We start from the raw sequence: 143,287 nt of genomic DNA, 5'->3' as shown, positions 1-143,287 counted from the left end.
CAACTTCTGCTTAAAAGTGAAGGGTATGTCCAGGTGATTCAAAAGGTTAATTAAATTAAATCAAGATACCATTTTAAGTAAGTTTAATTAAAATGGTATCTTGAGGCTAATACATTTAATTTGTAACCAATTTCAATTAGCACAGGTAGGAAAAATACTCCCAATAAGGTAAGAGTTACAATAACATTAGAAATTGCCATATTGGAGTCTTTAAATCTGGTACTTTGCCAAACTGTCATGCTTTATAGATTAAAGGAATTCCTGTGTTACAATTGCATTTGTCACCTCCTGTGTAATGATGTTTTAGGTTGGTAGTGTGACAGGTGTTCTGGCAGGCGTTGGCAACTTGTCACCTCTCCTGTTTACAGAGACCTAGAGAATACACCTAATCAGAAAATCCAGAGCGATCCATGGATGAGTCTTTGACAGTTACAGCTCAGTCTCTTTCCTGGCCTCTGTTCCATTCTGCATTATGGTTCTACCCAATGTGTAGCTGAGCTGAGTCTCAGTGATGCAACACCCAAGGGAAAACCAAGTTTTTACACCTTCCACTAGGTGCAAATAAAGCAAGAGATGAGCTTGCTGCTGATACTTTGAAAGCGCTGGGGGTTGAAATTGCCATCCACAGTTTCATTAAAGTTAGACAGGAGGCAGGGATTCTCTGCAGCCAACCTACAGAGGGTGACAAATTAAAGGAAAAACCTGAAAAATGTGAAGAAAAACAGGATGACAATGCACCCATCCATAGGGCACAATTTTCGATGAATATGGAAATGATCAACCCAATTGAACAGCTATTTGAGATTTTGGACTGACGTGTTAGACAGCACTCTCTACCACCATTATCAAAACACCAAATGAGGGAATATCTTTTGGAAGAATGGTGTTCATCCGTCCAGTAGAGTTCCAAAGTAGGCTCAATGGCAAGGTGCATCGAAGCTATTCTGATGTGTTGGTCCAACACCTTACTAAGACACTTCAGGTTGGTTTTTCCTTTAATTTGTCAATCATCTATAGCTAGCCAGAAAAACCTCTTTCTGGTCTCGAGACCTAACAGATTCATTACAGATACTGTAGGTATGAGACCCAGAGCCTTTCTTTTCAGTGACATATACACAAATACTGACAAATCGACATCCATTCCTAATAATCTCATGGTGACATGCTGAATTTATTTATTCGTGCTTAACTAATAGCTATTCTTTGCTGCATTTTTTCGATCTGCAAAATGAAACAACATTAGGAATAGAATAAAGTATCAACATAGCAAAAAAATAAATTTGTCAATTGCAAAATGTTTGAAATAAACAGTTGTGTACTGATATGAAAGCAGCTACTGAAGCATGCACCTCAAAAAGAAAAACAATTATCAGATGGACTGATTCTCATTCTCAGCTCCAGTGATCTGTCAACGGGTATATCAATTAAGTTTGCAGTTCTAAAAAAGAATCTACTCAAAGCCTCCAGATTAAGGTACCCATCATCTTCTGCCACCTCAAACTTATCTTTATGTTGGATTCAGCTGGGTCCAGCTCTGTCATCTGCTGTGCTTGGTTTTGAAACATATAAGTTTTTGGATTTGTATCAAATTGAATTTTAATGCAGCAAGTGGTGCAACAGAAAGATTCCTATCGTTTAGAGAAAGATTTCTACTATCATGTCTGTATGGTAAATATGAAGTCAGCAGCTGGTTAGCTTAGCTTAGCATAAACGGGGAAACAGATAGCCTTGGCTCTGTCCAAAGGTAAGAAAACTCGCCTTCCAGCACCTGCTAGGTTCACTACTAAATTTCTTGGCCGGGAGAAGTGACGTACTTCAGTCTTGTTGTTTTAGTGACTTTACCTACTACCAGCAGAAACCTAGGAGTAACTGTGTCTACAACCCCCCGTAAAATGACAACTTGAAATTTTTACACTTCAGTTTTGGCGTGTATTATACAAACAAGATATAATTTGTTAGAGAGCTTTATAGTTAGGGAGATTTTAGACTTAAGGACATAGCCACACTAGCTGCTTCTCCCTGTGTGTAATCTTCACCCTAAGCTAAGCTAACCATCTCCTGGCTTTAGCATTCTATTTAACAGCAAGATATGAGAGTGGTATCAATCTTCTAATCAAACTTTTGGCAAGAAAGAGTAAGAGAGAGAAGTTATTAGAACATCATTTGTTATAAAAACAGCAAAAGTGCTTTAACACTAGCTGAATGAGCATCAAAGTGCCAGAGCACTGTTTTGCATTTGTCTTGGAAAAAAATATCGAGGAACAACTGAACAACTGTCAAATACTGAGCAGCATCCACCATGCTACTCAGACCAAAAATGGGATCTTTTTTTTCTGTTTGATGACTGGCTGACCTGAATTTAGCTTTGGATTCTTACATCCTACAGTGTTGTGTGTAGAGAGGCCATTTTCTATTTGCTGTAATATTTGAAATATCTGTCCCAGAAACTCAATAAAAATCTTTTCAGAAAAGCTCACCTCAGCTTTAAGGTAGTGGAGGGGCAGCATCTTCTTGATCATCTTCACAACAAACGTTTCAAGGCAACTTAGGAGGAGTATGTATGTTTATCTCCAAAAACCTACTTTCTGTTTGCCCGACTTCCTGCTGAAACATCCTACAGTCCCATGCAATCTATCAGCTACACAGGGAGCAGGAGGAGAAGACACAGGCACACACACACACACACAGATTCCCATGTGGCACTGCCATCACCACCTCCAGATCTTGTGTCAGCATGTGGTCATCATGCTGTATCCCAGGGCAGACTGAGCAGGCCTTTGCAAAAGGACTGGGCACATCAACCCAGTAGCATCACACTCAGGATAATTATAGAACTGAATGTGCTGCTGAGCCTGCCTGTGTTCGTTGCAGAAATAAAAAGAAAACCCCCAAACATTGTTAAACCGTTTCCAAACATCGCAAATATGGACATTTGATTTGCTTTAACATCTGCAGAGTTTTGTTCACCACACCCCTGAACTGAGTAATTATTTTAATTGCTATGTCTTCCAGCTTCCTTGCTTGGGTTAGAATCTCAGCTGTTTTGTGCTTTTTATAGCTACTTGTATTTCCCATTAATGTAAACCTACCCTATGGCATTCTATAAAACCATAAAAAGCTGTTGTAATCATTTAAGGGAAATTTCTATATAGTAAATAGGATAGCAGCTTTCCATGGTTCAATGCTGAAAGTGTAAATAAGGGCTTTTATTGCATATTCTTCAAAAATGGGCTCTTATACCCTTGAGTACTGGATCTAAAATGTGAACTCACTTGTTTAAAAGCCCCAGCAAATATAAAATCATTAAAAAAATTCATTGTGATGCTTCTCCCAAGCTTTTTAGTGTGAATTTGTTTTGACTGTGAATTTGTATCAGGCCAATCGCTAAAACAAAATCTACTTTCCCTGCAAATGCTAAAATAAAATTGTAAATTGATTAAGTTAATTTTTGCTTTTTATAGTTGGAAACTTTCCCCAGATAAGTACACGTCAAAAATAATTTAAAAGTAGTTTAGGTTTGAGTAGGTTTGATTTTTTTTTTTTTTTTTCTCCGTACAGTATGAACAAATATGGAAAAAACATCACTTTGTCAAACATCCACAGAGTCCTTAATCAAAGTGTCAGATGTCACCAGCTGTATTTAATCAGGTGGAATTTAGGGAGGGATAAAGCTTTTGTGCTATTTTTCCAGCAGCAGATGAAACAGTGCAATGTTCTCAGGCTGTGCAGTAGGTGACATAGGGTTTGATGTGCTGCCTCGATCCACACCTGCTGCGGTGACAGGGAACACACAGGGTTGTCATACTGACACACCATCTCTCTGATCCTGGTGGAGGCTACATGCTGCTAACATAACTATATGGCCTGTGACCTCTGGTTTTTCTGTGTCAGTCTATGTAATATTCCTTGTGCTCTGCTTTCTCTCTCTCCTTCTCAGGCACCAGTAATGGGTCTGTACTGGTCTATAACCTGACCAGTGGTCTTCTCCACAAAGAACTCAGTGTCCACTCTTGTGAAGTCAGGTAAGATTTTTGTTTCTATGTAGTTAAATGTGCAAACCAATGCAGAACATTTCTAGGGTCAGCAGTTCACTTCCCACCACTGAAGTGTATGCACTGATGTTGCTCTTAAGGTGAAATATCTGTAAAATAACATGTTAGATGAACCCCAGAGGCAGATTGATTTTCTTTTGATTGTTTTCAGGCTCATTAGAGTTTGTGGAGGCAGTTGGCACTCACATAATTAGAGTGCTATGTCAGCTTTCGGGAAATAAATCTCTGGCTTGCTTTATGGGGGTTTTATCTGAATATTGCCTCAGAGTGCTTCAGCTGAGTATGGTACTCTCGACTTGAATAATAATACAAGAACATATTGTATACATGATCTAGATTTAGAACACCAAGATACTACTAGCATTGCTTTTATATGCAAATGAAATCAAGGCCACAAATAAAAATGCTTCTTGTTGCTAAATGTTGACCCATGATGTATAGTGGTGACGGTAACAGAAAAATCAGAGCACCGTATACTATGTGATCAAGCCGGAGCATATTTTCAAAACGCTTCACATTCTTAAGGAGCTTACTACAATGCCTCGACAAGGTAAATTTATTCCAAAAAGTAACTGAATGATGAGTTTGTGTGGTGTGTTATTTGTCCAGTTAAAAGTAACAAGCATACTATCACTGCCACTTCACAATTAATTTGAAAGAAACCACTTGTTACTGACCTCCACAAAAGGACAACAGAACTTCTAGATCTTGTTTACAAAACCCAGCTTATACCGTATCAACTTTTCTCACAGTAGACATTTTGACTTGTCAAACACAGTTTTTACTAATAGCATTAATGTCAGGCTAGTATTATGCATGCTGGCTCACTGGAGCACCTAAGCAGAACACAGCCATCATTAATGATATTAGTTACACCTGTGCTCTTCTGCTATGACAGTTCTAAATGTCTGCTGGAAGGAAGGTCCGTTGCTTTCTCCGTGAAATGCATGCTGCATATACATACCATTTTCTATTGTCACTTGGAATAAAATTACACGATTTATTTATGGTGGAAATTAAGCCAAATATGCAGGCTCTTCTGTGATGTTCCTTTAACCTCTGAACACATTCCCTCAAGTCTAACTAGCTAATTAATGAACCTGTCAGTCACACATCAAACGGGGCATTCAGGAAAGAGCAGTACTCTATATTAGGAAGCTTCCTCCTTCTGTTCATAACCAAGCATTTGATCCAGGAAAGTAAAAACTAAAAAAAAAAGAGTAGCAGAAAAATATTAAACATTTGTTGATGACATTTCTAGGAATCAATGACAAAACCACCAACACATTTAAGAGCTATTTAAATAGGAAACTCAAGATCATAAATTTAAAAGATAAATTGTAGATATTCTGCTTAATACCCGTTGTAATGCATCATGAATGCATCGGTGCCATGACCTGTGTAAACAACCCCAGCTCATTTGGAGATAAATTTTTAAGGTTTTGTTTCTGCTTTGCTGTCCTCGATGACAGCTAGCAAGTGATTGTGACTGTGGGAAGAATATCTTTATTCTCCTGGATCACAAAAGGAGGTGTTACAACAGGGATAGTTTCGAAATCCAGGCGGGAAGAAACAGTACAATTTCTGTAGTGCCGTATATCTATATGTGTGCTCAGAAAAAGTTATTAAAAAGCTGCTAGTTGATTTATTGGGTTTTTGTCATCTTAAAAACCCAAATAAACTCGATTAATTCAGCATTCAGAACTTTGCAATTGGTTGCACATTACTCATAACACTTAATGGCCTCAACAATCAATCACATATCAAGTTGCATATGTATTTTTTATTTTTTTTTAATGCCATTCAATATTTTAACATTGTTTAAAAGCTAGTTTAGCATACAAAATTAATATCAATGAAGTGTTTAGGCTATTTATTTTAATTAGGACCACAGGGGTCCACTAAAGATATATTGTTGCGATGTGCTTGACTTAAATCTAGCTTTGTTTCGGTGCAGTTTTGTTATACATTAAACTCCTTTGTCCTGCTGTGTTTCTGCTCATTGCCCTGGTTAATTATGGTGCGTGAGGTGGGTCACACTGAAAAGGGATAAAGTCAGAACTGAACGCTGCACCCCACAATGCAACAGCCAAACATCGACAACAAGCAGGGTGCGCTTCATTAGCTACTATTCTCTAATGAGCAGCAAAACTATTTCACCAGGATTAATTAAGCACACAATTGAATCAATTAATGTTTTCAAGAGATTGATTGGGAGCAAACACCACTCGATCAGGCAGAGCCAGGCTTTCTTTAATGAGAGAAGTTGATATCCACAAATGCAAAACTTCAACTTTAAAAAGCTATGCAACACAAGCATAAGTTACTTTAAATTTCTGTGGCTACCTCTGCCTGTGCATATATGTGTGTGTGTGTGTATCTGTGGATTAAAGTGGGTGATTAGGCAGTGGATTTCTCAGTCTGATTTCTGGTGTCATTGTGAATTTGCTCTACGGTCATGACACTCATAGCTGTTCCCTCATCTGCATGTCATCTCTCACTCACTCACTGCTGCTGTACCATGTGCTCACACATGGCAAGTAATAATTAACACATGCAAGCACTTATACACTGATTAGCTGCCTGGTGTTGCACACTGCGTTCGTGTATTTCAACCCCTCATGTTTTTAAATATCCAATCTCCAAAAGTAGGGCACAAAAAGGACAAAAGTTTGAAATAAATGAATAATACAGTTGTACATAAACCCACTCAACCAGACATTCATATCAAAGTAGTGCGTCAGATCAGGGCTTTCTCTTGAAAACACGTCCATTCAATTTTCTTTCTTCCTGTTCAGACACATGAAGATCACTGCCGTTGTTTCCAGTGCTGTGACATACAATGTTAAGTTCAAAGCTGTGTGTTTTGTGTGGTGGGAAAAGCAGAGGTGATTATGGAAATGAGCCCGGCAGCCCCTGCCCGAGGACAGTCATACCAAAGAAGGCCTGGCTACTTAGCATCTCATTTACATTTAGTGGGGAAATCAACTAATTAATCATGTGGCTGTTTACCATCTCATTAAAGTGGAGTTGTTCTCCCTGAGCTGTGCCCACTTCTCAAAAATATTCATATCTCGCACTTGCTGGCTTGATTTGCTATGCAATTTTTACACAGAACTTTTTAGGTGTACCATTTACCTTGCTAGAATGTAGTGGAGGAATATTTGACAGCTACAATTCAAGTATTAGATAGCGATATTATTAATTTAACTGAAACCTCTGTGTGTGCTTATTCCGCAGGGGGATTGAATGGGTGAGTCTTACCAGTTTCCTATCTTTTGCCACTTCTGCCCCCAACAACATGTGCCTGGTGCGAAATGAGCTGCAGCATGTCGACCTGCCTACTGGTAAGAGACAGACACACATGCACACACACACACACACACACACACACACGCACATCCACACACCCACACCCACACATCCACACACCCACATCCACACACGCATGTTCGCGTGCTCACACACATTTTATCACCTATACCTGAGGGTACCAACCAGCACCTTTATATTGGCCTTTGTTCTTGATTTTTCTGTTTTGCTCAGGGTTCCTCCACCTCCAAGAACAAAGAAAATAGACACAATCTCTCTCATTCTCCGAATTTCTCTTTTTATCTGTCTTTATTTGTCTATGTGGCTCTTTAAGAGATTCTTCTTGTTCTCCCCCGGGGGATACTTACACACACTTCCAAATTAAGGTCCAAAATAAACAGGGTACCACCAAATGATGCCTAGCTCTGAAAATTATATCCTATCATGAGTTCCTTCAGACCAACTTGAGCCCATTGATGGGTCTATAGAATTACTGCACCAGCAGTTTCTACCTTCTCTGGGGGTTTGAAAGATACAGTGTGACATTTTCTGTGCCAAACAGAGAGCCAAGTTGGAAAGTAACTTGAATGTGATCAAGAAGAGATGGTTGAAGTTTTCAGTGGAAAAAACATTTTTTTTTTTTTAGTTTATGTAAATGAGAATTCACATATTTGTCATTGTGGATATGAAAAAAATTGATGAGCACTTTTATCATTTTTACACATCATTCTTGTTTTTGTCATCTGTATCCACTTCCCAAATTTCAACCTTAATGTGTTTGACTTGAGAAATTTGCATGGGCACAGTAAAAAATGTGGTCACTGTAATGATTCGGTCACAGAGCCTTTATCCCCAGTTCATTCAGGACAACGGCGATGGTAAGTCACTTCTTTAATGACTCTCATAAGCAACAGAATCGTCCAAGTTAACAGTCCATGGCAATAGCTTTAGTTACAGACCCACACACTTTCCAACACACATATACTTAATTGTTTTTCCTTGCAAGTTCAAAAGAGTTCAAGTGACTGAGATCCTCAAAGGTGTCCTTGACTACACACGTTGCTGCTGGTGGTGCAGATAAGCTGTGTTGATTTAAATGTCATGGCTTGTCTGTGTGCTGCTTGGGTCACAACATTTTTGAGAAATACACTTTTTTGCTGTCTTACCAAGAGTTAGATGAAGAGATAAATATTAATTTAATCCGTGTGTGTTCAGTACAGAGATGCAATAGGTCTGGGTCGTTTTTAGCCTAGTACCGAGATGACAAGAAGAGCAGATTGAAACAGCTCGCAAAACTCCAACAAACCTGAAAAAATATGCCTTTAAGCAGCCCTCAAGATGTCTTATTTACAGAACTTGTATTCCACGAAGAAATTAAACATTGTGATTTAACAAGCATGTAATGCTGAGGGGTTTTACAGAAGGAATCAGTTGCCAAGTATGTTTTTTCAACCTACTTATTTGAGTTAAAGATGTTAGTTATTTCCAAATTTATATTAAAATTTAAATTACTACTCCATTTTGACATCCTGGACCAGATTCAGTAAGACTGCATGCAAATTTGCACACTTTTGTTTCTGTTGCTTAAGCTTGTACTCGTTTGTCTTATTTATTCAGGGAAAGCAAGCATATTTTTGCATACTGAAGTTCTGAAATAAAACACCACAAAAGTAAGTTTTGCACTAAAGATTTTGTACTTCAGCTGTAAGACTATTCCACTATGGCTGACACTTCACCTCTGCAACTTGAGCATTTTCTAATAAGATTTGAGACACAGACTTAGAAAATCATCTTCCTCGCTTGCCTTACTCAATTGTTGTGATGCCTGGTTTTTGCAGCAGTGATAGCAGCTGTTCTATCTATGAAAGGATTTTTTGTGTGCTGCAATAACTGTGGGAAGCTAGTGTTCAGACATGGTAGTAAACTCAGTTTGTATAGCCTCACGTATAGTATAAATATGTATTATGTGTACAGAAGATAATTACCCGTTATTTATAAATGCATAATCATAGCTGGTGTCATCAGCTCAACAATCTGAGCTATCTTTCCATTAATCATCCGAAGTAAGTGAAGAGCATGAAGTTCTGACTTTGCCATGTTGGTGAAAAAGCAAACCTTCTTCGCTTCACTTGAAGCAACTGTGTCTTTATTGCTATATTTGCTGCACCATGAACTGTATTCAAGACCTTAAGACGTGTGTGTGTGTGTGTGTGTGTGTGTGTGTGTGTGTGTGTGTGTGTGTGTGTGTGTGTGTGTGTGTGTGTGTGTGTGTGTGGTGTGTGTGTGTGTGTGCGTGTTTTTGCGTGTTTTTGCATGTATTTTTGTGAATGCACATTTGACATGTGATTAGAGCCTGTAGGCTGATCATCTAAAAAGTTTCCTACCATCATTGACACTTTGTAATCAGGACATATGAGCCCTCCCACTGTGTATGGCTGTGGAAACACGAGGAGATGGAGAAGAGGGCTGCATCAGCCTGTAGTGAGCCACAGGTCTCCAAAGTTTTCCCTACGCCATATGCTTAGCTATTTTATGCCCCTCGGGTACACCCCCTGCTGTCTCAACACAACTGCTGGAGGTCGACCCCCCCCTCCCCCAGAAAACACCACAGGCTGCTCCGTTACTTGTACATTTTAAACAGGCCACCTTCTTAAGTGTCCTCCTCACTTCCATAAGCATACACGATACGACACACCTGAAGGGCATTCTTGTTTTGTTTAAAGGGGCACCTTGACGCTCTGCATAATGTGTGCTTTGGTGGGTGGAAAGTTGCGAATGAAAGGCAGGGATTAGAGTAGGTGGTGAGAATAAGTTGATGGCAGTATGCTATCCCCGCTCCGGCAAAAGAGGTGAAACCAGGACGCCCAAGAACTAAACTGAAATGAGATGAAACGATCTTTTCACAGTGGTAAGGAAAGATACCGTCTTCTGCCTTCCATCATCATCTCCTCTCCCTCTTTTTCTTCTCTCTCTACATCTGTTGTGTTCTCCAGGCAGATGCTTTGCATTCAGAGGTGAGCGAGGAAACGATGAGCCACCCATTGAGATGATTAAAGTGTCTCACCTCAAGTGAGTTGCCTGATCTCCCCACCACCAAAAAAAACAAATACCAACAACATCACACAATCTCTGATGCTTTTATCTGAGACACACACACTTTAACACAAACCCACACAGAGCCTCTCACCTTACCTGCCTTGGGCCTTCTCACCTGTGTCTCTCTCTGAAAATTAAATTTTTCATTTTTTTAAGGTTGGAGAACTCTTGCTTTAATTTTTGTCTTTTTTTTAAATATTGTTATAGGCAGGGTGGAAATCTAATGGAAATCTTTTAAAAGACCTGAAAAGCACAGCTCCACCATTAATTGGTTGTTTGTTTATTATGGTCCCCAAAAACCCTCTTTTATTCTTGCTGTGCAGTGTGTCCGATCCTAATTTTTTATTCAAGTGTTGTGCATTTATGCATCTTTTAAGGGGACTCTGATATATGAGAGTATGCATCTACAGTCATCACACATTTTTTGAGAAATGAAAATTTACCAAAGGTTATCAGATAGCTGCTGTCTTTTGTATACTCAGTTGCTGTATATGTGTTTGACATATCCTGTCCTAGCCTTTTGTTTACACTGAGAATATGATTAAAGGGATAATGTATTACACTGGAAAGTGACACCTCTGATTAGTCTGCTTACATTAGGTGACAACCGGCACTTGCACTTTTGCTCTATTGCTAATAGCTGAAAGTTCTCCCCCCTCCATATAGAAAAGAGAACGCTGTTCTGGAGGCAATGAATTACAGGGTCAGTACACAAATCATGGCCATGAAAATATTACATATGATATCGCATACAAGCTGCGTCAGAAATGCAGATAAATGATGTGCTGCTTAGCTAAGTAGTCTTGTTAAGTGAAACAGTAAAATGTATGATGTGCAACTGAGTTGCTAAACTCTAAGCGCCACATCACAAGGTAAAACGAGGTTTAAAAAAAAAAAAAATATATATATATATATATATATATATATATATATATATATATATATATATATATATGTGTATATATATATATATATGTGTGTATATATATATATATATGTATATGTATATATATATATATATATATAAATATAAAAAATAATATAATGGTAAAAAGTAAAATACTGGACAGTGCATCATCTATTTTTTCATCTATATTATCTATTTTAATTTTAACCAGGCAAGTTGCCACAGATCACAATCTTATAATAACAGATGCTGGAGGGGTTTAGTTAAAGGAAGCTAGAGGGTAACGTGCTTTTATACACTGCAGTTCATCGAGTTGCTTTCTAGTGCTGCAGTGTTTTTGCACTGTCAAATAATGGGTTGTTCCTCTACTGCAGCTGAAGGTTAGGCATTTACTCTTCAGCAACTGTATGGTAGTTTTGTAAGGGGGGGGCTGTGACTTGGCCAGATTTTGGGCCAAATCTTTTTTTCCCAGGTAATGGCTCCACAGTGTGACCAAAAATCTGTCAACTGCGACTTAACATTTTCATTGGTTGCACCGCTGGGCCTGACATTTAGCATGTCTGTCTCTGTGTGTGTATGTGTGCCTCCTCGAGTGGCTTCACAACCTTAAAACCTACTGGTAATTCAAAATGAAAAGAAGTATTGATTGTTTTTTTTATCAAGAAAAATGCTGTAGTGCCCGTTACACTTGTCCTAGACCTGACATCATCAGCAGAGGTAACCGCTCCACCACCTGTCTCTCCTGTCCCAAGGTGCCTAATCCTGACCCAAACCTTCATCAGAGATTGCCTCATTTGATTCTGAGGCAGAGCCAAGACATATAAAAAGGCCAAAATATATGCCTTTCGCAAGGACTGGCTTGTCCAATTTCCATGGCTCAGATACTATGCATTGCATGTTGATTCAATAATGAAATTATATACTATCTAACCCCAACCCTAATTACGAGGCCTCAAAAGAATTGGCACAATGTATGCTGCTTAAAAGGGATGTATTTGTGAAGCATAATAAAATTAAGGATAATAAAATTAATAAAATGATGCAGTTTGATAAAAGTCACGGTAAAAACATTTTTGGTGCACCGAAATTATGTTTTGGTGCACCTAAATGAAAAAGTAACAATTGTAACCAATGTAAAAAGTTAGTCTGGAGCCCTGCAGGTTAATAGGGGGATTCAGACAAACTAACATCAGGTCGCAAGTCTGAGTATGTGATTCAAATGTGCAAGAAAATGCCTGTTCGTGCTGCTCTTTTATTTCTCAGTGTAGACATCGGTGCACCTAAGGCATTTTACAATATGGAAGAGATAGTTAAACACAAAGCAAAGGTAGTTGCAAAACCTCATCCTTGTTGCATCAAGGTTCTTGTGAAAAGGGGAAATCATTCCTCAAAAACCTTATTGTACTATATGAACACAATTAACTTGAAAAAAAAAAACTGACACATGAGCAGATAAACATGAAATCCTTCTGTCACTGTTGGTGCTGAATGTAATCTGACACGTTGCTGACTAGGTCGCAGACTCAGAATCTAATGTTTAGACGTTCAAGCCACATGGCAACCAGTTTTTGAGACAACCACAAGAAACCTGATAGTGTGGTAGTGGGCAGTTTATGTTTTGAGATTGATTGTGTGTGTTTGTGATGTCCATCCTCAGACAGTACCTGGTGGTGGTGTTCAGAGACAAACCCCTGGAGCTATGGGACATCAGGACGGGGACACTCCTCCGGGAGATGGCTAAGAACTTCCCTACTGTTACTGCACTGGTACTGATAAATCTGCATACTAATAAAAATCTTGTCCTTTACCAGTCCTTAATTCTGAGGTACTGTACACTGTAGAAATTGAGATATAACAGAAACAACATTTTCCAGAGGATGTTCAGGTATGCTCACGTAAATTCACAGCTGAACAACTCCAGTTAACATATTTACTTTAATAAAACATGATGTCAGTGTGGTTTACTCCTCCCTTTGGTAATAATATCCTATAGTTTTTGTCCCCTACCCCTTCTTGTGTTTGTTTGGACCATTTGAAAGATTAGTCTGGCAAATTTCCCTAAGCTCAGCAGAGAACAGTGGCTTCATTAGGCCAGAGAAATGCTCATAAAAAGAGAATTATGCTGGGAAAACTTTACAGTGGGGCTGTAAAATCCTCCACAGTGCAAATAAAAATGCCAGTAACCTTAATAATACATACCAGCCTACCCCAGCCACATACGGCTGTCTCATTTCCATATTGATTACAACCTTGAGTTCACCAGACGACCGCCACAGTGCTCCAGTAGTTAGACAGAAAGGCTGGGGAAAACAGCTCTCCTGCATGCCATACACCTCAGTTATACTCCTTTCATGGACGCGCACACTGACAGCTGCGGACACCGTGGACGCGTAGTTCTTATTATTCTTCTGTGTAGTGTGCTTGGTGCAGACCATGCGCAGTTGCTTCCTTTGTAGCGTAGTGGCGTCACGGCAAATTGGTGGGTACACGGATGTCTGCACAGGACCTTGCGTACACCCTCTGATGATGAAATTAACATCAGTCGGACCCTAGCAGACCCTTGCGTACTCCCTAATGTGGAAGGTATAACACTGGCCTTAGTTTCATTTATGCAAGCATCTACTGTATGTGCAAATCACTTTGTTATCCTCCCACCTCTCTCCCTGCTTTTTGCATTGTAACGGTTTGCTGTCATGTCAGCAAATGTGTATGTTTCTTTGTCTTTGTCTGGGTTCATCACTGCAACTACCGTGTGTGCGTGCGTGCGTGTGCGTCTGTAAACAGGAGTGGTCCCCGTCCCACAACCTGAAGAGTCTAAAGAAGAAGCAAATGGCAGCGAGGGAGGCCATGGCTCGGCAGACGGTGTCAGATGCCGAGCAGAGTAGTGTTGAATCCTCAGTCATCAGGTCAGCACCATAAAGCTAATGAGTTTTGTTCTTGGATTTGTGGTCAGTGTAAAAATCATATCATATCTGATGTGCTAGTCTGTCATTTTTCAAAAGACCGATATCAGTCCTGTGAACTTTAGGAAAACAATATACTATTTTAAGCCTATTTCACTACATAGACCTGCTACTATGTCAACAACTGAAATCAAATAAAAAAAAGACACTGTTAGTAAATAGCAATTCCCTTCTAAATAATAATAATATTAATATTGGTAATAATAATGATAATAATAGTAATAATAATAACCTTATTATTGCACCACCAGAACTTTTTTTTGTTTTTCGTTGTTGTTTTTTTTGTTTTGTTTTGTTTTTCCTGCTCTGACTTAGCCCTAACTCGAGTACTTCTTCAACACCACCTGTCTTGTTCCAAACATGTTTATTTTCATTTAATCTAGATGTTTTATGTTTTTTTATTATACACAAGTGGATATTGAAGCGATAGTACTTTCATACTGTGAACTGTCAGTGTGTAGGTGAGTTTGGTCAAGTTTACATTTATACTATTGGGTTACCATTTGGAGTGGCAGAAGCCGCATGTCTTCTACCATTTATCCCTTACTGTCAGCTATTTTAGCTATCTCTTTCAACCTCTCTGGTCACATGTTAACTAGTTTTCACAAACTCTCAATCACAACACAGAGTTCAAGTGTTACAACTGACTTGGTATGTGGATATATTGTTTGAATGAAATCATAATTTCTATTGTTTCAATTTTAACTGGGCTTCTCCATAGTCTTTCCATGTACCACTTCACAACTGCAGAAATCCCCCGTGGGGCACAACTATCCCTGGTTGGGAATCACTGGCATAGATGGGAGTGGTAATGCCACTGTCAGCAGCATAATACCAAGATGTCCAGCCAAAATATTTCACACTGGAAAGTGTGCGAAAAAACCTGACATGTTGTGCTTATCTGAGAGAATTTTATGTTTGTGTGATTTCTCCGCCTCAGTCTCCTGCAGGATGCAGAGAGCAAGTCAGAGACCAGCCAGGCCATCTCAGCCAGGGAGCATTTTGTATTCACTGACACAGATGGGCAAGTCTACCACATCACCGTAGAGGGCAACACAGTCAAAGACGGTGCACGAATTCCCCCTGATGTGAGTCCAGAGACTGTGTCTCTTTTTACTTTATATTCTCCTGAACCACCTCAAGGTCATCCATACTGATCCTTGCACAAAACTATTCCTGCCTGCTTCATATCTCTCTGTCTCAATTCAGTTTAATATTTGGTAATCCTTTCCGCACACAAGATCAAAATCTGTCTTTTGTTTTTCCTGTTTACTTTCTGTGGACATCACTGTGTCTCCTGTGACTTTTACCTCAGATTTTTTCCTCTCCTCTCTCTATAAATGTATTTATCACTCTCTTATCTGTCAAATCTATTTATCAATACTTTCTCAGTATTATTATTTTAACTTACGCTGTCATTTATTCTGCATTTCTCCTTTACACACCACACCACATCTATCACTTTCTTTGACTGATAAGTCCCTTTTTTCCTCTTTTGTTCTGTTTTTGTTCTTGCATCTTTCTGGTATTGTCCGTCTTATGTTTAAAGGTTACATCTTTTTTTCACAGGCTTGTGTGGGAGATGATATAGATGTTGGCTCCATAACAAAAAGTGGCCAACTTAATGTGCCACACTCTTTAATAAACTGCATGGAATCAAGGTGAAGGGTTTTCAGCTAAATTCTACAGCTTTATTGTTTTTGTCAGATTACCTTTTTTTTTTTTTTTTTTTTTCAAGAGAACAATCAGCCAACTGAAGGTGTGTGATTTTGAGTGTGTCATCAGTGTGTCATCAGTTTGTTCCCAACAGTGTTTTGCAAGTGTTTTCTGTACTAGTTCAAAAGCGACTCAGGCTCAGGGAAAGAGAGACTGTTTCTGTATTTACCTGTAGAGCATCTAACAGTAACCCAGCAATTTATTTGCTTTGACATCAAAATGGCCAGGCTGGAAAAGAGAAGTAAGAAATTACTGAGGACAGGTTTTCTTTTCACCCAGATGACTACACGTTGCAGTGGTAATACCATAGCAGCAGGATGTTTTCATTATTTTACAAGTCAATGTGTCGCCACTAACAAAGAACCATTTGATTGCAAATTAAAGAAAGGTGTTTAGTTGCCCAAGCATCCCATTTTTCCCAGAGTACCATCAAATTAAAGCTATTGTTTGGTAAGTCTTTTGGAAGATTTCGGCTTCAGGAACTTCCTCGGACTCATTATGTCATCGTCACTTGTAATTGTGTTGAGATGAGTCATGCTATAGAGTAGGTAGCACCTTCTGTTGTTTGTGGTAGATTGCCCACATCTTAAGTAGATAAAAACAGCACAATTTCATACCTTTTCACTAACATTTATCTTACTTCTATTTATTTTTTTGTTTGAGATGGCAAAATGCACGTTGTTCCGTACAGTATTCTAAAGGAAAGCCACTATACTATATCCATTTCTCAAGTCCATTTCTAAGCAGTGGATAGGATTGTAAGGCAGTCTGTGTTTTGTCCTCACTGTCTGCATGTATTCACACCACATAGACTCACGCTAGAGGTTTACCTGGGGAGTTTAAAGCCTTATCTTTGTGACGGCTGCAGATTCATTTCTCAAAGATTTGCATACCGCAAAGGTTTTACAGTCGTTTCAGGATGATAGAGGATCTTCATATCTCTGTCAGGAAACTGACAGAATATCTCCTAAAAAGTTTGGTTCTATCATCCAATACGCGCACACTGAAGATGAGCTGACACATAATGTCTTCACATCTGCCTTACTTGAACTCAGATGTCGTGCTTGTTTACCAGTCGGCTGCCACAGATATTTTAATGTATTTTTCTGTTTTCATTCACACTCAAACATTAAACGCTAGGGAGCATGGTGTTTTATAGTAGAGGGATAAAGGTGTTTTTTATGATGTTGGGATTGCACTTTTTTAACTACCCAGTGATTGGCTGCATTAAACACATGGCTTGTGAACATCATGACATAGTTTTTCTTGATTTTTATATCCTCTAATTATTATGGGATGATAGGATGATCATGGACTCCAGAAAGATTCACACAAGTTATCTCAGTACTTCAAGGATTCAACTACAGCAACTCACTAGTGAGGCTCGTATACAGTAAGACATCATCTAAAAACTGTCAAATGAAAATTTAGGTTAATTTCAGTTGCAGTTTTTAGATACTTGACTTGATTAGGAATCTTTGAGCAGAGGACAGATGTACAGCTCGCCTTCCTTCTTTGTCCATTAACAACTTTTCTCAGTAAATATCTCTCCTCTTCCTGTGTTGCAGGGTAGTATGGGCAGTATTGCTTGCATTGCCTGGAAAGGTGACACCCTGGTGCTCGGAGACGTGGATGGCAATCTCAACTTCTGGGACCTCAAAGCTCGTTTGTCCAGGTGACAACTAAACTCTAAGATTTTATGAAATTTATGACGGATTACTGTATAATGATTAAGTACGTGCAACCAGAATTTCAATTGTTTGATTATCAATCTATGCATGTGAATTTTTAACTTCAGCAAGTGAATGGAAACAAATAACTGGAGGGTAGAGAAAAAATAGGTAGGAAAAATACAGAAAGCTAGCAATCTCAAAAAATATAATTTCATATACATCAGATATGGCTTTGATATAAAATAAGTGTGCAGTGTCTTAAGTTGTGTAATTTTTAAGGAATGGGTTTATTCCAAAATGACCAATGCTGTCGATGTTTTCAGGGGAATACCGACACATCGTGGTTGGGTGAAGAAAATTCGCTTTGCACCAGGGAAAGGCAACCAAAAGCTGCTGGTCATGTACACGGATGGAGCAGAGGTCTGGGACACCAAAGAGGTGAGGCTTCTCACACCAGGCTCTTGCTGATTGCCGGCGACGTATCATTGTGACAGAAATTTTGAAGTTGATTCATTGGTTGCTTTGGTGTAACACTTTATAAATTCCCAGCATACACATCACCTTACCGCACTGCAGAACTCAAGTAAAGGAAAGGAGCTGCAATCATCAGCGGGTTCATAGCAGTGGTTTACAATTTCACAGATTTACTGTGGCAAAATTAATGTGTTTCTGTAGCACTGTGATCACTGAAGCACTACAATATTGTGGTGGGTATATTTAACTAATGTCCACTCTCAAGCTAATGCTTTAGTAATAGTATTAATTATCTTCTTGTGTCAAAGAATCATTATGTTGTGCCGTATAAGTACACATACACAAGTCTTCAAAGCTTTCTGCTGACATACAGTATATAAGCTAAACCATAGCAGGATAGATGATCCTGTTTTCTGTGAGCGGCATGTATCTTCGCTCACTCTTTAACTTTTCTTACCAAAGCCATCCACAAAGTCCTCTCTCTGCACAGTTCTCATTACACCTCATCTAAGAATCCTTGTGCTCCAGGTCATCAATTCATCTAATCTTATTTAGTTTTTTAAAAGTTTTTCTGTTATCTGTATCCACGCCACAATATTTGTTAGCTTACCCAGCAGCCATGAGTGTTAAAAATTGAAGAGCAGATGAATGTGGGCACAGAAAGATTCTCTGGTGTATTAAGCAGCATGGGGTGGAGGGATGGAGGGGGATGGTCCCAATGGAGCACTATTGTCTGGATGGAGGGATGTGCTTTCTTGAGGGGAGCCGAGATAAGACGCGGTTTTCAGTCCCCAGTCGTAAAAGCCAGACAACAGATGGATCAAGCTGCAGAGGGAAATGAGCAGCAGCTATAGAGTGGGAGAGAGAGGGAAGAGCAGGAGAGAATGTGGGGAGGGAGGAAGTGCAGGAGAGATTTTTCCGAAATGCTTCAGTGCTCTGCTGACAGCTGGGTTGCGCTGACTCTCATACAGCTGCATAGAAAGCCGGAGAGAGAGATTTTGGAGAACACCTTGTGAAAAGGCAGTTTGTCCTCTGAGTCTTCCATTGTTTATCCTGCTATACTCAATGTAAATTAGTTTGCATTAGCACCCCCATTGGCCTTCTCAGTTTTTAATCCAACAGGCTTTTATTGAATCTTGAGTCTTTCTCCCTTTGATTTTTGCTGAATAATGGCTCATTTCCCGCCATCTCCCTAGACTCATCACAGATGCTATAAAAGGTTACAGTTTGATGACAGTTTGAGTTGAACTACCTTGGGCCTTCTCTTTTGCAGGTCCAAATGGTCAGCAGCATGCGGATTGGTCGCAACGTCAACTACCGCATCCTAGACATTGACTGGTGCACATCAGACAAGGTTGTGCTGGCTTCTGACGATGGTTGTATCCGAGTGCTGGAGATGGCCATGAAATCTGCCAGCTACCGCATGGATGAACAGGACCTGACTGGTGAGCAAGGGATTGAGGGACAATTGCGCCATGAAAATTGAATGCAGAGGTTTTAGGAGTGAGAAATGGGAGCTAGGCCTATTAGTTTCCTAAAGCAAAAGAAATTAGATGCTCTTTAAATTGCATTATTCACATAATGTAACACTACTTGTTATTAACAGCTAAATTCTAACATTCTGTCTGTGGGTGGAACTTGTCCAGATCCAGTGTGGTGTCCTTACCTGCTGGTGCCCCGAGCTGCTCTGACCCTCAAGGCGTTCATTGTACTGCAGCCCTGGTCAGGAACGTTCACCATGGACATCACTCAAGTGTAAGTTTCACCTCTGAGTAAATGGTCTCCTCTATAATATCATCCTATTTGTGATTTCCTGAGTAGGGCTAACAAGCACATTTACACTTACACTGTATTCACTCCTGTGGTCAATTTTAAGTTTCAACTTCACCTGACTTGCATTTGGACTGTGGGAAGAACCCAAAAGCACCTGGGAGAAACTCACGAACACATGGAAAACATGCAACTCCACACCAAAGGATTAAAAAAAAAGTTTGTAAGAATTCTGATAAGGAAGCTTTTTGAAGAACAAAACATCATGGTGTGAAAAGACTTTTTAGTGCTGGAGATGCCCTGTGCCAGTCTGCAAGATCCGTATCACAGCTGACAAGTGCATTTTTAAATTAATTGTTTGGGCAACGTAGAGCCTGATCCAGTTCCAGTCCTTTGTTTATTGGAACTGCAGGCAACTCCAGGGGCACCCAACTCCTAGCAGTTGGGTAGACCAGCAGTAAAATCAAAACGGAACATTGGCACCTATCCCTAAAGCTAGAATAAGTCAGCAGAACAACACATTGATAGAGGCCAGTAGTTTCAATTATTGATATCCACACAGTGTGCATCAGTGAGCTATCAGAACCGCCTTAGGTTAAACTGCATTTGAACTTGCGCACTGTACATTGTTCAACCTGGGGATGAAAACAGGCTGTCAATCTTCTGTTAACCTTCCCTGCAACAACAGTTACAGACTGACCTCCTCTCAACCAATCAGTATGTCATACAGAACTCAATAAATCAGGGTTTTTGGCTGCTAAACATATCAAAAAATGATTGTCTTTTATTAATTTTAATGTAGTCCTCTTGTCAGACTGATTGTGCATTTGTATTAAATGTATTAATCTCAGTTTCAGCTGAATTGGGATCATGGTCAAAAACTTGATAGTGCCATCCCTATTTAGGGCAGTCAGGCTGATTGTAGTTCATTTTTTAGTTACAAATTACAATTAGATGTGATCAGGAAGGTTCTAAAGGTGTAAGGTAGTTGTGTTTAATGTATGAAATAGAAACTTATTTGTAAATAAATCAGATTTCCAAGACCAAATTGTTCTTAATAATCATGATCAATGAAATATTGAATGAATTTTTAATCATCAAGGTATAAGACTTGCCTTGATTTATTCTCTTACACCACCATAACGTATGCCAACCACCCAAGTATTCATGTTTATTACCTTCATTTTTTTAAAAAACAAACCAAAAACATAAAAAAAGCCAATAGAGGCCGTCCTTAGAGAGGGAGAGTATTTCTGTTTTTTCAGACAGCTACATCTGTAGCTTGATGTAAGTATACCCCATTTAACTGGGCTCTCAGTGTTGTACTTCGTTCTTTCATTAACCACACACGGCTGCCTTATCATAAGTCAGGCAGCTGCAGTATATTAGCAGTGCTCACAGGGTGCTACCTGACCTCAGCTTAAATGTTAGAATAGAGTTATCTACTATTGCCTCACACCATAAATCGACTTTTCTTAACAAGCAGGTTCTCAGCTTCCCCTTCAATATTGGGTCAGGTTTTATTTTGGGAAGACGAGAGGAGCCATTTGACTGAGTTTGATCCCTCTGTTTCAGAGACTACAATGAGAAAGACGAGATAAAAGGCCTGATCCAGGAGCAGCTCAACTCCCTGTCTAAGTGAGCTATTACACTATTGCTTTTTTTTGTAATTACACACTGTAGCTCAAATCAGAATATTTAACATTGTCATTATGCAAACACCAACAATCAGATTTTGGTGCATGTATACATGGCATTAAAAAGTTTGGGAATCCCTGGACAAAATTTCTGTTACTGTGAATATTTACACAGTAAAAGATGGCCTGATTTCCAGAAAGGCATGAATTTAAAGATGACACATTTCTTTAATATTTCATGTAAGATTCCTTTTTTATCTCCATCTTTTAATGTTTCAAAATAACTAAAAAGAAAAAGGGCCCAGAACAAAAATTTTGGCACCCTGCAAGGTCAGTACTTCTTAACACCCTCTTTGGCAAGTGTCACAGCTTGTAGCCAGGTAAGAATCTTTCAGTTCTTGGTTTGAGGGATTTTTGCCAATTCCTCCTTGCAAAAGGCTTCTAGTTCTGTGAGATTCTTGGGCTGTCTTGCATGCACTGCTCTTTTGAGGTCTATCCACAGATTTTCAATGGTGTTTTGGTCAGGGGACTGTGAGGGGCATGGCAAAACCTTCATCTTGTGCCTCTTGAGGTAGTCCATTGTGAATTTTGAGGTGTGCTTAGGATCATTGTCCTGTTGTAGAAGCCACCCTCTTCTCATTTTTACTCTTTTTACAGACGGTGTGATTTTTGCTCCCAGAATTTGCTGGTATTTATTTGAATCCATTCTTCCCTCTGCCAGTGAAATGTACCCTGTGCCACTGGCTGCAACACAAGCCCAAAGCATGATCGATCCACTCCCCTGCTGAATAGTTTGAGAAGTGTTGTTTTCATCAAATTCTGCGCCCTTTTTCTCCAAACATACCTTTGCTCTCTTTGGCCAGAAAGTTTCATTTTAACTTCATCAGTACACAGGACTTGTTTCCAAAATGCATCAGGCTTGTTAAGATGATCCTTTGCAAACTTCTGAAACTCTATTTTCTTTTGATGACTCTTCCATGATGGTCATATTTGCACAGGTGTCGCTGCATAGTACAACTGTGCACCACCACTCCAGAGTCTGCTAAATCTTCCTGAAGGTCTTTTGCAGTCAAACAGGGGTTTTGATTTTTTGCCTTTCTAGCAATCCTACAAGCAGTTCTCTCAGAAAGTTTTGTTGGTCTTCCAGACCTCAACTTGAGCTCCAACTTTCCTGTTTACTTCTTTTTCTTAATTACATTATGGACTAATGAAACAGCTTCTCTTAAAACGCTTTTCTATCTTCTTATAGCCTTCTCCTGCTTTGTGGGTATCAGTTATTTTAATTTTGTGTGCTAGGTAGCTGCTTAGACGAGCCCATGGCTGCTGATTGTTGGAACAAAGTTTGAGAAGTCAGAGTATTTATAAAGCTCTGAAATTTGCATCATGTGGCCTTTCCTAACGATGACGGTGCCCAGGCCATAGCCCTAACAAGCTTATTAAGGTCTGAGACCTTGGTAAAAGTTATATTAGAGCTCAAATCTCTTGGGGTGCCCAAACTTTTGTAAAGTGCTCCTTTCCTTTTTTTCACTCTAAAATTGTAAAAAAAATAAATAAAATTAAAAAAAAAAATAATAATAATAATATGCGAATTTTGCATAAATGTTTAAAATTATGTTTCATCTTTAACTTTATGCCTTTTAGAGATCAGCTCATCTTTTACTCACTTAACTATTCACAGTGACAGAAATTTTGTCCAGAGGTGCCCAAACCTTTTCATGCTACAGTATGTATGTGTGTTTCCAACTATCTTTGTGCCGAGTTTTAGTTTATATTTATTCACCTTTGGTTTGCAGTCGGAGTCCCACGGTCCTTTGTGCAGCAGGCCCAAAGAGCATGTAGTCTTTGGGTTGACAGATAAGAGGATTCTCCCATAACAGCTACACTGTACTTGCTGTGTTTGAGAAGTGTAATTGGCTGTCACTGTGTTCTGACTGTCAGTCTCTGATTGGCTCCCTAGTGATATGAAGAGCGTGCTACAGGACCCGGAATTCAGTCTGCTGCAGCGATGCCTCCTGGTGTCACGGTGAGTTACAACTCACCATGGAGTTACCGCTGTTTGCTGTCTGCACACACTATTCTGTGTTCATGAGGATTTACGGGTACCCCAGCAGGATTGTTTTTGACATAGGGGTGCATTCAGACAGTGCCCCAATGTCAAAGACTTTTAGACTTGACATGAAAGTGATAGTTACTGAGTTTTAACAAAAGTATAGTTTCTGTAAGCAAGAAAATACTAAATAACAGCTGTTATCCTAGAAGCAGGATGACACTCCTTCAGGATACGAATACATTTTCCCTCCACTTTCACTATCATCAAAGGGTAATAAACTATAGAACTATGTAACGGTAAACACAGAAACTGTTACGTATAAGAGAACACATGTTGAACTCGTCTTGGACTCAGTATCTTGGTTTCTGATAACGTCTTCCTGTCTGTTTGTTTGAATGTTAAATTTAGGCAGTAGAATGGCCTTATTTGTTACAATGATCTAAAGGAAAACCTGGTTTGCTGTCAAGCTCGTTGTTAGCCTCATTGTTGTTCACTGATTGATCAGGACATAATTCAACAGAGCAAGACATAATTAGATGTTTTTGGGGGTGATTTCTGTGCTTGATTGCATACATAGTTTTATAGCTGTTTTGGAATATCGATAAAGAAATACAACATTTTAATCTAATTTAGAATATTTAATGCAATAGGGAAAGATAACCATAATGATGCAGGACTATGAGCCAAATGTGCTGTTGAATAATTTAGTTTCTGATGACTGTCAAGTTATCGGCCAGATTAACAGGGTTTATTTTTGCTGTAACTGTACAGCCGTGATTCTGTCTCCCCACAAAAAAGCATGACAGGAGAGCTTGTGTCAGCAACTCTGATCTCATTTCTGCTCCAGTTTTCATTTCCCTCGAGCATCTGACAAATCTAGAACAGTCAGTCTGAGCAGAAATGCAATACCCCCCCCCCCATTTGCATCCTGTTATTAAAGCCATGATGTACCTGGAAAGTCCCAGGGACCCTTAAAGTACTATGGATACTGTGACTGTGCTCTCACAGAGAGTTCATGATAATGTCTCTGCATACAGCCAAGTTTTCGTGCAGTTGTTAATGTTGCACGGTAACCCAGCAACAGCTGTGTGCCTGTGCAGATATGTTAAAAGAAGGCTGAGGAAGGTAACAGACAGAAGAAAAAGCAGAGGGAAGTGGAGAAGGAGGGGGAGGGGAGTTTGCTGAAAAAGCGAGGCGTGGGCTGGAAGATACAGGAACTATGTTCATTAGCGTGCAGACTACTACGAAAACTGAGTGGCATGTTAAATCACACTACACCATTTGACTAACTACTACAGAAAGATCATTATCCACTCTGAGCCCAGCTGATCTGTTGTTGTGGTAAACCACAGGCTGTTCGGTGACGAGTCGGACCTTCACTTCTGGACAGTGGCGTCCCACTACCTCCAGTCATTTGCCCAGGCCCGTCAGCTAAGTGCAGAGGGTCATGCCCAAAGTGAAGGAACCCAGCCATCACCTCAGAACCACCTGGACATCTGCAATGACGTCCTGTGTGAGAGCTCTTACTTCCAGGTCAGTAAAACAAGAGAAGAAGAGGGAGTTTTAGCCTGTTGTATTGTATTTTCTCTCTTTGGTAAACAGAGACAACAGGGACAAACACACAATCAAAGCAGTCAATATTTAAGAAAATCCCCTCCTCCACAGACACTTAGTATCTGTGTCAAAACCACACAGACACATACACCACTAACCTGTCCCTTGTCATCCATAGTGTCAATAACATGGCCCTGGTCGCACAGTACATTCCATTATTAAAGACATTGTGTCTCTCCTCTGTTGTCTCACTAAGCCCCTGTCGTTAAGGGAAGCAACTCGCACTTTTAAGCCTTTGAGGTCAAACCCGTCTTTCATTTCAGTCCTCACTACATTTAATCCCACCAACATTTCACAACAATGATAGCCCAAACCGAGATATGCTCGATTAAGTAAAAAGCCCTCTCTTCTACGTGCCATGTCATTGCTCAGATCAAAGCATCTTGCTAATGACATACCTGAACCAGAGTGCCCTTTTTTTGAACTTTCCTCTGTAGACTGTTCAAAAAAAGTTTCTTCAGAAGATGCCCATTGATTGGTTCTTATCTGCTGCATCCGCCCACATCAGTCTGGTGGTCGACATGGCAGCCACGCTGAACAAAAGACATCAACCTTAATGTTGCCATAGTGAATGCAAGGTTTTTTGTTAAAGGTCTATTTTTTCATTCTGTACTTGTGATGAACACAGTGTTTTTGTATCCAGGCTGCAGAAAATACTTCTGTGGACTTTACTTTAGAGGAATTGTTTGTAAAAGATAAAAGTGTGGATAGTAATTATAAAGTTGGCCCACTGTGCAAGTGAAGACAGGCATTCCCTGGTTTTTACTAGATCTGGGGGTTTTTTTTACCAAAAGGCTTTATCAATATACCCGAGGGAGCAGCGGAGAGGAAAGAACATGTACATTCTTTGATGAAACATGATTACCAAGTTAAGAAAAAATGTCAAGTAGCTTTTAACTAGCCTCATAGGTTGAAGTAGCCAAATATAAATGGACAGTCTAATTCTAGTCAGTAGAAAAGTCTAAAAAAAAAGCCCGCCATTTTTTTTTTGAGACTTTTCTAGGATTTTCTATGGATTAACCATCTTTCTGTTTTTGTGGAAGTTCTACTCGCTGTTAATGAGGGGCCATCCAGTGATCACAAAGTTAGGACTTTCAAAGAGTTACCCAGACAATCTGCTGTTACACTGGGCTCCTGTTGTCATAAAACGGCTTCAGTGGCAGCAGCCTGACTGTAATTACTAATATCCAAGACTCCAGTACAGAGCACATGGCTCTGAAGTTACTAAACTAATTTGGAATCTCTGCAAGGATTTATGCCCACGGCTTGTTGCACAGAAGAATCCATCACCATAAAAAGTACAAAAAGTAAAGCTTCTGTGGTAGATATAGATACACAAGTGTTCACACACACAGACACACATACAGTACATGTAACTAATTTATTACTATGCTGTTATCTCCCGCCCTCTAGTCCTCGTAAAAAACTGATTAGCTCTCATACTTTAAAGCATCTATTGCTGTTTTTATGTTTCATGCATATCATTTGCTCAAAGAAAAAAAGTCTGATCTCCCATCAGGGAATATGTAGTGAAATAATTAGGAAAAAAGCAACCAATAATGAAAGTCAGTGCAGGAGGCTCTGGCACCAGAAACACTGTGAAAACTCCTGAATATTTTAAAGACTTTATAATTACACTCTCCATCTCTGGACTCTGTATTCCTATAATTGTCCTCCATCCCTTTTTTGCTCATCATTACTCATTGACTGTCCTCAGTGTATAATCTATGTGTACCAACTCATTCCACCGCTTTCTCTCTCCCACACACACAAGGTTTGACAATGGATCTTTGCAAGCAGTGTGAAAAAACAAAGTAAGCTAACTTTTGGCTCCACCTTTACTGCTCAATAGAAGTTCCAGTTGGACCGTGTTCACCTGCAGGAGGTGAAGCGCTCCAGTTATGAGCACACTAAGAAATGCGCTGACCAGCTCCTCCTGCTGGGTCAGGTAAGTACTACACTACCCGTACTGCCCACACATTTATGTCTATAAGAATGCTACAGACACATGTTGCAATGCTGCAATGACACTAGATAAGAGTTCCTGTTCAAATGTTACAGTTCTCAGACAACGACAAAACGATTTAGGAATTCATCACGTCTTTTGTGGTTGACATCACAGTGGTTGGCATATTGTAATGTAATTTTCCCTCACACATGAATGGATGATTTCTCAGTTTTTGTTTTTAGTTGCAACATCCATTTGATAATAGAAAAATGAATAAATTTGAAAAAAATAAATGTGACACAAATTTTGCAATCTCTCTCCATCTTTTGTACTTGCAGCTTTCAGACCATATACTACCCTTCTCTCTCATACATACACACGTATTAACACCTTCACATTCCTTAGCAGTGCATACAGTATATGCATATTGTCATAATTGTAAATAGGTCATATCAGTGCTGTGGAGCCTAATGAAGCAAGATGGACACTAATTGCTGACCTCCTCCCGGGTGTCTCAGCCTGTGGGGACTGGAGTCACCTCTTTCCCCTCTCAATGTCACCACTCTCCCTTCTAATCACAGGCTGCAAATAGCAGGCTTTGTGTTGTGCAGGCCTCCAATAGGCAGACATGCGGAGGCCACTCTGTGCTGACCTCAGCGTGAGCTTGAGTCTTCGTCTTCACCAGACGAAAAGAAGGATAATAAACATAATTTCTCCTCGCAGTTCTGTCTTGTTCAGCTCACACAGTGGTTACCTGCCTGAGCTGCCTTGTTGCTCTCCGTTACCTCAGTCATTACATTCTCATCTCTTTGTTGTTGCCCTCAGACGGACAGGGCAGTGCAGTTACTACTGGAGACGAGCGCGGACAACCCCAGCTACTACTGTGATTCACTCAAGGCCTGCCTCGTGACCACCATCACCTCCTCAGGCCCTTCACAGTCCACCATCAAACTAGTGGCCACCAACATGATCGCTAATGGCAAACTAGCAGGTAGTGTTACCGTATGATAGCAGTTGGCAACCTTCTTAATGGGGTAAAAGTAGCGTTCATTGAATGGGCGTCTGCAGCCTTGAAAGGGACTTAAAATATCTTTAAATAATTAATCTGTTTTAAGGCTTTTAACTTCTTCAAATATGATATGTTTTATCTTCACAGCAATTTTTCACCTAAAAAAGAAAAAAACAGTGCAGTCTCAGCGACCTAGAGTTTGCAGTGTATAGAGAAATCCTCACACTGGTGTCTTGGCAGAGTTAGCCACCACAGGTAGTGATAGGCCTTCATTTCTCCATGTCACATCTATGTACAAATTCTCCCATCTTGCTGTTTGTCAGAGGGCGTACAGCTGCTGTGTTTGATTGACAAGGCAGCCGACGCTTGCCGCTACTTGCAGACCTATGGGGAGTGGAACCGGGCCGCCTGGCTGGCCAAGGTAACTCAGTATGATGGCCTCCATCAACAGGAAACATCAGATACTGTGTAATGTTTGGATAGTTTGTGAGTGTTTGGGCATGTTAGGGCTGGGGTGGTGGGTGCTAAAGGTGTACATACTGCATATGTACGCTTCAGTTTTCATATTTTCTGTTGGTAATTGTAAGAGGATTTTAAAAAAGATTACTTACATTAGTGTATTATAAATATATCTGAAAAACAATCAGACATTCAGAGCTGCCCAACATTACAATGTTCTTACACTGTACGTATTTGCTGCTAAGAAGCACCTTTTAAGCAGCTGGAGGTTGAGTGCCTTGCATGTTGTGCGTGTTTCCAGGTGCGTCTGAACCCAGCAGAGAGCTCAGACGTGCTGAAGCGCTGGGCAGAGCACCTTTGCTCCCCACAGGTCAACCAGAAGTCCAAAGCCATCCTGGTGCTGCTTTCCTTGGGCTGCTTTTACAAAGTGGGAGAGATGCTCCACAGGTAAGAACAAATGTGCAGGAGTTTGGCATTGTCGTTGATAGAGGTTTTTGAAAATGAGTAACACAAACCCTGTAATTGAATGTCTTTCATTAATTCTATTCATAGAAATTCATGAATGCAAATATGTAGTTTCACAATTTATTCTCTAAATTGAGATTCCCTTTTTTTAACTTTCAAATTCTATTTTATAAAATAGAAGTCTCATGCCTCATCCCCCTTCATCCACAATCATGAACACTTGAGTCTGAGTTTCTTCCTCTTCTTTTCTTCCTGAATACACTGAAGGACACTTCACAGTGTATGGTATAGTCCAACGCTATATCTTTTACCTCAGCATCTATCTCTTGTTAGTGTAATTGTTCCCCTCCTTGACAGCTCGTGTTCTGAGTTGTTTCTGGTGGCGAATAAGCTCTCTCAGAGAATTAGAGAGGCATTAGAAAGACGGGGTTGATGTATGCTTTGGGATCACAGACATTAAGGCAGGGATGATGCTGGTTTGTGACAATAACTCTCACCACCTCCTCATGCCTGTGTCTTTCTCTTTGTCCTTCCATCTCCCGGGCAGTATGAGGCACTTTGATCGCGCCGCCCTCTTTATCGAAGCCTGTCTGAAGTACGGGGTGATGGAGGCCAATGACTCTTCCAATATCCTTTTTGAAAACCCATTATTGTACTCAGATGGCAATTTAAAACCAAAGTTAGCTGCGCTGCTAACTCTGTCTATCTCTGCTACAGACGTGCACTCAATAGCAGAGAGCTTTTGTCACAATGAAGATCAATTTAGATGCTCCATGGAGCACATCAAGCTACCTTTCACATGTTCGCGATAGTTAATATCAGACTCCTGTCACAGAGCTCAGTTCAGCCACAGACACATGAGAGAACTTTTACAGCCTATACTTTGCAAGCATATTGTATTACACCTGACCCCTGTTATTAAATGATGAAACCAGCAGGGACAGTGACTGTTGGTAGGTCTATGTTGTTTGGTCACATTTTATCAGACACTGATTTTGTTTGATGTCTCAGTTGTAAATTTGTTGAATTTAGACCTAAAGGAAATGACATGATCTCATGCTTTACTGTGCATAATGGAGATTGTCTTGTTGACTCCTCAACAAAGTCAGAAATTAACTTTATGGTCCACCAGTTAGTGTGGCTACTGGATAAATCAGTTCTACCAGCCAGTCCTTTTTATCAGTCAGTTCCTATAGAAAATATGCTTTATATTAATAGTGGAAAAACACACACAAAAATTTTTCCAAAAAAAAACATTCAAAATGGGTGTTCCCCTAAAGTAGTATTTCATTAACAAATGATTTCTAAACCATTGTGCGCACACTGAATTGAAGACATCCCCCTTGGCTTGTTCATTGGTCAGAACTGGCTTGTAGCCACTAAGTGATTTCTGATTTATGGAGACCAGACCAGAGCAGACTAACTCTGGGCAAGGCCAGCCATCCCTTGTAGGAGAGGAGTCGACATAAAGAGCTATTTTTCTGAAACTGTGCCTAAGCACAAATGTAAGTGTCTGTGACCAGCCAATCTTTGCAATTTTGCTGACGATGAGCAGTAGCGCAAACAGGGCACAGTGTGGAGCAATGAGGAACACAGGCTAAACACACTTGTGAAAGAATGTGAAAGAAATGAAAAGATATTTTTGGGTGATGACAGCTTTCATTGGCTTACTGTGTTTTTTATGTCCCATTATAAGTTCTCCTTGACCCGCATTTGCACATAAACTTATTGAGGCTGCGTTTTTGGACTATGCACGGCTACTACGCTCGCTGGGCCTGCGGGAGGGCGCTGCTCTGTGGGCATCGCGGGCTGGCAGCCCTGGGGAGCAGCTGATGGAGGAGCTGTTCCAGGGAGAGGGAGGTGTGCCAGAAGCCATTCTTGGCGAAGAGGAAGTCGAGCTGGGCCAGGAGAGCACCGAGTGACCTCAAGAACGGGGGTTTTGAAGAGAACGGATGATATGCTCCTTGGTGCAAAGCCAGGGTCAGCCACGATCATCATCTCCACATCAAGAGAAGGAGGAGATATGAGGAGTTTCCTCCATGTGAAGTTGTCAGTCGGTCACTGAAGTCTGCCTGTGTCTGTGACTTTACTGAGTTTCTTAATGTTTGGTATGACCAGTGTGTGTTTATGTGCATAGGTGTATGCATGTAACAGTCCCAAAAGAAACATACTTGTTTCCTCATTCCCCCAACAAGTGAAGTAATACACATTGTTGTTATTGACCTTGAAATCAGTGTGTGATTTTGTTGGTTAATAAATTGAACCCGTGTGGGGTTTTTTTTCACTGGTTGCTTTTTAAACTTTATTTTGTGTGCCTGGATTAATAATTTCAAAGTACTGTTGTAGCTTTACAGGTTTTATTTGCCTTTTTTTCTGCCGAGATTAAATGTAGTAGATTTAATTTATCAAAAAATAATACGTTCACCATTTCATTTTGAAAATGCACTGACATTATAAAGGGCCCCCATAACTACTCCATGTCTATTCAGTGATATTTGTACTTTTGATTTAACCAAAAAGACCACTTACTTTTACGTTTTCTCCACAGCAGGGGGTGCTGCATAAGTGACTGACCAAAGCCTGCTACTGCACAAGCCTCTGCAGATGTAACTATGGGATGGCAGGAAAATTAGTTAGCCAGGTCCCCCTGCACTTATTATACATTTATTAGTATATTATCTCCCTGCGCACAGAGGGGAGAAGAATCTGACCTCTGCCACCTGAGTGATACCGTTTAATTAGCTTGTGTAGAGTTCATTTCAGTTAAATAGATGCTTGTTGTTCATTAATTCATTCCATTAAGCCAAATGGAGTTTTTCATTTTTTCTTCTCTTTTATGAAGACTTGGGAGGATACTTTGCTCTCTGTATGCTTTGATGGTTGTATAATGTTGTTGTTCTCTGTGTGTGTATTACAAGAAGAGCTGTCAAAATGTGTTGTAACTCATTTTAAGCAGGCCGCTGATGGATCATTTACACACAGACAATAATATGTGCTGCTCCCAATGTTGCTCATCACAATCACAAAACCTGACACACAGTTTAGGAAGTGGTTTAAATATCCCCTCATGACTCCTCTGTTGTGCTTTTGCCTCCTTTTTACATAGTAAATATCTACTGATCATCAAAATCATCTGTATGACAATGCAAGGACTTTAGTGATTGTGTATTGAACTGCCTTGTAACATGTTTAGTTGTCCTGAAATGAGACACTCCCTCGATCCCCGGGACGTTTTGGTGTCTTTATCGTGTTTCGTAAACATTTCAGTGTTGTTTCTCTTCTGTGTTACTGTTAACCCCAAGCGGTGTCACTATGGCAACCGAGGACTATTTTTGGGGACTAGTTTCACATAGCCCCACTAACATACTGTGGGATCACGTAGAGAGCCAGCATAGTCATACAACCCAGCAGATAATCGGCTGTAGTTTACTTGGTGCTGTGTATCTTCTTCCAATCATGTGATGCAGTGTAGTGGGAGCAACTTGTACTGTACTACCTGTACCTTATGATTAGGCACTAGTTTGATTAACACTCGCTGCTTTTCATTGTACTTAGATGAACGATCAAAAATAATGTTCAGAGTTCAGGCATGTAAGATGAGGGAGAGGACATGTCTTACACAGTATGTTTTGTAATGGTGTCAAAGTTTAGCCTTTTTTCATTGTTCTCTGTTCATTGTTAACACAGTGATCCTAATGCTTTAAGATATATAAATATTACAAGAGAAGAAAAGATATATGTATATATTGGTGGCAATAAAATCAACATTATTAACTTAAGTGTGTTGTTTGCTGTCTAAAGATGTTAACACAAGAGGGAGCTCTTAGCCCTCAATGGCTGGCAAATGGGCTCGGGCTCTTTGCTGTTTAAAAGCAGTCACTTTATAAGAAAAGACCTGTTATATCAAGTGTTCTCCAAAATTTTCCTCTTTTAATTTCAACGCTGGTAGATTGAATTTGAATGTTCATTCATTTATCAAACTGTCTTACGAGTGAATTAGTCCCTGCATGAGCTGCTTCCGCAATTAATTACTTCTTTTCTGCTCAGAGGGAGGGCCAACAGCTGGCTTCAGCTCGCTGCCCAGGTCTAACCGTTTTCACCCTTTTCTTCACCTCAGATTTATTCATTGACGTGTATTCTGTTTCTTCTCTCTTTCCTGCAAAAAAGCAGACCACGGAGAGAAGGGGGAAAAGCCTGAAACAGAAGGCCACACAATTGACTTGATTGTGTTCCTTTAATGGCTTAATGAATAACTGCCGGAGAGCCAATCCGGCCGTTACAGCCAGGTCATCAGTATGCAGGGCCTCACTACAAGATTTCTATTCTGTCCCACTGATTATACAGGCTACCACCCAGTTAGCCAAATGGCTCTGATAACAACTCCCATCCAGACAACCTCACTTGTCATTTCCCTTTTCCACCTTATCCCTCCTTTTTCTGTTTGTCTTTGCTTTTCTTCCACTTAGAGAAAACAGGCAGACACCATGCCAACTCATGTTCTTGCTGCACCCCAACCTCCACTAATTTCCTGGAAGACTTGTTGCCATCTGCTGCTTGGCTTTCGCCTCTCAGTAGCCCTTCCCGAAATAAGGCTCAGCCGTATCAGAAACACAGGATTAAGTGTGTTTGGAGCCAGAGTAGTTAGGAGCACTTGTGTTCATTTAACAGATGGAAATAACTGACCTTCACTGCTTCACATTACATACGGGGAGAATTAACAGCCGGCTCCAAATTAATAGTATTCGGTAGTTTCTGTTCAGCATTCTCATTCAAATGTATAAGTAGCCATCGAACCAGGCCTCTATGTGCTGCAAGTAGAGCCCGCACTGCACAGTCTGTGTGGAATAGACAGTGAACTACAACAGGTCTTCCAGTTCCCATGAGCATGTCCTCTGGTGCTACTGACAGATAGCTTTATCCAGCATGGGCAGGTCCAAGCCTGCTTGCACAGTTTATGGAAAACCCGCTGTCTTTTCTTCTGTGTTTGAAATGTTTTCCAGGTTGTTTTTCCCCTCCTCACTGAGGGTTAACGCTGAGTTCATCCCTCATTTTCTCTGTAATTATCCCACCTTCTATTGTTTTCTTAACACCCTCCCAAGACATTTTAGAGCGTTTTTCAGGCAGCATTATTTTGGGCTGAGTGGCTGCTGCATTTACGGAGATAATTATTTCTCTAGGCATTCTGATTGTTGTTTCACTCTTGTCCTTTTCACCTGTGTTGAAAATACGACGGAACAGCATTAAATGTGCATGCTTTTCTTTGTGTGACCTGCTTGCTGTTTGATGTTCATCATATTTAAAGCCAAGCGGTCTATCTTTTCCACATCGCTGTAATTGTGGCTCACTTTTCTTCACCTTGCTCCACACTGTTATCAACAATTTTTTACTCCCAGTCTGCTCCACAGGGAATCTGATCTACACGTGTAAAGGTCATATCCGTTTCTCTCACACAATCACTGTCACCCCTACATCACCTCCCCTTGCCCACATGTGGTGCCTGGCGTGGAAGGAACCCACAGGCCTGATCTCATCTGATATCTGCTGCCAGCCAGTCCTCAGCTTGGTTAGAAGTGATTTCCCTCCCTCCTTTCAGCCCCTGCTATTTGTTGAGCTCCCTATTGCCCCTGACATTTGCAGACGCTGGTTGGCTGCCGAGCAGTGCTGGGGCCCCTGCTGGGGGCTCCAGGTGATGTTTATGTTGAAGGTATTCAGGCCCCAACCTTTTATCTGATTCCATTTGGAGGAATGTCACAGTGTTCAGCAGACCATAGCCTCACCTCACCACAAAACCACACTGCTTCCATTTAAGAAAGACATGAGCTAGAGAGAGTATAGCGGGGACAAGTGGCTAGACGGGGGCAGCATAGGGGAACAACAGGATCTCTGGAACATTAGCACGCGATGACAAACTCTTATCGAGCCCCAGTAATGACTTGAGGACAGGATAATCTTTTAAAAAGCTCCTGCTATCTCTAAAACAGCTCTTTTGTGGCTTCCATGTGTGCATGTTGTGGTCAGGGCTGTTATTTACAAAAGCAAAGAGGAATCAATGAGCGCATTGTGTCAGGAGCATGGAGCTATTTAGCGCAGTGTGATCTGCAGCTCCTGCACAGGTTTTTTACATGATTCTACACTACTAATCCCCAGAGAATGATTAGTGTTATGTGCGTGATAAAGAGACAAATGATTCACTAACAAGGTTGCGACTCGCACAGACAGTGGGGGCACCGGGGGGGAAATTTCCAAACTGGCAATAGGAGGTTTATATGATGATATTAATGCCACGTTCAATACAAAAGCCTCACTGTTATGTCAACAAGCCAGAAAGTAATGGTTGAAAGATCTCTTCCCCAACTGTTGTTGAAAAAGCTTAAACCACATCCAGACCCTCTGGTGACTGTGTGTGTGTGTGTGTGTGTGTGTGTGTGTGTGTGTGTGTGTGTGTGTGTGTGTGTGTGTGTGTGTGTGTGTGTGTGTGTGTGTGTGTGTGTGTGTGTGTGTGTGTGTGTGTGTTTTTATGTGTAAATAAAAAATAGACACAGAAGAGAAATACCATTGAACAATAAGATGGCAAGAGATGAAAAAAAGAAGAGGCCTAATGAATAAATACCTAACGAAACATTACTCCATATTTGGGAGAAAAAGTTAAGCCGGGCCTATTATATGCAGACACGAGAGGACCCAATGGCACCCAGAAATCTACGCCAAACTTGTGTATTTTATGTGTTTTAATGACCAACCATGCGGCAATAGAGATGCCACAGATGCCCCTGCTACAGTGAGGCCCTTCCCCGGCTAATTGCCACTGTCCTTCGGGAGATTAGAGCAGGGGAAGGAGGGGATGATTATGAAGGAAATGGCCTCTTACAAGCCGCTGTGCGCTCGGCCAGCCGGGCCCAGGGCTGCAAGGCCAACGGTATTCCCTTTCATCGGCGGACAGTGGAAGCCAGGAGAGGATGTAAAGGATACCTGTGCTGCAGCTGACCCATTTCCTGTATGCTTGGTTGTGTATATGTGCGTGTGTGTGTGTTTATCTGAAGCTGTATATGTGCCTGTGTACCCATGAATATGCGCTCAGTGCACGAATGTACGGAGGGATCCCAGTTTAACTGCCTAGGCCTCTTTCCTGTGAGTGCAGAGAGACTATCCTGCTGCATTTGGGTCTCTCGCAGAGCTGCGTGTTTTTGTTTCTAGTCAAGCGGAGTATGTGTGTTTCCTCTCTGTGTAGTCCAACCGGACACACTGGGCCTGTGTGCGAGAGCAGGGTCTGTGGGGGGACGCTAAAGGCTCAGGAGTGATGGGCTGTTTTGCTGCGGCCCGTGCAGGCCTACACTCCTGGGGATAAGCACGTGCTACGCTGCCAAGAGAGAACCAGGTCCAGGCTTAGTCTTTCTCCAGTGGTTTTATAAGGAAAACATCCGCTGAACTGCTAAGTTGCGAGGGAAATTTAACAAAGAGCAGTCAGATCTACAATATGGGGCACAAAGCCATAAGCTTTGCTTTATGGCTGCAATTCCTGACTTCGTTCAGTCGAGACAAGCACTGAGTCGCATTTGTATTCCACAAATACTAACCTTGTCTTGAGTATATAGGGGGCTACATTCAGAGTTAAAGAATGACAAAGGGATTTTTGAGTGTCTAATGTCTCACAGTGTAAAATACCATGGAAATGGAGGATTGTTTACAGCTCGTGGAAGTTAAAAATGTGGACAGGCGTGTCACAGGTTCAGTGAAACAAATAAAGCAGTAAATCCTTAGAAAATCACATTCATCTCTGAAGTTATCCGATTTTATATTGGGAATGCAGGAGTGCACTCTCAACATTACATACAGTAGTGTATAATGTACTTTGTATTAGTATTGTACTCATATCTTTACTATGATTCCACCGGGGGGCAGCAGAGGTCTGGGAAACGTAAAGTGTCAGGCGATAAGGGTTCCTCCTGCAGCCACTCCGCAACTCTTCATGTAGAATCTGGGGAATTAAGATTCCCCAGACCAGTTTCCAGATGTACTGTGTATGGATTCGAAATTAAAATAGCTTGTACTGTCGATACAACTAATTAAGATTAATGATCTTATTCAAACGACTTCCTATCTGTATTTTGTTATTTTGTTAAGTTATTTCACAGCATCGTCCTTATCAATAAAAATGCTGCATGCAATTCAGTGAACTGTTATTTAATCCATCTCATTAATTCAGTCAGTCAAGTTAGGTCAACGTATGATTTTATTATCCCAGGACACTTATTAGGCTGCAGGATTTTAGTCTGAGTCCCACTGAAAAGAGTCACATTCCACTGTGTCTGCTGCGTGTTTCTTGTTGGCGGAGGTTTGTGTTAGTGGGTCATGCAGTGAGAGGGAGCCAACCAGAAGTTGCAGGTCCATTTCATAACAGCTCACTGTGTTTGTGCATGACGGCGCCATGTTCCCTCTATCACCAAGACAATCTGACACCAGCAGTACTGCACGTTGCCTAATCTGGGAATCAGCGTAAACTATTCCTTATAACCACTGCTCACGTGCAGTTGCTGTGTGTGTGTGTGTGTGTGTGTGTGTGTGTGTGTGGGATACCTCCTCTCGGGTATGCCAAGTTAACACTTGTAATAAGTATTTGGAGGTCACCGTTCACTGACACTCCTGCTTGATCTCTTTGAGGACTTTGAGTGATATTTGATGCAACGCCGCTGGGAGTAATGCTGGCACACTGGAAATGTATTACATCAGACGACGCAGAACTACACTAGACAGGGAGACGAAAGAGAGGCAGGAGGGAAGGACTGAAAGGTTAAAGTGATGAGGAGACAGAGGGGAGAGAAGCAATACGTCAGAAGATGTGGAAGGAAGGGTGGATGAGGGAGAGACTGGGTGCTGACATTGTTTTTTTGGAGTTATGCAGATGTAATCCCTTCTGATGCTGAGGCACCAGCCAGTCGTGAGTGCGCACATGCAGGCGCGCATTACTCACACAAGCACGTGCAAGAAGCATGCTGTGTGTGTTTGCAGGTCTGTGTGTATAAGTGTCAGTTGAGCCCCTTGCTGCAATCTGGCCAGGCTCATGAAAGGGGGAACAAAGGGTAGATTTTTTTTTTTTTTTTTCTCAAGCAACGAGGGCCGGCCCGCAGAGGAAAGAGAGATGGATCTTCTCCAAATGCCACCGTGGGCGCACTAATGCCTGCTTTGTTCGCCATGGTAATTCTATTATGGTAATGGGGGATGAATCCCTGCTTTATTCCCCTTCTTGCTCCATCCCAGTTCCAAGCCTGCTGTCCCCACACCCCCACCACAGAGCTTCCGGCAAAGGAACACTACAGTTAAATGGCCCCTAGAGGCCCCTGGGAGATTAGATGTAAAGTCCTACTGTTGCATAGATGTAGTGAGTGTCACTGATATTTATCTGTGTCCAAAGCAGTTTAAACTTATCATGACAGCCATGTGAGTTTCTACCCTTCACATTTATTAGTTGGTCATTATTTGCTATTTGCAAATCAACAGCAGATGAGACAATGATGCAATAATGATGTTCTGCCTCAGTAAGTTATACAATAAGGGGAAAATAGCCTGAAAGACTTGCTAAGATTTGGAAATCATCCATGACACTACTTTACTTTTTGCCATTCTGTGGATTATTGCCATGCACACTGCCATGCTGGGAGGAGGGTGTGGTCGACTGTCAGGCTGGACCCTCAGGCCAGTGCAATGACTCGCTACATACCCACTAATCTTTACTCTAGCGGGACTGGCCTCTCTCTATCCTTCGGGCAGCACTCCGCCACTGTAACCAGCAGCCCCCAGAGCCCCTAATCCCTCCAGCCCGGGAACAACTCCAACTTGCAGTCCCTTAAAATTTCTTGGTTTGCCTACGATTAGATGCTATGAATTGCATTTCAGAGCGTATGGAGGGAAAACATGGCAACTGGCGAACATGGCAGTGATAAATCTGAAATAATGAAACAGGGCTCTAAGTGGAACCAGGAGGGCTTCGCTGACCCAAAGTCAGGGTAACATGATAGGCCTGCAGAGCTGCTGGAGGCAGGACTGCCAGTAAAGCTCAGCTGGACCTGCGGGTACCTAACCTCAGCACACTGTGGAGCTCATTGGAGCCCTGGGAGATCTGCAGCAGGTCACATTCCTGGCCTTCCGACTCACCCCTGGGAGAAATGGAGCTACAGTGGTAGGACTAGGTGTTACTACTGCAAGTGAAATTCTTGGTGTAGTTCCTGCTACCCATTCTATCTTAACTGTTATTCTTCAGACTTTTGTCAAGCATTATGGTGCTATCAAGTGTGTAAGTGATGGCAAGGAGAAATACAGCTAACTAATGGCAGGCTGTTTCGCTTTGAACTCTGTTAAATTATTTGCTCCAAACAGGAGGAATAGATTACTGAATGAAAACAAATGTCCTGCTGTCTTGATGCTCAGGATCCTCAGTCTGTCCAATCGTTAATGTACTGGAAAGCTAGATAAAGAAGGCTTTTTTTTCCACATGTGTACAGATAGCTCAGGACTGCCCTGTGTGTGTCATGGCTTTTATTGTATTCTGAGTCCGGCATGTACGAGGCACTACTGTGCAGCCATAAAGGGCAGCCTGTGCACATGAGTGATGGGACCCCTCACCCAGACTGAGGTGTAGTTGCTTTTTCACTCTGAAAGCGATATAAATTCCCAGCCAGTAATATAACATGTTCGGGTGGGTGGTGTGTGCAAAGTATGTGTTTGTGTGTGTGTGTGTGTGTGTGTGTGTGTGTGTGTGTGTGTGTGTGTGTGTGTGTGTGTGTGTGTGTGTGTGTGTGTGTGTGTGTGTGAGGGCATGTGCGTAGTGTGTGTAAGAGAGAAAGGGTAGAGCAGGGCAGAGAATGAATAGCTCTGTCAAAAAGAGGCCAGCTAATATAGTTGGTAGTTGAGGGAGGGGGGGCAAAAGATTGCATCTCGTCTTTCGCCCCTTCGCCGTGGGTTGTCATCGAGGGTGAATTAGTTTTATGCCGAGGCGAATGCAACCAATAAAGCTCCGTCCACTGGTCAGGTCCTTTCCACCATAACCCCCCCCCCCGCCAGTGGAAATTGCATTGGCCATGGTTTTAGAGACGCATGCAGCTCAAGTTTCAACGCTTTTGAAGTTTTCATCGTCAATAAATTGCGAGATCAAGCAGATTAGTTAAGTGTATTTTGGCTTCTTTTCACAGCTTGGCGACCTTTGTGTGTGTGTGTGTGTGTGTGTGTGTGCGTGTGTGTGTGTGTGTGTGTGAACACAAAGAGGTGGTTTTTCTTGGACCTCACTTTTGCTTTTCCAGAGAACAGCCCTGACCCCTCTGTGTTGAGTGATCAAACAAAAAAAGGTACTTGCTCAGAAATTAAAGTTGAGAAACACTGAAACATTATTATTTTCATCATTTTCTCAACAATGAAGTATATGCTGTCCAATTGAAACTATTAGTTATGAAGTATTTTAATTTTTCTCCCAGGTTGCCAGCACTCCATAACTTGCTATTTGTCTTCTTCTATGCTCCAGGGAGACTTGCATTAGAATCTGTGTGAAAAAAAATATTATCTTGAAATGCAATAATCCCAACATTTTTCACAGCAGGTGTGAGAGATGTGACTGTCATTAGATGGATGAGTGTGCTTTAAAGCTACTGTTAAAGTCTAGTAATACCATACTGAACAAGCACAATACATCACTATAAAAGAGCCATTCGCATGGTATTCACTTGACTGATATCTGTGTTCGACCCTGTCTCAGTCCAACACTTTGACAGCCTCATTCATAGAGAAACATCAGGCTAACAGCTCCACTTTATTCGAACCGGTGTAACAGCTCAAGCCCTCCGGCCCCACTCCTTTCCCAGGCTTTTCAGCTGGAGGAGGGAAAGAAAAGGGAGGTGTTTGGGCCGATAACCCCTCTCGAGGGCAAAACGGAGGGTAACAGGCAACAGGAGGTGGGGTGGTGTGGGGTGTTGGGATTGATAAAGAGTCAGAGTGAATGATGGAGGTCCAGCAAAGAGGTGGAGTTATCCGTTTGCTCATATGTTTGACAGACTCTTTCTTTCTCTCACAATCACTCACCCTGTCAAGGGATATCAGTTCTGCCGTGGCGCCAGCTTGTTATCAGGCCCACGGAGGCCAATAGGTTTGTGCACTTTTGAGTTATCATAAATGTGCATTACTACATACCTACTGTCTGATTGCACTGAGCTCCACAGATAAGGTTGGGCTATATGCTCACGTCTTTTTCATGTATTTGATCAGCTCTTAACCCACTGTTGATAGATATGGCATACAGTGCAAACACAGGGATGGATGCCTGCACATATGAAAGAATTTGGGTCACATAGTTATAGCCACAAACATGCCGCTACACTTACATGTATGTATGGGTGGTGCTACCGGGGAGAGGGCAGACTCCCGCTGAGACCAGCGCTGCACAAATAAACATCAGTCCAGATCCATAAATGTGGGGAGAAACACCATTTGTCACCATCCTGCCTCGACCCCCATCAGAGAAGGAGGTAGAGAGGAAGGGAAAGGAGGACGCATGGAAGGAAGCGTGAGCCTTAATTTAACCCAGGCAGCCACATGATAGATAACAAATTTCACAATGGGGAATGAGGGAATACCATAATGCGAAGCAGCCATGAGGGGGGCCAGTGTGTGGCGTGCAGCTGCACTGACCAACACAGCCCCAGCGTTACACACACAGCCACTGCTGCATGCTCTGCCTCTGCAGCTGCAAAACTGAGAACTATCTTATGGGACAATGTTTGGGAGGCTTTTACTCTTTAACTTGGCGTGTTGAATCACAGTATGCCCTGCAGGATCAGCTATACCTGGCAATTAATTCTCTTTACACTTCTGGTAGCTACTTGCTTAAAGCCATAGTAACGCAATGTATTGGCAAAATATTCATAGCAACCTCAAAGCAAGATAAAAGTGGCACATCGTTTCCTGCCGTGCACAATTCATGCCGGGACAGGTGAGTCCAGCCATTATAGTGCAAAAAAATTGTGGGAATGTTGGGTTTACATGAGGGATTGAGCAAGGCTTCTGAACGGGGGAAGCTCTTGTTGAAATGGGCTGTTGGGATTTCACACTTTGCTTCACAATGCCAATAAAATCACTTCTTACAGATGTCTTTCTGGTTCGTTTTTAAGCCTTTACTGGAACATAGACAGGAAAAAATAAACTAGACACTGATATAAATATATAAATTGTATGTTTTTTTGTTTTTGTTTTTTTGCGTACAACAAATGCTGCAGTTAATTTTTTCATTGCAGTGAAAAATGATTCTTCTTAATGCATGCAGAATATTAATTGCTGGGAAACTTTTCAAATTACAGTGTGTTCAAAACAACCAGAGACCTGCAGTATTTTCCTCCAGATGCAGAAAAAACAAGGTTTTGGGGAAAAAAACATCCTCCCCCATCCTGGAAACCAGCTCTCAGAAATGCATGTCTAATCCTTTTCCATGTAAATTCTGACAAATGAACAGAGACGAGAGGGTTTAAAGAGTCTTAGGATCTGTACACTACGCAGCCGGCTGGTCTTGTTTGCAAATGTAGCATGCAGGTTGCACTCGCTGGCCTCCTCTTCATGTTGATGTAGCAATCGACTGAAAATGTCACAAGAGGAGGGGGGATGGATTAAGCTCCTTTTCTCAACTTAAACAAGTTATTGTTTAAGTTGAAGGCTATTAATCAAAGCTAACATAAATAAGTTGTGATAGGGGGAACTCTAATGGTTTCAGTGATTGTTGGCAGCAAGTTCTGAGAGCCAGATAAACAAAATACAATAAGGGGAACCAGACAAACATGGCGGCCCCTGGCGTGACCACTTCTGGGTAAAGACCAACCACCATCTCCTATATGGACACTGCTCTTGCGTTTGCTGCTGTCTAATGCTTTGTGCCATTTGAAATCCCCATTGTGTCAAGGCAGTGCTGACATACAAAGATTGATGTATTTTTACACTCATATACCACCCCCACCCCCCGGGCTCCCTTAAAAATGTTTTGTTAAAGGTAAACTAGTCAGCATGTGTGCTTTTGAAACCCACACCAGTGAGAAAAGACTGAATGATGTGTTCCAAGGATTGGATAAATATTTAATATTCCAAAGCCAGGCCACACCAAAAGGACGGTGAAAGATCACAACGAAACAGAAAACGCATGCGAAGTCTAAATAAAGAAGTATATAAAAAATATATACATTTATTTTATTAAGGTCATGATTTTTTTCCGCCATATTTTTTTTTTGTCTGGATTCGTCAGTTGTGAGCTTCAAAGCCTTGGCATCCCAGCCAACCACTTGGAGAACAAAAGCGTCTCTGCATGTTGTCATTTTGGAGCTGAGTTTGCTGCCCAGCTCTCGTGTTTGTAGAGATATTATTTTATGTGAAGGCCTGTGCAGTGTATATTTTCTCTCTGGGCTCGAACTTTACCGTTCTCCCTGGGTCCTGAGCCTCTCTTCAGCTCCTTGCTTCTGTTTGCTCTCTCCTGGCCTGCTTCATTTCCTCACGTCATGGGCCAGCGATGCTCTTACATGGGACACAAACCCACCGTTCCTTTTTTGAACTCCACCCGTGATTCTCAAGAGTTAGTTATCTCTAGTTTGTTATCATTAACTAACCTTCCAAACAGGAGGACGCGATCCTCTCTGAAAACCTGTGTGTAATCACCGTGTAAAGAAAGATATAGGTCTGCGTGGAACTTCTTACAGTCAGCCATTTAGCTGTATTTCATACCATGTTATTTTGAATTGTAGGTTCAGTGTGAACAGATGTAACATTATGGAGGTACAGAATCAAAATTTGAATACCTCCTGTGAACGTCCCCCACCACCTATATCATATCCAAATGTTTGTCTGTAAGTGTGTGCATACATGTGTTGCCAAACATGTGCATCTATAGCATGGACGTGTTCATATGTTGCAGTCTTTCACTTCTTTGTTCATGTCTGTGGATCTGCTGCAGGCTGTCTGTCATAGCTGGAGAATCGGGGGTCAGCACATGCTTTTAATCAGGCAATCTCCAGCTTTGCCAGACGACTGTACACTGTTCCCCCTCCTCTCTCTTTCTTCCCCGGTCCTTTCCTCCCCTACACTGTATTAAAAACATTTTCTCTCGCTGGTACATGGAAAACGGCTCAATGGTGCCACGCTGTGGTAGAGATGTAGCTCACGCAAGCCATAGAACTTACTCTATCTTCATAAGCATTGAAGGAATGTAACTAAGCACATTTACTCAAGTATCTATGTACAAGTTTGAGGTACTTTTACTGTACTTGACTATTTCCTTTTTATGTTACTTTATACTTTCACTTCACTACAGTTCAGATGGAAATATTGTAAATATTGTCCTCTTTACTCTACAATATTTATTTGAAAGGTGTAGTTAGTATAGAATAACGCAGCAACAGTAATGTAACAAAGGACTGTTAAACCCTTTACAAAAAGCAGTGTCTCTCACATTTCAGATGTCTATGAGTTGTTAGCAGTTCCAATAAAAAATGAGTCCCCCTCTAAACTTCGCGGATGGTTTCGTTTAATGATTGTTTGATGCTCAAAGAGGAAAACTCTCCCATATTTCACAAAAAGCAACACTGAGAGAATATTCTAAAAAAAAAAAATGAATACAGATTTGTGTCTAGGATTTTTTTTTTCTTCATTTCTTCTCAAATAATCCTCTAATGACTCCAGGGATCTATCTTGTGACCTCCAGGTTGGGAATTGCTGCACTTAACTAACTAACTACTACTGTATATAAAGCAGTTAACACTAGCTCCATCTTGACCAGCTACAACAGTAAAATTCTACTTACACACTATTGCAGCTGTATTAACAAAAAGAATAATGTAATATATGATAATACATCAGTGACAGGGGCCATTTTTCAGCAAAATGAGATACTTGAAGTATATTTGGATGATAATGCTTGTGTACTTTTATTTAACTGGGATTTTAAATGCAGGACTTTTACTTGTAACGTGTGTTTACTTTAAACTGGTAAAAGTAAAAATAGTAATTTTACTTACCTAAAGGATCTGAATATTTCTTCCAACATTATATCTAGTGGATATCTTGCTACGATTTATCCCTTCTTCTTTCTTCCTTCCTTTCTTTCTTTCTTCTTTCTAAAGGTGAATCACTTCCACGAGCTAAAAATGCTTTTTGTGCTTGTTAATGTTTTTCATCTTGAGAAAACTTGCCGGTAAATAGTTTGAGCCGCTACAGTTGGACTTTTTTAGTTTCGAAAATCACCTTCCAAACTATGTGAAACTTGTAAAATATGTCCTGATATTTCTGTAAAGTCATCCATTTGTAATAATCCCCCTGATGCTACAAATTTGGTCTTTAAGCAATTGCGATACAATTTGAATTTTTGTGTCTTCACTTTACATTTCCATGATGAATCTCTCTTTCTTTAATTTCCTACCCCTTGCAGCCTAACCTGCTTCCTTGCCCTCTTTATTCACTGTCTATTGATGTGTTTCTCAGGTGAGAATAAGTGACAGTTGGAGTGACAGGCTCATTAGGGCTTCATTACATGGCTGCTTGGACAGGAGGAGGAGGAGAGAGGCCCAGGAGATGAGCTATAAAGCAGGTATGGCTGGCTGGGCGACCCCAGCAGGTCCAGGGTTTCTCCACGCAGGCTCACTTAGGGCCCCCGGGGGGAAAAGCACACCTGGGCCAAGTGAGGTTTGCCATGAAGAGGGGCACTGGGTGCACATTTACCAAGAAAGCAGGGGCAGATTCCTTACATTCAGCCCAGGAGGTAAACCCAAGGCACTGCTTCATGCACACTGCACACACGATACACTGACATGCACAAACATATATGTACAGGTACAAACACCCTCTGTCTGCCAAGGGTATTACAGCAAGTTTAGACTTTTCACCAGGTCTACTCAATTAGAGGAGAACAGCAAAATTACTTTTCCAAGCTTGAATATTGAGCATTAAGACAAGAAACAAGTCGTGACATGAGCTCTTCACATTAGATGTTTCAGGCTGCTCCCTCTTGAACTATACCACACCTCTGAATCCTGTCAGTCGTCATGGCTTGAAAAACCAAAAGAGCCGATTATTCTGCAGTTGGACTTAAGTTAAACGCCCGACAACAAATGTCAGTTAGAGGTTTGTTTTCTTGGGGAGCAACTGAGAAACATATCTGGAGCTGCGGTGATTTAGGCATTCAGGAACCATTAAGTAGTTAAATTAAGTGGTTAAATGGAAACCAGGTTGCTTGTTGTTTTCGAAAGATTTGAGGGTGGGATCAGGTAACAACCTTAAGTCGAGTAAATACCTCAATCAGTTCATGTTTACACATACTTCATAATGTTTGAAGTATTAGATTTGTGGAATTTAATTCAGCAGCGTAATTAAAATAGAGTTATGTTGGCTTTTTTAAGCTGCTATTAAAGTATTTTCCGCTATTCTAATGTTTGGGTTATAAATACAGTGTAAAGGTCTGTAACAAAATGAGGCAGGCTGAGGAAGAAAATGGTAGCTCTGCTCTTTAGTGCTGCTGTCCACTGCGTTATTAGATCTTTGAGCGTTGTAAATACTTAAGCCACATCGCAAATTATTGATAGCTAGGGTGTTTTGTATCAAAATCCAGGGAACTTCCCGCGAGCAATTTTCAGCACTTGTCCCAGGCTCCTTGCACTTCCTTAATGGTGATAAATGAGCCAGGTTGAGTCTGTTGGGGTCTTATTGAAACAGGCTGCACCCAGAACTCTGTGCCAGTGAAATATATCTTAATGAAGGAAATGTGGCTTCACTGGGACTTACAGCTGCCACAAGTATGCAAGAGTGCACTGTTAAATGTAGCGTGAGTGAGTGGAAGAGTTTGGAAGCAGTGAGTGTGATGTTAAACTTGTGTTAATGTTAAATAACAAGTGCGTTTGTGTGTGTGTGTTTGTGTGTGTGTATGTGTGTGTGTATAAATCTTGACTGTGGTATTCCTCTGCATTATATACTTTCCTAAAGAGGTTTAGGCCAAAGACATTGTGTTACATTAAGTTCAGAGGAATGTAAATGTGAAAAATATTTCATAAATGAAAAAATACATATGATATCTAAACCATGAACATTAACATGGCTCCACGTTAATTTTCAGTTGTTCAGTATACTGTCACACCAGTCACAGATTTAGCTGATCTTAAAGTCCTATGATTCTGTATCGACAAAAATTCTCCAGATATATTGTCAACAGATACTTTAGAAAAAGGATCCATTATTCGAACTGACTACATACTGTGACTACTTTTTTCACCTGCTGTGTTAGACAATAAGTGGCTCTCACTGCAGCAGGTTAGGGAAACTGTTCAGGTTGTACTCCCGGGAGTGGTTCAGGTGCACTGAATACACCACAGAAAAAGTATCAGTGATCAGTTTACTGGAGTTCTCAGGTCCTACATACAACTATGTAGTCGACTAATTGCAGTAGGCAAAAACTTTTGTAAGTTTTACCCCCCCCCTCCGAATTTTCCTAGTATCATTCAGCTGATGTGTTCAATGACTATTAATTTATACTGTCCTAATATGCAGTCAAAAAAAAGTTTACCTTGTAGTCTTTGCATCGTTGTCACTAACATCAGGACCTGTTTACAGTATTACTTTCCCTGTCTATTGTTTCGATAGAATTTTAATTTTTTTAATTTTTTGTTTTATGTGTTTGTCCCCTAGCTTATTTGACTCATATAAGGCTCCTCATTTTCATAAAAAGTTAATCTGGTTTTTAATTTGTGTCTAAAAAGACTGGTACCTTCAAAAATGTAATGTGACTTGGCTGAGATTGCAGCCTAAAAATCATAGAGAATATAAGAACACACACACAGTCGAAACCTGTACTTACAATCTCATCCCTTTTTTTTCTCTCTAACCACTGCTTCTCATTTCATTTTGCCAGTGAATACATAACCACCCTGCATTGCTCTTTCTTTTATCCCCCTTCCTTTCGCTGTAGCAGTTTCCCATCTTCATGCTCATATGTGACCTTTCACCCTTGGAGGCATATTGACTTTGATGGCAGACATACTGGTGTCTAATGCTCACCGCTCCACAAATCGGTTAGCTCGCAGTCATTTACAACAGTCACTGTGGCTGAGAGAAAAGAGGAGCTGCGTGGAGATGGAGGATGGATGCAAGGATTGTCTTGGCCCAATATAAACTGTTATTGACTTCACTTTTCCCCCGTCCTTCCTCTGCTTTGGAGACTAACAGACGCCTCATCTCTTCCTGCTTTCTTCTCCTGCTCATTAATCTTCTGTTCTTTATTTTTCTCCTTGCATGGACTGGCTTTGTTCAGTCCTTGCACTACCAGATGGGTAGAGGGAAGGTAAGAAAAAAGGACTATTAAGTTTCTCATGTTTTCTGTATATCAGTTTAGAAAGTGGTTTGTTCATAATTTTCTCACAGTGGCCACTCATCTAATGAAACAGTATTCTTTCTGTGAACGGCTGTTCCACTACCTCCCACAACTAGATACACAAAAGAGAGTAAATTCAAGACAGACTGCAAAACAGAAACATATCAGGCAAATCAAGCCGACATTCAAAACCCATGGACGCAACCCTGGATGTCATAGATCTATTTGGTGAAATGATAATTATGATAATTGTTCTATGAACTGTGGCAGTGTGAGGCTGCAATAGTCGCTCTCCCCACAACAGGAACTACTGGGATCTCTGCGCCGGGTTGCCAAAACCACAGAGCTTACACAGCCCTGAGGATGACAAGACAGGGAGAATTTAGCAAAGGAGTGAATGAAACAAAGAATGAGGCACACTATAGGGTCCCATAAAGACTTTCATATGTACCGTGCCCTGCATGTTTGATTTTCAGTGACTGCGGCGAGGTTTGGCTGTCTTTCAAGGCAATCCAAGTATAATTTCCATGAGTAGAGGAATAGATCTATGACTCTACAGATCATACCACTCTGTTAGTCATTTGTCTCCCAATTGATTTGGACCTTTCTTCCCTGTCATTCAAGTGTTGCAGGGATAGGTCCAGTATCACAGCTTTAATTAACCTAGATATACAACCTTGTCAATCAAAACTTTTTTAACATTGAATGTTGTCACATTTTTCTTGACTGCTGAAAATACCCTAAAATAAGAAAGAAATGTTTGGGACCCAATCATTTTCAAACTCACCTTAGATTCACTTGAAAATGATTGCTCTAACTAGGCATCTGTAGCAGCCAAAATACTGTATATTTGTCTCGCCATTGTTGCTAGTGGTACCTGTGTTTTTTACGCAAAATAGGTCAGCAAGAACTTTTTCAGTTGATGTGCACAGTTCTAGTTTCTAGATGCCTGTTGATCCTGTAGACTGCAGTGCCAAAAGACACCTTTGGCAGTTTCCCTCTAACACGATGTTTGATTCCTAATACTGATATAAGCTTTTCTTTTCTCTGTGGTGAGCTGACATTCGCCGCTATGATGATAACAGAGTGTCATACAGTGGCCCAACAAAGTAATTTATCTCTGTATTTAATGACCTGTTCCTTGATATACTCTCAGTCCTAATGGTACTTCTAACTTGTGCTTTATTACAAGCAGCTAATAAGGTCAACCCGTTGTTACTGCTTAAAAATATGTAGACAGTGTTGGCATCAGTTGTAACAAACTGCTGATCAAGATTTACATTGTTTCCAATTAAATCAAAAGTCACTAACCTTCATCATTATTTATCACTTTACACAGTCACTTTATCATTCTCCTTATATTATCTAATTTAGGATATTTTACAGTGAAGTTAAAATTAGATTTCAAATAATAGTTGGGAATATCGTTTATTTGCCTTCTTTCCAAAAGTTAGATGAGAAGGTAAACTGTGTGTCAACTATCCTGCTAGCACCAGGAGGTACTTAGCATGGCTTAGCTTAAAGACTAGAGGCTGGGGAAAACAGCCTGCCTACTAACCTCTAAAGCTCACTATGTTGTATGTTTTTTGTGTAATGTAAACACAAAAAGACATTTTTAAAAAATGAAAGTTGGTGCTTTGGGGAAGCTACGTGCTGAAACTTGACAAACAACAATTCATCCGTCCACCCAGTTCTTCTGTGCAGACTGAACAGGGCCAGGCTAGCTGGTTCCCCCTGCTTCCAGTCTTTATGCTTCACTAGGCTCGTCGCCTCCTGGAGTGTATAATAGAAAGAATCTTGCCAGCACAGTTCAAGGGTTGGTTCATGTTGAAAATGACATGACATAAATGCTCTAAAAACACCCAGCATTAGGCAGGATTTCTGTCCATTGAGCTGACAGCTTTGTTCTGCTGTTCATGTTCTCAAATACACATACACGTTGCACACACCCTCATCATTAGGAGTAAGATAGAGTCCTGTCTCTTTTCTCTCTAAATCCACTCTTCATATCCAGTGTACTCTCTGACTCTGGCTTGTTTTTCCAGAGCTCTCCCTTAGCACTCTGAGCTGGCAAGGAATGATGCTGCACAGCCGTGACAGGCCAAGGTGAGGCGCAGGGTGTCGGGTCAAGAAGTGAGATGAATCGTCCTCCTCTTCATCAACACCTCTGTAATGCATACAGGCTACATTTCCATCTTATGCTCGCCTACCATTCTTGTATTCTGTGACATCTTATTGCCGCGTTATCTTGTGTGTCCTATATTTTATACATTGTGTCGTTTGCCTTTTCCAGTGTTTTACTCTGTTTGACACTATGCAATATTTACTAGTAAAATGTTGGGCTTGGTTCAGCCAGCTGATGTATTGCATGTTTCAGCGGAGTACAGCGAGTTTCAAAGTTTACACAAAGCTATTTGACAAAAAATAATCATTAACCTGATTCCATGAACCATGCCCTCTTGGCTGTTTTTAGATACCGGTCTGATTCACACTTTCTCACCTGCACACACATACATTCACACACACACACACACACACACACACACACACACACACACACACACACACACACACACACACACACACACACACACACACACACACACAGTGAGCAGGCATGATGCTGGCGTCACACGCTGGCACACTCTCAGCTCTCAGGCATGAAAAGATCAATTCTATTTTCTATGTCTAATTTGGGATTTTCAGATGTGGACAATATACACATGTTGCCAGGTTTGTGTCAAGATTTCCAGTGCTCCACGGTGTTAATGGCTGGACTGTGAATTGTCACCACGGCAATGGTCAAACGTGGCCAGGCCGGTGACGTACACTGGTGAGTTTATCCAAGGGAAATAGTAAGTGTGTGTGCGTGTATTCTGAGGTGTGTTCAAAGTCCTCTCTCCCCTCCCTTTTTTCTGGTTCCTGAGAAGTGGGCAGCAGTGTGAATGGAGGGTCAATGCCAGATTCTGCTTTCTTCATCCATACTGGAGGGCTTTGGCGGGCTAGCTTTGGCAACTTGCAGCTCTTGTACAGTCCAGCACCCTGCCTTCTCTTAATCTTCCTGGCACAACCTCATTAAGCAGGACTGATACTCACCAGGGCAACGGGCGAGCTTGAATTAATAATTGTGTGACTGGTGCTGTGCGGGTAGAACACAGATTTCACACAGTACAATGTTGTCGAGACAGGGTGGCCTGCTGGACAATTTTCTGACTGAAAGGTTGCAAGTTCAGTCCAAACAAGAGCCAGAATCCCCTTTTCGCTACTGTGCCTGACAGTTAACTGAAACCAGCCATCCATGAAAAAGTGCAAACCACTCAGCAGGAACTTTATTTTTGTGAAAACAGTTTTACTTAATTGGTGTGACAAGGTTTGCACTGTCACATCAGCCACTGCTCCACCTTCATTTTTCTTTCTACAAACACATCCATATGTGGGAATTGACATCCCGTGATGTTTGCTTAAATCTTAATTCCCTCAATGCCCAGCTGGCTCAGCCCAGTCCGGGAACTGCAGCAGCCGTGTAGCGGGGCCACGCTGCTGGAGGGCAGGAACTCACTGAACAGGAGGGAGAGCTCCTAATTGGCCTGAATGGCTGCAATCAGGGCCAATAAGAGATAAGCGCTGGATTGCTCTCCAGATCGGCAGCGATAGCATTGTGCTGTGTGACCGGGCTACGATTGCGCTGTTGACCAAACAGAGAACAGGTGTGCAGGCTCTCTCATGCTCAGGTGGCATTCCCAGCAACGCTGAGCAAGCTCCGCTATGGCAGGCCTCACACACCCTGAGCAAACACACTGAATGCTTGGATTGCTCTGCACTATATGCTTTTATATATGCTTTGGGGAAAAACATCCATCTCTGTGGGACAAGCTGGTTCCCATGTTATAGCTGGATAATCTACAGTATAGAGGAATGTATTCATAAATGTTGGAACAAAGGCTCTCTTAACGTGCTTCCTTCACGCCTAATCAAGCTGTATTGACTTTAGAGATAGGGGGCCGGTTAGACGGATGTTGGGGGGGTTGAACCGAGTGCAGCACAATCTATTACTGCCTCTTTTTTTTCTATGGATCACAAAGCGGCGGCTAGCGAACAGTAGTTTGTCTTTCCTGTGACTGATCATATCACTAATTCGAAAACGCTTCTATCTGCACAGCCTCTGAAGCAAGTATTTCTGTTTCACCAACAATATATACTGTAAATATTTGGCTCAGGTGGGCAATCGTTGTTTTGATTAGAAGCCATATGTGTTTAAATATGCCTATAACCTTCTTGGCAAGTGAAGCCTGACATTAATGGCTTCCAGATGGCGAAGGACCAAGGAGGAATGTTGACAAATTCACATTTAAGATTGTAAACGGAGGAAGAGAAATAGGAAAAAGAATAAGCAGTAATATCAAAACAAACAATTCTTCACTACTTAGCCTTTTAGGCTTTACTTTTCTTTTGTTTAAGTCAGTGTGTTTGGTATTAGTCATTTTAATGCTGCATGTATGAATTATTGATTTCTGGAAAGTATATAGCTGTTGCTCATAAAATGTGTGGAAACAGCACATAAAAGTAAAACGCTGAATTTGTTTTGTGCATGCAAGTTCACTCAAATACTGATGCATGTGCACGGCCCTCTGTGCCTGTGCTATTTACATCTGAATTTTACTGACTGAGTGTAACTTTTTCAATAAGAGAGGAAGGGGGTCTTTAAGAGGGGGATCACATCCTGTGCCAGAGCCCTGCACTCTGTTTGCAAAGCCAGAAGAAGTGATGGGTGCGCTGGGATAATGAGGGGGGTCAGTATCAGAGGGTGAAAGCATTTGGGGATAAGCCTTGGCTAATGACAAGGAAGTCCAAGGCGGCTTTGATCTACACAGGTCCTTTGGCACATCGAGGAAAAGTGTGTGCTATATCAAGGAGACCCCTAATCTTCTTAGGGATATGCTTAACATTCCACTACTTTTGGGGACCAAAAAGAGTGCTCCATCTCTCCGTCTGTCCTTTTTATGGATGCAATTCAAAACAGTCTGAAGGCCTGCATCCTATTTCTCTGTTGGGTTTTGGGGAAAACCAGAGAGAACATGAGGGGAAGAGAGAGCTTTTGGGTCGGTGGGTTGGCTGCTTGATGGAAGGAAGGCCTCTTTTGGTCACAGTGTGAGATGGTTTTCTACTAAGCTGGAACAGGTTTTTTGGTGGGTTTTGGGAAGATTTCCGCATCATTCACTGGCATCGTATAGCTGAAGCTAATCCTGCAGAGGAAATTTTGATTTCATTTTGGATGTGGAAGCTGTTCCTTTTCAAAGTGGCATCATCATCTCTTCAAAATGATTGATTTCTTGTCATTTCTACAGGGATTATTTTCTAGAAAACCATTCTTTTTCTTTCTGCAGTGGTTGGAATGTATTTATAGATGTAATATTTCCAATTAGACTGGATTGGCCTAAGAGTGACTGTAAGCACTATTCTCTGAGGTGTTTTGAAAAAGGACAGAGCTGGAAATTATAGTGGCCATGCCAGCCTGCCTGCGTGCTAGTCAAGGAGAAAAGCCCAAAAATCAGCAATGAGGATGGAAAATATGGAACAGTCCTTTTCTCCCCTGGCTGGACTGGCACTGTGACTCACCAAACAACTAAAATGAGTTCAGCTCAGTTCGCAGCAGGATATGTTTTCTATCAATACTTTCCCCTGGTTGTTTTCTTGCTTTTCATACAATGACGCTTTTATTCTCACAACTCAGATTGGTTTTGTACAGTACATCCATGTAGAATGAGAGAGATGGACCAGAATACCCTGGTCAGTCAAATCTTTGGCCTTGAGGAAAGGGATGCACCCAGAGACCCCTCTGTCCTGCCTGCTGTTAGGCCAACAGAGCATTAGCCAGCCGAGGCCTGCGTGTCTGCAGGGGCTTATGACTGCCTTCATTCCCGATTCCACAGCCAAAGCCGACACCCCTCCAGGGCATGAGGAGACAGGAATGCACACCGACCCTCCACCCTCCTCTCCTCTTTCCCTTCAGAGCAACAGGGATGGAGGCCCCTTTATGGAAAGCAACCAAGACCCTAGGCATCAGATCTCTCTGTTTTTCATCCTTCTCTTTACCTCCTCACCCTTTGCTCTTTTTTCTCTCCTTTGTGTGAGGGTTGTTTGCAGTGGTAGAATACACAGTGCAGTGTAGCCACAGCCTTACAGAGGGCCGTGGCGGGCTGAGCTGGGGCCCCTGATAAGGGCTGCAGTCGGCTGCTGTGAGGGCCATGAGAGCACAAACATTACGCCACTGAGTAAACGGACCCTGGGGCCCACGTCTGAGCGCCTTTGTTATTGTGGCTCACATACAGCTGGGTCAGAAAAGATAGAGAATGCAGCTCATATGGCTGGCTTATCACAAAATCCAATCCTGGAGCTTGTGGTACAGCCTATTCTTGGAACCTGGAGCATGTTAACTCTCTGGTTGTTTTTTCTTCCTTTTTTTTTTTGGCTCTTTCAGGGATTGGATTCAAAGCTATTTATAAGTGCAGTTATGAAAGGGCATTTTGGGATAGTCTCTGTTCCAGATGGCTATCCGTGCTGTTTGTTTGACTGTGATAAACAAGATCAATCATTTATGTTGAATATTTGCCTGTGATATTAATGTTTAATTAAAAAGGAAATGGGCTCCTCAAATCTCTGTTAATCTCACCGAAACCAATGTTATCTTGCACTGCTGTGGGAAAAACACATCTCTGCCTCTGCTTAAATCAGATAATTTTTAGATGTCCTTGACTTATTGCAGGATTTTCTCTTTTAAAAGCACAGGAAGTAATAGGAAACTTTCCTCTCAGTCAGCTTAAATGATATTTATAAATGACATTTTTCCTGACACTTATTTACAAATTTGTTGGAGATTTCAGCACCATCTAGCGACAGGATAAAATCTGTGGTGCGTTTACTTTCTGTATTTACTGCTTTTTCTCTGACACTCATCTCAGTGTCTTCCTTCCTGTCACTGGAGGTGCAGGATAGAGGAGGCAAGCTGAGTTATAACGGGAAACAGAGACTTGAGCAGTTGTTTAAACACTGTCAGCAGTGTTCCTGTGCTCTAGAGAAAGATCTCTTCATGTTGCTGTGTGTTCTGTCTGAGGTGACAAACTGGAGGCTCTGGTTCCTGTCCTGGACCGTGGCTCTGGCTCTGCACCATCCCTGCTAATGTCCCGCAGGCAGAAAGACAGTTTCTAATTTGAACTTAAAATATGTGGCTGATTTAGGAAAATAAATCGTTTTCTTCATTTTCAATTTGTTACGGTTTGGTATGAACAAACTAGGTTCATACTGTATCTGCGATTATTTCCTGCTGATTGGACAAGCATAAGATTGCCCAAGCAACACATCTTGTAGATTACTCCAGAACTCATGAAGCATGTTATTTTCTTCCAAATGATGACTTTGCTGGAATTTGCCTTTAAGGACACAGAGCCAGCGACCCGAGTCACAGGCTCTTTATGCACATGCCAAACACGCAACACCAGTTTCTTTCCTGCTCCAGTATTTTACTGGAAGTCCAGGTCACTCAGCTGTTCCAAGTTTCTCCCTGTTCTCGATCCACAGCACGGTGTCTCGATCCAGAATGTTCAGACAAAACAGTCGTACCTTGGTAAACCCAGGGCACTTAATGAAAACTGATGACAGATCAGTCATTAGAGCAGCCATTTATTTTCTAAATCTGTCATACACAGGTGACCTTGGGATCCATGTGTATGAGTGTACATGCATGATTGTGCCTTTTCAGGTGTGTTTGTATAGCAGAGCTATTGATGCCATAAATATGAATATGTGCATTTATACTTTTGTGTCAAAGAAAAAATCTTCATCACCTTTATTTAATTTCAAAACACAAGTTAGGTGGCGTCCTTATTCACGCTAGCATTGTGCTTGCGTGAATACAACAACAAATACAACATGCTAAGTTGAATGTTTGGCCCCATTTTCAACTCATTGTTTTGGTTTTTCCAGCCCAGAACTTTAATCTTCGGTTAACTTTCATAAGCCTCGTAGTTTTCTGCTGCAGCAGGCAGCTGCTTTTAGTGAAGAAGCTTTAAGAACGCAATGTGCACTACCTGTCCAGCATCAAACAGCAGGTGTACAAAATTAGCGAGTAGCTGATGAAGTCAGTGGAGCATTTAGCACCTAAAAAGTTTAAGATTTCCCTCAAAAGTTGGTGTAGACCAAAATGAGCTAAAAGGGTAGTGAATGTTGTACTTAAATTCATCAGGTGGCCACACACACAAAAGTTCTAAAAAAATAACTCAGAGAAATCCATTGGAGAAACAGAAACAGAAATACTAAGGTTTCCACCCACAGAAGACAAAACAGACCAGAATACAATGCAGCCACAGTGCATGTTTTGTTTTAAAGTTGTAGGCAGAAATGTCACTTTTTCCCAACTGGGAAAGCTCACCCTCTCACTGCTACCGCTCTAATGCTATCACTGCTTTTCAACCTATTCAGGCACATTCTGGGTTTCTCAAGCCATTCTTTGAAATGTTGAAAATAACAACCAATTTTACTGTAGATGAAGCAGGGTGATGGAAAGTGGGAAGACTTGAGAAGTAAATTGCAACACTCTCACATTTCACTGAGCAAAAGATTGACTACTTACTTACTTAACTCCAGGGATGGAATTTTTCTCCTAGGTGTATGTACTTATGCATGTCTATGTACATTTATACATCCAGGCATACAGAAGCTGAAAACCTACATGTCCCAACAAGCATATGGGCAAGATGAATGGTAAATCAAGGCGATCTTTGCATTCAGTTAAGCATCCGGGAGGCTTGAGCAACTTAGACATGCCCTGTAAAAAAATAACTTCTAAGTTGGAACATTTTTATTTATCATAAATAACACTTTAACAAGATGTTCAGACTGGGAAGACATCCAGTATGCTGTACACTCACTTGTAGTCTTTCGAAACAATTGCCTCAGCACAGTTTGACATGTCAACATGATAGAGATTGAGTCAACGAGATACACTTGTTATTGTTTGCTGCTTAGAGCAGAGATGGAGACGAGCCAAAGCTCTTTATAACCCGTATCAACATTTGCAAAACAATGTCTCAGTGATTTCTTGTTTTTGCCACTGACTTCTTCAGACTCATTAACATGATTAATGGATATCTGAAAAACAAATGGAAATGCAGTTGGATCCAAACATAGCATTGGATTTCCACAGTTTTGAAATTTCTCTTTACTCATTAATAGAAAGTCATTCAAGTCTCTTGCTGAGATATTAGTGTAATGTATATTAGTGTAATGGCTTTGACTCTCCTAGATGGAAAGCACTTTAGGGGTTTTCTTAATGAGCCTTTCTGCCCTTTTATCAAAGACCACCTTTCATCCTCAGGAGCTATTTTTCTTTACTTTTTAAGGAATTTTTTTTTTTTAAATCCCTCAAAAACAGTTTTGATGCATCTGTATGGCTTTATTTCTGGGAATGTTGTGGCTCTGGGCATGCACTGTGCCCTCTCTTGTCTCATACCAGAGAAAGTATTACTAACCTTACCTCCTCCCCCTTGTTGCTCTTCCTAATGGGGAATTTCATTTACTGGGGAAGTGATCCGTTTTGTCTGAGCATAAATTGCAGATAATTGTGCCATTTGGACGCTGGACAGCAGGGTCACTAGACGATCAGTCAGGCTGGGTGAAAGTGGACGCCTGGGAGTTCACAGTTGGCTGATGCTAAATGCATGGATACACGTGTGTGTATCTGTGGCAGCGTGCTTTCACTTGGTGTGTACTCTGTGTGTGTGAGAGAGAGCACGCTCCTCCCAGTGTTTGTTCTTCTATTCACGGTGGGTTTTTAAAACAGGCCAGTGTTGGCTGAGGAGTATACTTTTTAACTGTATGTAATTGTCCTCTACAATAACAGCCACCATGTTTGCTCTGGCAGCTCTCAGCGTACAGACTGTGTGAGAGGGGCTCAAGTCAAGCACTGTGAGGCCCATGTTTTATTTTCTTATGGTATCTCACTTCACCACAGACTGCCAAGATCTGTGAGGGCAATGGGAGTGCATGGAGATATCCGCAAGGCGTTGCTATGTCCAGGCACTTTCCCACTGTAATATCCAGCTCTTTCTCGGTTTCACAAATCATTAAGAATGACAAAAAGAACGACAAAAAGGCAAACTCAGTTATCCCTCTTTTTGTCTCTCTCTCTCTCTATAACACAGCGGCTGGCACATATGCTAGCAGGTACACAGTGAGCCGGTGCTGTGTTGTTTCACCCGAGGTGAGGTGACATCCCAGCACAAGCTCAGTCAGGTGCAGTGGTTGGAGGGGGGGGTTAAGTGTGGGCCCCAAGCCTACACACAGGAGCTTAAGCTTTTGACTGACAGTTTTTTAAAGCACGGGCCCTGGAGCTGGTCCAGGTGTGAAAGAGAGGCTGCATACATAGCCTGATTAGGAGCTTCTTCTTTGAGCAGCCCAGCCAGGCTCATTGGAATGACTTATGACTTATGACATAGGTGTCTGTAGAATGACAGGTTGAATTATCAGCTTACAGATTTGGCAGGTTTCTATAGATAAGACAGAGGCAGAAGAAAGACATAAATATTATTTAAAGATACGTCTGGCAAGATTGTTTATATACTTGTTATTGTCAGCAAATCCTATGAAAACACCAAAGTCATGGAAAGTGATCCTACTAATAAGTACTGTCTGAGTATCTAAAGCCTGATATCTTATTCTTCTGTACTTGTTGTCCAAAACATATTAAAAACGCTTTCATGAGCTATACCATGTGTTATAGGTGACATGTTTCTTCATTACAATGAACATGAATGGGAACTGTAGTTTATTTTACATCAATCCCTTGCTGCTGCAAATATTCACTAGTGCACCAAATTTGCAGTTGAAAACACCAAATACACTATTTGTCCCTGTTTGAGTTTAACCTTTGCTAAAGACTACAGTGCCCAGCTGTTTGAAAAGTGAAAACATTTAATTATGACCCATTTTTAAAGGTTAAGTCTTCAGCAAGAATAACAAGTCTGGGGATTCAAGTCAGAAAGTAGTGAGAGACATACCAACATATTTTTGTTTTTGTTTTTTTGACTTTGTTGACAATAACAAATAGTTATATAACCGAGTTCCTGGTTGAACATTGACTAGATGCACTTACTGTAGCTATGCAGGTTTTTCTGTGCAATGAGTGATTGTTACTGACATTTCTGGGTGTGCTCAGTTTTTACCTGCAGATAAAGTGGTTTAGATAAACTGGCTAAACTGCCAGCTTATTTACAACCTGTCGGATTTTTCAACTGCACATTTCTTGCCCTACAAAACTTTGATGCAGCAATGTCGACGTGTTCCCAATTATCTAGAAATGACAAAACTACAAAAATAACACCCCAAGAAGTGTCAAGTGGAATTTTCCTGTAAGCATTTATCTGTAATCAAAGACGATTGTCTCCAAGATGAGATTCAGGACCATTCCTTTTCCCAGAATAGGTCAGAATTGGTTAGAGGCCCGGCACTCTCACCTAGGGCAGCATCACCAGATCAACTCCTGTCAGCACTGGCAACAGGAAATCCTTCAAGGCACAAAGGCATGCCTCAGCCCAGGCAGCCAGCTGCGTAGCCGCCATAGCTGAGTGTGTTTTGGTCTGCGCAGAAGCTCTGAGAAACATTTTCCAAGAGGCAAACTACACACCCTCTGTCACCTCTGCTCATGTCAACCTTCGAGCGTCCGAGCTGCAGCCACAGGGTGATGTAGCATTGATTCATAGCCAAGGTAGTTTTCATTGACACTTTTGGTGCAACATATCAAGTAGGACATCAGAGGCTAGTTGTTTCTTCTCTCACCTCTCTGTTTCATAACATGTCAGCCCTTTTATTAAGCCAAAGCTCGTAGTTCTACATTATCCACGAGATCTCGCTTTGAACACTCTGAATCCAAGCACCGTGGGGAAACATGTGAGGCAACATCTCAGTAGGAGGTGAAAGGTCAACCTTCAATTAAGACTTCAATGAAGCAATTTAGCTCTTAGCCCTGGAGGAGAGACATACACAGCGAGTCTAAGGTGTATTCATCCAGAAAAATAACTGATTAGACCAAAAGCCACAAGCATGTCTTCACCTGCACGACTCCAGTGAAGCCAAGAATTTACACCTGCTTTTATTTTGACTCATGAACAAAATTAAATCTTCGCTACAATTACATCTAAAAAAAAAAAAAAGGTGTTGTGAATAATGTGAATTACTGCTATTTGACTGACACATTATCGTATGAATTGCAGGAGAGTTTGTGTTGTGAATTTTTGTTTCTAGAGCAATTATCCCTCTAGCTGACATTATTATCTAACCGTAGTGGTTGTTTCTGAGTTTTGCGGATGGAAGTCTCGTCCTAACATGCATGTATCTAATTACTGTAAATATTTATGTCCGACTCTCTTGAATGGAGGCATACCGTATCGGAAGAGAGGAAAAGGAGACAGTGGGAGGAGGAGGAGCTCCGTACATGGAGCACTATTTGGATTGTTGCAGTCTTTGGATAATGCTCCGTTAATCTCACCTCTCATGTGTGTTTCCCATCACAAAGCATTCTCTGTAGATTCTCATGAGAGAATCAGATAGTTAATCTTTATGGGTTTGCAGAGCTCCATATGGAAAATTGTCTGGCAGAGTAATAGGCCCGGCTTGGCCTGTCCTGACAGGCTGAGTTAGAAAACATTTCAACTTGACGCCTGCCTCCCACTCTCCTGTGGTTTATCCTGCGTTTTGTTTGTTTGTTTAGTTGGCCAGTACCGCTTGCTGGACGCTTGTCCTCTTTGGTGTATGACGCTAGTCATAATGTTTGGATTTTGAGCTTCGCTTTGGTGTGGTTTTTGGAGGGGGCTCCACTCTGAACAACAATGCCACTAAAATGATAACACAGCTATAAGGATTCTGATAAAGGTGGAAAAATACAAAATAACAAAAACAAAAAAAACACAAGCAACTGGTGACAAAAGGCTTTTCCCACTTTATCCTTCTTTTTTTCCCCCACCCCAATTTTCTCCTGAAAATATTTGTTTAGTGGCTCAGGTTTTTACTAGCATTAAGCAGCACTGTGGCGTGGCAGATTTGGCAAGAGACAGAGAAGTAAGCAAGCATGGACTGCCAACCAACTTGTCAGATGGTCTGTGCTCTGCAGGGGGTTAAGAGTACAGTTGCTTGTATAAACCATCAATGCTCCACAGACACGCAAATACACAAATGCACGCCAGAGTGTATAAACATGCGCTTTTTCAGCCGCCTCTCTCTCGCAGACATATACAGTCTCAGTGTCTCTTCTGCCTGTTGGGGGTAGATGTCATAAGTGCTCCGCTTGCCAAAGGAAATCGCTGTTGTATATATGTATGCGAACACAACTGTTATTACAGGAGATGTTTCAGAAAGGAGATATATATTCCACAGTTCTAGTGGTTTTCCCCTGATCGCCTCTCCTCAGAAAAACAATGAGACATTGTCGCTGGAGAGAAGAAGAAATCCCTAGTCAACAGGCTTCTGCTGCTGTCGCTGCATTTTCCCCTCTTTCCCTCTCATGTCTTTCCTCCACTCTCCATCTTTTTTTCTGGACTCACTTTTTCCTTATTTGTCATGTTATTTATATGAGCTCACCCTGCTCATGCCGGGCAGCTTCAGAATCGAAGGCTCTCCTGGGGGAGGTAGTGGCGGCAGGTTGAGGAAGGTGTGTGTCTTAGTGTGTGTGTGTGTGTGTGTGTGTGTGTGTGTGTGTGTGTGTGTGTGTGTGTGTGTGTGTGTGTGTGTGTGTGTGTGTGTGTGTCTGTGTGTGTCTGTGTGCATTTGTGTGTCAAAGTGAGTGTGTGACCCACTGGCCACCCCTGCACAGAGGGCCCTTTGTGCACGTCTCCAGTTTATAACACCTACATTTTTCTCTACTCTGCTTTCCTTGTACACCATTCCCTTTCTCTGCAGCCGCTGCCAATCCTGCCCACTGACATTTTCATGTGCACACACACACATTCACATACACACACACACACACACACACACACACACACACACACACACACACACACACACACACACACACACACACATATATATATAAACACATCAAACTGCTGCCCAGTTTTTATTGTAGGCAGTGATCACTCATTCTTTCCAGGGAGGGAAGCATGTCGTGAACTCTGCGGCTCTAAGCCCAGGGCTCTGGCAGCGGTAGCCTGTGATGTAGCCACAAATTCAAACCGGGTCCCCCCGGTCTGGAACATCCTGCTGCTGTGTCTCTTGCTTAGATGGGAATAGCACCCAGATGTTTGAATTTATTATATGCTTTGGTGTACTTGCAAGTCATGGTATTGATTTTCTCCCTTTCCTTGCTTATACTGTATATTCATCTCATAGGTAACCTAAATGCACCTTCAGGCCCCTGCCAACCACCACTTCCTGTATATCCTGCTACTACTTTCATATTTCTGCTACTCTGTTTGACTTCACCTCAATTTAAAGATGCTTCTTTGGAGTTAATAATGTTGCCCGAGGGGTTTACACCATGGAAATATTATGTTACTGTACTGCACAGAAAGGATTTCTGTTTCTATTTTTCTGCCTGCCACCTGGTCTGGGAAGCGATTTTGGCATATTGGCCATTGCGGGATCACATAATGCACCATGGCCTACCTATGTTAGATGTCCTCTCCACATCTACTTTTGCAAAGCAGCAACAATTTTGTTATAATTCCACTATGACACTAAAGCCCCTTTCATCACTACAATAAGAACACTTCACACATTCCTTCAAAATAAATAGTTTATTTTTTCTCCATAGACAAGTACTCAGGACATCTGTCCCCTCCACATTTAATGACCATGAATTCAATTTCACCACAGAATCAATACGCATTTTCCTGCATGACTCTCTCAATGTACTACTTTTGTTTAGCATGCCTGTAAAGTTTAAATATTTTGTCAACGGCAGAATGTAAAAATTTTTCATTTTGGAACAGCATTCTGTGGGATATATAAGGAATGTTGACAAGAGGAAAGAAAGAACCAAAAAGATTTATGAAGCTCCCCCTAAAAGTCAGTATGGGTTTCAAGTTACATCTATGGCGCGGATTTATGTTTAATAAGCTTCAGGTGTTGGCTGGCTCTGATTTGGGGTGGGGAGGGCAGGGGGATGGTTGGATTGCTCGTGGGGAGTGGAGTGGGTAACTGTTTCACACATGCACAGACATCCACATGCATGCACACACACACACACACACACACACACACACACACACACACACACATCCTGTTCTCAGCCCATTTTTGCTGTCACAGTCTATACCAACGCCTCAATTTGCACGGCTGCCTTACGTCCTCAAAACAGAGCTACCTTTGTGCCCACCTCTCAAATGGTTTCATGTGGCTGTCCACATCGCCCGTATGACAACACACAGCCCGTCAGGGGTGAGCAGAGACAAATGGAAAAGCTAATATACGACTAATAAGCAAAGAAGGGGAGGAATGTGCAGGAGAGGTCAGAGGGGAGATTGACAGCAGCTATTAAAAGCCCCCTCCCCCCACCTCCTTCCATCTTTCGCTTTCTGCTGTGTGTTTATGTGAGTGACAGACACTTTTGCTCAGGTAGAAGCGGGAAACAAAGGTCCGTCTGTATGTAGAAGGTGTGTGCCCCCTCCAGCAGCTGTACCCTGTAGATGCAGAGGCAGGCAGAACAGAGCAGAGAGGATCTCGAGTGCATCGTGAGGTGTGTCATTCAACCTCCACCCACATCTGTCTGGTCTTGCCCTCAGACCCCCACACACACCCTACACCCATCTAGTCTTCCTCAAGCCCCTCAGAGATCTTACCTTTCATTTATAAGTCAATTGTAAATCATCGCAGTGAACATTCCTCCCAACACCTGAAAGTGTCTTGACAAGACAGACCAAAAATGCAACTGTGGCGCTTCTCGAGAGTATGCATGGGTGTGAAATGGAAACATGTGAAATTCAATAGCAGACAATGTGCTCGCCTATGGCTATACAGCCTCCTGGCCTGTCTCAGTTTTATTTCCCAAAGAGACACCGTGAGAAGAACCAGCTGTAAAAATTCTCTACGTTGCAATATGTCTCTCATTCTCTTTTTCATACTTAATCTCACACTTTTGTCTTTCTGGGAAGGTAAATATTAGCTTAAATAAAACCACTGTGAGGACTGAACTGGGCCACCCACAGCAACAGGTTGTTAGGTTTGCAAAGCTGAAAATGAGACAAATTAAAAGTAGTCTCTATGGTAAAGAAGTAAATTGAAGAAAACAACTTAATTGCATCTCTTCTAGATTCTTCATTCTCATTTGCAGCACAACATCTTCCCACTACCTCTATATTCAGAGAAAGACATGAGAATCTATTGTGTTTGTTAAAAAAAGCATCAGTTACTTTGTGTCACAAAATATATACTGAGGTAGAATATAGCTTCTCGCGGCCATATGCTCCCGCTGAGAGGAACAATGCTATGTGGTATTCATATTCTATCCTGGTGTTGTTTAACACTGGAGTCACGGTGGGTCGGGAAGTGATAATTGCAGCTATTTGTACACAAGGTCACAGCACAGGGGGAAAAGAAAAGCCTGCTGATGCGATTGGTCCATCCTGTGGTGGTGTTATTGTATGTCGTGTAAAATGGCACAAGTGGCTCTTATTCAACGGACACACGCTGGAGGGCCCTGCCTTTCTCCTCTGCACAAAGGCCCAGGATTCCCTAGGCAGTTCTCAGGTGGATCGCCTTACCCATACTGCCTCTGTGGCTCACCTGAGGACCAGCCCAGCAGCTTAAACCTGCACCAGTCTCACCGAGAGGGTTACAGTTACATTAGTAGACCCAGGTGCATAGATACAAGTTCATAATCATAAGCAAAGACACATTCACAAAACACCTGAGTGTGGCATCACACTGCTTATAAATTGGTGTTTAAGTTGCTGTAACAACTGGAAAATCCCATTCTTGAGATCTTGCATACACATGCTAGCAATTAAGTGACTTAAGTAATACACCTCCAGTACACTGAAGCAGTGCGTTCAACTGTGTCAAGGGAGAATTGTACACTGTCACCCAAGCTGCTGCAATAAAGTTGCTTTTCACTCTCTGAGCCAATCGCAAGCTTTCCCTCCTGGCTAACTGTCCATGTACTCACTGAGCTGAACTTTCGGATTCCTGGAGAAGACTGATACACAACGCTTTCCAACACTACACTCACCTCACACATGCACTCATTATCAAGTTACACCACTAGTTTCAACAGCCACACCAACAAACACCTATGTGGGAATGCGCAAACACACACATGCAAACACACTCAGACATTGTGTTTCTTGACAATTAGCTCGGTATGGGGCTTTTTCACCCGTTGGCAGTGGAATATATTCAATACAAGAAGTGCTGCTTTTCATCACATCAACCCAGCAAATCTTTGGAGTAAATTATTCTTGACTCTGACATTCAGCATGTCCATTAATGCACTTACCCTTCCTTTCACCTTTATTGGTTTAACATCAAAACCAGGCAAGAAATGTGGACGTGTATCCTCCACACATTACAATTTTTAAGGGGATTTTCTTTGGTTGGTGTGTCTATTTTGGCCAGTATCACCTAAGTTCTTTATGGCCCAGAGAGATCTTCCTCATGTACAGACACAGATAATTATCCACAGATCCACACAAGTTAAACTTTCCGACTCTGCCAGCCAGGATTTACAGCTCACTCTGGCTCCAGAAACAGAGATGGATAGAATAAAAGGGAAAAAAATGTGTCTCTATGGAGTCTGAGTGCAATTGAATATAATGTGTATTCCTGCGATAATAATTTTTATTATTCTGTTGTTCTATTTTATGTATTCTGTTCTTTTTTATCATATTAATTTATATTATATTATATTTTGTCTCATATTTGGCCTTCAAGAAAAAAATCTGGAAATTAGTTTAGATAATTTTACCATGTTTTATTCATAATAAATGTATATATATATATATTTTTTTTTTTTTTTTTTTTTTAAATATCACACTTCTTATAATCAGGAAGTAATACTGAGGGTGAGGGGGACCTTTTCAGCTCAAGCCCCTCACCTGTGGAACTTCCTGCATGGACAGACACATTCACAAGAACACTTGAAAGTGATTGCACAAATATCCTGCAAATAAAATGGAGTTTGATCTCCTAAGACAAGTGAAAAAGCCCATTCTTGAACATATGCTAACAATTATGAGACATTAGCAGCACACTGTCGGTGTATGGAAGCAGTGCATTCAGCTGTGTCCAGCAGAAACTGTACACCGTCACCCTAGCTGCTGCTGCTGCTGCTGCTGCTGCTGCAGAGCTGCTTTTCATTGTCAGACAGGTAGGTCTCTTGAAACTAGTTGATTTGAATTGGAATGAAATCTCGCTACACTTTTACACTGGTTTAAGAACACAAGACTTTGACTCACAATTTTTGTCAATGTGCAGAGGAGACAGTAGTAAGTGGATTATGAGGAGGGAGATTATGAGTAATATACATGCACATTAATGGAAAATGTAGTATTAGTATTATTTTTTAATGTTGAAGGAAAAGTTTCAGTATGTGAAAGTGGATACAACTAGTAAAACACACCAATAGAAATAGAGGGATCATGAGTATTACAGTCCAGATACCCCACCATGTGGAGCAGTTTATAGAAGACGAGGGGATTTGTTTCAAAGTCCTTAACACAGCATCCAACAGAGCTGATTTACTAGCAGTCTGAACTGGCATAAAAACTAAAAGACAGTGTGATGAGTCAAATTTCTGCTGTTCCCATGTCTATTGCCTGACCCAAATCAGCAAAAGTGAGTGAACAGCATGTCTATGTGCACATGTTATGAGAAACTAGCCACTTTTTATGGCTATCTAGAAAGATAGCCATAAAACATTACTATTAATTCTAACAATTAATTGCGGAATAGGCAGTCACGCTACAATTTGTGTGTTTTCAGGAGAAAAACCTGCAGTGCTGTTCTTAATGCCCTAGTTTGAAGTCCCGTTAATCTGTGTTTGTTTTTAATTTATATTTTATTGAACGGGGTTGATGATTTGTCTGTTTCTGCCAAATTTGTGACTCCTCTGATGACAGAAAAGTTCAGGGAGGCTGATATTTCTTTTAGACTTTCACAGATGTTTAAAGTGTAATCATCCTCTTTTTCTTTCTTTTTTTGTGTGCCTGTTTTGTACTTTGGAAAAGCTATGCATTAAAAGTATCCAAAACAAAACCAGATTGAAAGAAACTCTGACAAATTTCTGTCTATTTAGCAACAGATCAGTCTGGATGCATGCTTATAATTTTCATTAAGGAGCTTGTTGTGAGACTATACAAAAAAACCCACTCTGCTTATTAAAAAGCATAGCTGTAGGTGTAATGGTTGTTAATGGTTTAAAAAAAAAATTTCTTCATGTTTCAGTTATTTTCTTATCTGTATAGCATATTCTGTATCATCCTAAAAGTGTTATGGTGAACACTATTTTATCAGCATGTAGTGGGCTAACGTTAGGGTTTTAAGGTGAGGCACTGAACGTAGTCAGTGGTCCTCACATGTAAAGACAAATGTGTGTGAGAGAGGGGAAAAAAGTGATTGCAGAACATCAGCAAGATTTATAATTTCCAAACATTTTCGATGTCTCCAGACACCCCAGAGCTGATGGATCTGAACAAGCAGGGATTTGATGTGATACTTGATTCTGTCTGGAGTCTGTCTTAGCACTCACCTCATAACTCCATTCCACAACGTCGAGATCTCATTCACCTTTGAACTCCAAAGAACCACGCTTGGTGACTCCCGTGAGCCTTATAGTTGCCAACCAGGTGCAAAGCTCCACTTACTTCCGTCTGTAAGTGTTGCTTTGTATCCGATGAAGTTAAAGTTTGGTTGTCCACTTGAATCCACCCAGAAGGTGGACTGAGTTAAGGAAGAGAGCCCCAAAAGACAGAGATAGTAACGTGGAGGAGGCAAGGATCCAAGCAAAGGGAAGATGAAATGAGCAGGAAAATTAAAATGAAATGAAATGAGTGGAAGTTGGAAAAGGTGTAGGAAATAAGAGGGACAGTGCATTAGTCGAAGGGTAACTTTAGCTCCCTTTGCGGCTGAGCAGAGAGAGATTTGTCATCAGCAGCTTACTGATTTGGCTGGAGCAGACCGGAGAAACTGTAAAGATGCCAGACGTGCCATTTGTCCATCTCCTGTCCTTTATGTCTCTGTCTGTTTTTCTAGAAGCTGTCTCCACCCTAAAGATCAATGCAGGGAAACAGAGATTTTTCTTCCTGAAGTGGACTCAAACGCAGGGTTAGGTTTTGAATTAACTGAGACTGGTGATCATGTGTTTGATAAATGTAACCATGTCACCTCTCCTTACTTTACTCTATACATTGTTGCTGTTAGGGTAAAATTCCTTATTATTACAGGTCATATTTAAAGCTTTGATTATATTTTATAATTATTGCTTTAGCACATTTTACTACAACTACAAGCCATTGCAAACCATTTTAATGCATATTATAAGTTTCAAATTTGATTACATGCCTTTTCGGCAAAACATAGTTCCAGTGCATTGGCAGAATGAAACAACAAGAATTAACTTTTATAAAAGTTACGTAATCATGGTACTGTAATGCAGTGGCCAACAGGACCTGTTTGAGAATTCTTGCCTTTGGTGTGTTCAGGATTGATCTCCGGTCAGTGCTACCTGTGCAACAGCAGTCTTTTTAATGCAACCTGCCAATTATGCTACCTCGTAATTGTATATCCAATGCTAACATTCAGTGCCAGTTCAGGAAGGATTGTGGTCCTGGCGGTGGATGGGCATGTTGCACATCATCAGGTCCCGACATAGACCTGAAATAACACCCAGATTTACATTGTTCTTCTCACCGATTGCTTATTGTGAATCCTCTGGGTTTTGACTTTCCAAAAACATCACCAGGTAGATAGCTGCTGGGGTTTCTTTCTTCTTCGGTTTTTGGAGCGAGGGGTTGCAGTTGGGTGAGTGTAACAGATGTGTATGTGAGTATTGCATTGTGTGTGTTGTACACTGTGTGTGTGTTGAGGTGATTGAGGTGACCTTGTTGATTAAAGGACACTGAAAATCAAAGTGTCTGCCTCTCTCTCAATCCCTCTTTGTCCCCTCTAACTCTTTCCCTCTGCCTGAGAGTACTGATCACAGTCTCTCACAATCTCAGGGTGCTAGATTGGTGTGAAATGTGTTCCTTTGAGCGGAAGCTTGCTGTGGGTTCATGTAGATGCATGTGCGCTCATACAGTGTCTGAGAGTTTGTGTATCTCTGTGTTTTGTATCGAGTTTTTCCCCTGCGACTCCAAAGTCCAGAATTACTGTCATCACCAGGCCATAAAGGGGACGCCTGTTGCCCCCATGTGACCAAAACAGACCCGCAGAAGTGATTAACTCAGGCCACCATCCATACAGATCAACACACTGTCTCACACACTGGCGTCACACAGTTAGCTTTCCTTGAGATGGTCTCCTTCAGCATTTTGATAAATATATAGAATCAGATTGCTTTTAAGTTTTGCCAGATTATTGTACCCTTTAAATTTGGGAATGTGTGTACAGGTTGCAGCAGAAGTTAGATTCTCCTGATTGTCAATAACTTCCAGCTAGTAATTGTCGGTTTCTTCTCCTCATTGCTTGTTTGTTCCTCTCATAACACAATAGTTAGTGTTTGAAGTGAGATGAAAAAAAAAAACTTTATTTGAAGTGGTACAGTAATTGTCAAGTTTGCTCATGTGAAGCAAAATAGTATCCCTGTGAAAAGCCATTTTCTGCAATTTAGAAAAGCAACTAAAAATGTAAAACTTGTGTGTCAGAGTTCTCATACATCGGATAATTCGAGGGGGGAGGATGAACTGTATTAGCTACTAAAAACTTAAAGACAGGGCTAACTTATGACACTCATAAATTGATTTCACAACCCCTACAACTGAAAGAAATACTTTCACAGGGTTTCCATTCAGCTTCTGTTATTTTCTGTGAGCTTGGCCTTGGCCATCAGGGGCTAACATTAACGTTAAGTTGGAAATTTGGCTGAGGAGCTCAACCTGTTGTAATTGTCGACAAAATTGTAACGTTAGTAACGTTAAACGAGCATTCCCAGAGCCCTAACATTAGTAACTTTATACAAGTGGAATTTGGTATAACAAGTACGCTAGCTAACACTAGACTCTGTTGAAATAACGTTAACACCTAACATTACATCCAAACTGTGATGGTTAGTGTTCACTAAATCAAAACAGCTCAACCTTATCAGGCTAATTAACAGTCCCAAGTTAAATTATCATAACACTACTGTAAGAGATCCCTACCTTAAGGCATGTGGGTGGTCAAAAACTGACCTTCCAGAGGCCTTCTTCGGTCTCCAATCCTCTCATGCGCCCTGCATCTGCCAAGCACAGAGGCTTTTTTTTTTCAACTCAGAAGGTGAAGATCTCATTTTATTCCCCGTGACTGGATCCTGTAACAAAACCAGGGCATATAAAACTGAAAATGCTAGCTAGGAAAAAACATAGTTTTTTTTTATTTTAGTTTTTTTCACAGCTATTCAGTGACAATTCAATACAATGACAGTTCTCCCGCCAGTTCTTCCAAGTCTCCCTCTTCCCCTCAAGCACTTTTTATTCAGTGGGAAAGAGAAAGTATTGCTCTTCTCTAGATGAGTGTGGCTGCATGTGTAGTCTTGCAGGATGACTTCATGCCATCACTGGGTGTTCTCATTATGCCTGGGTGCTGGCGAGCCTGCCGGGCTTTTCAGTTTTTCTCTGCTCTAGGACTTGCTGGCAGGTTCCAAAGAGCCAAGACAGAGACAAGAGACAGGCCTCCGCTCGCAGGAAGACACACTGGCTGTGGGGCCAAATTAAAGATCATAAATACGCCAAAAATACACTACTTGGAGGAGCTTCACTCAAGTTGTTCTTTTTTTAGCAGTGTACTAGTGTGGCAGGGTTATTATTCCACCCAGCAGTGGATGTGTGCAGCAACTATTCAATGTTAATCTTTTCTGTTTGTCCTCCAACAAGTTGGAACACCTCAGTGTGCTGTGTGTGTGTCTTTTGGGTGCTAACAAAGGCTGTTCCAAGGATTTGAGTAACACATCTTCCCAGATGCAGCAGTGAGCAGGTGTCAAGTTTAATACTTCACACTGACTCCTTGTCTAATCTGCTTCTCTACCCAGAGGCTGAAGAATAATTTTTTATTATAAAAAATAAATGCTCTAGTTTCGAAACAACTTCAACTTTGTGCTGAAGGTGGTAGAATGTCCTGAATAATAGGCTGCAGGTTTCCCTTTTTATTAGCATTTAAAATGAAGAATATGCACTTTCTCTCTACATTTTTGTTGAGACAGTTTTTTATTACCGCTGCTGTTAATGGTGGAAAGATGAGCCATCATGTGCCTACTTGTTGAGAAACAATATGAAAGCTATGAGGTCAGAGGAAAAAGCAATAAACTAACATCAAAGTAAGTGTTCTTGTAACTTTAACATATACCCCTGTTAAGAAGTGACGAAAGCTGGCTGTAGCAGGGTAAGAGCGCATTAAATCCTATTTTGTCAGTCACAGCTTATCCCAGTGTTAACATTATGACAGATGTTAGGCAAAAAGACAAACCATGCAACAATTGCACTTTCAAACACAGCCATATACCATTAGTTTCAGTTTTTTATGTACATTATCAGTATGAAAATTAATTTGCTTGAGTCTGGCTTAAAATGTGCATTGCAACCAAATGACGATTACATTGCTTTTTATTAGTTTTGTCAAAGTCACAGTATGTTATTGTAACTTGGAAATGCAGTTGCTTATGCAAAAATTGCACTTGCTGGCGCATTCGAGCAAACCAGCGACAACAGACACCTGATTATTGGCTTGCCAAACACCAGCCTTTTTAATGAGAGATGCAGTATGACGCAAACTGCATTATTCTTTCTAATGTACATGTTTACTAACTGTTTGTCGTCCAGTTTTAGTTTCTTCCTCATGAGTGCAACATTCAGTGCCAAACTAAATCATTTCAACCCTTAGACTTTCAATGAATGCACCAACAAGTTTTTACTACCACTTGATAATGTAACCGTGACAAACGCAACAAAGGCCAAAAAATGTTTGCTGTGATGGATCCTCTTTCTCAAGCTAGTTTCAGGTTTGAACCAATTGATTTTCACAGTGTGCTGACATGATCTGGTTCTGTAACGTCCAATCTCTGACTCACAGTAATCACTTTGAAATTCACCTGCCACTTGTGCTTGGCCAACAGGAGCAGTAACTCTTGGTGGCTTAGAACTGTTTCAGGTGATCTTCCATCCCTCCCCTCCACCCACAGCAAGCTGCCAAGTAGTCAATAAAGCAGCCTAGCCTTTTCTGACTACACCCCCGGGTGAGAGTGATCTACTGTGCAGGCTAGTAAAAATGTTTTGCTGTCCCTTTCACTCTCCATCCCTCACCTCCTCTTGTCTGTTATTATCATCAGGAAGGTACCTTTGAGTCATACAGAGCGACATGCTTTTCTTCAAGAGCAGCTGGCATAAGAGCATGTGTTGAATGCACAGCTTTTTATCCTTATGCCTGTCAGAAGTGTGTGGAAGTGTGGGCTGTGAGCACCTTCTGGCTACTGTTCCGCCTGACTAGTATGTTCAAGACCAATTCAGCAGTTGTGAATCAACAATGGACTCAGGTCTGTTCAAATGTCACCCACCACTGCAGTCCAGCACACTGCAGCACAGCCGAGACTAACCATTTAGCAGTACATCCATTATTGTGCTTCAAAGCTAGACTTCTTCTCCAAGCAAACGAGAGGAAAACAGTCCTCTCGTTTGCCTCGTTGGCTTCATGAGCTACTAACACCAGCTGCTTTCTAATCTGACACAACAGCATCCTGTCAGGAAACAGCATCCACTATTTTCCATGCATCTTCCTTTGTCACAGGATTTGGTGATTTAGAGAAATACTGTTCATTTGAACTAACTCATTGTTGGAGAAGGAGCTTTCTGACCTCAGTCACCCTCAGAAAAGAGGGCTTCAAATTTTTGGAGTCCAAAATTAAACAACACAAAACACAATCATATCAAACGATGGGAAAACACGCAAGCCTGTGTGTTCAAGCACAGGGTTTAGCTGAGAGTTGCTAAACAACTTGAAGAAGTAGGAGTGATGATCCAAACTCATAAACTACACTGTTATTTGTGTAGCTGGATTGGAGCATCCTGACAGCACAGGCGGGTGTAAATAACATATCCTGTAAATGAGAGAGAGAGCGTGTGTTTTGTGGGATCAGTAAAAGTTTAATATGCGAGCATCAGCCTTCATGTGGATCAGCTCTCCCCTTGGTAGACCAGATCTCTCGAGGCAAAATTGCTGTTTGTCAAATGAAAGACTTCCACTGTGGGTTAACTGGAAACTTTAGGGCTCTGATCAGAGCTACGAGAGGCACGGAAAGGCGACTTTCTGGAAGACAAAACAAAAACATGCCCTGAGAGTGAAAGGGTATTCACTGAGGCAGCACAGGAGGAATACATACAGGTTTTACAGGAACATCTGAAGGTGGTGAAGTCGTGAAGTGAATAAAGCTTTCTTCCAATCAGGCTGTTGTTGGTTTAACCTAACTAAACCCAGCTGTCACCTCTTCATCACAATTAAAGATCAAGTTTCCATGTTCACAGGCAGCTTGACCTCTTTATCTTCATCTACCAAAGAACATCTTCCTCCCAACGTGGCCAACAGCCTAGTTTCTGTGATTTTGAGGCCAAAAGATTTCAAGTTCACTTGAAAACACAAGCTGGGGCATTCTGAAACGTGTACGTATTGTGCTTTTGTGTGTCACTGAGAACAGAAATGTTTGCCTTAGGCCTGAAAGGACAATACAAAGGAATGCAAAGTGAGGCCACACCATGACACAAACTACTGTCTGCTGGCAAGCCCAGGGCAGTGTGCACACAAACACCCCGCCAGCAACTTGCAAAGAAACCGGTGATGGAGCTCTTGTTCCATCCAAACACAACAGGAATTAGGCATCGTTTTTTTTTTTAAAGTCATAAATCCTGATTTTTCACAACAGAAGGGAGAAGGCTAGTTTCATACAACAGATGGGCGGCAGTGGCTGCAGTGCAGGTGTTAGCTACTGACTCTAAATACAGTGTTTGTGTGACGTGTGTGTGCTCTCACGGCATGAGGTAATGGGCACAGAGAGGTCAAAGTCAAAATGAAAATACAAAAAGCGGAGTGAGTAAATAACTTAAAAAAATATACATACATCACTTTACTGTAGTATAGTATTGCAGTACTATATACAGAATACAAATGCAAATGTTGCAAACACTGGGCAGGGTTCTTTGTATACACTCTCTCTCTCTCTCTCTCTCTCTCTTTCTCTCTCATGAAAACAGTTGTTTAAAAGAATACTCCACCAAAAATCTCTCTGTTGAATATCAAATAGTTTCTCCACAACATAATTAAAGTTCTTTTAAATAGTGCTATCCTGAAGTAGCATATTTAGGGATTTATTGGTGAAGCAATGATTGTTTAGAACATACTAAGTGTCAAAATCAATGTTGGAGATGTGTATTATGCTTCAGGAGAATTTGATGTTTCCTTGGGTGCTTTGTTACCTTTTGACATTTGATAAATTCTGTCGAGACATTTTTGGTCCCCAGAGGATGAATAATACTGACTTTGGCGATTCTCTGACCTTACCTCTAACTCCACCATGAGGTTGACATTAATGTTTTTTAGTGGAATGTTTCAACAACTGTCAGACAGATAGCCATGAAATTTGGTACAGATATTTGTGTTCTCCTCAGTATCAATTGTTTTAACTTAATTTTACATCTAGCGCCATCATCAAAAATTGACTTCGCTGTCCAATACTTTGGTTCAAAGTTTGCAAAACTGATGACATTCCCATGAGCATCAGCTGAACTGTTCAGAACTAATTAGCAAATTTTAGCATGCTACCATGCTAAACTACGATGGTGAAAATGGAAAGCATTATATCTCATTATATCACTTAAGCTCAAAGCATCACTGGGTCTAGGTACAGCCCCACAAAGCCACTAGCATGGCAGTAGACTTTGTCTTCTTTTTCACGATAATCCAATGTAACGTCCATGAATCTAAACTAACCACAAGCTCCTGTCCTCTGATTAAGCACGACAAACCTTTTTTTCTTTACTTGACAGGACAATATGGAGGCAGACAGGATATAAGGGAAGAGAGAGGGGTGTGATATGCAACACAGGTCCCTGCCTGGAATAAATTCAGGGATGTTGCAGTTATGTGGAATGCGCCTTAACCACTCAGTTACAAGGATGCCCCAGGAGCAACATACTTCTTAGAGCCACCTCTCAAGCCGACAGTTGAGTATTTGAACTCAAATTGTACATTTTCAGTGAAGTATTCCCTTAATATTGAAGAGTGATGTTTCGTGAAAGAAAAGTTTTCTTTTTTCGCCCTGCTCCTCTTTCTTTCAGTTTACAATATCAACTAAAAATGTTGAATTAATTTTATTGTACGCTCCTAACCTGCTGTCAGCTCAGTCACATTCATTTGATTAATCGGTGCCGTTTTAATGTGAATTAACATCACTAAGCTTTACTGTTTAACAGCATCTCGCTTAGCAGATGTTTAGTACAACTACTCTTGTCTTTTTCTGCAGCTACATTTCAATATGCCACAGAGACAGCCAGCTCTGAACAGGTGTTACTGCTCATGCATGTGAGATCATGGCTTGTGAGGGAGACATTACACCATCGAGTATCAAAGATGGTGTCTTTCTTCCACACTTCTCCTCATCCTTTATTCCTGGCTTTCTCCATCTGGAGTTCTGTGTGTAACCCATCTTCTATCCATTACCACATCATCCATCAAAAATAACACTTTACAAGGTCTGTCTTTCCCCTTGTAATGCAAACCTAGCAAATATTACTGCTCTGACATCCTAATTGCACATACACAAAAAGACACACATTGACTTGATCACTGTCACCAGGTCCATCAAACAAGTTAATTTCATGTTAATCACAAAGCCTTTATTACCTCTGCCACCCTCCTCACCCCTGACCAACCTGCCCACTCACCTCGCTTCCTATTCTGAAAAGCTCTGATTGTCCCTTAAATTTTGGGTGACTTTGGGTGACTCTAGGACTCCATTGTTTACCCTTAGCTTCTGAGAGGGGATCCATCCAGCCACCCAGGCAGGTGCTTATCTGAAGCAATGGACCATTGATCACCTTTATCCCCACAATGAATCAACTCTCTGTTAGTTGTGTAGAGAATCATCCACTTGGTAACCTAAAACTAACCTAATATACTGCTGTTTCAGGTTCACTAGGCCTCCTCTTTTTGGTTTGCTCCTGTTTCAGACAGCCTCTGTGCTGTATATAATGCAAGATGGATCAGGCTTAACTGCAAATAAAATGGGATGTTGCATTTCATTTGAATTCCATTGATGCATGTTCTGAGTTCATAAGTGTAGCAGTGTATCTGCCATCTGTCTGATGGCACTTTGGGTGATCATCACTCCAAAGCAAATAAGACAGACTAACATCATCTGAAAATAAACAGAGAAGATGAAACAATGACAAGTGTTTCTAGATAAACTCTATTTCATGAACCATTCTGTTTAGGAAATCCCACCAACTATTCTGATCCAAAGTACCTCTCCCTGAGAAGCTATCATAAACCTGATGAATGACTTTTCATCTGGGCTATAAATATTTATCCACTGCACAAATCCAAATTCCATTATGGGAGTAAACATAAATATATTTCTTTCTTAAGCAGGCGTATATGAAATTAAACAATTTAAAGCTGATGAAGAGTTCGACTAAGTGCCACCATATGGTCAATGGTGGTTCTCAGAGCTGCATTGTAAGTTGTGTGCGCAGTCTGTTTCTGACAACAGCTTGGCTCTCATCAGCCCTTCATCTCCAAATACACTGCATGTGGTGCTCCCACCAACACGGCCCAGCTAAACTCCGAACACAGGAACGGTTTATAATTTGTCACGACTATGTCAGAAATGAACTGATGTGTTTGGGGTTGTGGAAAACATCCACTGAAGGGGGTGGCTGATGAAGGAATTGGTTTGTTGTGGGTGTTAGTGATACAAAAAATGGCTCACACACGCTTACATGTCGTCCATGTCTCTTTGTGACTAGGTTTATGTTAGCACTAACAACCAAAGGCCCCGATGGGTGCCAAGAAGTGGTAGAGTGGAGGATTGTGGACTTTTTTCTTTGCATTTGGGAAGCAAAATATTTTTCTCTTCTAATGATGCGCAACACTTTCCTATAAATAAATGTCAAATTTTGCAACTCTATGACCAATTTATGTAACACAGCTGTGGTTCAAGCTATACCCCCTTATTGCAAGTTTGACATTGTCCATTTTGGTTCTTCTGACTCCATCTGGTGAGTAGGAAGTGGATTATTTTGTTTCTGCAGCAACAACGCACTCAACAGAAAATCCAAGGAAGAAGATGTCACAGCATTAGCCACGCTGTTTGATAGATGATCTCCATGTAAGTCAGTATGATATGCTGCAGAAATGTAGCAAGAAATATATTATTGGCTAATAAACAAAAAAGCGGATTGTGCGTCTTGGTAAGTTTGAGCCGCAATTCCTGCATCAAGTGAAAATGATCCCATACTGATCTTCGACGGCTGTCTGAGCCCCCTGAGTTTATAAGTATACCTCAGTGAGCTCTGCAGAAGAGGCAGGGGGATGTGGCCCACACCACATGCTCCCATTTGTGCACTAGGGAGCTCATTAGTCACCACTCGGTCCATTACTGGTTCCGGACCTTGTGGCACCAAACTGTCTGCACCCATAGCTTCTAAGAGGGTGGGGGATGAAGGCTAGATGTTTGTCCCCTGTGTTCCCCTGAGCCTGAGCAGATAGCATCGCGAGCAACAGTAGCAGCAGTTAGACCCTGAAACCTAACCACCAGTATCCCCCTCCTTTAACCCCCCTGACTTAATTAGGCCATAATTTTACTGTATGCCACAGTGTGGAGACATCAGCCGTGTGGGGAGAGGGAGGTGGGGGTGAACTGGGGTTTAACAGTGGTTCCAAAAGTCCCATTAAAGGATTTCAGCAGCTTTCCTGGGCTCACATTGTCATTCATTAAGCGACAAATGTTGTTTTTCAGCATAGGTCAGCATTCCTCAATATGATCCGCAGTTTAAGATCAATAACCGTCAGTAAGCATCACCCAAAAAACTGCAGTTCTTAAATTGAAAAAATGGTTTTGCCATCAGCTTGGAGAAAGTGCTTAATGGCTTCCCCTGACAGCAGCACACTGAGGTGAGCCCTACTGCTTCAAGAATGCAAAAATGGGTAAATCTCCATCTCCTTCATACTATTTTCACTGGAGCCCGTCCAGTTGGCTTATTACTGAAAGAAACAAGGTGTGCAATGTGTAAACATTACCTCTCAGCTTTTGGGCAGCAGGGAGATAAATGCTAGCACACACATATATATTTCACATTTTCTCACACTGGCCGACATTAAACCGATCACACTCACACCTGAAAATACACAAGCGCCCACATGGCTTTTCTGAGCACACTGGCAAAACTGTCACTGCCTCATATCTTGTCAGTGCTACTCAGCAATTAATTTCTCCAACTGTTCCTCAAGCTGGCGACACACAGATGAAAAGTAAAAGAACCCACAGCCTCACACCTAAAAGAGGAATGTGTTTCTGACCAATGAAAAAAAGACACTTCTTAATAGCACTACTTTGCACTATAATTCTATCAGACATAGCTAAAACCAAATTCAAGCACACCAGTCCCAATTTTGGTCAAAATGGAGTATTTAGTGCAGCCAGATAATTAACAAAGCAGTAAATTATACCATAGTAAATGAGCTAGGCTGTTGGACAACCTCTACAGTTAATGGCTTTTCTACTTATTGCATTATTTCATGGAAGGAATGTAACAGGGTGTGAAGACACTGCCAAGAATTACACAGACTCAGTTTCCCAATAGCTCTTTCTCTCTCCCCTCTCTCTGTACTGTAGTTTATTCTCTCTCTCCCTCATCACACATCTGAGTCAATCAGTCTTTCTCCTCGAATTTGTGGTTCCCAGCTTAGAATCGCACATGCACGCAGGTGTGTGTGTGTGTGTGTGTGTGTGTGTGTGTGTGTGTCTGTGTGTGAGTGTGTGTCTATGCATGCAGTCGATGTGTATGCTACTATTTGCGCTGTTTAAACACAAATATGCTGGTCTCCTTTATTGCTTACACATATTTCACAACTTTTCCTGCCCTGGAGCTAGAGGCAGACAATCCGTCCTCCATCGTAAATTTTCTTCCAGAGAACAACCTAGAGAGTATGCCACACAGGAAAACACACACACACACACACACACATGGACAAGCACGCACATAAACATACAGAAACGAAGGGTGGGGATGGAAAAGACGGGAAGACAGAGCTTCATATATCACAATCACAAAATAAAGATTTTCATACCAACTGAACATGTTTACCATTTTACCCCCTCCCCAAATAAAAGGATTTCAATCACAGGTGTTTCAAAACTTATTTAAAACAAACGCAATTCATTACCTTAGCTATTTTTTTTCCAAAACAGATTAAGCATCTTAGCCTATCACTCCTCATATGAATAAACATCATATCAATCACAGTGGATGGTGTGGTGTCTGTGACTGCCCCTCTTCACTTCACCGGGCTAATGGGAAATCAAATCTGGGGAATGTCTTTAGCTCATTGCTCATCTTCAGGACGCCTGCCCAATTAAATGGATCCAATTTATCAGACATGATTCATCCCCAACACAAACTTATATTTACCTCAACTGTGATTGATGAGGATCATTATGATGATTAAATTTGGTCTAAATGTGTTTGTATGACAGCAGTCTTTGTCTTCACAAAGGGTCTCTGTCTCTCCCTCTGTGACTCTGCACCGTAAATTCATTTTTATGCCTGTATGTGTGAGTGAAGACAAAAAGGGGAGTTATTCGTTTTTATTGTAGGTACATGTAGGTAGTCTGTATATGTGTGCATTATCAGTGTCACTTGTGGTGTGTGTTTGCATGTAAGGAGATGGACTCTTGGCCTCATTTTCTGTGGTCTTGCATGTTTCATGGTTTTGGTTTTGGGCTAGAGACAGAGACCGACGTCTGGATACTCTGGAATTTGTGGTCAGCTCTTTTGTTACACATACAAGGTTGTGGAGCTTTCTCACACCAAGTCACTGGTGAGGAGCCAGGGCAGTGTTTGTTTGTATTTTCCAGTGTTTATTGTTTCTGTTCTGAGTGTGTAGGAATGTATCCATGATAAAAATGCAAGGGGGAAAAAATTTAATTTCCATCCAAAATTGAGTAATACACTATTTGCTTTTGTGAAGACACTCACGTTGGGAAAGATTGTTTAAGCAGTGGAGCCATTGCTTGCTGTTCCTTATGTTCCTTTTATATTATTTATTTGTCCTGGGAAAAGACATAAAACGGTCAGACTGACATCTGAAGAAAGAAGACGGTCATGTGTACATGGTCAAAACATGTACACATTAATAAACTGCTCTTACAACACATATTCCTAACAGTTATTACCCCTTTTGCATTAAAGTCTTTTATCTCCAAAACTTTTCAGGAACTGGAAAAGCAGCCTTATTTTAAGCTTGCTACAGTTTTGAGATTATCCTGTAGTTTGTCTGGAAAACTTGGTCAGAGAAGCATGAAATCTTTCAATTTAAGGTTAAACACAAATGACTAAAATTGAATGCAAACATTTTTTGTCTAGCAGCTAAAATATACATTACACATGTGTAATGCCACGTATGCATGCAAATGTACAAATCAGTTATCTAAAAATGCAGTTCTATACATACAATAATATATATACTGAATTATTTAAGTAATGCATGTATGTGATATTAAATCTGATTTTCAGGGTGTTTTTACTGTTGCATTCCTTTTATAGGGTCGGGTCCCCACGGCCATATATAAATTTAAGAAGTGCTGTTGCCAGAAAGTATAAATCCCCCAGCTGAGCACTAATTGCATGATTTAAAGCATAGCTGCTGAACACCTCGGAGAGGCCCCACACTGGCTTTGAGTGAATATTATACAGACAAGCCTGCACGGGGACCGGAAAATAGAAAAGAGGGGGGAGAAGGAGGAGAAGGTGGGGTATAAAGACATCACAGTTGCTGATATGAGACCTCAGCGGTAACGGGTAACACCTACCTGATTAGATTAACAAACGACCAATGCCCCTCCTTTCCTTTTTCTCCTTTCTGTCATGTGGCTTTCTCATTTAGTCCCTCATGGCGATTTCTCTTTAACAGTTATATTGCACATCATATAAAAGACTGTAGTAGCCCATGCTGTCCTGTGTTGTGTGACCTGCAGAGCAAGTGGAAACCAATTCACAGCCACAGGTGAATTCACTTTCATCTATATGGTGTAAAAATGATAAGACTGCTGCCTTCCCTCGGATTAGGCCTGGCAGGAGTATGACTTTAACAAAAAACTTTAAGGTAGTCTTTCATTTTTTGGAAGTCAAAGGTCAGTTTTACTGGGATATTGAAGACAGAGAGTCATTAGGAATTAAAAAGATCAGCAGCGTCATACTGTTTGAGTTTGATTTGTATTCTCAGTTATATAGAAGGGCATAATCATTTCTAACATACATTTATCAAATTTAGTTTCTGATAAATATGAAATATCGGGTGTATAATGTATCTTTTTGCTCTTTATGCTCCAGTGCTTTTACCTTGTATTTTTGTAAACTGCCTCTAAAGTTCTTTGACTGTGCCATTCGGTAAAACTATACTTGTAGAAGGAAGAAAAAAGAAAGAAAAAAGAAAGAATAGGAGAGGAAGTGAGATTAACGAGTTTCCAGTTTGCGAGCTAAAGCTCTCTGGAGATGCTCTCTGGTCACTCGTGCTAAGTGCTGGTCCTGGAGGAGTTCTAAAGCTCCCACAGTCCACCTCACCACACTCATAGCCATGGGCCTGGGAAGACCATAAAGCCTTTTTATTAGGTGACATGACGTAAAAATGCAGGGAGAACAGAGAAAGAAGGGGGCAATATCTTGGAAAAAAGACTAAACCTTTCTCATTTACTCTCTGTCTTCCTCAGTTGTTTCCACTAGTACTTTCTCATTGTGTGTATATCTAAGAGTGAAAAAGTGTGTTTTTCCGTGTGTTTTTGAAGCTGCGTGGCTGGCTTGAATGGGTGGGCTGGTGAGCCGTTCCCTGTCTGCCATCACCCATGTCCACTTACACACACTCTGGGACTCAGTGGGAATGAAGAGGGGATTATGGCTCTGACTGATCCTGGAGGGGCACGCACTTAACACTACTGTAAACAACAGGGCCATTTGAGTGGTTCACACTAAGCTGAACTTTAGAGGTGAAAGCTGGGGGACACAATCTGACTGCATATAGAGGCTTGTGGTAGTCTTAGTAAGATTACTGATTAACAGAAAAGCACTGGTGTAGGGGAGGATAGTGATGCTTTTTTAAAGATGATTCCAGCTTAGTAAAACTTAGGTTTCATTTTTTTCATTGTTTTTGCCATCATTTCTTTCAGTGATAATAACCAAGGGGTCACCTGACTGTCAGAAGGCTAGTTTTGGTAGCCTTGCCAACTTTTCTATTTGTACTATAAGAGGTGAATTAGTGAAGGAATTTGTTGTTTTCGTGATGTTGCTGTGTTCCCAGATATCAGCAATTAACTTGGTGAGTACAGTGTCATTATTATTGATAGGAATGATAGCAAAAACTACAACTGAATTTTTATTTAACCATGGTCTGTGAGTCTCAGATGAGAAAAAGGTTTTTTGGACCTCATGATGGTTCCAGCTGTGATGTTTGTGACTTCAACTCCAAAGCCTCAATGAGGAGATGATGGTTTTTTGATATATTGATCAGTCGTGGGGTTATACTGTCCAGGCCTATCGATGTGACTTACGTGTGTTTTGTTTTGCCTCAAATTCTCTGAAGTGGTCTCTGCAGGGCCCAGGCTTTTGCTCTTTTATTTGTTTTCTCTTCCTTTCCGTTAGGGAGTCTTCAAGGATTCGACATAATGGTGTTGCTGGGAGGAATGGGATAAAACAAGGCCGGCTCCTGGAGAGGGGAACGCTAAAGAAGGGTCTTAGTGATATTTTTGTGTGACAGAGGTTCATATAAAAAGATTTTGGTCCATAATTTGCTTGGCTTGGGCCAGCTCCAAAAAAGCTGAGGAATTTTATTCTGTTGCAGGAGTAGGGGGATGGGGACGGACAGAAACCTGCCCTACTAAAACACTCAACACAATATGGTTCACATTTTTCTCCCTCCTACTAAGTGTAACATGAATTATCTCACTTTCCAGCTGAAGAGGAAAACTTTGATTTCATCTCATGTGTAGCAGTGTGAGTGAAATGCAGCAGTGAGGTCTACAGAAAATGCACTCCTCTGATCAAATCTGAGTCTATATGAGTCTGACTGCCAGGCCGACACACAGACTGTGTCAATCTTGCACACTGCACTTCGCACTCCTTCGCCAAACCTACTTTTCTTGCACCATATAAGTCTGGATCCAAAAGGTAAACAAATGAAAGAACGGGTGAGTCAGGAGTCTGCCTGTCTATGCCGCTTTACTTAATTTTGTTTGCAGCACCATGTAGTGTGCCGACCATTCCCTCTTGCCTCTGCTGATGACAGCCAAGGCACAGACTTCCATAAACATGATAAATCACGTTTGATGATAGTGACTCATCTCACACCATTTATTCTTTTTGCTTCTTTTTTTCTATCACTTGTAAAGGAATTTTACACAGGCAGCCAAATGCACACTGAGCTGGTTTTACTGACTGCAATTCAAACATCATTATCATCATCACAATCATCCAACAGAATCATCAACAAGCCAGATCAAGCCAGAGGTCTAAGTGCTGAGGTCTCTAAAGTAGTTCCGTCCTGTACTCTGCTGCTTAGTGTGAGGCCACTCTGCCACTCTCCCATGGGAATGATCTTCAGAGTTAAGGCTACGGAGCCAAGGAATTTCAGTGAAGCACCAATGGTTTATTTTTGCAGCCCTCTGTGGTGTGTCTCAGCCTAGCCTACCCAGCTCAGGCTATCCTGGCTATGTGCAACTCACGGAGCAGTTCAAGAAGGGCCCGTCAGTCCAGATGGTAGTTCAGTCCCTGCCAGCGAGAGGGTCTGAAGGCCTGGCTGCTGGCCTAGAACCACAACCTCTGACAGGCTAAAGCCTCGGGCCCTTCTAAACCAGCACAAAGCACCTTTTCAGGGGCCCTCTCTCCTTTGCTCCCCCCTCTCAATGCTCAGGCGGGGGCCAGCAACCTCATGGAGCCTGGGAGGGAATGTATTCACAGCAGAAATGGGCTGAGGTTCAACCTACAGATTCATATGTTCCCAACTGGGACACATGGATAAGACCAGACAGACTTAAGTTTATAAACCATGTATAGATAATATCAGAATATAGAAACGTTCAGTGAGCAAAGGAGGTAGAAGCACAGCAGCAATATATTATTGATCAACAGACTTACTGAACTATCTTTAACTCACAGAAGAATCCAAACTTTTTTAGGAAAATGTGAGAAATGGACAAATGTGTCAAGCTGAGAGGAGATGGATGCTAACCTCCAGGTGAACCCAAAACTCACAGTGTGTCTGAATTTAAGCCTGCAGCACACCTTGAACTGTTTGCCTCTCTCTGTGCATGTACAAACGACCCCAATCACAACACTTTGTCCACACCCAGCATTGTCTCTGGATGAAAAAAGTAATCCATAATGTTGCAAAACTTCATTATTGGCAGGTAGTGGCAAATCAGAAAAGAGAGGCAGAGAGGTAAGAAGCTGTAGATCTAAAGGGCTTCTAAGTGATTAAGTCAGGAGCTATGATTATCCTGTCTTGCCTAGGCAGGACAGAGCTGGCTCTTGTTGTTTCTGATCAGACAGGCAGGTATAGAGGTACGTCACTCGCTGCACTCTTTTGTTTAATGACCTGCTTACAGTAGAGAACAAGGAAGAGGGAGAGAGGTTTTCCCTTAACCTGCCCCAAAACTTTCAGCAGCACCCAATCTCTTGAGTCAGAGAGGGGTGATTGACCAGGAAAAAAGAGTTTGAAGGGGGAGGGTTGGGAGCCAGGAGACACAAACACAGGCAGAAAAAGAACCAACAAAACACTGGAAGCATATTTGAAATTGACAAATTGAGTAGAGGGAGGGTGAAGGGGAATAAGCTGTGTTGGCATTCAGAGAAACAGTGGACTTCTTGTTAGCTGAAAAAGACTGATGCAGGGGAAAACAGGAGGAGGTTCACGTGGTGATTTATTTCCCATGTGATTTATATCCCCTGTCTGTCACCATGGCATTGTCATGGTGATCATTCGTCATTTAGATTGTGAAAACAGTCCACCTGAGGAAGGTGGGCGCCAACTTTTGCAGCTGAGTATGTGTAAACTTTCCTCCTGAACTCTGGTGGGATATTTTATTCAGAATGCACAGCATTGCTTAGACCAAGAAATGTTGGGAGAACATTGCGTTATGGTATGTAACCCGGAAGATATTCATCTTGCTCTGAATGACTAAAAGTTACATATTAAAATTATAATAACTCCTGTGGAAGCAGGGTTGTGGCTCTGAAAAATGCATTTCACAATTCTCTCCTCTTCTTTCACTATTGAAGACCAAAGTAATCCTAACCTCCCTTTTAAATCAATCGTAACCTCCCTTCTTCCACTTCCTGCTCTTCCTCCTCCTGCTCCCCCTCCCCAAGCACAAATGTTTTTGTGGACCTCTGGGAGCCATAGCTCTGATGAACTGCCCTCCTGCACAGTTTCAATTAAACATCATTTATGGGCACTCTTTTTTTTTTTTTTACAACCGTTTTTTTATTGGCCTGGGTCTGTGTTTACTCATGACAGTAACAGTGCTGGGTGGTTAACTGTCCTGCATGTACACTGCCATATATCTCAATCCAGTCTGTCTCCTGACATGGAAGCCAGCAGAGGCAACAGCCACCATTCTGTCCTCTTGTCAGTAATATACTGCGCCTTTAGTTCAGCCGAACTTGAATGATGGACGAACTGCAGTTTGTTTCTAAACTTGACCATGCATATTTCCTCTGATTTTGACTCTTTTGACTCTTTTTAGACACAATTACAAGGAACATAATAATGTAAATAAACTGCAGAGACACAGCACTCTCCCCTGTGACTCTGTTCTGGTCAGGTGCTCCTGCAAACACAGCTGTAAGTGCAAGTATGAGAGACAGATGAGAAACAGATAATATCCAACAAATAAATAAATAAATGCTATAATGAAATGAAGCCCAGTAGGTAAATATGAATTTACACTTTGAGTATACATGGTGTTGTGGAACTAACCACTATTTTCAAGGCAAGAGGAAATAACTTGGAGAAGGAATTTGAAAATCAATCCCTGCAACCAACAGATTTCTGAATTAAAGGGGCACTCAATGTCTGTGTTACAAACTGTCGAAGGTTTAAAAGACACTGGCATATACCAGGCAGAGAAAGCCTAATAATAGACACTATTGAGCTGCATTGTGGGATGTGTGGTGGTAGCCCCTGTTTTGGGGTTTAACCCATGTTAGAGACTCAGATATCTCAACCTCTGCTGTATTCATTTTAGTTTCTTATAAAAAAAACAACTTTCCCTCAGTCACATGCTCAGTCATAAGCCCAAATGAATCTTTATTACATGAGGCATTTTGTTTGTGCAGAGTATTAAAAAAAACTCACCACTAAAAAAACCCATGTTTGACACCTTGGCAGGATATCATTGGCGTGTGTCAGGGTTTATGGCTTTTGATGTCATCAATGACATCATCACTGCAAGACAAGACACGGGGGAATAGGGCTGACTGATGGGGTGAGTGATGTGATTGGCATCACTGGGCAGGGAACATTATGACTAAGCTCATTTATAGAACACACCCAGAGCTGTAAAACATGCCATATTAGCCATATGTAGCAGATCTCACCGGTAAAGACTGCAACACAACTTTACAATGTGAAATTGTTTGTGCATAGGTCACCTTTAGCTCTGTCAACTGGGGTATGCAATATTTAAAGTGGTGGTCTCGAAGATTTTCATTTGAATAAATGTATATTAAGTTGCTGTCAATTGCCGAATGGGATAACTCAATGGTGATTGAGCCTATGGCCCACTGATGAAAGCAGTATTGCAATATTTATATATTTGCCGTATTATGAATGGGGTGTCTGTGGCCACATTCCCAGAAAAAATGCTATATTAAGTTACCTCAAATGCAAACTGAACATTTCCTACTGCTGCAGCTACACATTAAAATAAATTTAACTGCCGAAACACAAGTTGCATTTATTATGAAGTAGCCACAGGAATAGTGTTTGAGCTTAGCACTTAGCGCTATGGTTCATCAAAAATGCATCTACAAAACAAGACAACGTTCATTTTCAGCGTTTTTCAGTTTGAAATATTGCAAGGAGTAATGGAACATGAAGGCACCACAGTGAGCTGTTAGATGGGGAGCTGCAGGCAACAGGCTACACACCTCCAGCCTCTCAGCGAGGTAACCAACTCCTTTCACTGTGCCCTGCTGTTTGCAGACCCATGCTGTGTGCAACAAAAAATCAGATCACAGTTGCTCACATAATTGATGGAAGAAGGCCAATAATTGCCTGACTGCCTCATTAAAACAGCCAAACACTGTTTTTTGGATTATGTGACCTGTAGTATTAAACTGCACTTGCTGTTACCACCAGTAACTACAGATGTCGGTAAATCAACCAGGACTGAAATCTTCGGGACTGCCACTTTAACCCACTTAAATCTGAATACAGACTATCAAATAGGAAACAATATTCTCCTGTCTCTTGCTCAGTTGACAAACAAAAGCAGGCTGAACTCTTCTCAAAGATGGTCTTGAGTTCTGGCAAATCTTCCTCTAAACAATTTAGGTTCAACTCTTCTTTTTCCACCGATTATACTCCAAGAGCTGTTATCTCAGACCTTTAGACATAGCAAAGTCAGCATATAAACTGACTAGAAGTGGAATCTGTGAATTACAATTGCGCATTGGCGAATGTTTAGAAGATCCCATGGGGAAACAAACCACACATCCTCGATTACACGTGCACAACAGTCACACGCACACACACTCGAATTGTTTATCCTTCCGTGCAGAACCAGACACGGTGCCTTTCATGCCCTTAATCAAACACAAGTAGACCCTTCCCTCTCATGAGCACTGACCTAGCGATGAACCATTCATTATCTGCTCCTCAGTGCAAATGGTAGGTTGAGGAACACAGACTTGACAGATACATACTCTGGCCCCATTGGTTGATGGAAAAGAGAAATACCTGCTCCAAATTCAGGAAATAAAATAATAAGATTAGCATGGTGGGGAGCACAGATGTCTTCTACACAGAAATGAGATTTTGGTTCCCTTGTACCAGCCTCATTTATTAAGCAAAGCTGGAATTTGGTGAGGGATGAGAGAGTTATGTTGAGGATTAAGTCATGGCTATCGCGGTCACTTGGCAGCTTTGTTAAACTTTAAGTCACCCTCTAACTACGCCCACCAGCTTCCCACCCTCTGACCCCTCCTCCTTTCCTGGGGTTGGTGGGGTCTTATCTCCAGTGGCTGTGGGCTCCTCTGGCTTCACACAAAGCCTCATGTTGACATTCCAGAGGACCGAGCCTTGTGCAAACACACCAGGCCCCACCAGATGGCTAGGCGAGGGAGGACAGGGCTCGGACGAAGGACGCGGAGGAGGGCTAGGAAGAACAGGAAGAAACAGCAGGATCAGAATGAAACTCACTTTTACCACCAAAATGTCAGGCTACCCGAGCGATTCGTCAGCCTGTCACACTGCCAGATGACCTCAGGTTCTATCCTCTGGCAAATTAAGTGTCCTGTCAGACTTTACTTGAGCGAAAAGTGGATGTTTGTACCTCACATATGATTTAATCCTTTCACAAAATTGTTCTTCTTGTGTCCTCCAGTTACTGCCCTGTCTCCCTTAAGTCATTCAAGGCTAATACTTGAAGGTCTCTGGGTTAATATTCAGAGCATTATGAAACCATGGAGTAAAAAGCCCTCTAAATGAAAAACTCATTTAGGGCTTTGACTGAGCATGGTGGGTGGTGTTTATCAGTGGAGGGCAAGAATGTATCATTGCTCCATGAGCCCTTGGGGCATTTGAGAGGGCAGAAAAACATCAGAATGAATTCATATTGCCGTAAATATATGACAGCAAACCTGTCCTGCAAGCTAAACAGTCTTCATTTTTATATTGGCAAATGAAAGTTATGCAAAACCTCTGTGAGGACGTGTAATCATACATTTAAAACTGTAATTTTAATATATGATGAAACTTTGCAGCATATAACGCAGATTCATGGATGGAGAAGAGGATGAGCAAAATACACCACTTTAACTGTGAGATGCAGTATTGTCAACTTTATAGGGTGATTTAAATGTTTATGATATCAATTCATGCTGTTAAATGGCAACATTTTATTACCGATGTGATAAGATAAATGAGAATCAGACTTTTTGGTTTGAAATTAGTGGTTTGTTGCCTTCACGTGATCGCTGACTGATGACTGAGGTCATAGGTAACCCATCTATTTATTTACCCCTACATCATTATCAAAATGTAACCAAAACTGATCATGTATCTCTTGAAAGAGCAAGCTTTGCTCTACGTTAGGATCCATTGCGTCACATTACTGACATCAGATAGAGTATATTTGTCTCACATAAATGCAATGATGAAATAGAGGATTAGATGAAACAATCTAATTCTCTATTTCATCTCCCTGGAGTTAGTTCACTCCTCCCTGCTCCCTGCCTGCCTGTGTGTGCCATCAGCCTACAGCACAATATACAGCCGTTCTGATAAAAGTGTGCAATAGCCATTGTGGATATCTGGCTGCCTTTCTCTCCGCTCCCCCCTTTAATGAGTGTGTATGGAGCTGCGGTTTATCCTGCCACTCTTTATTTCCAATCCCCCTCCAATCCTCCAGGGCTGTAAATATTTTCTTCCCCTTATTCTATGGAAAAAAGAGGAATGTTTTCTGACTGACTTTTCCCTCCAAGCTCTTTTCAGGTTCCAGAGACATGAGGGGACACGTCCATTTGTGGAAGACTTGGAACTGCTGTGCGTGTATATGTGTGTGTGTGTGTGTGTGTGTGTGTGTGTGTGTGTGTGTGTGTGTGTGTGTGTGTGTGTGTGTGTGTGTGTGTGTGTGTGTGTGTTTATTCAGAACAAGTTGAAGGTTGGCAATAGAGGGGATACAGATTTATGTTAAAGAACTTTTTAACCTTATATACCCACATTCGCACGAACCTATGTTGTTTCCTCTCATTTTTGTGGTTTAAGTGTACAGCAACATATTTAAATATTGTATAAATATAAATGGACTTCCAGACGTGCTTACTATCCACCTGCCAATAATTTGTTTTTAGCCAATGCTAGTATAATGTTGGTATGTAATGTCGGTCAGTCGATCCACCAGTTTGGTACATACACTTATGTCTCCCACAGGATGAACTGTAATAGCTTTGGCGATTAACTTTTCATCTACGACCACCATCAAGTCAAAATTTAAAGGTTTCCAATGCTTGCTTCAGAAGCTCTCCCTAATGCCATGACCTATGAGTGGCTCTATCATTATCGTACTATCTACCACCATTACTGAATGCGACCACATCCACAGCTGCCACTATCAGTCACACTCGCTAATAGATCAACTTTGATTAACTTACATTAAATCAGATAAATCGGCTACTCACTCTGTTGAATTAAATCCGCTCTGATAAGAGAAAAAAGGGAAATCAATCAGCTAATCGGAGCTCCTATTAGTGTGCCAGGAGACTAACAAAGATTCTTTGTCTGATCAAAGTCAAACAGATTGAGACTCACAGCTACACTATCATGACAATGATGAGTTTCCTGTTCATTAACAAAATTGCTTTGACCACTGGCATAAATTTAGAATCTAACTTGATCACATTTATTGTGTTTGTGCTGAGCTTAGCAGTTTTGCATGAGGACTTGGCTTATCAGGACAACTAAAGCAGTTTTTATGTAAAATGACACCACTCCTGTCAGAGTCAACTAGTCTGAGAAACAGGAAAACATGCTTTCCCCACTTACTGAGGCCCCGCAGATTTGTCCAGTTTTTCTGAATTAATTGCAGATATGGTGGGAAATCCCTCTTCTTGCATAGTAAGTAAAGAATCAAAGCATGCAAGAAAATACTTTCTCCTAAAAAGCACTGAGTACTTAGTAATGACAGCTAAGCCATCTCCACCCATACTCACTGCAAAAATGCACAACTTCAAACTAACTCAGACATTAGGACAAGAATATATTTTTCCATCATTTATTTCGCAAATGTCCCATAAACACTTGCAAAAAACATCTTAAAGTTGGTCCAGTAGAAAAAAAAAAAAAAAAAACACTTGAATGATTTAATACTTTGTTTTTCAGCTTTCAATTCTCTCAAGTAAATTTGGAGTCTATATTTAAGTCTTAACGAAGGAGTGGATTGCTAGTAGGTATTTCCAAATTCTTTTTTGTTTCAATCATACATAAATATCCAGAAATCAATCTCATTTCCTAAAACAAAGCTAAGAAAGAGTAAAATGACTGGATAGAAATGGCATCAACATCTACATAAGAAAGGGATTAGCTGACTATAAAATGTACACTTTTTTTAAATTTAACTTAAAATTCACATTCATATATAAAACTTACAAAACCTGGATCTTTCAAACCTACTAAAAATAGCTTTTTTCTGTTACTGTTGAAAGATCATTTTAAATTACCATAAATTTAATGGATTATTTATGTATTATCAGCATCATTAATTTCATCATTTATGCCATATTGTTTTTGTTCTTTTTCCAGACTTTTTTGATTTATTTCAAAAACACATAAGTCAATAAATTAACATGCTACCTCAGTCCCTGAAAGCCAATACTCAACTGTGTTACTGATTGAGAGTACGACAGGTGTTTGTGTATATTAAAGTGTGTATCCGTCTCTGTATGTGTGAGTGTGTGTGTGTGAAGAGAAATATAGTACACATTACCTGTTAGCATACCTGCCGCAAACTCAAAGTAAGGTAGGGAGGGATGGGGTTATTTCCATACAAAAAATAATTCATTGTAAATATATAATATATATTTATACATATTTGAATATATTTACAAATATACCCAGCACTATACATTATACTGTGTATTTTTTCTCCAGAATAATTGGGAAGGTTTATCAAGAGAACTGAAAAAGAAATGCATCAATATTACAAAATAAACTGGAGAGCAGTTTCTATATGTGCTCTCCTCCTATTCCTCTGTTTTGTTAGTCGGAGCTTTTTTCTCTCAGTCCTTTTCCTATTTGTCATGCTCTTCTAGTCCCTTGTTTTACGTTCACATCGATCCATACATTCCTCCAGGAGCAAATAACAGTCTTGGAATGCCAGCCACTGGAATGGGATCACCAAACAAATAATGCCGTTGATTGCAAAAAACTCTCTGGGTACAAACATGAGAACCAAACTGAAAGGTCTGTGTTGATATGAAGGGAGAGGAGGAGGAGGAGGGTCCCCACTGAACGTCAATTCATTTAGTCAGTAAAAAACAGCTTCTGCAGGGTCCCCGTCCTCTCCTTTAAGACCTCATGTGAGCATGTAGTGTATGTAGTGTGTCTGTGCATGGCAGTATGAGTGTTTGACAGCAGCGCTGCCACCAGCCCAGTCCCATCCGGGTCCATTAGTCCACTGGGAACCAGAGGGGTGATGGGGGGGCAGGAGGTTGGGTGGATGTCAGAGAGGGTGTCTGTGCAATGTGTGTTCTGGGATGTTGAGGGGTAAGACTGGGGCGGGTCAAGCTTAGGTAGAGAGGGTGGGTGGGGGCTCATGTTTTGACATTTCCATTGATGTGCTGGTACTTGGGGAGGCAGGGCTCATCCGGTAAGGGGTCATGGGAAAACACAGAGTCATCACCAGAGGAGCAGGAGCTGCGAGTGTCGGGGAAACTGGGGGAATACTGCTCTGTTGGGGCGCACAGGTCCAGATACTCCTGTAGACACAGACAGAGGAAAGAGAGGGTTGGGTGAGATCACTTACACTCAGACACAAGCTTATATGTTACAAAAGGGAAAGAAGATTCAAGGGAGTGAGAGGCAAAAGACCTAGAGCAAACAAGAGAACATAAATACAGTATATTGCTGAAATCCTGTCTACAAGAACAGGGAATTTCCAGATGAGAGTGAGAGAGGTGGAGGAGAAGAGTATCGCCTTCATTATGATATTTATCCAAATCATACAAAATCACCCTGTAAGGATTTATGAAACAGAGCAGAAAAAATAATCTTAAACTCGATACTGTACGAAAATATTTGCAGGAATAATAAGTTATAAATTGATTGTTGGACTGCTGGCTGATCCAGTGGAGCATGAGGATAGCAGGGTTGACCTAGTTGCAGTCTTGATCCACTACAAAACAGTTTAATGTGGTTGTGAAGTTGGGGAAAAGGGGATACGTTTGGACCAGAGAGCTGGGGCAGATTTGTGGCAACTCAGCCCTTACGGCATCCCCTTCACATCACTCTCAAGTTCAGTCCAAACAAATTTGACATCTGACAAAGAAACGCCCAACATAAATGCTATGAGAGGGCTGGAAAAAATAAAGGCGCTGGCAGAACACGACGCTGAATTCCAAAAAAATGAAGATGAGGGAAGATGAAAACCCCAAGAAATCCTGTTATTAATTTTTGCCTCGGTCCAGTTTTCTGAAATTGTTTTGGTCTTTTCATGTCGGCTGAGACACCCTTTATCCCTCCTCCTTGTCTTTCAAGGTTGTTATTGGGAATAATTGTGAGGAGGAAGAGTTCTTGGTGTTTTCTAGAAAATGAGCACTGGCTCCCATTTTCCCAGCTCAACACGAGAAGGCTCACATTACTGAAGACCTCCACATCTGCCAGCGGTTTGGAGCAGAGGAAAGGGGGGGGCAAGAAAAAGGCGCTTTATTACATTTCAAAAGTTCAAACTCAAAGTTTCTGGCATAAATTCATGAAGTTCCAGCTCCAGAGTAGACACGTCTTGACAGCTTTCCATCGATGGCCTCTTTTCAGGTCGGCATGCGGATATCACACAAGACAGGAAGGGGAATGGAAAGAAATGCGGGCTATTATAGGGAGCGAGGCATGGATGTGATGATTGGGCAACTTCACTGGGCCGTAGCGGCCATATTGGGCCTGGATCAAATCATCCGGCCATTTTTTCGATCACCATTTAGGCCTAGTGTCAGCAACGTGGCTGCTAATGCTCCTAAAGCTTTCAGCAACATTCTGCTGAACCCTACACGCACTGGCAAGAGTGTGGTTTACTTTGGATTGAGAAACATGTTAATACATAGGAATGTATCAGATTATTCGATCATATTATTATGAAATACTGGACTTTGCCAGGGAATTGTAGGGTTTGTGTAGCATGGTTTCTGAATACCCTGAATCCAGGAACTTTATGGAATAAAAATCTGTGTGAGGAAGCTGCACTCACCTCATTGGTGCTGAGGGTGAGGATGCGATCCAGATCCTCTACTAGCTGCTTGAAGGTGGGTCTCTGGGATGAGATGGCATGCCAGCAGTCTTTCATCATCATGTACCTGAGAGAAAGATAATTAGAATCAGTTTACACAAAGGAGGAGAGTGTAGGGAGAGAGAACAGAGTAATTCACTGATGTAGCCATTATTCAGTTTGTCCAAACTCAAGCTGTGCCACTCCTTATCTAGCGGAAATGATGTATGCTTCTGGAGTCAGGTGTCTCAATTTTATAGAATAAATCGAAACAGCAGGCGTTCTCTAAAACTATCTAATTTTCTTACATTTTGATGGGCTGCTGCTGATTACAAACATGCCTCTACTGCTCTCTACTTTGTTCTCCATCAGCCCTCTCAGTGTGGCACCATGGCGGAACTGTGCCATTGTCCGCTGACTGCAGAAGACTTGTGAATGAGGACACTGATAGTAGCCAGTCACAGCTGTGCAGAGCCTGACAAGAGTGGACACACAGCCCCGGAGTCACGGATCTGATTGAGACTGGGCGCTGAGTCTCATTCTAAGTGTAAGTTTGTATTTGAGTATCAGCTTGGTTAGGCAAGATGCCAGTTTGGCAGAAAAGAGCAAAGCTTACAGCTCGTTGGTGCAGTTGCCAGGCTTGTCCATGCGATGGCCCTCTTTGAGCAACTTGAAGAGCTCTTCAACAGGAATGCCAGGGTAGGGTGAGCCTCCTAGGGTGAAGATCTCCCACATCAGCACCCCAAATGACCACCTGGTAAGACAGAAATGGACATATAGACATTAATAATCCAGTCATGATATACAAGAATCACTCTGAACCAGCAGGATTTGTCTGTAAAGCGTAATCTAAATAAGATTAGGCTCAGTGAGTGTCACTTTCCTTTAATGTACAGATAATTTACATACAGTCACTTATCCAAAGTTTAGAAACAACTTCAATAGTGTGACAGCAGTAGTGTCAATGCCCTCTTTCTGCCGTCCGGTGGCTTGTGGCGCAAACCCGCTCCCAGTGCCACTCTGGCCCTCATCTCAATGATGGCTTTTGTGCCCGGCTGGCTGGTCACACAGGCTGGCATTGTCCAGTCACACCACACCAAAACAAATAGTAGACCACCCACAGCAGAGAAAAGAGGAGGGAGAGGTCCAGCGACAGCCATTGAATATTAACTATCAAGTACTTCCTAAACACAGTATCCTGTAGTTAAATATCAATGATTCCATGCTGCTGATTTCTATAACTGTCATGCTGCATGTTTATATTAGAGATCCACGCTTACAAACATGAATGTGCACGTAAACATTAAGGCAGCCACAGGCCACCTTAATGTGTTATGATCCAACCAGGCAGGTAGGCACGGACAAGCAGGTTGGGCGTTTATCAGTTCCACCATCTGTTTACACAACTGGCCCCAGGTTTGGTCTCTCCACTATCACTGCGTTGTATCTGTCCAGCTGTTGACACACTCATCTCTCCTTTTTGTGCTACTTTGTAACCGTCTCTCAGTGCTTGTCAACCCCTTTGGATTGTCCAGGTTCGTGTCAACCTGCAACCAACCGTGAGTGACCAAATAAACACACACACCAACATGCTCCGGGTCACTTTAAAAGGCCAAGCATTTAACCTTATAGGAGTGTATTTATGTAGTTTCATATTCTCGATTCATTCATTCCTCATTAAATTGATATCTCAAGCAGTTAGGGTGTACATACATCAGTGGATCTGATCAAAACATGAAGATTCAAGACTCTAAAAAGTGATATAGGAGTTAGAGCTGAAGGAATATATTTGTTTTTCTTGGTGAGGGGGGATCAGATCCCCTACACTGCCTCCACCAAGCCTGGCCATGATACAGCTCTCTGGGCTTAAGCTGAAACTCTTTATTCTTACCTACACCAGCCAGAGCAGAGTCCCCTGGGCCCATTTGTCTAAACATCAAGGGCCGAGTTTCATTGGAATTCATGTATTCATTTAATCTGATGTCATGTATGGATCGCCTGCGCTTCTGGTGCTGTTTGAGTGTAAGCCCACCACCCTTCACCTCCCCACCACCTCTCCTCATCTGCCTTTTCCCTTCATATGCCGTGTGAAAAAGCCAATTACTAAAAGTGAGTGATGAAACATAATTAGCAGTGAGCTGATAGAAAGGACTACAGTAACCTACACCCCCCATTCAGCCCCAGGCACTCCCCCAGTTTATTGATTGGTGCTGTGCTATGGAACATGAAGGGCATCTTGTGTACATACAAATATTATTTATGTGCACAAACACATATACACAAACATGGACAGTAGAGAGATTCTCTATCCAAGTGCTTAACTGGATGAGCATTATGTTTAGTGTGCTACTGGTGTATGACTCATAGACACACAGACACACAAACACACACACAATCTCCTTTCCCAGGGGTCAGCATGCAAGGCATTTATCTAATTGCCACATACACTTTCTGCCGCCAGTGTCTGGAGCAGAAACTTCAAACAACGCTGTCAGAACGCATGAGACTCAAACACTAAAAAGAGAGGGACGCTCTCCCTTTGTTCTGTTTTTAGAATGAGTACTCTGGAACTTAAAAAGAGAGAGACAGAGACGGGTCAGCAATTCACATACCAGATGAATGAAAATAAGAATGATGGGATGAAAGGAAGGAGGGGGAAGATTATTTTGATCATGGAACAGCTCCAAAACGATGGGCCACATGTTCAAAGTGTTGCTGAATGAGGAGAGGAGAGTGAAGACGAGATGGCAGGGGGTTAAAGGGGGTGGGTGGAGGGAGGATGAGGCCTGGACTGGAGGGCTGCTGTATTGTTGCGTTCAGACATGTGTGGAGGCCCAAAAGGAGGGGAGACTTCCGAGCCAAGCCGGAGGAGCGAGAGATGAGGCGGTGGGGGAGGAGGTGCTGGTGGGCTCCGGGCTCCTTCCAGGGCCCTTTGAAGCCGGTCAGATTAGTAACACGGCATTGACTACAAGTCTAGCGTGAAATCCTCACTTTTGCCACAGACTGGCCAGTGCTGGCCCCCTATAGCCAGTCATCCCCCACCTAACACTTACCAGCACTGCACCAAAACACCTCACCCACTCCCTTTTCCTGTACTCCTGAAAAACAACCCTCTGAATCTGACCGCAGGCCACAGGAAACCAACTGGGTTCCACATTAAATCTCAAAAATAGCAGAGAATGTTTTACTATGTTTTTCACAAGATGAGAAGGTTTACTTGCATTACAGATGTGTGAAAATAGATTTTGTATCATGTTTTTGTGGTTGTGGGACACAGAAGCTGTTCGCTATATACTTACACATCACTCTGGTGTGTGTAGACCCGGTCGAACAGCGCCTCCGGGGCCATCCATTTTACCGGGAGACGACCCTGAAGATACACACAGGTCAAAGGTCAAACAAAATCTATGCACAAACCATCCCCGAACACCTTAATTTCTGGCCTGATCAGCATGTTTGATTTAATGCACTGCTGGGAGATCTCATTGCTTCTGGAAAGCCTGGAGAATACGGCACTAGGCACTACAAGCGACTGTCTGGGAGGAGGATTTCCCAGAGGAACATTAACATTGCTAAAGCAATAGAGCTGATAAACAGGTCCGCGGATAAGGGGGAGAGTTTATCTCTACGTGCTATTAAAACAGTGGCTGGGAAGCTAAGCACAGCTGACAAGGCGATCTTGATCAATATCTGTGTGGTAGCCTAATGGCAAGAATAATCTCATCACACAATCAGAATTATTAAATAAGTCCTTACATATTTTACAAGTCCTTTTAAAAATAGATTTTACAGCTGCTGCAAATACTATTGGGCAAGAAGCTGAACAAATAATACGTAAAAAATGTAGGTACAAGAGTAATATAAAGATAATAAGATCATTTTAAATCATTCCGTTCTTATCAGACTGAAGAAAGAATAAACAGGAAGAAAAAATGTGGCACTACAATGATAGCTCTGTCTAGATATGTTTAACGTAAGTGATCATCATTGTCGTTGTTGTCATTGTCCTAATCATCATTACCATCTACATCACATATTGTTGTTGTTGTTGTTAGCCAGTTCTCAGCATGATTTTGCATGCAATCAAAAGGCAACCATGCATGCTAAATGAGGATGTGCAGGCAATGCTGCTCTGCGGTGGGAAAGAAAGACACTATGGAGATGTCAATTATGTTGAAGCCACTCCCCTCTCCCACTCTGTCTCTCTTTCTGGCTAATTGTATAAGTGTCTGTGGAACCAAAGGAACAAGAGACTGAGGGATAAACAAGGCACAGTCTCCAGAAGCACAACATTCATAGGCTGCCTGGGAACCCGCAGCTTCTGCCAAGACACCAGCCGAGGGAAAGAGTGAAATAGAAAGATGAGGGAAGGGAGGGATTTAAAGAAAAGAGAGAGACGGGTGGACTAATGTCACATTGCAACTCTCAAAGACACTCCCCTCCCTCAAAGCGCGGCGTGCAGGTGGGGGACTCACATTGGTTGTCTTTTTATAGTAGTCGATGTTATGGACGTCCCTGGCCAGGCCAAAGTCAGCGATCTTCATGACGTTGCTCTCTGTGACCAGGACGTTCCTGGCAGCCAGGTCTCTGTGTATACACTAGGATGGAGAGAGTGAGAAATAAGGGGGGAGGAGACAAAAGAGGGGAGGTCACAGAGTGGAAAAAGTGAGGGGAAAGGAAGAATAAGACAGTTACCTCGTCCCATAGATAAAGCAACTCTGCAACAGGTGTATACTTAATTTGGAATGCTGTTATAATGTTTGTGCTGCATGTAATCATCCAGAAATCTCCTGCACAGAGGTAGCACTTGACTGAATAACATGACGCCACAATGACTGCACCAACATGAGCATGTCTGGATAAGTAAAGATTCTTCACATACTTTGCCACATATATGGTCGGAGTCAGTGCATCAGTGTGCATGAGCAAGCATGTACATGTGTGGGTGTGCGTGTGAGACAGTACGCTCTGTCACATTCCAACAGTGAGAGGGAGCGTGAGGCTGTGTTTGGCCAACATGGCTGTATCCCCATTGTGAAAACTTCACAATTTGTCTACACAGAGGGGCTTTTGTTGTGGAATGAGAGACAATGTGGGGATTGGGCAGGGGGTCAAAGTAGTGTTTTTAGGAGACAATATTCCCACAGTGACGCACAAGCAAGCTTCCTAAATAAAAACCTTCCTGGATACAGCACATCAACCACTCTATGTACTGACACGGAGATCTGTCTGGGCAGCCGGCAGGGGGGAACTGATGCGAGGATAGGACATTGTGTGCATTTGCGTGCGTCCTCCTCTCACCTTCTGTGATGCTAGGTACTCCATGCCCCGTGCCACCTGGTAAGTGCAGGAGACCAGATCTTTGAAAGTGAGCTGTTCGTCTGAGACACGGGCGATGTCGTAGGAGTATTCCATGCCGGGCGGTCGGCGGGCTCGGAGGTACTCTCTAAGGTTGCCTTTGGAGGCGTACTCCACTATCACATAGAGGGGGCCTGCAGCAGAGAAACGACACATTACCTTCTCAAACTTGGTCATAAATGATTCCCTTTGAGAGAAAGTGGCACTGAACAGAATTCAGGGTGAATTTTTAATGGAATACATAAAGAAGAAGCACCTCTCGTTTGAATATCAAGACTTTAAATCTGTTGCTTGTTTCATTTTCATCAGGCATTGAACAGCTGTGCTTTGATTAAAAAGGGGCATAATTCTAAGTGGACTCCAAATTATTTATTTTCAGTCGTCATACAATCATGACTTCATTAATAGTTCTGAGAAAAAAACTTCCTTCGAGTGCTCAGCTTTATCCACTCTTCACATCTAATTAGAATCCACCCTCTCCTTATGAAATACAAATGGCTTCTAGCTACCTCCAAAAAGGAAGAGCAACATGGCCAACACTACCTCTCTGATGTGGTCTGATGACACATTTTATAAATTTGTTTCAAGCATTCAGAAACCTTTAATACAATAATGACACTTATACACAGACTTAACAAGGCAGATCAAGCAGGAACTTAAAAAAAACAACAACACAACACTGAATACTATATCTACAAACAATAAAATCCTCTAAGTGTATTACTTGCAAAAAACATTGGTGTTTTCTGATTGCCTTCTTAAGGTGGTACTCTTTGATGTTATGTCCTGTTCTACTCACCATCCTGTGTACAGGCTCCCAAAAGATTAATGATGTTCTTATGTTTGCCGATCATCTTCATCATTTCCATCTCTGACACCAGGTCAGACAGGTCTTTCTCAGTGGCGTCATCTAAGAACAGAAGTTGAGTTGAAAGTTGTCAGGAAAAACGCATCAAAACAAACACACCAGCCTTGTCTTTCCTGTAATCCTTTGACTCAGACTCAGGGGCCGGCCTGCCAGACAACACCTTGTTTTGTAGCTGGTTCTGATTATGTGCAGCTGACAGACAATGTGGACTAAAGTTACGGCAGCGAGGGAAGCTCCTCGCACTGACTACAGAACATCCTTTCAGTGCCAGGCGGAGGGTGGAGGAGGAATTAAAGATGCTCAATCTGGATTCATTATCTGCTGCACAGGCCCCTTTTTGATGTGGCTGATTGAGCCAGTAGAGGCATCCCGACAGTAAGAATGGCATTGCCTGCATTCCTATCCACCATTACCCTACCTGGAGTCATTCTAAAGAGGCAGATTTCCATTGTCAAGGTAGGTCCGATAGCCTGCTGCTGTACCTGATCTAACCCACCCCCCCATCCCAAACCAACCCTGCGACCCCTTCTGCTGCTTTCATTAATCACTCCAGTGCCGCTAGTGTGACTTGCCTCTTTGTGTGGGTGCTGACTGAGCTCCAGCCAGCTGCTGCTCTGGGGTCAGGTATGTGACCGCCCCTAACCCTTACCTACCCAACTCGCCTCCCCATAGCCGTCACTCAGCAGACACCAATAACGAATAATAATGGCAGCCCCAGGCTCCGCCTTGCCGTTTGCTCAACCCTCACTGGAGCATAAATCACCTATAAAATGTACTCAGGTTGCCCACAGGACGTAAAGAAGTAGTGTACATCTTATCCCAGTGGTCTGATTTTAAGCACAAGCCAGATGTTTACCATTACAAAATCACTGTGATTGTGCACTTACCTTTCAGCATCTTGACGGCGACAGTTACAGCTTCCTTTGGTTTGTCCTTATCGATGCCCAGGGCCTCTGCCATTACAACTTGGCCAAAGCAGCCTTCACCTAGGGGCTTGCCCAGGGTCAACCTGCAGCCACCGGGCAGCAGCACAAAGAGGGAAACAAGAAAAAAACAGACAGGAAGCTGATTAGCTGCGGAAACACAAACTAAAACTCATCGACCCTGTGCAGGAATAAACAAGTTAGACAGAGCGTGAGATTGACAGAGGTAATAAAACCAGGCATCAAGCCAGTTTCTTAACCCCACCGTCTTTTATTTTTTACTAGATCGCTCACTCTGTTTCAACCAGATTGTCTGTGTGAGTGCTTTATTGGCGCGGTGACTGCAGCCTGTGCCAGGGCAGTAGGTAGGAAGGCAGACATGGCAACGATAATCACCTGATAAAGCCAAGGAGAAGCACTGATTTCTAAACTGTTTACCCTGCCTTGGCATGTTCCAATATACGCTCTCTACAAGTCATTACACAGGGCTTAGCGTAGCCCCGACACATTAGCCTGTGATGGATGGAATGCTGGCTTTGTGTTGCCATACAGGTGGGTCTGACTACAATACCAGATGGAAATTTAAGTACTATTTTATTGTAAACCATGTCACAACAGCTGGTGTGTTAAACTTTATGTCCAAACTATATTACTCTGTTTGATATAGTGACAAAATTATACTCACACACATGTTCTTTCACAACTATCCATCAGAGCCACAGCTCCTATCTGACCCTTCAACTCGTGTACCCTGGTGCTTTTTCATTTGACTGACAAGTGTCGGTCCCACCCTTAAGGCCCAGTATCCTGGCTATGTAAACAATCACACTGCGCACCGCAAAGCCTAGGGCCCGAGGCCGGCGCCCGGCCATGGTAACACAATCCCCTATCTGTCCACACACACTCGCCATGCTCAATGGCAACCATTCTGTCCATCCAGCCACACATAATCAATGTTATTTTTCCTCCATGCAAACTGCAAACGTTAGCATTCCTCAGTGTTCTGCAATCCCAACATGATCCTTCAGGCACTGGAGTGACAGACAAGGAATAAAGACTCCAACAGAAAGACACACAGAGATGTACTCACCCTACACAAATAATCCCATTCAGTTAGTGCATTACTTAAAATCAAAACTTTTCACCAGAATGCTATTCTGTTGCACACAGAGACCAGGACTACATAATTTTCACTAATGGGTGATGGTAAAATTAATGATCTGAGATCTTTTTACAACCATTTTAACAAAAGACAGGCTTCCACGTTTACGCTATTGGATTTTCCATTTTCCTTCAAAACCAGATTCCTCAACTGGATATTAAACTATTCTAACCTTTGTTGTCCTATTAAATCCCCCCTTAAGCTTATCACTGGCCATTGCAACTGTGACTAACCGAAACCTCAGCCGTGCTAATTCCTCGGGTATGAAACTGAGCAAACACTCCTAGCCCAAACATGCAGATTAAAGTTGCGAGTGCTAACCACTAATTAGCACAGCTTCATTCCTTGCCATCAGAAGCATGTGTGTGTGACTATGTGTGAGTAAGAGTGTGATGTAGCAGCAGTTGTGATGATGAGGCAGTGGGCAGGGTGCCAAGTTCAGGTCATTTTACCATAGCACAATAGATGAATAAGCAGCCTTTATCTCAGCCACCACAACCCTTATTCACCAGTTAGTCATTATTGCCTGCTGTTTATCAGTGTTAATGGCACTCTTCATCTATAACAATAGTTATATGATCATTTAGCAGCTGAGATACAATCAGATCAACTACTGAAATGCACCCTTAAAGCCAAAGATAGTTGTAGTGGTCTTGAGGACAAGGGCCAAGGGTGCAGAACTGAATGTTTTCATGCATACTGTCAAACAGGTACTGTATGAAGGCCTTAAAACCTAAGTGCTTTATTTTGAATACCCCTTTCAGATGAAAGTGGGACTGTGTAGCAGATCAGCATTTTAAAGGCTTTTTTGTGCTTTAAGCAGGAGCTGAACCAGATTTAAGTAATTATGTATTTTGCATTTTGTATAATGGTAAGACTTGCAATCAGGACTAGGTCATAATTATTTTTTTCAATGCAAAACATCAATCTTCATGAGTCACTGAAACCAGCAGAATCATTAAATCTTAATTTCTTCATTCTCGTCTCTTTGTTATTTTGCCACAGTTTCACTGTAAAATAAATTACAAGTCCATGACACCAATGAAGACGGCACTCACCTGTCTCGGGCAAACTCCCAGCGTGGATCCTCAGGAAGGTCATACTCAGGGATTGGCTCATCATGCGCTGAGCTCCGACGTGTGGTGATGCGTACCAGCGGCGTACTGGAGTTCATGGAAGAGCTCGAGTCTGCCGACACCTACAGGGAGAAAGACATTGGCTGATCACCGCAGTCTGGGTTCATAGGTCAGATAAAGCTCCAAGACATCGCTAGAGGAGTCTGAGTGCATGTGTGTATGTTTGATTTACTGTGGTACTTTTGAAATTAAAAGCATTGTCTGTAAGTATAGCAAATTAATATGCATACATCCTTAATTTCAATGGCTAATGCTTCAACATTACTGTAGTCTGTCTCAAGACCAGAGATTAAATTTCAGTTATCATATAGAAGTGAGCAACAACACAAATTCTGACGAATGTGTGTTAATCGCTCAGCCTCGCCTCTGTCACCGAGGCTCACCTCACCTCTCTCCACCCTAACCTTACCTTGACACAGGAATCAGTCTCTCCGCGGTATGTAATCCAACACTTTTTGTACCTTTTGGAGCGTTGAGGGAAAAGCATGGCTCACACAGAGTAAAAAAGGCTCTGGCTGCAATTTCAGGCAGCAGTGCTAACTTGCTCAGAAATGCATGCCTTCTGAATGAGGCTGGAGGGAGATTGTTGAAAATACCACCACAGTATATACTATGGTGTGTTTTTGTATATACAATCCAAGTAATAAATATTTTTAAAAACGAATCAACCATGCAACTTTTATATTTTTCAGCATTACCCTCCTGCAATCCCCCTTTACGTATGGAAATGATGGAGTTTGCCATCTGTCATTGTATTTCTGCAGCATGTTTCCAGTGCAGTGTGTGTTTTTCTCCTCTAGGGGTGTTAGATGCCTTTAGAACTCTTTATCTACTTTCTGTTACCTGGCGGCGCAGAGGGATCTGCTTGCTCAGTTTGTGGACCGCTGGTTGGCCCCCAAAGTCCGGTTTCTTTGCAGTGTTCCTCATGCGACACACCACCACGATGCCCACCATGCAGGCGATGAGGAAGACACCCGCGCAGTATATTGCAATCTCCACGTAGTCTGGGGAAAAGGGCCCAGGGGATTTCTCCAGGGCTGAGGAAAATAAAGGGGGGGAAGTGAGACGGCGGTCAGGCAAGGAAAGCTAGAGGAAGAATCTCACTGATCACTCTCACACACATGTATGACTGACACACAGGCAGATTCTTCATATGAACAGATACACATGGGTATCAGAGAGGCACACACAGAGACAGATGCTCTAGAGATGACTCATGCGTAAATGTAATCACAATTGGCTGGCAAACTAAACAGAAATGAGAGAGAGCATCCTCCGCTCTCTCTTCCTCCCAGGGTACCAGTACTTTTTTTTTTTTTTTTTTTAAGATCCAACGAGCCTGTACAGGGCTTAATAGTCTAAACAGATTTTAAATTTTTGCTCAGCCAGTACAACCAAGCGTGCATATGTCTGCATTCTGTGCTAATGTTGGAGACACGCGAGCAAAAACACAAACACACACCCACGGATGACAGAACAATATGCGCTTCACTTCAGATCGCAAACAAGGGAGAGCGGTGTCCTTCGTGGTTGTATACGGCCTGAACTTCCTGTTGAGGAAATGAGTTTGTGTGTGTCTGTGTGTGTGTGTGTGTGCTATATACATGGACTGTTCCATAATGCATGGCCCTCCAGACCACAAAAAAGGCTCTTGTGCAGCACGGCCTACCGAGCAGCCCGTCAGACAGCTGGAGCTGAAGTTACGTTTAGGAACCTTTCTCCTGTCTGCCTCGTATCTGCTGGTCCATAACCATAGCACACACAAACACACAGAAGCCACAGCCTAAATGGCGCCATCAGTGCACATAGAGCACATCAAGAGAAATAAATATTACATATTACTCCCAGAGGAAAATGGCTTGCCTGTGCCATTATGCTATATTGTTTACAGGCAAAACAAAACTATAATCTCATTACCACATTAAGGAATGTTTGATACCAGTTGTCTGTTGAGGGCTGCAGACAGTCATCTACGCTCATCGATCTCATTTAATGCCCACCCTACTTTTGGCTGGAACTCGTGCAGAAACACTTGTCTATTTAGCCTGGAGTGAACTTGTGAAGACACTTACACTGAGTTTCATATATTTTATACTTTGGTATGCGTAATTATAGACCAGACATACAGCCATGTTCAAAAATAGGATAAAACGAGTTGATAAATGACAACACACACAAATGGACAAACATTCACATGCATGAGTCATTCAGAAGCGGGGAGGTTTGGCCCTGATAATTGAGAAAGTCGAGCCAACTTGAAGCAAGTGTTGAGCTTCACCTTTCGATCTTTATTTCAAGAAGAAATAAGGATATTAAAAGTAGGCAATTATCAGAGCCAGGAAAGGGATGGAGAAAATTTTGAGGCATAAGTGAAATACATGTGAAAAAAAAAAAAACAGATTTCTTTTACATGCAGAACCGAAGTGTGGCAGTGAAAGACTTTCCCTAGGGAGCAGGAGAGAGATGTAACAGAAAGAAAAGAGAAGGCAGGAGACAAACCCTCCCCTGCTTCTAGAGTCTGGAGACACTCAAGCTGCTCTGGGAGCTCTACTTCCGTCTCAGAGTTATAATAAGTCGTCAGCAAACTACCCCGTTATCTGCTTAGAGCTTTTAAAAGCTCGCCAATCCAGATAATATTATAGAATACATGCTCCCTGCTCTTACGTTACATTGTCTTGGATGTTGACCATGCTGGTTCATCACAGCAATCAGACATTTGAGCAGTGTGTCTGTGGGAGGATTAGTCTTCCATAGAGGTCATTAATATGACATACTCTAACCGTTTTAGACAAAAATGAGAAAAGAAAAAGGAAATGAGAGGACAGTATACAAGTGTATATACCTGGAAGCACCGTCAACCAAGCAGTGTGATAGGAGATCCCAATAGAATTACCCGCCAAGCACGTATACTCCCCAGAATCTTCAAATGTTACATTGGGCAAGTAGAGAACTTCTATCTCCTTATCTGTGGTGTTAACACCTGCAGTCTGGGAGAGAAGAAGAGGAGGAAGAGGAAGAGGAGGAGGAGGAAAAGAAGAAAGAGAGGGTCGAAGATAAGAGTGGAGGGGGGGACGGAAAGCAGAAATGTGGAGGACAAGTCACAGAGAAAGATGAGGGAGGACACAGAGAGAAAAAGAGAAAAAAATGAGACCCACAACACCAGGAGCGAAATAGAGGAGCTGGATGTGTCCTTCGTGGACGTCCCATCTAGAGGAAAGGATGTTGGGAGTTTCCATGGGTGAGGAGGAGGAGGCTTCATAAACAAAGACACAGATAGAGCCAAGTATGCCACCAAAACATAGGAAAATGGAGCCAATACACCAAAACTAAAACCCCCAAAAATTCCCGTCACCAACAGAACCTGCTAAGAGAGAGCAGTCTAATCCACACATTGGACTGGACACATGCACAGACAAACACAGAGAGCATGGAGAGCACTGCACTGCAACACCATACACCATCTTGACACAGCTTGCAAGACAGAAAGTGATATGAAACAATCTAAGAGACAGCAAAGTGAGATGCTAGCTGTGACAATCTCAGTGTGTAGGTATGCAGGTCCGACCAGTGCTTCCATGGCTGCACCAGTCTCAGCGGTGGAGGGAGCAGCTGAAAAACAAACGTCTAACATTAGGGGAAGAGAAGGTCTGTGAGCCCCAGGACCACCAAGAGACCACCAGCAGGACCACCACAGCACAGCAGGTCAGGGACGAAGCCCAGGAAACCATACCAGGAGGGAAGGGGGGTAGATGAGGTCAGGTCTCAAGGGTTACCTGGGATGACAGTCAGCCAGCCCGACTGGCTGGCCTCGCCTATATAATTGGAGACCTTACAGATATACTCTCCAGCATCGTCCTCCGTCACATTGGTGAGGGTGAGCATCTCCACGTCTGAGCTGTTAATGCCTGAGCGCTGCAATCCACACATACACATACTCACTGAACATGGAAAATCAGACAAATAAGTAGAATTAATCAGACAGACATGCAAACATCATGACTTCAGCTACTGTATATGAATCTACAGGAGGAATCACCACCAACAGCCAGCATGGAAAAGACCTACGAGTTCATAAGGGAGGAAATACAATTATTAGTTCCTCATATGAGCTTTGACATTCCTCCGAAACACCTGCAACCTCTGGCAAAACACCAAGACAAAAAGAGGGAAGGATTTGCTTCTAATCGAGAGGATAAACCCTAAAAGAGGAAGTGCAGGATTATACCTTTAGCACTCGGACGTAGGGGTGTCCATCGGGGCCGTAGCGACTGCCGTTCTGAGTGATGTGTTTCAGCCACTGGATATGAGGTTGGGCATCGCTGTAGACCTTGCAGACGAAGCGCGCATCCTCTCCGACATGCACAGTGGTGTTGGCCGGGAGACCAGCCTGGAGAATAGGCCGGTGAGGGGACCGCTCTGTCGAGGGTAAGAGAAATGCTTGTGTTAAAACTCAAAGTACAATACGAGATTTTAGGAGGCATCCACACAAGTAATTTATTATCACTTAGCGTACATGTTGTCCAACAGGAAAGCGTTTCAAAAACTTGCTATTTCCCTTTAAGAATCATAAAGTCAAATTTGAAATTTTTAATGATGTGCAAACCATGTGAGAGTTTATCTTTGCAAAAGCAGAACTTCACGCACTGTGACAGTGAATGTTTCCCAGCAACTCTGACAGGTAAAATCATGACTGCGCTGCCTCTCTCTTATCTCTGAAGCATTTAAAGGCTTCACACAAAACAAAGAGGTGAAGTCATTTATCACTAAAAGATAAAGAACTGGAGGAGGTGGAGGATGACTTCCACAAAGTGGGGTGTATATATTGTATATGAGTAAGGAGGTTTAGCTAAACTATGTGCCAGTCCTGGAAAGTGAAACAACTTAACAGCACCCCACATCTCCATCTATCTGCATTCTTATACAAGCAAACATTTGGCCTGCGAATCCAAACAGAGCGAGACCTGTTGAACAATGCCCCCTTTCAAAACACTACCCGGCCTTCACAACCACACTGAGGAGCCCACCAACCCCCACACCACACAACCACCCGCTGCTGCCACCACACGCACACACACACACACACACACACACACACGCGCATACACACACAAAATGACATCACTCAGCCTTGGGCACTGCAGTGCCTTTCCAAAACAAAGCCTTAAGGTAGGTGCAGTGAATTCATTTGTGCGTGCGTGTTCGGGTATGTGTGTGTGTGTGTGTGTATAAGGTGTGGGGGGGGGGGTCAGAGGTGTGTTGTGTGTGTGTGTGTGAGGCTGGGAGGGAAGGAGGACTAAAGAAGGACTAAAAAAGGGAGAAAGAATTAGGAGGGTGAGTGAAGGGAAGAAAAGGAATGAACAGATGGAGAGTGCAGAAACTAGGAGGCAGAGACTTCATCCATTTGTCTGCCTGCCTGTCTTCCTCCTCCATCTTTCTGAAATCAGTCAGATCAGATGATCCCCCCCCCCATCTCCCCCCTCCTTCCGGCACATTCCTAGGGCTTGCCTTGTTTATTGTCTCTCTTTCTTTCTCCCCTTTTTTCTCTTCTCCTCCATCTTTCACAGGCCTTCTCACCCTCTCAATCTTTGAGGAACAGAAAGGGGTGATCAACTTAAATCTAACACTCTGTTATCAGGTGCTCTCTTTGTAAAACGTACTAAACAGAATACAGTCTGGCATGATATACATTTACTAAAACAGACAAAATGAAAAAAGCCGTCAACTTATTGATTATTTGTGTGCGTGTGTGTGTGTGTGTGTGTGTGTGTGTGTGTGTGTGTGTGTGTGTGTGTGTGTGTGTGTGTGTGTGTGTGTGTGAGTGTGTGTGGGCAATAGCAAGTGCATAGAAGTTATTTTATGACCCAACGACCTCACACCAAAAAGCTATGCTTAAGGAGGGAAAAACATGAAGGAAGATGCAAAAAGAAACAGTAAAATCGGGATATGAAAAACTTAGCCATGTTGTCCTCTCCGTCTGCAAAAGGAAATGAAGGAATAGTGACAGAAAAAGCCAGCAGTTCCTGGATGTGGTTTTCATGTATCAAACTGAATGAATGAGCAGACCCTGCGATGCTCTTTTGGGTTTCGCTGTGACCAATATGTTGTAACCCGTTTCAAAACTGAATTCATTTATCAATTAAGTCATTAGTGGAGTAATTTGATGGGAGTGGTGGTGACACAGAGGCAGAAAGAAGCATAAGGAGACAGACAAGGGACATTCCATGGTGTCCCATGCAAGACTGGTGAACTCTGGGTAACCTGGCAGCTAGGCACATAGGGCCCTAAGGTTCAGGGAGTGGTAGAGGCACAGGAAGGGCGCTGCATGGTACAGGATGGCGTGGGGCTACTGACAAAGTGCTGCAAAGCCACTGGCTGCCACCGTTCTGACTGAAAGAACCGACGTCTGTTTTGATTCCTCATTTGTGTCTACTTGTCATGTGTGTCTGCTCGTGGATGTCCAACTGTGGTCCTTTTTCCAGAGGCCAGTTGGAACCAGAAAAGGCTGGCTCCTCTTGGTTTTAATGGCTGATCCTGCAGGTCATTTGGGCAAAAAAAACTGATAAGAACAGCCTTTTCTGTCTCTGTTTCCCCTCCTTTTCTCTGTCCTCCTCTCTCATGCCTCTGTCCAACCCACTATAATGGAAGAAAATGAAGCAAGAAGTTGCAGAGCGCAGTGGCTGTGGAGCCAGACACAGAGGGGGTTTACTGCTCTGCAATAAAACAGAACAAAAACAGAAATATGCACTCTGAAGGAGAGCTTTAGCTAGCTCCAGAGGGGAGCAGAGAAGGGGGCCTGTGTTGGGGAACGTGTGTGTGTGTGTGTGTGTGTGTGTCTGTGTGTGTTTGTGTGTGTGTGGACCCTCATGTGTTTGTGTGCATGTGCCTTTATGCTCTTTGAGCAAAAACCCTCAGGTATTCAATCTCCATCTGATAAAATGAAAATAATACTCCTCATTACCATGGAGACACTAATCAAAACAGAAGTGTGTAATTAGAGTAGTTCTGCTCAGGACAATGGTGACAGTCAGAGAATAATTCTACATACAGACACAGTCTACTGACGCATGGAGTGACCAGTGGCCCCTACATGTTCTGTGAAACTGCTGCAGCTGCATGTCTGTCTTTGGTTGTCTTTGGATTATTGGCTATCCTTTAGAAGAATATCTGTGTCAGATAAACTTGGATGTGTACTGATTACTTGTATAGTGGTGCGAGTGAGGCCAAAGGAGAATCAATATTGAGTTAAGGGCAAAAAAACAAAAAAAACACACATGCGCACATTGATCTACTATCTTTATCCCACTCCCCTTGTAGTCCCCGCTGTCTATCGATTCTGCAAACCGAGCAGAAAAACACTCTTTGCTTTCTGCGCTCCAAAGGTCAAAGTGAGAGGTTGACTGAGTATGATCTGAACTCAGTGTGATAGTGCTGAGGTCAGCACTCTGTCGTCAGAGAGTCACACTAAATGATCATCCTCTACTGGTTTCATACCTGAACCGACCTTAAAGGGTCAGTTTAACCAAATCACACACACATACACACACAAAAAAAAAAAACATTTTTCCGCTTACCCCTTGTGCTATTAAGCCATGCAGATCATTTCTGTTTTATTAGCCACGGTTGTGGTGCTCACATCATGGAAAATTGCATTTGAGAAGCTGAACAACAATGTGTTTTTATATCCAGACACAGTGTCCCTGTTGCTCAGGATATTCCACAGACTCCACTGTTAGCAATTTTCTAAGAAAATATTTCTTATTTCTTAATCTATTTCTCATTATTTGACCAAAGTCAACCTCATATACACACTATGAGTGAATATCATAAACACATAACACCATTACAAAAGTAGGATTTAATAAAAATGACATTTTATTATTAAAATGAATGAAAACAGCATCAAAACTGTTGACACGTGCATATTTAGCCTCCACACACTTGGCAGCTGTCCTTGACCTGCACCTGCATCCAGTGTGCACCTGGGCAATCAAACAGCACCCCCCCCCCAACACACACACACACACACACTTTTCTCATTGTGATAACTCTTTCAGCTGGCCTCCCCTTCCTCCACCTCCTTCTCCCTCCATCCCCAACTCCTCCTTTAATGGCCCCACAGGTGTACTCTCAGTCTGTGTTGTTGTGCATGGTACTGACCCACTACGTCCAAGGTGTAGGTGTGGTTGATGGATCCAAACTCGTTCTCCACCAGACAGGTGTAGTTGCCCTTGTCCGACGGCACCACACTCTCCATGATCAGGGTCCAGTGCTGGCTACGCACCTGGGTACGAGAGGCAGGGGGTTCTTGTTGTGAGAAACACACACACATTCCCGATGGACACACACCAATAAATACAGAGAAATTGCAGTCTAAAGGACTTAACAGAGGAATTAACAGACACATAGAGCCAACACTAAGGGAGAGACATGATAGAAAAACGACATGCAGGGGATTTGTTTGGAAGAGTGAAAGACGACAGCTGATGTAGTGTGCTGGAAAACAATAATGAGCCTGATGACAGCCTGATTCCAGCAGAATGACTCTGCAATGTCAGAATATTTCCTTCATATTTTTTTCATCAATATCCCAATTTTTTTTATATTGTTAGTTTTCAGTTGTTTTGATTGTTCTGTAAAATTTTTACAAAGGTAAAAATAAACTGAAAATACACCCAGTACAGCCCCGCATACTTGCCTGTAACTGTCTACTTCTTCTGTAAGTCGCTGTTATCTTATGTAGTAAACCCCACCTGTCTAGTCTAAGCAGTTTCAAACACACAGTTATTCATCATCATTTGTAAAAACAGTTTCCCCTGTGTATGGAATCCACAGGTGTGTGGCTAACAACAGTGTTTCCGTCTACAGACTGAAGGGAGACTGTAGCTACTGCTTGTACAGGCCTATTTCTGACAATGGAGAGATTATGCCACAGGGCTGGGCTCAGGTACAGCTTTTGTCCAACATTTGTTGACAAAAAAAGAGAAATGAGCTGCCCACGGTATATCAGACAACCTGACTGTATCATTTCCGTCACGTCAGGGCTGTTTTTTTGCGCCTGCTGAAAGGCAAATGGAAGCGACATTAGCAGCTACATCAACATAATCTGCTCCTAAACTTTCCTGGCAGAGGGATGTGTTTCCTCATAAACCATCAGGCATTAACCAGGAGCCTCAGACTCGTTCAGCATCACTGGGTTCTTTCATAAATTGATTTCACAACTGTCTGTTTAAACTGTTATTCCACTCTATCATTACAGCTCTAGCATATACAGTAAATGCTGCTTGTTTTGAGAGACAAGGAGAGGAATTTAGGCAAAATAACTAAACTGCAATCCAAACACACTCCGTCACACGAGAGGAATTCTTCACATTCAGATTACTTGTAGCTGTTTTGAGGCTTTTTTATACAAAGAGGAAATAAAACATAACTACACTAGCTTTACTTTCCCATGACATACTGAATCAGGTATTTTCATCACACATAATTCAACTCGGACCATTTATTTCCCAAAATGGGATTTGGGTGAGAGATTTCGTAGGTGAAACAAAGCTTTTCTGCTAGAACCACAGCACTATCCATAAAAAGTCATACTCATTTCTGTTGACTACTGACATGGAATTAAAGTGATGACCACTAAAATCTTTATTCTTTATTCTGGATTAGGGAATGTACTGGAGTTTATTTATAGTTTGAGTTTTAAGTCAGTGTGGTTTAGTTGATGTAGAATGTGTAAAAAGAGAGTTACGAGCTGCACAGCATATCAAGCTCCTTCAGTTTAAACTTTAACCAGCTCAGCAATAGTCTTTGTAAATCACATTTCATAACAACAGAATCACATACTAGTCTCCAAGCAAAGCCAGTGGAACCTGTTCTCCCTGATTGAGTTACCTCAGCATTCTCAACTCATTTCAACCCTGACACTACCTACTTTCTCTATACGTTACTGTCTGAGGGCATTTAACCTTTAAATCCTGAGCTTAGGTTTCTAATTGTTGGGGGTAAAGAACCATTTCGAGTTACAGTGAGAGGCTCTGCAAAGTATCCTGGTGAGAGCAGGCGCACGGATGAGCAATTCCAATTTCACACCAGAAACCCTGCCCTCGTTTCCTCTGTCTACTCTCCTCCCGTCTCTCCAGTGAAGGGTGGAAACGGGGTGAAAGGACAGCCAGAGAATGATTGGCAGTAGGAGACTTGACGTCCCTTGTAAATATATTCACAAAATGGCCAGGGGTAATACAGAACAGAAAGCAGCGAAAAGCAAGAGGAGCCAGCGAGTCGACATTTGTAATAAAAGGTGTGATGTATTACTGTTTATCCTACCTTATACCCTCCCATGCGGTCCTCTTGGCGGAAAGGCCTGCTGTTTTTAAGCCAGCGCAGCTTGGGCCGGGGGTTGCCTCCTGCAGCACAGCGGAACTTGACTGTGTTGGCAGCTGGCACCGCATGCAGCTTCTTCTCCATCTTTGCTGACGAGGTCCAATACGGAGCGCCTACAACCAGAGAACAGTTGGCGTTCAGTCAGGGTGAGATTTTCTAACCATGTCCTCAGTAGTTTGACTTCAGGGCCTTGGACTGGCTGATATACTTGGAAGCGTGACTGCAAAAGAGCCAGAGCTGAACAATTCTTAACACTCCCAGAGACGCCCCGCATCCCCGACAGCACTGACTGACCCGCTGTCTGCATAACACAACTCAGAGCTCCACACTTACACAGTTAAATAAAAACACACACTTTCCCCTGTAGGCTCAGTGGGGTGTTGCAGAGTGAGGAAAAAACATCAGCTCTAAGGGGAGAATGTGCCTGGGCGTTGCCAAGAGGGTAACTAGACCATCACATTCAATTTCATCTCATTCCACTTAGCAGCTTTTTTTCTCCCTCCACTTCCTCCAATTACCATAGCTCCCCTGTTTATCTGACTGTCACTTGGCTAGATGTGGATGGCAGGGCCAGGGATGCTTATCACCGTTGGAAAATCATTATGTGCCGTCAGGGGAGAAAATGAATGTCACGTTTAAAAAAGAATTCCAGAGTTTTTCTGTCCAGATTTACCAATGCCAAACTGTTACCATTTCTCCTACTGAAATCACCTTCCTTGTGTTTTGTCCATTCCCAGGTTCCCTATTTTCTCCCAATTTCTGAGTCTCAGTCAGCTGGATTTTCCTCTGAGCCCCCCACCCGCCCTTTCTCTCTGCACCTGGGAGTGTGATTGCCTAAGCAGATGGGGCTCAGACGGGAAGAGAAACTCAAAGTCAAACAACAACCCAAACGGTCTTCCGCACCATCACTTTCTCTCTTTATAGCATGACTACAAGCAACAGAGGGAATACCCACAGATAAGACCACTAGTGACTTTAGTATGACCCTCAAACATAAGTTAACGTCCCAGGGGAATATTTGCTTCAAGCGCCCTCCCCCAGCCCTGTGTCCCGCCTGTCCAATCTGCATACTACTAGACACCTCCCATCATTTTATCTGGCATGCACAACCGGACAAGTCATGCATACTTGAATAGTAAAGTCAGTAAACAGTGCTTTTCCTTCCTGAATGGATGCATACGTTAAGTGCTCAAACTATAATTAGTCATTCCCTCTTTCTTCTTCTTCCTCCTCACTCTCACTATCTGCGGTTCTCTTCCCGCTTCTTCACCTCTCAGTCCCCTCCATTTCTCTCCATTCACTCTCCCTGTCATCACTACAGCCATTCAGACAGACAGAGACAGATTAGGTGGAGACTTGCTCATCATGAGGCTGTCTCTCTCTGAAACGACCTCTGACCCCAAACTGGCAGCCAGGTTGGAGGATGAGGTTTGGACATGAAAGGTGAGCGGTGCTGTTTCCCATGCTCTCCGTCCGGAGGGGCAACACTTCAAACGAGACGACCCTCAGACCTCTCTCCAGATGAAGCCAAACTCTCACTGGCCCAACTGCTGTGGCCTCCAAGAACCCCCGCCACCCCCAAAGCCCCTTGCATCCGGATCCCCACTCACGGCTGTTTGTCCTAAGCTGGCCTGGGGTGAGCTGAGGTTATCTAACCCCTGCGCTATGAGTCAAGATTTTTTTCTCCCTCTAAGTTCCTCCAGAGAGCTAAATCCACCAGTTTCCCAAAGTAGTTTTTCATTGTTGAAATGCTTGCTAGTTAAGCAGTGATATCCTCCTCTTTACCATTTATCTATGCAATCTTAACAAGGCAACTTTGTGCAATGGATTATTAGAGCCACTGTTGGGGAAACATTTTGACTTTTTTATAGAAAGTAAGACTTCATCTTCATACAATATGTTTGTCATAAACTTACAACTTTATTCTTTATACTTTTTATCAAAATATTATGAATTTATTTTAAAAAACAGTGGCCATAATCTTCAACTTAAAGCTGCATACTGAAGGCCCCAGTTTATTTTTCAAATTGAGTTCGTACTTCTGTAAAGATCTAACACTTTGTTATAAAGGGTAGAAAAACTGTTCTCTCCTGTCTGTGAACGAGCACTGCAGCTGCATGCTTTATGTTCTAGTCTTAACTTTTAGTCATAACTTTAATTATGCTGGTGAAATAGATCCATTCTTCCATAAAAATCCTGAAGTGCAGCTTTAACTAAAGGTGAGGCACATTGACAATGAAGGATGATGTTAACAATAATGAGCCAACAGGACAGAGATTCTGTAACAACAACAGGGCTCCATGCAGAAAGCAAAGCTCCATGTCGCTCTTGATCATGAAATCAGCAATAGCCCCCTCTGCCTACCCACCTTCACCCTTCCCCTAAACACAGCTCCCCTCACAGATCCCTGTAGAGGCTCTTCCATGTCTCCTCTAATAACACCACCCACTGCTGACGATGGACAGGCACTTTGGACTCTCCCTTTTCAACTTTTTTCACCCGCTTATGTTGTTCACTCCTCTATACAAAGTCAAATCAAAATGCTCTGTTTCACAGTGGCCTGATGCCCAGCCCATTCTGAGTGCTCCAGAAGAAAAAAAAAGCCACAAATATAAAGCTACACCCTGCGCTCTCATTCCCTCCCAAGCCTACATGCACCTTCCTCCCTCACTCCAGTCCTCAGCCCAAGGCCAAGACTCCACACCACGCTCAGAGAAGTGCTGGTGCTGATCCAACCCCCCCGCCTCTTTTCCCTCTCCTCTTCTTCTCCCTTTCTTTTAATAATAATTTCAGTTTTGAATTTTCAGAAACACACACGACGAGAAAATGCAACTGTACTGCCAGAACAGCTTTGCCTTTGTTTTCAAACTGCTTATTACCACCAAAACGGCTGGATCTTTTCCCTCGCCCCCATTTTTTTCCTCTTGTTGAGTTCCTCTCTCTCTTCCATATTTAATGGATTTCAGGCAATTACAGTCAGCCCAAAAGTGGACGAGGACTCATGGTGAGACGCACTGCATGTGGAGAATTTTAACAAGATGTGGAAGCCCTCATCTTTACTTCAGCTCCTTTTTTGTGAGTGTATGTGAATACATGCATGTGTGCACATGGCTACAGAAACGTGCAACTACCCCAGATACTCACCAACGCATAGAAAAATTTGGGTAAAACTTTCTCTTTCTCACACACGCACACACACACACATACACAGGCCTATCAGGTGGGTAACTGGGTCCAGATGGGTGTCTTTCATAATGGATGAGCCCAGCTGACTGGCTGGCTGGTAGGCTCCATGAGGCCTGGCTACCTGAGAGAGACACTAGCTGAAGGAATGTCAGGAATCTCTGTATTCCCTGGAGCATGTAGCCTGGGAGATACCAGGAATGCTATGGTATAGAATAGCAGAGATGTGGGTGTAAAATTTTGGTGTTGCTAACAGCTGTCCACTCCCGATTCCAAAAGAGTAGAGACCATCCGCCTTATCTCCTGCCTTAATCATGAACACACAGTTTGAGCTGTACTAATAAACACTGACAAATAGATTATTTTGCCTACGGATTAAATCTTTATAAGTGTTTGGCTATCACAATCAGCATTCCAGACGCAAGTTCTGATATGCTTTTAAGGACTGTTAATTATTTTTTTAGACCAGGACATGGCCTAAAAAAGCTATGCTAAAAAATGCTCCCTGCTGATCCATGCATAAAACAACTACAACACCATCGCATCACATAAAGTGAAGGCACACAGGCGGTTTTACACTGTGTGGCTTTGCTCAAGGGTACCTGATCTATGAGAATTGGTGAGGAAGGATAGCACATCAAAACTCATTCTTCCATCCTTTTGTTCCTCCCATACTCACTTATCTGCTCTCCATCCACCCCAGTGTCCTCCGATCGCTCTGTATCGTCCTCATCATCCCCCGACGAGATGGCATCTGCACAGAGTAACCACGGTTACTGCCACCCTTTCGCAACCAAATACAGTAGTGCATGCAGAAATTTGTAGAGAAATTTGTAAAGAAAATACATGAGAGGGGCCATTCCTTGATCTGGTCATATGCTACTGTAATTGTACACACACACACTCATTAGACCCCAGAGTCGTACAGAAAGAACAAAATTCAGGATGTTCATCCCTGACCATATCTGCTCCATGGCCACTTCCTGGACAGAATTGCACATCTCCAAACTCCCTATCCCATCCTGACCTGTTCTGTCCTGCCTGATCCCTGACTCACCTGTGACATTCACTATGAAGCAGACCGTGTCTTTGCCCACACTGGTGCAGGCATACAGGCCCGAATCCTTGGGTGTGGCATCACGGATCTGCAGCACTTCCTGCTCTATCACTGTGCGGTTGTTGGTGCCCAGAGAGCTGCCGTCTTTGGTCCAGGTGATGGTCCCCGTCGATGGCAGAGGGCAGCTCAGCTTCAGCACCTCCCCTGGGTGTACTGAGCACACCGTGGGCTTAGAAATTTGGTATTTGTTCGATGCATCTGCAGAGCGAATGGGGAGGGGGGGTGAAAGGACAGGTTGGAGGAGGAAGAGGGTGCACAAGAAGGAGGAAAGAGAGGTGGGAGAGGAAGAAACAAGCCATAGTGTAAGAAACAAAAACACCATATAACCCCCAATGGATGCACTTAAATGAACTTATAAAGGATTTATGCAGCAATACAGAGAAGAAGAGGCCCATTTTTTAAACCGCCACACCAACATGTTGTTACCACAACCTCCCAGTCAGTCATTTGAAATGGAGCTCTTAGAAAATACCACTTTTCTGTTATCAGGTGTGCAGTGTGATTGGTGCTTATAGATTCAGAGCATGCAGTTACGGCCAGAGCAGCATATGTAGAGAAAAAAAAAACAATCAATGCTTTGCGAGCTGTGTTGACAGACAACTCCCATCCCCACAACCACCCCTCCCTTTTTAGCGTAGATGCCAAGCAGACAGCGTGTGTGGGTGAGTAGGAGCAGTACACACAGATCTCTTCAGCCTAAAAAAAGGTAATAAAACTCCAGCACGTCTGCCCATCAGAAAGGAAAGCAGCCAGAAAGGTCCAGGACGGAAGCAGTTGTCAGGCAGGGGAAGGGAGAAGGAGGGGGAGGGAGGTGCTCGCTTTTTTGGCTTTTCTGTGGTTTTGACTCTGTGCCTAAGATTCGAAAACCTTGACCTGGCTGTAGCCTGACTCTTCTGTTTTCCACTGCTCTCTTCTTCGTTTTCTTTCATAACTTGGCCATGGAGTAGCTACAACCCCGGCACAGGGTCTGCTGGCCAAGGCAGAGAGCAAGAAACTCCGCTAGACTCCAAAGTGCATAAAACCTTCACTTCTGGGAGAAAATCCAAGTCAGCCTGCGAGTGCATATGTGTACACCCTGTCCTCTGACTTGTACAACAGCACAGAGCGGACGAGGTGAATGTCCAGTGTATAAAAGGGAATTTTGAGTGTTCATAGCTGAGACTGCTCTTCTACATAAGGACATATTTTATCCGTGTCCATACAAACTCTAGACTGTAGCAAAAGGGGGAAAACCTGTCTGAAATACAAGCTGGATTCTGCCATATATACCAAAGCCAATTCCAGTCACCCTGAGGCAAACTTTAACACAGACACACACAAAAAGACACATTCATGCACAAACGTGTATATTGACTCATCTCAAAAGTAGATAGAGCTCAACACTCTGCAGCCATTCGCTGTGAGAAAAAAAACTGTAGAAATTCCAAGTTTTCGTCTTTATTGCAGTACAAAAATGTCCAAAACTCTGTGTGTGCGCGCGCCCACGTGCGTTTGTGTGTGCACGTGTGTGTGTGTGTGTGTGTGTGTGTGTGCTTTCTTCAGATGGAACTGGAGGAGAGGGGCAAAAAAGAGAGGGAATAAAAAAATCTGAGGAGCAAAAGTAGCAACACTGGAAAAGCATAAGTGTTGAAGGTATACGAGCACTTGGCTGAAGGCTGATAGGTGTAATTATGGAGGCAGTGGCACTCCCACCCTTTCCTGTACCTCAATGCACCTTTTCAACAACATCCCACCCCCATTATGTGCTGCTGCCCTATGTGTGTGTTCAATATAAAGTACGCATACACACTAGCCTCAACAGGAAGGGAAAGTCATAAGCTAGCGGTCGAGGCATGTGTGCAAGCCTCCAAACATTCCCCTTGGGCAAGAAGACACACACAGGTACAGTTCCTGTATTGTCTTTTTTTCTCTCTCTCTGTCTTTCCATCAATCCAGAAATAATTAACCCCTCCCTCACCACCCAGGACTGAGTGTGTGGTCTATATAGGAGGTGGAGCTCCTGTGCTGATTGATGGGAGCTGTCTCCGCTACCTTTTATGACATGGTTTTCCACACCAGAGGCCTTCCAGCTTTTCCTTTATTGTTGAACTTTAGGATTTTAGAGATTAGGAAATGTCATAACTGCCAGGACACAAAGCAGTGTAGGTATCTGCTGGGAAGCAGGTATGGACAACTTCAAAATACAGGACCCCTAAATGAGGCGGACGAAGCAACAAAACACCTGGAACTTACATAAACACACACAGGCTGCACTGTCTGTCATCACACTGAAGAGAAAGGAAGGGCACCGAGGTACTTCACAGAAAGATGATAGTCACACACTACAAGCAGGAATCTGAGGAAGAAGGAGCGATGGAAGGAGGAAAAATAAGTACAAAGGACGGTAAGGGAGAAAAAGGAAGGGAAAAAAAGGGAAAAACAGGATAGGACTCTCTCCAAATGGTGCCTCTGATTAAAGAAAGCATCACTGTTAGTTCTGCCTTCATCATTTTCTTATCTCTGCTGCCTCCATCTGTCTTCCTCCATCAGCTCCTCCTACTGCCACTGCTCCCTCATTTCCCTCTTTCACCTCCCCTTCCACTTTGCCCTCTTCTTCCTCCGTCCCAAACATCCCCATCCCCCGCTCCCACCCTGCTGACCTAACCCTGACCCTTCCCAAACCTGTTGACACCTCCAGCATGCCTGATTGTTCATGGGAACCTGTGTCATGTAAGCGCGCACACACACACACATACACAAACACACACGCAGACACGGTGAATGCAGCTAGAACCTAAGGGACCGTTGTACTCGCTGAGAAAATACAGATACAGAATTACACCCTTAATAAAAAGCAGGTATCATGCACATGCACACCAGGAGACACACATCCACACACACCCTACTCTACTTGAAAAGATTTTACAAGAGTCCAAGGTATCCCTGGACTCATGCTGAGTTGAAGAGTTGAAACCCTTCACTGCAGATTTTTCATCTCTGCAAAATTTCATCCCCCTCTGCACCACAGGAGGGGGCGGGAGCCTCTCTACCTTACACACACACACACACACACACTTTCATTCAATTTCAATCAAGCGGTTTTCTCCTCTGCCCTCCCTCCTTCATCACTATCGTTTTGCCTCTCTTCTCCTAAGGCACATCTCCATTTCAAAACCCATCTCTCTCTTTTTCTCTGACAGCTATTACAAGTATCTGTCAGGTGTGATAGATTCTGGCGGTCCACTCCTCGCTATCTCTCCGTCCTCATTCACACTGTCTTGGCTCACAATTAGTCTCACAGCCTGAGAGTCTGCAGCAAAATGGAGCAAGCAATTCTCACCAGTGTCTCCTTGACGTGTGTATTTCTGTCTGTCTGTCATATCGGCGAGAGGCAAGCAGTGATGTTGGCAAAGTGGGGGGGGGGGGGCGGAGTTTCCGAAAGCCCTGGAGCTTTTCTTACGTAAATGATCTATGAATTTACTTCCTCAGAGAGCCTCATTCAGCTGCAAGTCTATTCTGCCATCTCCTCTCTGTCGCATTCTGCACAACGGGATACGTAGACTAAATGTAATGACTACCATCTCTGAGGCACACACTCGGTATGCACGCAGACCAACAGGCACAGGCACACATGCACACACATACACACACACACACTGCCAAATCACTCTGTCTCTGCGGCCTTTCTTATCCCTCCTTTTTACCTCTCCTCTTTCCTCTGTATCCTCCTCACACAGTCAAATCCCAGGACTTTTCTCCCTTTTTTTGTCTCTCCCTCTTTTCTGATGCCCTTTCACATTTAAATCCCTCCTTAGCTTTTTTCCTCTGACAAAGGAGCAGCTCCATGAACTGGCTCCTGCTGGCGTCCATGGCAACAGCCCCTCCGGTGCGCCCACCCCTTCACCCCTCATCAAGGCATTCTGCGAACCTCACCCGACCCCTTTAACCCACTGGCTACCCCTTATCTTCAAAAATCTTTTAAGGTTGAAGATCTAGTGACCCTCGGAGCCGAGCTTCCTTTTACTTTGCTGTGGCTTCTGAATGTATACACTAAGGCTACAACTATAGATTTTTTTCATTACTGATTAATCTGTCAATTATTTTTTCGATTAATCATTTACACTATAAACGGTCAAAAACAACCTCAGGGCTCAAGGGGACAGCTTCAAAAGTGTTGCTTTGTTCAACCAACTGCCCAAAACTCAAAGAGATTCAGTTTAGAATGAAAACAGACAAAAGCAGCAAATCCTTACATGGGAGAGGCTGGAACCAGAGAACCAGAAAATGTCTGGCATTTTTCACAGTTTCTTACTTGAAAAATGACTGAAAGGATCGACTGATTATCAAAACAGCTGTTGATTATTTTTCTCTTCACAACTAATCGTGTAATTGTTTCAGCTCTAATATACACATTTACCTTGAAAGTGGCAGTATTTTCTCCAGGGAAGTGAGCAGGCAGGAGGCTCAGTGCCAGGCACAAAAAACACGTCCGTGGACGATGTAAGGCTAATGCAGGGATCAAATCTGGAACCTTTCAGATCTATCATCCTAAGCGCTACAACTACTCTAAAAAATATATATACAGCAGGTGCAACATTATTTAGTTAAATTCATCCTAATTGAAAATGGTAACAAATCTGCGGCTTCACAGAATTTGACAAGAAATTCCTATCCGACTTCCAAAATTTTGTTTAGTTTTATTAGGAAACTGCATCGCTATATTTGCATCAGAGTCTAGTTGCTAAATATCTGTATATTTTTTATTTTCTTCATCGTTTTTCCTCCTTTTCCCGCCATCATCCTGCGCTCCCTGGTGGCTCAAGTTCCTTTCTGCCTCCTGCCGTCGGACAGTCCACCAAGGCCTGAGGTACATGAGGGCACAGGTATCAGCTCTTCCCAGCCTCTTATCAGACAGGTGTGAGATTGAGAGAATAGAGTTACAGGGTATTTTCTGGCACATCCGCCATGGCAAATAACAGTCCAGACACACATACACACACGCGCGCGCACGCACAAACACACACACACACACACACACACACGCACACACACACACACACACAAACACACACACACACACACTCAAACCTTCAAGATTAACACCAGCCAACGGCAGGCTAATAAAAGCCATTGAGTGAAGGCCGTATATTCAGCCCAACTGCCCCCTGGCCACGCCACTGGCCGACACACTGCGTTTGTTTAGAGTTCAGTTCCATTGCCATCGCCACAGTTACAAGCACACACAGACACACACACTCCATGTCATTAACCGGCAACCTGACACTTTTACACTTTTACAGCTGTACTCCTACTGTGTAGATAGCACAGTTTACAGAAAGGTAATAAGCCCGCAACTCCTTGACATTCCCACCTTCACACACAAACAGACGCACACAAACACACACACACACACATACACTGACATACAACTACCAACAGTTTACTGAAAACTATGATTTTAATTAGCAGTCTACGGTCATCATAACTGTAATTAAACTAACCGTCAGTTTAACATAATGTGAATATGTATCTTATTAAATAAGGTACAGTGCACAGATGGAAACTAAATATAGAAATGTGCCAAGAGAGCAATTAAATTCCTACTGTGCCCAGAAACTCTTCTGCTGACAAGCGTCGCTCCTTTTCTTGTGTCTGTCTAAGCATAAAAGAGTCATCGCTGACACATAATGCAGCCTTTGTTTATTTAACTATTTTGAAGTGTTCCCCTCTATGATGATCAAGGCATTTTTTGAAGAACAGAGTTTGGCAGGGCACACAGGAAAGTACAGCCAATTCATGAGCTGACTTTTGTCCGCTGCACTCACATTCATCCTGCGTTCCAACGTGCATGGTGCCACATGTATTCCACATTATATGCAAAGAGGGGCATAAACAGACCACAGACCAATGTTTAAGACACACACACACCTCCTGTATTTGGTGCCATTGTTATCAGCTCAGTCAGGGTATTTTAATCACTGTGCAAATGGAGAGCGCCTGGACAAGGTAAACACTCCCATAGATACTGAGGTGGCTACAGCGACAACAATAGGCCTGTTGTGGAGGCCTGAACCACCGCGCTCGCTCTACTTCTACTGTTACAGCAGCCACAGGTAAACAAACTAGCAGGGCCACTGGTGGTGCAGGCGTGGGCTCTATAGAGACAACATTGATATGCAATCTGATGAATCACTGCTCCCACACACACACAGGCAGCGGTGTGACCGAGGCTGCAGGGCAGAGAGGGCTGGAGGGGGGTGGAAATCCTAAACATCTCTGCAGGGGGGTGTTATTAGGACAGAGAGACTGGGTCCAGCCAATCTGTCTCCCTATCTATGCCATATAGGTGACACCAGTGCAGTCCATCAGGAGTAGTGAACAGAAGGAGGCCACAAGACACTGAAGCTGTGGACACACTGATTCAATCACACACAGCTGCAGTAAAAAAAAAAAAAAAAAAAAAAAATTTAAATAATCTTTGTTTGCCACGTGCAGCAGAGAATCTGATTCACTGATTCAGGATCAGATATGCAGGCCAGGTTCTCCATGCCCTGTTGATCCCTCATCATGTGACCCCCAGGTCTAGCCACTTAATTTCCAGTCACATGACTTCATCACTGCCCAGTGCTCTGTAATCTCTCCATCTAAAGGAGAAGTCAAATATGCACAAATCCTCTTAGAACTTTCCTGGAGGATTGTGTAATTCTGGAAAACTCTCCCTTGTCTCCCTCTCTCTCCGTCCTCTCTTTGGCCATGCAGCGTAGCGTCCGGGCTACATGGAGCTCCGGACAAAGCAGCTTGGAGCCACACAGTCTGAGACAGAACAACAAAAACAATAACACGGAGAGGAGAGCTCGGACGGCCTCTCATCAATGTAGGTAACAAGGATACCTGACCTCTGGGGCAAAGGGTGAGACAAGGTACAGAGTGTGTGCATGTGTGTGTGTAGAGACAGAAGGAGATGGGGGAGGTAGCTTAAAAAAGTGATGCTCTGTTGTTGGCCTAACTTACAATTAGTATGCTGATTAAAGCCTGGGAACAAAAGGCTTTGGAATGTGAGTTACCATCCATCACAACAACTCTAATTAGCTCGTCTCTGACCAGACTCTGAGACTGGAGACAGAAAATGGGGAAGCCTCAAAAGAAAAGAAAAAAAAACCTAAGGATGGCCTTTCACAAAAGATTTCTCAAAAATTAATTGTTTCGCCAATAGAAAGTGTGGCTTTACAATATTTCAATTCAAAAACTTTGGAGAAAATGGAGCATAGGCTTTTCTGAACCAAAAAACAAGGCAAAAGTCCTTATTTCTCTCTTTCCTTCTCTCTTTGTGCTTCTTTCACGGCAAGCAGGGCATTAGAGAAATGCCAGCATAAACACTGTCCCACCCTCTTTCACAGTTGTCCCTTGCCGTCCCACACGGGGTCACAAACCTGCCCTTAACACTCAAATATACCCTCAACTACCACAGACATCAGAAAGAGAAATAAAACAAAACAGTGTGAATCACGTCTCTTAGTGAGGAAAACAAGAGGCTAGCCATGCTGAGGTTAGTGGTTTCCCTTCTGTTAATTTATTTCAAAGCCCTGCAAAATCCTCTGTGAATTCCGGTCTTTCTACTTGTTGGGTCTTTAGTGAAGTTTGAATGGATAGAGGGGCTCAAAATCCTAGTTGTCTTTACAACAAAGTTCAAATGTTATCTTGTACGTGTGTAAATAACAGTGGAAACAGTGAAATTTGAAATTTAGAAAATTCATTCCCATGTTATTTAGTTATTAATTTATATTCAAATGGATGAAACTGTAGAAATCTAAGTGTTCCTCATTTAGCTGTATCCATCGTGGATTTTTATCCAATAACGTTAAGCTAGTTAAGGACAAGGACTCTAAGGAAAGGAGACAAAAGTTAAACAAAATTCAGGAGTCGGGTTTAAGGGGGAAACCAACTTGACAGACCTACACCTGCTCTCTAAAAACAAACCCAACAAATGGTTTTTTCCCCCCACTCCACCTCCCAGGCTCTTCTTTTCTGTCCCTTCCCGACCCCTGCTGCTCACCTTCAGGTTCCAGAGTGGCCTCCTCCTCCTTGGTGGCGGTGAGGGGTGGCCGGGCCACGCTGACGGTCAGCAGGGACAGCAGGACGGCGGCCAGCAGCCAGGCCCACGAGGCCATCCCGTTAGTGGGGGCCAGCGCTCCCCATACCCCCCTTCTCCACCTCCCCCTGGACACTGTTCCCATCTGAGGGGGTCCGCCCAACCATCAACTGCAGCCGGGTCGGCCTGTCACTCAGTGGAATTCACCCAATCACCTGGGCTGAGAGGTGAAAGACCAGGAGAGAAGAGGAGGAAAGGAAGGTGGTGGCGAAGCGATGATCGAAGAGGTAGAAACAGAGAGGCAACAGAGGAGAAAAAAAGACAATATATCAGTGTGGAATAATTACTCTACTGATGTCAAAGAACATGTTTCTGCACCATTCTTCCTCTTACGTTATTTTTGACACAGTGAGACAGAAAAATGAAGCAATAGAAAGCAAGAGAGACACGGAGTGTTTCAAAATGCTGTCAAACAAGCCATGCCACAGACATACCGAAGCTGTGAGGCACCAGCAGTCAACCCACAACCACCCTGCATCTCCCTTCACTTCTGATCTATAATTATATCCAATGAAATATGTTTCAGAGGAACCAACTAAGAGACATTCTATCTCTGAAAGGCTTAAGGTTCACAGTCTAGCCAGTTCAAAGATCAGACTTATTCCAAGTTTGTTAAAATGTAATTTCACACAAATACAACATAATCTCCCGTATCATTGTGCCACGCTGCCTCGATCTTTTCCTCCAAATTAAGAATAACATCCATTGTTAACTGGGGAGTCACGACGCTTTTTGAACCCATCAGATCAGCCAATGTCGCAGCAATTTCGTTTCATTTCTTCCCCGTCGCAACAGACGCGCCAAACCTGTTGCCCGCGCTGCTGCAGTTGTGTTAACTGTATTCGTAAACGGCTCTTATTGCATCTACGTGAGTTTACTGTGAGACCAGTGAGGCTCACGTCGAAATGCAATAGTGCAATATTGGGACACACACACACACACACACACACACACACACAGACCGTTCTGTGTAGCCAGACATCTGCGATTCAACCGCGCTGAAAGTGTCTCTGGAGGTTTGGTGAAGTCACGCTTCCCTGCGCCCCTTCTCCTCCAGCTGGACTTGTGGATTGGTTTTTACCCGCAAAGACACGTGTAAGTTGACTTTTAGAGAGCGGACCTGAAAACGTGCACATCCCGATTTTTATTTAACTCCCTCCTCCGGGGCTACACGGGATGTGGACCGCGGACGCGCACACGACGTCGGCGTAGAAGCAAGGATTCCTCCCGACATCCAAACTTTATCAAATGCCGCGGCTTGGTTTTTCGGTGAAGGGAACTAGTTCGGCGTCGCGACAGCTCAGACATATGATTTATTAATGAACTGTAAACCAGTCATTGCACCACTCAGCCGTCGGGCTTAACGCGGTCTAAAACTCCAGCGGGACCACAAGAGACCAGAATTACCCAGAAACCTCCACTCGTTTTATATGATTTCTAAGTGTGTAATGTCTGCAGCGCAATAAAAAAAAAAATGACAAGATTATTCGACAGGTATCAAATATAACCATACTTAAAAAAAAACCTAAAGGCTGAAAAGGAATAAAAATACACTGATAAAAGATCAAAATAAAATCTAAAAACACAAAAACACGAAACAGTAAAAAGATTTAAGGAGCGGATACAATGCGCTCCTCATTACAAAACTTGCTCGTTTACCGTGTTGCCGACATGACATTTGGACACACGAGGGACTTTGCTCCATACATGCCCACAGCCTTCATTTAAACTCCGGCGTTGAATGAAATTTCTTGGCACTGATCGAATTCCTATTGAAATTCAAATCGGTTGGCTTTTCCACAATGGGGGCTCATTTGGAGCCGCTCAGTGATTTAGGGCTCCGGCACCAAGCAGTGAAAAAACAACTGCGGTCACAGGATAATTGGCACCATAAATGCAATGCAGAAAATGAAGCGAAGTAATAAATAACCGGGACACTTGTTAATGGGTCCTTAAGTGATGATGCAAGGTGCTGCGTGATTCCTCGCTTTCTAAACCCAACACGAGTTGCATTGGATTATAGGATAGAGCGCAATATTAATATAAATGGAGCACAATGCATTATTTGTGTTGGATGAAAATTTATGAAAATCTTAAATAACTAACTTCTTGGAGAACTTTGCAAATTTTCCAGACTCGTGCAAAGTCGCCAAACGGAATCCTTGGTTAGAAAACTCTGCGAATTCAACTATAAGTGGCGAAACAGTTCTCGTCCTGTCAGGCAACCCCAGGATAAAAACAAATACAAACCCAGAGAGCCCAAAGCCTTTCTACTATCCCGTAGCCTACTTGTCATGCCAGTCGAAATCTTGACAGATGCGAGTCTGAGGGAGCTTTAGACTTTTCCCAGCTGAGCTTCATCGTAAACACAAAATACTTACCGGGGAGGACTCAAATCGTGGAGATCTCTGTTTTGGCATGCACAGATAAGGGAGGAGAGAGCATGAGCTGAATCCAGAGGGAGGAATGTCTCCAACTCCACAATGCACCAAAAAAATCTGCGAGGCGCTGCCTTTTTTTCTTCTTCTTCTTTTTCTTTTTTTCAGCTTACTATTCCAAAATTAACCGGCATCAACTCAGATCAGAGGATATATTCCAAAACTGGAGGAGCCGTGTAGTCCAGTGCAATGCAAAGAAATCCGACTTTACATGCGTTATCCTTCGAAAACAGCTCGGGAAACCATACTGCTGTAACCCCCAAACTTTCCTCCCCGTCACCAAGTTTCTTCTAGGGCGCAAAACATGCCCAGTGTTCCCGGGAAGCGCACTTGTCAACTAAAAACAAAGTTTGCAGCTACTAAAGAGGTAGAACGGGGGTTAAAATGTACATGTGAGTAGCTGTCCGATGCAAAATGTCATAAAATCCATCACTGTGCGTTCCCCTGCTGAAAAGTGCGTCTTTCGCGTCTCCTTCTCTTTATCTGACGACAGTCCTCGCAGTGTTTCTCAGACGCTTTGTCAGGTTTACTAGGTTTTTTTTTTTTCTCTCTCTCCTCCTTACGTCTCCACACACTGCCCTCCTCCTTCACTCCAGTGGGTGTCACCCCCAACTCCCCCCACCCCCATGCACCCCGAGTGTAATTCGAGCCGCTTCCTGCAAACTGCAGCGCTGCCTGCCCGCCTGCCTGCCCTGCGCTCAGCTTGCTCGCACATTGGGTCCAATGCGAGGGCCCCTGCTCCGCACCGGAGCTGTCAGACCGCAATAACAACGCCCCTCAGTGGCCAAGGCATGGCATCTGCGGGAGGAGACTCGCGCACGCACACACAGAGGCACAAAGTAGCCATACATTTCCAGCAGGCTATATTTAGATGCTGCGGTGGTGGAGAAGTATTCAGACCATTTTCCTAAGTAACATTAAGCACTAAAAACCGTGAAAGTACTTAAGTATTATCAGCAAAATGAACTTGAAGATTTTGCGTAGAAAACACATCATCAGTTTCTAAATATGATCTATTATAGAGCAAACTACCCCAAAAAATGTTAAAGGCATCAGTAGCAATTAAAACAATATTGTAATATGACAGTTTGACAGTCGTTATATTTAATAACAAGCACTTTTCATTTTTATCTGTCATGTAAGGAGTAGCTGTAGTTGTCATTGTCAGATATAGTGGAGTAAAAAGTGCCTTATTTGCTCTGAAATAAAGTGGAGTTGAATTATAAAGTAGCATATAAGCGAAATACTCCACTGAAGTATGAAGTACAAGTACACACCAGGCCTGATCTTGTGAGAACTGTCCTGTGTGTCATATTCTAAAATGAACATATCAGCAGTGTGTCTAGATATAATGTGATAAAATGAAGATCAAATTTCTGATTAATTGTCATGGTTTAGGAGCACGATGGAAATAAAATGCCAAAATAATATTTATCATAATGAATTTAATGTGGAGTAATGCCTTTGCTTTACAGGGAATACACATTATATACATATGGATATACATACTTTCATGTCATTGACGGAAGTTTTCAATGTAGGACTTTTGCTTGTAACAGAGATTGTTTTACAGCATGGTATTAATCAAAAACATAATATTGCAGGCATCCAGTATTACACAGGACAGCACCTGTGAGTTCAGAATGATAACATGAAAGCAAAGAACAGAAAGGAAGACAAGAACTGAAGTTAGAGAAAGAGGGACATGTTTTTTTCTGATTTCATGCATTGTTGCAGATATAGGAAATAACTGAAGTTCATAGCTTTCCTACAAATCAACAGATCTGTCCACAGCTACCCAAAGAGAGACTGAAGGCTGGCCCCCCGTAGCTCGTCCCCCACTGCTTCAAGCTGTCTCCTGCATTGGTTCAGGCGTTCAAGTGCTCTGAAAGAGACACGGGGAGGGTGGAAGACTCTAATCTCCACAGACTTCTTATTTTTGTCTTGCTTCCACTGCCAAAGTCCTCTTTTTTAAACAAGGGAGGGAAAACGCTTCCATTCATTTTGAAAAGTGGCACTAACAAGAGTTTTTTTTTTTTTTTCTGAGGCAAAGGTTCGGCCTGTGAATGGCGAGTTCTACCTCTGTTTTTCTCTCCTCTCCCATCTCTGCCTTGACCAGTAAAGCCATCACATAACAGTGGAGCTGACAGGTTGGCTAGAAATAAAGAGAGAGCGAGAGGTGAGGAAGGAGAGTTTGACTCATTTTTCAAGAGTGGCACAAAATACCCCCCACTGTTTCTCCCTCTCTGTGTGTCTCTTTCCTCCCACCACATAAGTCTATTTACAAATGCCCAATTTATTTTCCACTGCACGGGCATCCCACATTTGAAAGAAAGCTCATCAAGCAGAGTCTCATGGGCCTTTGAGTGAAAACTAGATGGACTCAATGCCCCTGCGCTGTGGTATCCATCAACCTGCCATTGTCCCTCTTCATCTCCAATCTTTTCTTCAGTCGTCTTTCTTCCTTAATCCCTCTGCGCCAGCAGCCGCAGCGTTTGGAATCAGAGAAAAGAGTGAGAGGGAAAGAAAGTGACAAGCTAATAGCTCGCCATCAGCATCTTAGATGAACGTATTGATTCCTTGTCAATGTTGATAGAAATCATCAGGAGACTAGCTGATTGGAGATGTTCTCCAATAACCATGTGTTAATGGTGAGAATCCCTCTTCTTACTGTGACGATTAAAGCTGTGAGTGATGTTTGAGTCTGAGCCACTCACCAGTCATTAAACATCCCTCCTGCTGCTATGCAAATTTAAGATGCCGTTGAAGTGAGTTGATCAGCAACTAGCTGTTACTTCCCTTTGTCCATGGACCAGCTAATTGGTTTACATTAAAGTCCCCATCAAGTCTGAGATGTGTTTTGCTTTTGGTTACTTCACTTGTTTGAGCTTCACTGTGTGAGTTTGACACTGGAAGGCTATTTTCACTTTCAATTAGAAATACTTGTTATGACTTTTCATCACAACTGGTTTGGAAGGCAATCATGGTCCAGTATGCAACTTCTACAAGTGTGATGTGGAAACTTGAAAAACACATATTGAGATTAGACTTTACAATGATATAGAAGATGTCTTGTATCCAGCAGCTAAACTTCTGAAACAAAAAAATATATACACGGATTCAAGATTTGCAATGAGACAGAAGGAGTAGATGTGCTTTTTAAAATGTTCAACTTGTTACTTTAACTAGTTAAATGAACATGTCAAACACAAATTGTTATTCAGAGAAAATCATTTGCATGTGTCTTAAAAAATTTCTGGAGGTGATAAGCTTCATCACTTTATAGTGCTGATATTTTACTTGATTCCAGCCGTGCTAGCAGCCTGACTGTATGGCAAGGTCATTCAACCATTTAGGTCCAGATTGAAACACCTCAGCATCTATTTTGATGGATTGCCATGGAATTCTATATAGACATTCATAGTGCTCAGAGGATGAATCCTAATGACTTTTGTGATCCCTGACTTTTCCTCTAGTGCCACCATGAGGTCAAAAGTTGAATTTGTTCAATACTTCTGTTTTCATGACCAAATATCTACAAAAATCACATCCTTCCCATCAGCTTTAGCTGTACTTTGTGTTTAGTGCTAATTAGCAAATGTTAGCATGCTAACACGTTAAACTAAAGTGGTGAACATGGAACATTACACACTCCCAGAGCTGTCGGAATGGCTGTAGATTCTTTGTTTTGTTTCTTATTATGGTGTTTTATGAAGCTGTTTCTGTGTTTTCTATTGCAGTTCATGAAGGGTTATGCCCCCAGACAAGTCTATTTTAAGCAGCCACAGTCATCACAACATGTCTTCTCAAATCCCAACAGTGCCATATTAGCGATAACATAGGCAATGGTTGTGGTGTAGGCCTCTATTGGAGTCAATCAACCATTATACAGTGCGTTTTTACAGCAGTGGCACATAGACAATCCACTCCCTTACAGTGACCTGGGCCAGAACTGCAAAACCCCTCCCTCCATGTCTCTGAATGCTATAGAAGCCTAACCAAGATACTCAATGTTGAGAATCAGAGAGAACAAAAAAGACTTGTTCTCCTTTGAAAGATCATCCTTTCCCCTCCTTGAGGGTGCCGCTGTTAATCATGAATGGCAGTGATATGTTATTGTAACTTCACTATGCTAAATCTTAGAAACCTCTCCTCTTTCTCCCAATATATAACTTATACTGTATAATTAAAACATCAAACGTGGCTGAGTCATATCCTGTTCAAAATATGAAACAAATGCGAGGAGCTGTGTGTGGTGGGGGATGGGGGGTTGGCAAGAGAAGTAAGAAGTAGATGCCTGCCTAAGGGTTTAATTTGAACCATATAGCTTCTCTGCAGCCATGTGGCAACATGAACGAACCCTGACAAAAAGTGCGAGAGGAAGGTTTAGGTGTTTGATTAGACAGGAACAGAAATCAGTAGTAGGAGTACAAGAAATGGGATTGAAAATGGCAAAGGATTCTGAGAGAAACCTTTTATTCTCGTCATGCACACGTCTCCTCCATCTAGGAGGCCAGCTCTCACTGCTCAACCCTAGCACTCCACCCGACATGAGCCATCTCCCAGTGCAGTGTCCCTCTGCTCTTTAGCCCAGGAGGCATCACTCCATAAGTCAGCGTGTCCTCCTCCTCAGTGTCACTGATATGCCATAATAACCTCCTCCGGGCAACCAGGCCTCCACTGTCCTCTCCTCCCACTCAGCAGGTAACAGAGAGCAGGAACGGAGACAGTGGATGGAGGGGGAGTGGAGGGCCAATCATCCAGATTCCTCACATGTTTCCGCCTTAGTACTTCAGAGCATCTGAAATAGCTGGGATGCCTGCAGATTGAGCTTACAGTGTAGCTCAGCTAGAAGGGGAGCAGAAGGAGAAGGGGGACGCTGATGTTTCCAGCTTGAAACTGGGATTTTTTTTGGTAGCTTCACCTCCCTCAAGCTGCAATGGTAAAACAGCAAACAGCAGCACATGAAGCAGAAACATGAGTCATGCTGCAGTGTTGCAGTATAACTCCCGATCAAAATGTCTGCTTTCCCTCCCACCTGACTGGCACCATTACTCCTAATAAAAATAACACAGGGCTTTTTCCAGGGAGAAAGACAGAGAAATGCTGAGTGGAACTGACAACTTTATACCTCTATATAAAATGAAGAATGAACAGTGCTTTTTTCTGGCATTTTCAGCAAGGATTTTTCTCTCACTCTCTCTCTTTGTCTATGTCCCTCTTTTTTTTCCTTTTTTCCAAGGTCCAACAGTCACACAACACATGAGAATTATGCACACACACACACACACACACACACACACACACACACACACACACACACACACACACACACACACACAAACACATTACACAGCTCATTTGGTTCAGAGAACAGGTCACTTCACTGATTCTGGGTATGACATACTTTGCAAGTCAGGACTTCAGCTTGTGCTGACAGTGTTGAAGTTTGGTTTGTTTTTCTCCTCAAGCGGACAGTTCTGCAACAGTTAACTACAACAGCTCAATACTCCTCTTTAGTAAACCTACAAATCCTGTCTATCAGTTGTAAAAGTTACGTCATTGCAAAGCCAGAGATTTAGTAGTTCACTGTGGTTCACTCAGTGCTCGGGCTCAATGTTACTACCAGCAGTTAGGAGTTTGGACAGAAAAGATTATACCTTAGCCCAAGAAACGTGTCATTTCTTCTTTTACATAATGTTATATCATTACAAAGCAAAAGTTCATCATTTTCGAAAATACTTGCTTTTTGGTGGGGTGTTAGATGAAGAGATTGATACCACTCTCATACCTCTATGAAGCTACAGCCGTCAGCAAGTTAGCATAGCATAGCATTAAGAATGGAAACGGGTAAACAGCTAGCCTGGCTCTGTCCGAGGGTAACAAAACCTGCCTACGAGCACCTCTAAAGCTCATTAACTAAAATCAAGGTCTAAAAAAGACAAATAGGTTTTACCTGGGGTTGTTTGCTGGGCTATTTCTTGGACCTGAGCAGTTTCCACCAAACAGTGGAGATACCAGGAAGTTACTGTTTTACGGTGACTGTTACCAGGCAAGAACTAGTCTGGCACATAAACCCTGGTAAACTGGCAGATTATCATTTTTACACCTTGATTTTAGTTTAAGTTTAGCCGGCCAGGCTAACCTGCTAATTGCTGTAGCTTCATATTGAAGGCACAGAAAATGATATCAGTCCTTTCATCCAAGGACTATTTCCCCGAATCTCTTATTCAAACTTATTATTTAGAAAAAGTTGTTTTTTAAAAAAGTAAAAAAGTTGGAAAGAACTGACTCTCACCGCTGAAATACACTTTTTTAGACTTGAATGTTCGGTGTTAGATCAGATTACATGTTCAAAATGTCTGTAATGTACTGCTTCCCCACTGTCGGAGCAAGTTAGATATCAGCACTGACTGCAGTGATCCCAACAGCTCCTCTGCCCGGACCAGCAGGCAGTCAGTGAGGTTAAACATTTGACAGTGCACAGAGCCGAACCTTCACCCCACACTAGCAGCAGCTCTGAGTGACAGCTCACGGGATGTGGACTTGGTAGTGCCTGTAATCTACTATTCTTACCAGCAGTACTATCCGCTGCTATGAACGGATGCTATCTTTGAGTATATCCTCATGGACTATCTTTTAAGGCAGTGAAGCTTCTGAGAGATTTTCACTTCACTTTGGAGGCAGGTGTTTTCTATTGTGAGTCTTTACACCATTCGAAGATGAGCACAGTCTGTCATCTGGCTGATTTCTACTAAATGTTCGTTGTCACAGACAGTGAGAAAGTATGAGATTAAGTGGGCTGAAGAAACAAACAGAGAGTATTTAGAGTCTCTCCAGAGTGCCCACCTCAGAGAGAGTCATGCATTCCTAGCATATATAGCTTTTATTGTGTTAATAGATCGAGGGAGGCCCAGAGAATAAATCACAAGGTCAGTGAATGGGCTGTCTGACCTTTAACCCCTGGGCTGAGAAAAGACTCTGCTCTATGTCCTGATGTCATCAGCAAGTCATTACCACCAAGGCTCTCAACACCTCTACCATCCCACCCTAACTCACTCTGCCGAGCCGCTATTGGACAAGCCCCCTGGCCACAGCACTTAAATCACTCTATACGGCGGCAGTTATAGACTTGACCTTGGCTTGGTGCTGTTTTCCATTCCCTGCTCCCACATTTAACTCTGTTTATTGTTTCTCTGTTTCTTTACTCACTGCTCTGTCCAGTGGTAGGGGCACAAGATAGTTTAAGTTATTGGAGCAGTAAACAACATTGCTCCAACATGTTCTATTTGGTCCTGTTAGTTGCATCTGACAACTGAAGGAGAGTTCCTACTTATTTTGAGAATAATCGTATCTGAATGTAACTGTTTATTGAGGAGATGATCAGACATGTGTCAGTGGTCCTTGTGTGGGTGACACAGTTTGTAAAAACTAGACTGAGGCATTGAGGCAAAGCATATGTTTTCTTAAGGGACGATGAGGTGAGCTGAGGTTAACTATTTTGACCGAGAATGGCAATCTGAGGCCTAATTTGAGCTGAGCGGTCTCCTGAGGAGTAACCTCCTCACCAGGGCCCTGACCTTTGACCCCCTCAAGCAGCCTCTGCACTACATCCAGAGAGATAGATACAGGAAGAGAAAGAGAGTGACAGACTTATTAAACATGTCTACACTCTACATACTGACAAATAACACTTGTGTGCAAATGACAATATCACAACTCTAAAAATAATGTACGAATTTAGATTTTCACTATTTATATTTTCTATGTGCATTTGTGCATGCTGTTTTCCCCACTGTTTACATGGTTTCCCGTAATCAGTAACAGAGGAGTGACTGAGAGCAAGTTGGCTTGACTCAAGGTTTCAGGTTGCAGCATGCCCACCTCCGGAGCACAGACTGGCACATTTACATTGTTGTCTACCACATCGTTCTGCACTTGCAAATCCTAATCATGCTGTTGAGCAATGGCATCTCCTGAAAAACCCATCTCTCAGCATCTACCGGTTTAGATTTCTCCCGCCCTCTTGCCTACAGCAATGGCAGAAACCCTGAGCTGTGCAAAGGAGGGCAGATTAAAAACTCCTACTAGGCCTATAAAATAACCAAGTACTTATGAAGGCACCTGGATAGACGTCTCTGCAGGACTGAGTGCACCTCAGGACAAAAGAGCTATTGACTAGTTCATTTATTTACAGTAAAGGATCGTGCCTACACCAGCCTCGGAGACTTGCCAGGAAAAGTCTTTACAATTGTGTCTTCACGTAAACAAACGTTTATACCTGAACATGTGGTGGGTAAAGTACACTTCTGTCATTCTCACTGAAAAACTGCACCGTACAAATAAATTAATCAAGCTGAATGCTACACTTCCTTTCAAAGCACTTAGCAGTTTGGGTGACCCGTTTGTGAATATTCCATCAATCATGATCAAATCACTCTGGAAAAATGGGATGAGGCCAACATGCGGAACCGTTCCAACAGAGCAGCATTTTAGCAGACACTGATAGAATTGTAAATGTGGTTTGTGTTGAAAAATACAGTGGATTAGAGAGTATCAGAGAAATACATCTGTGAGTTGACATGTAATGTAATGTTTAATTGAATGTTAGTTTAGTTTAGTTTAGTTAAGTTTAGTTAATTTTTTCTGTGCCCCTTTCTAGGGAGGTATGCTTTATAAGGGGATTTCCAAGTTGTAACTAATTGTTTTATTAATCGGTAATATGGTTTTGATAATGCCTTTTAAATCAGTACTTAACCATTTGAAAGTGTTTGGGTTTTCCAGACATTTGTAAATAGCCAGTTAATAAATTGATTAGGATGACTCCTCCCATGGCACATTTAACCACTTGGCCTCTGGAAAAGACTTATAACTGCAGTTATAAGTTATAACTGAAGTGATAATTTACTTTTATGAACATATAATTTCAGTTATAACACCTGCAGACTTGGTTGACTATTGCTTTGGAAGAATTCCTTATCAGTGGCTCACTCACTTTCTAATGAGCCATCAGCTCTGCATTTGTAAATGTTAAGTCATTAATAAAGGGTCACTAGTTTCTCACATTCTAAACATTTTAATAATTCATCAAGTCTGCAGTTAAGTTGTTAATAGGTAAAATACATTTTTTTAAAGTGATCAAGATGTTTTCCAGATGTTTTCCAGATAGTAAGTGGTTTAATGCACCTTTAAAGAGCTTCTTAAAAAAAAGGAAGTTATGCAGAAAAAGGACATACACCAGCCAAAAAGATTTTTTGTAACTTAGGGCAACCCAAAAGTTGTCCCTTTTAATGATCTGTAAACCACTGAACTATTTCTTGAAGTATTTATTAATCATTAATAAATCCATTACTTATAACATAAACCTCTTATTAAAAAAATGACAGTGGAAAAAAATTATGTGCAATTAGAAAGTGCTAATGTTTAGTTTGGGTCTTAGTTCCTTTAAAGACAGACATACACATGCAAAGGCTTTTACCAAAAAAAAAAAAAAAAAAAAAAAAAAAAACCTGTAACAGAATGGATTCTTGTAACAAGACAATATTTCTTGTCAGCCTGGAAAAGCCACAAATAATCCATCATCCTGTGGAATCAGAGTGTGTGCTGTAATTAAATGTACAACCAGTGCAGTGCAGCAGTGTGGGAAAACCTCAGCTTGTAATTACTGTAATAGTGAAAGTCAAGGAGACACACCTTGTAAACTGATCCCTGAGAATCCTGATGTTCACAACGCCCCTCCCCTGTCTCTTCCCCCAGCTGCACATTTAAGCTTGGGTAAAGTTGAAGCCCCCCCCCCAAAAAAAAACAAAAAATCCAGCCTGGCCTCTCTCTCCTTTGCCTCTGCTACCTAGCACTAGCTATCACTCCTTTAGTATGTCACCGTAATTCACAGTGGCAACAAACAACTGGCCATGCTACACACTACCCATGATCCCTCACAGAACACTGAGAGATGGGAGTGTGGGGGTGGAGAGTTGGACACTTGGAAGAAGAGAGAGGGCAGTAGGGGACATTTAGGAGGGGACAGAAAAAAGAGAAAGAGGGCATAGGGTAGAAAGACTAGAAGGAAAGGGCCAAAGGGGAGGGGAAGCTATTGTCATGTATATAAACCCATTATCTGTCATATCTGTTCAAAAACCATTTAATATTTCCTTCCACGTTATGACATCCTGCTGCGCTGCCGCAGAGGAAAAAGCCACAATTAATATTTTGCAATATGGCTGTTGTGTTTCTGAAATGCCACCAGTCTGACAATCAATATGGTCCTGTCAGAGGGATTGATAGTTTGAGGAATAGTAGGCTGCTGACCTCTGACCCTCAGAAAGACAAAAAAGGGGTGGGGGTAAGGGGGGGGGGGTCATAGTTTAAGTTTCACATCCCTTCTCAAATGCAGCGCTTAGTTCGATGGTTTGATAGTTTGAGGAGAACGTTCTTTCCCTGTGAGACCTTAAGCACTTAAAAAGTAGACAAAAAAGCCAGTGAGAGAAAAAAAGAGTGAAATAGGAGCAAAGGGAAGAATACCAATAAGTAGAGAAATAGGAATGAAATGGAAATAGGAGGGAGGAGGGAAGGCTGGGAGAAAAAAGAGAAGAAGAGAGAAAAAGGAACATGACCCAAGGTTCAGCTGACGACAAGGCGTAAATCAAAGATGGCGTGAAAACATGGCACCTTTGGGCTCTCTGTTTTGCTTTTCCAACCAAGGAGACTGTTCTGTAGCAGAGCACAGCCAATTCTGAGACTTGATGTACTAATTGTACTGATCAGTTGTTTTTTGTCTGACATTACTCAGAAGAGCCAAATCAATCCATGGTGTAAACATTAACCAGGGTGCAGAGAGCTGGAGGGCGGGAAACTTTTTCAGGGAAACAGAAGGAATTCACTCACACACGGCATGACAAACAGGGCAACTTCTCAACCAGACTCCATAGAAGTGCAAACAGTGACTGGAGAAAGTCCTTAACCTTTAGCTTGATTAAACAGAACGATCCCACAGAATATGAGGAACTGACCAAATATTTACTAGGTGTGTCACATGTTTTTGGACATGCAGCCTATTATCTGTACAGTATATTCGGTGAATATGATTAAATGAATTTCAGATATCGCTACAAAAATATTTATTCAGACAAGCTTTGGACTACATTATTTATTTACATGTATGTATTTGTGTTCCTAGAAGTGACGCATAATTTAGCTTTTAACCACAAGCAGATTTGTTTGACTTGTTACAAGAAAAGTAAGAAGAAAATGTGACTAAGCAGAATTAATGTTTAATAGCAGTAACTCATTCAGTAGTAAACCTCCTCCTCATCATGCTCTCACACCAGTTGTGTGTGTGGTGGTGGCATGTGTGCCACATGTATTTCTCTGGATGTCCTCTGTATTCAACCAGCACAGTCTAGACAGAGATGTCGTTTACTCGACCACAACAGCACAGAGATGAATACAAGCAAATTCTCCCATCTGTAACATTTTTCTTGTGGTCAGTAGTGACTGTCAGCTGCCCACAATGATATTGAACAGAGAGTATGTTCAGCTTTGTGGTTATAGTGATTGTTCAGTGGAACTTTAGGTATGTGTCTTAAATTTTCTTTAAGATCAGCATCTGTTATCCAGTTTGCATGTGTGCATGTGTTCACTACTCAGCTTATCAAGTATGTGCGCTACACAATAGAGTTATGTTGTAGAGATTGCATTGCTTATAGGGACATAAGAAAGTAAACATGGTAGAGTCAGGTGGAGTAGAGTAGAGAAGCATAAAGTCCAGCACAGGACTATAAAGTATAAGAATAAAGTATGATAGAGTAATAGAGTGGGGAGTAAAGAGGGTAGTCGAGGAGCCTATAGAAAAGTAGTAAAGCGATACTGTCAAGTAGAGTAGAATAGAATAGAATAGAACAAAGTAGATGACTGGGGAGTACATTACAGTAGAAAAGAATAGAGTAAAATAGATTAGAGTACAGCAGAGTAAAATAGGGCAGAGTACAGTGGAGTAGAATAGAATGATTTGAGTAGGGCAGAGTAGAATAGAGTAGAGTAGAATGAGCCGTTACGTTATAATTCCCAGAGGTGAGTAGATCCCTCAGTCATCGTTGAAAACAAACAGAAGACTGATGACAGATGAGTTGATTTCATCTCTTCTGCTTCATGTTAGAGGGTGGACAGCGAGCCAGCAGCCACCATCTGGGTGTCAAGCTGCTCGGCTGGCGGGTGAACTGTCTGCCTGTGGTGTGGGGGTCTGTCAGGGGGTGTGGGGGCCATGTGTCCCCTCTGAGGGGGGCACAGGGGTCCTGGTGGGTCTTGCAGCCTGTGACCACGATGCCTGTTCCCCTGACCCAGAGCACCACCCATCACCCCAAACAAGACGCACACATCCAAACACACAGATGCACATTACCAGGTCAATGACCACTTCTCAATCCATTAACACTCTGTTGCTCTTATATGAGCTTACAATGTTATGAAAAGCACGTGTCCAAAGGTTGTAGTACAATGGAAAAGCTGGCATCCAGATTCACACTCTGGTATCAGTATTGCCAAGACACTATTCATCCACTAAACAGGATGAAATTTGCAATGCTCACTCTTTTTTTTAATTTACAAGCTGAGTTGGAGGTTCTAAGCGTTCCTATAAATCAATGATAAGACATTATCAGCAGAAATACATTTCAAATCAACAAAAAATGGGGTTCACTCAAAAAGTGAAGGTTAAGGAGTATTTGAAGTCACTAAAGAAAGCTCAAAACCTTTGCATTTTTTTTTATAATTGAGTAACAATGCTGACAATATAACATGTACGCAACTACAAGTGCATACATAAGTACATACACACAGAGTCGTAATTGGGTTTTGAGAGTATTAGAGCGGGTGTGGGCCCATGTGCCCCTGGTATCCGGGCTCTGTGTTTGGGGGGCCACAGGCAGACTGCTGCTGTCGTGGAGTCTGAATAGGCCGGCAGCTGAGCTAAAAGAGCTGTGTGCACATGGCCTCCAAGGCTAATCTGCTAATGTATTCCAGAGGTCAGTAGGGTTTCGCAGCAAATCAATGGAGGGATTTACGCAGCTTTCCCCTGGAATGTGCTCCATCCGCACTCTGCTTCGGGGAAAACATCCACCTCTGCTTTGCCAGGCCGTCCAATTTTCCGCGGCATTTAACCACAAAAAAGGAAGAGCAAATTTGAAAAAAAAAAAAGAGGGGTTCAGTGAAGCACTCTCTTACCCATCCCATCTCCTATATGTGTCCACCACGAAAAATCCGCAGCACTAGCCACAGCTTTGCTGCTGAGATTTTTTTGAATCCCCTGAGAAGCAAAGATGTACTCTTTTCATTTTCACTGAGCAGTGATGTAAGATAGGGCCGAGCCTTTACATATGGGGGAAAAGGTGAAAAGACAGCAGGGAGGGAAGAAAGAAAGAATTGAACTTTTGAACTGTATCCTCTCTAATCCAAACTGACTATAAAGAGGCCT

The 143,287-nt window shown here is 42.3% G+C and overlaps 2 protein-coding genes across 7 annotated transcripts in view; one reads left to right on the top strand and one right to left on the bottom strand.

The window, feature by feature from the left end:
* The window catches only part of wdr11 (WD repeat domain 11), a 63,292-nt gene extending 30,397 nt beyond the window's left edge, over positions 1 to 32,895 (top strand). The window contains exons 11-29 of the mRNA XM_040139037.1: positions 3,938 to 4,022; positions 7,293 to 7,399; positions 10,358 to 10,433; positions 13,025 to 13,133; positions 14,152 to 14,273; positions 15,271 to 15,418; positions 17,615 to 17,721; positions 18,043 to 18,157; positions 19,467 to 19,638; positions 19,840 to 19,948; positions 21,539 to 21,601; positions 23,558 to 23,623; positions 25,003 to 25,183; positions 27,117 to 27,212; positions 28,038 to 28,203; positions 28,545 to 28,642; positions 28,982 to 29,127; positions 29,693 to 29,772; positions 30,865 to 32,895. Of these exons, the coding sequence (XP_039994971.1) occupies positions 3,938 to 4,022; positions 7,293 to 7,399; positions 10,358 to 10,433; positions 13,025 to 13,133; positions 14,152 to 14,273; positions 15,271 to 15,418; positions 17,615 to 17,721; positions 18,043 to 18,157; positions 19,467 to 19,638; positions 19,840 to 19,948; positions 21,539 to 21,601; positions 23,558 to 23,623; positions 25,003 to 25,183; positions 27,117 to 27,212; positions 28,038 to 28,203; positions 28,545 to 28,642; positions 28,982 to 29,127; positions 29,693 to 29,772; positions 30,865 to 31,067 (2,249 nt within the window). The 3' untranslated portion in view covers positions 31,068 to 32,895. The remainder of the gene's footprint in view (positions 1 to 3,937; positions 4,023 to 7,292; positions 7,400 to 10,357; positions 10,434 to 13,024; positions 13,134 to 14,151; positions 14,274 to 15,270; positions 15,419 to 17,614; positions 17,722 to 18,042; positions 18,158 to 19,466; positions 19,639 to 19,839; positions 19,949 to 21,538; positions 21,602 to 23,557; positions 23,624 to 25,002; positions 25,184 to 27,116; positions 27,213 to 28,037; positions 28,204 to 28,544; positions 28,643 to 28,981; positions 29,128 to 29,692; positions 29,773 to 30,864) is intronic.
* Positions 32,896 to 91,640: 58,745 nt separating this feature from the next.
* On the bottom strand, positions 91,641 to 130,358 carry fgfr2 (fibroblast growth factor receptor 2). 6 transcript variants are annotated; one of them, XM_040138879.1, is made up of 18 exons: positions 129,763 to 130,358; positions 127,286 to 127,541; positions 119,194 to 119,451; positions 118,816 to 118,890; positions 114,897 to 115,066; positions 112,734 to 112,857; positions 108,802 to 108,992; positions 108,350 to 108,488; positions 105,414 to 105,613; positions 104,499 to 104,638; positions 102,243 to 102,364; positions 101,287 to 101,397; positions 100,431 to 100,621; positions 99,605 to 99,727; positions 98,429 to 98,499; positions 95,746 to 95,883; positions 95,112 to 95,217; positions 91,641 to 93,630 (listed from the first exon to the last, which is right to left on the bottom strand). In XM_040138879.1, the coding sequence occupies exons 2-18, from the start codon at positions 127,464 to 127,466 to the stop codon at positions 93,466 to 93,468; spliced, it is 2,505 nt and encodes an 834-aa protein (XP_039994813.1). In that variant the 5' UTR covers positions 127,467 to 127,541; positions 129,763 to 130,358; the 3' UTR covers positions 91,641 to 93,465. The 6 variants fall into 6 exon arrangements, with proteins under 6 accessions (XP_039994813.1, XP_039994814.1, XP_039994810.1 ...); XM_040138880.1 differs by having other exon boundaries at positions 105,420 to 105,613; XM_040138876.1 differs by lacking the exon at positions 108,350 to 108,488 and adding an exon at positions 107,419 to 107,563 and having other exon boundaries at positions 91,652 to 93,630.
* Between the last annotated feature and the right edge of the window lie 12,929 nt (positions 130,359 to 143,287).

Source organism: Xiphias gladius, chromosome 11 (genome assembly GCF_016859285.1).
Source record: "Xiphias gladius isolate SHS-SW01 ecotype Sanya breed wild chromosome 11, ASM1685928v1, whole genome shotgun sequence".
Classification (NCBI taxonomy): domain Eukaryota; kingdom Metazoa; phylum Chordata; class Actinopteri; order Istiophoriformes; family Xiphiidae; genus Xiphias; species Xiphias gladius.
The sequence above is the reverse complement of the archived record's forward strand: the minus strand, read 5'-3'. Positions and strand labels throughout refer to the sequence as shown.

Coding starts and splice junctions, on each gene's coding strand:
- fgfr2 (XM_040138876.1), bottom strand. CDS start 127,466: ATGGGAACAGTGTCCAGGGGGAGGTGGAGAAGGGGGGTATGGGGAGCG. Junction 101,398..102,242: donor CGCCGTCAAGATGCTGAAAG/GTAAGTGCACAA, acceptor TTCTGTTCTTAG/ATGACGCCACTGAGAAAGAC. Junction 95,884..98,428: donor TACACACACCAGAGTGATGT/GTAAGTATATAG, acceptor CTGTCTTACCAG/GTGGTCATTTGGGGTGCTGA.